Below are 144,179 nucleotides of genomic sequence, written 5' to 3'. Positions count from 1 at the left end.
AATCCAAAAGCCAAAAATTGTACAATCCAAAAACCATTTTTTAAGTTAAAAAAATGACTTTCAAATTGTGTAATGCATAGGTGAAATAATTTTTAGATTACACAATCTAGAAGACACTTTTAACTTTCAAATTATACAATGTAAAAATGAAAAAATAAAATTTTTCATATTTATGAAGGTGGAGAAGAAATGTCTGTGGGTGTGTAAGAGCAAATGCCTTTTGATATCTCACAGTAGGCCCCAAAGTCCAAAACAGGTAGGCCCCAAAGTCCAAAACAGGTTATAGTTAAATGGAATATTCTCCTTGCGTCTCCATCCCTTCTCCCTACACCTCCATATTTTTTAAATTCCAACCTACCATATGTTAGGGTTTTTTATTGGTGAAGAGTGTGGTGACTTAATCTTTATTTTCAAGTGGTTTTGGGTGCTTGTGGTGGTTGTTTGTGGTGGTCGGTGGTTGTGAACGTTGGCAGTTAAGGTAAGTTTTGTGGTATTTTTAGAGTTCATTTTTTATTCACTTTTTTTTTTCATTTTTTTTCGTGTATATTGAATTGTACAATCTCTAACACCCTTTAGTGTAATATTTATTTCAGATTGTACAATTCGAAAGGTAAACCTGAATCCAGAAATGTCTTCCAAATGTCCAATATATAACACATTTTGAATTTACAATCTAGAAGGCAATCCCAGATCCGGGTTTACCTTTCAAATTGTACAGTCCAAAATATATTTCTAGATTGAGGAATACCTTTTAGATTATATATTTTTAAAGAAGAAAAAGTATCCTGAATTGTAAAATACGAAAATACTTTCCAATTCTACAATTAAGGAGGTGTAAGTAAAAAATATATATATTTATGGATTGTAGAATTAAAAATATACTTTTTAAGGACAAAAGGGTATTTTTGTCTGACCTATGGAGGTGCAGAAAAACAACAACCTAATTACAAGTTGAGCTGGTGTCGAAGGCCCAAGTAGAAAAGAGCAAAAACCGAAAAGATCATGTGGTCCAAAAAACACAAAAACATAAAGTTATAAAGTGATGTGAAAGTTATTTATACTCTCAATAGACATTATTCATTCATTTTTTTTTATATGTTCACATATAGTCTATAACAGTTAGGAATTTTGCAGAAGAATATTTATTTAGTAAAATATAAAGTTGAATTGTTATGAATGAAAATAGAATACAATTTCAGTTTTAATAAAAAAGTTAGTTCGTAAAAAAAAAAATCTCTCTCTATATATATAGCACTAGTTATTTTGAGATTTTTAATTCGTGACGTCGAGATTAAATAATTAGTTTCAATAACAAGTATTTCAAATAGAGTTTTCAAGATGGTTTTTTTAATGATATATCATTATCAAAATTCCCTCAAACAAATTAGGTCATGTAAAAAAAATTGTGATATAAACTGAATATGTTTTATTTGTTTGACTCATTTAATTTGTGGTCTAAATTGACTTAAATTTTATTTTATAAAATAATAATTATATTTTAGAAAATAAGAGTAATATTATTTTCTTAAAACATATATATTATAAGAAAATGATTTTTAATGGGGTTTATTTTTGGCGCAATTGGCGGTTTTAACCTTCACTAATGTCTTATATGTGATTTGTTTTTTTTTCTATAAGATTTAGCGTCGCTAACTGATTACCGACAATTTTTACTAATTCCTGGAATGACAAATACTTTCCAACGGTTTTCAAATTCCTATTATTTCCAACTATTTCCAAACTCTCGTTATTTCTAACGATTCCCAAACCCACATTATTTTCAGCTGTTCCAAACTTCCATTGTTTTTGGTGATTTTCAAACCTCGTTATTTATGACGATTTTCAACCGTTATTCTCGAGTAAACCCATTTATTTCGTGTGATTTCTGAAATTCGTGACTTTCAATAATCTCATAAAATATCTTCCTTAAAATATATCTCTAAAAGAAATATCAAATTAAATATTTTTTCAAAAATAAACTAAGCCTATAGTGCACAATTTTTAAAATAATTTATTCAATTTTATTCTAAAAAGTAACATTTATTATTTAAATCTTAATCTCATACTTTTTAGTGTTTAAGATATGACACATTATTTTATAATTTTTTAGTGTTTGATATGACACATTATTTTATAACTATTCTAATAAGGAATGACTACTTAAGTATAACTGTTCTTATAAGAAATGAATACTAATATACTTATAAGTTGCCTACAAATTTGGCTAATGCAAATATCTTTCTTTTACAGTATTCCAGTAATCTAAAAACTAAAGCAACTTAAAAAAAAAGTTCACTTATGCATGTGATTTACATGAAATCCTAAAATAAGTTGAATTCAAAGAACTTGGTAATATGAATTTATAACTAATTATTTTAAAATTATATTGTCTTCACGTTTGAGTTGTCTTAGGCTTCCATGCATCTTAATTTTAGTGTGTACATGACATAATTGACTACTATTTAATTGGAAAGGAAAGAAAAACTAAATATACACTTTGCTAGTCTTTCTTCCTAGCCAAAATTACTTACTCATATTTGCTGTTGAAAACATTCACCAGGTGCTTAACAAGAGTAAAAACATTAGGTCAAATTCTAAGCTATGTTAACCCCCAAAGGGTGTATGTGCCAGCAGTCTAGTCGGAGAGAAAATGTGTTTCCAATGTAATGTTATAAACTCAATCACATATTCACAACTCTAAAACTAGGCTGGAAAAACTACAAAGGTTGCCTTGAAATATTCAGCAACTTAAGACAATTTTGGTTGGTGCAAAATTTTACCTAATGGCTCAGTTATGTATACAATTCTACTCATTCCCATGTTTCAGCTTTTTCTTCTGCTTTCTATGCTGATCACGCAAACTTGGAAAAATATGTTAGAGCTTTTAGTTTTTCACTATCGTGAAGCATAAACGTTAACAAGTTAAATTAATTACTAAAATTGTAAGGAAAAGACATTGAAGATTAAAGCTCATGTTTTTCCTCTTTGCTTTCTTTTTAAATTCTCCATATTTCTCTGTTTTCCTACCAAATCCTTGATATCCATTCAAACAAAGATTAGTGACCTTTGCTTATCAGTCATCTTCCTCAAATTTAGTACTTCCTCAATCGGTTTTTTGACCATGATGAGGTTATTTTTTTTTTTGTTTTTATCAAAATGGGGGCCGTTTAAAAAAAATTACAAATTTAGGCAAGTCGTGCCTAATTGGGACGACTTCATATGTAGAAGTCGTCCCAATTAGGCACGACTTATGCCATGTCATACTAAAGTCGTGCCAACTTGGTACGACTTCTGTCCTGTCATACTAAAATCGTGCCAACTTGGCACGATTTCTGCCACATCATAATTTTTTATTTTATTTTTAATTTTATTGTTTATATATTGGGTAGTAAGTTATGTAATGTTAAAAATTAATTTCTTCTCATCATTACGTGTTCTGTAAAATCATTACTTCTCAAGCAATTTATTTTGCAAATTCACAACAATAATTCTCTATTTATTTTCCAAATATAATAATTTTTCATTTATCTATTTATTTCCAAATTCAATAACAATTTTCTTCATTTTTTAATTAATCAAATAATCAAGTTATTGTATTATATTACCGTCAAACATGATCCATACACGATTATCCAATTTTTTGTTCCTTAAAACTAACACTCTTAGAAAATTATGTATCAAATTAATTTTTAACATTACATAACTTACTACCCAATATATAAACAATAAAATTTTAAAAAAAACAAAATTTGACGTGTATGACAAGGCAGAAGTCGTGCCAACTTGGCACGACTTCAATATGACGAAGCAAAGTCGTGCCAAGTTGGCACGACTTCAGTATGACATGGCAGAAGTCGTACCAAGTTGGCACGACTTCAATATGACATGGCAGAAGTCGTGCCTAATTGGAATGATTTCTGCATATGAAGTCGTGCCGAATTGACACGACTTGCCTAAATTTGTAATTTTTTTTTAAACGGATCCCATTTTAGTAAAAAAAAAAAAAAAAAAAAAAAAACCTCATCATGGTCAAAAACCTCCTCAATCTCTCCCCCGAATGCCAAAAAGTTGACAAGAGAATTATAAGATTTACTACCAGAAACAAAACATTTGGTCTTTATTTCATAACATAACTTTATGGTATTATTTGTTTTGTCCTGGGAAAACAAGTCGTAAACCAAGCAATCATCTGCGAACGCGTTGGGTTGGCAATCATAAACCACACCTATCCTCAATGAATCATTAACCTGAAGAGATAATACATAACTTTTGATTATAGAATTCAATGGAAAAATATCTAGCTTAATCCCATCATTCACCATTTGCCTAAATAGACGCCTAATTATTTTCATATAGAAATGGTTTATATAGGATTTGTTTCATCTTGTTGAACAAGATATTTTGATGTCTCCAAATTTGTGTGGTTGTTGTCAAAAGGGGAATTGTTGTTGAGGTTAAAATCCAGCATTGCAATGAGAGTTTTTAAGAATCTATTACGGAGATATTTGGAGGAAAGTAAAGTTAGTTAAAAGCGAAGATAGAGGAATGAGCTACGTAGCACAGATACGGATACGGATACGGACACTGACACAACACGGATACGGACACAGAGATACGTATAATCTCTAAAATGTAGGATACGGGGACACGAATCTATATATTATATAATTTTGAATTATATAAATTAAAAATAAATATTTATGTGCAAAAGTATGTTTCAGGTTCTTTTGGGAGCAGGAAAATATTTTTCATGACTGGTTCAAAAGAATTTATTCTTATTTTTATAATCATAATAAAAATTTATACAATAAATTTGAGTTTTTAGAAAGTTATTATATTTATACTTTTTAAAATTGTATTAGAACCGTGCTAGAATTTTCAAAAATCCAACAAATATTTTTTTGAATTGAACATTTCACCGATAAGTATCATACGAGTGTCGACACAGATACGTGTATCCGACACGGATACGCCATTTAAGAAAAAGTTACCGAGCCTCATATTATCCTACGGTAACGCCTTCACATCACTGTGAAATAGGGGACTAACCCAACCGTACAACAATAGGAAGGAGTTTCATAAAGAAAAAAAGAGTGAAAAGTGATAAGTTAAGAGAAAAAAATAAAAAGCCTTTAAGAAAATACAATGAGTGTGTAAAAGTATTTTAGAAAAAAAAACCTCCACTTAAAAAAATTAAAATAATAAAATCTTTACTGAGGTTTTTTAGAAATCACTGAAATTTAAACCTCCACTACTATATAGATGTACTTAGATTTCCCTCTTCGACTATTTTCAATTCTTTTTCTATTTTATTCTTATATTAATATTTTATTTTATTTTATCATCATGGGTATTACGTTATTTTTTATTTTTTCTAAAACATTTTGTATATGGTTTTGAATTGAAAAGAGGTGTTTTTTTTTTATATTTCAGTTATTTTTTATTTTATAAATATTTACTAAATAACTAATTATTCTTCTAATTAATTGAAAATTGTTTTTTTTAAACTAATATACTATCAATTCGTAAAAAGCAATTATCAATTTTAAATTTTAGATGTGAAGTGTAAAACACAAAACACAAATTTTTTTAAATGTGGAATTGACGTGGAAACATAATGTTCTTACGCTAGGAAGAATTTTTTTTATATATATTCATCTCTCTTAAAAATATCTCTTCTTATTATTTAGTTTAGTTAACATTTTTTATTTAATTTTTAATATTAAATATAATTATATATAAATGATAAAAATAAAAAAGTGGATGCACACATAAAATTGTGTTAAATATTTGTGTTAAATATTTTAAAGCGGGTTAAAATTGTGTCAGTCAAACTAAAAGATTGATGTTTGTTTATTAAACGTGTTGAGAAGTACCTTAATCCCAAGTAAAAATAATTGATAAAAAAAAATATAATAGTATCTTAATATTTAATGTGAAATATAAAACACTTAATACTGAAATTATTATATTTTAAAAGAGAATCATTATTCTAAACTCGAATTAAATTGATATCACACTACACACACGCAAACGTTTATTTAAAGTATTATTAAAAATCAATTTAATTAATTAACAAGTTGAAATGAACATATGTAAACTTTGAACTAAATTAAAATTGAATATTTTCTATGATGGAATTAATGAGTCATTTGATTATGTATCTTGGCCCAGTTTTGAATGCATTTCCTGATTTGTCCATTGGTTCAATTTATGCTTCCCCTCCAAAATAATATTTTCTTACAAAAGACTCTCATAATTATATTAAGTCTTAATCATAAGGATAGTGATGGATTCCTGCAAATATAAACGTTAGAATCTACAAATCCATGTGCAGTTATATCCCATTGTTGACATTTCCCTGCATATCAATCCATTTCTTTTTCTCAAAAGCTATACTACTTTAAAAGCTTATACTGTTTGGAAATTTTGAATTAAATCTTAAGATTTTCCTGCTCCATTAACTGGTTTAATTTCTAATGCTGTTCTACCATGTATCGATAGAGATGCAAATCAATTTGAAATAAAAAAATATTAAACATTTAACACAATTTTATTTGAAAGAGATATAAACTTATCACAGGAATTTCAAATATCAACACTGTTAGAAATCTCACATCGACTAGAGATAAAAACATTTCATAATATATAAGTGTGTGCAAATATCACCTTATTAATCATTTTATAAGGTTAAGTTAAACTTAAAATTCACTTTTTAGTATCTATTATAGTCATTTAAATCCTATCATAACAAAAGTTTGTTCAACTTATTAAGTCATTCACTATTTGGTTGCTATCAAAACATCCATAATCTCTATCTCCATATATTTCCCCTACACCTCCATATTAATTGTTAAAAGTCAGTTTTAACCTTTTAAAAAAATTTAAATAACCCTACATGAAGTATACCTTCCCTTTTTAAATAACCTCAGATGCATCATTGCACCCTATACCTCCCTTGTAACCAGGACACTTTCATTCTTCTTCAGCGAAAGCATTTGAGAGAGCAATTTCATCATTTGAGCGTGTGTTAAATGGTTGGTGAGAAAACTCATTGTATTCGACATGCGAAGATTTTTTTTTTAGTTTTATACTCAATTTTTGCACATCGCTAGTTTTTCTATATTTTAGTTGTGTGGCTTTCAAAAAATGAAAATAAATAAGCGAACAAAAACACAGTCACCACCAATTAAAACACCACAAAACTTATCTCAACCACCAATATTCACCATCAGCCACCACAAGCAAGCACCACCATTTGAAAATTAAGAAGACACCATACTCTCCACCATATTCAAAAGAATATTCTTGAAATTAAAAAAAAATATGGAGATGCCGACAAAAGGTATGGAGGTGGAAGGAGAATTTACCAATATATAGTCACACACACAAGTTGACAGCCTCAATGTGAGGGGAGTGTGTTGGAGATCCCATATCAACTAAAGAAAAGAATATTTCATAGTATATAAGTGGATGCAAATCACACCTTATAAGTCAATTTTATAAGATTGAGTCAGACTTAAAGTTCACTTTTTAATAAACAATATTTAAGTGAGTTTTAATTACAATTCCCCTTGCAATATTTGAAACTTCTCTATAAAGTAGTCTACAAATTTAAAAATGTGCACATCAATACTTTAACAACATAAAAATAAACCTTTATAAAACAATTTTTTTTTCTAGTATAATTTTCTTTGCTTATTATGATATTACCACAAGTTCTCACCGAATTTTATACATGACTTGATTGTAAGTTGTTCCACTATTTTAATATTTTTTTTATTTAATATAATTCACCAATAGAAAGATATAATAATATATCATAAATATTCATATATTATTGTATCTCTTTTTCATTATATAATGTTTATATGGTTGAAAGGCATACGTCCATATAATATATCTCACAATCCAGTTGATCACGCCTTGACGTACATATACAATTTCATTTCTAATAACTAAATGAAAGTATCATTTAACGTCTTATGTCAGGCTAACACAAGATTAATAATGATAGTCGTACTAATCAGAAACAACACCTCAAAAGTTCAACCACACTCTATAAATAGATTGACCACACTCAAGTCAAGGTATGCATTTAATATCATTAACTATCATCAATCTCTGAATATCGAAATCTAACTTGAACGTCAAATGACCTTTTGTTGGTACCCCTCCTCATGTGCCAACTGTTGAGATCGAAGATTGCCAAAGACTAAAGACTGTAGACCAATGCTTAAAACAGTGAATTAAGGACATATCAAGACCTTCTCGACTTATACAATAACATATAAAAAAACATATCTTCAACATCAAACCCAAGAAGAAAATTAATTTCTTAACTTTATGAAATATAAGATGTTGAAATGTCAATCACATATGAATGTGTAATACATATTTAGAATTTTTTAAAATATTTATATTAAATATGTCTAACTAAAAAGTTAAGATTAACACATGAACCATTAGAAATATTATTCGTAAAAATCAATCTCGATTTCTTATATGAAGGTAGTTATATACAAGAATCTTATTCAACTTCTTACCATCTAAAGTAATACTTATGTGATTAAATCAATAATAAAACACATACAATATCTCATTTTCTTAATGAGTTTCATACTTAATACTAAAACCTTAGGATCCAATATTATGTTAAATATTCTCACCATAATTTATAAAGGGGGTCATATCTATGAAGGATAACATGGAATACAAACATCATAATATATGTTTTTATATATAGTCGGCATCTCTTCATTAATACACTATCAAACATGTATCTTCTACATTAATCATATGTTTGTAAATACATAAAATTAAGTCATCAACATCATCATCGCCATCAGCTAAACAATGCTTAAGCAAACGCATTTCGTTTGAGTGACATTACTTCCTGCAACTAAGGAAGACTTGTTCACTTAAGTAGTGTCATATTGCTCAACAAACGACAAACTCCAAAGAGAAAAATCATTCTTGTCACCCTTACTCACTCCAGACTTGAGTATCCATCGCCTTGAGCATTTTTTAATTCTTGAACAATACACTCATTGTGTCACACACAACAAATTTCAAAAGCATTAAACTCATCGCTTCCTCTTTGAGCAATTACACTGTCATTTGATGTTCACATATAGTTGCATGGTCTCACATGTTTTAGAAACTCATGGACCACTACCATAACAATCAAGTTGTCGCTTCTATGTTATCTATTTCGGAGAGAAATTTGTCTCAACCTCTCTCACTCAAACTACAAATTATCACTTAAACATTCATATTATCGTTCAAGTGATAGTGAATGGTATATGTAATCATGACTCACCTCATGGACATCACTTGAACAATATATTATTATTTGAATTATGCCAACCTATATAGGAACATTCAACCAAAGATAATAAAGCATACCAAAATTTTATTCAAAAGTACTAAGTTTAAAAATTTCACTACTACATGAGTTCTTACTTTGAATTCCTCACAATTATACATATAATCACATGTCATCATGTATAATTTCCAAATTATCATATATTCCTTAATTATATATCCTTCACGTAGCCAATATTCTATTAAGTAGACTCATGTAGCCAATATAGTATATTCTTTACTCATGTATCCAATATCCTATTAAGTAGACTCATGTAGCCAATATCCTAGATGTAATAATTATAAGCATAATCTTTTTCCTCAATACTTCCATAAATCTCATCTAAAGATTGATAATATCTAAATGTCAAATCTTACCCCAACATTATCTATCTTTTAAAAATATCCAAAAAAATACATAACCTTTAGTAAACAAATGAACTAATATGATCATTTATCTTTTTACTATTTTTTTTAATTATGACAGCACAACAATATTTTGGTTATTTTCTAAACTTAAAAGAGAATTTAGGCAATGTGATATTTAAAAGGATAAAATTCTAATAAAAAAATATTATAATTTATATAAAGATTTTTTATTTTTATGTTTATTTTTCTTACAAAAATTCACGTCTTATGACTACGTCAATTCATCGAGTTATAGAAAACAATAATTTCAATACTAAAATGATTAAATGTTAAGAGACAAACAGTATTTTTACATACTTAAAGGTGATTCTTTCTTCCACCCATTCTTTTAACTTTGCATCTTCTAAGTAAATGTTGAACGGGTTTATATAAATAAACCTTTTCACAAAGATTTATGAGAGAAAAAAGTTATTTAAAGAAATTAAAATTAACTTATATACAAATTAAGAAATAAAAAATTTAAAATCATAGGGAGAAATTGCTGTAGTATTAAATTCGTTATAGTTAGTTTTAATATAGTATTAAATTCCTTATTGTCAGTTCATATTGTTTAAATTATGATTTTTAAGAATATTTTAATTCTTTGAAAGAAAATGATGTTTTAAAACAAAATACTACATCAATTCCTTATCAGGTACTCAAATTCCAACCTTTTTTTGGTCCATACCATAAGTAATGTTGAGAATTCGACTCTTCCAAAGCTGAATTCTATAACCTAAAAAAAAAAACAGGTCCATTTTAGTAAATATTTTGGAGTAGGTTGGTTTGTGGAATTTTTATTATGAAATTATTTGGAGTGTTAATTTTTAAAAATAAATAAAAGAACAATTTATTCAAATTGATAAAAAAGTCAACAACAATCCCTTGACGTGTCCCTTTTATTCGTCGTCCTCTTTGTCTCCTGAAAGGCTTAAATAAAGGCATGGACAAGATTTATGACAACAATAAACATAACACCTTCTAGTAGCAAATTAGGGTTCATGGCCATTTAAGTAAACATATAATTTCACATTTTAAAATGTTAATAACCTTTTAAAAATGAACTTATATACAAAATTAAGCCTGTTTTTTTCTAATTAGTTTTTCAATAATCTTGTTTATATAGTAAGAATTAGGAGATATTAATTTATTTTGGTGCTTCCACATAAAACTCACACTTTAATTAATGTCTTATTTAATTATTAATTTTTTGAAAGAGAGAAAAAAAGGTTTATTTTATGTCCTTGGTGATTTAGAAGTTTAGTTAGGATAGATGCAGTTGGTGTGTGAGAAGAGAGAAAGCAAGGTGTGGTGCATTTATTGAGTAATGTATACATTAATTGTGTCACCTCTTTTATTGTTGGGTAGCATTTAATTAATACATATAACTTAAGTTGTTCATTCGACGGTTGCAACCACAACATGCTACTGTCTAATTAATACTCTCCTCTCTTCTATCTTCTATTCCACCTCTTTCGGTGGCACTTAGTTGGTGCCGGAATCGCTGAAACATATATAACTTTTATATCATTCATAAAATCAATTTATACTTAAGATTTTTCCTAGTTTATATAACTAACATATAGATCTAACAATTTTCTAAATCATTTGTAAAGTAAGAATTGTCGTTAGCGTGTGTGTGATAACATATTAACAGTCTGATACCATATTAAGAAATGAACTTTAAGTTTAATTCAACCTTGTAAAAGTGACTTATGAGGTGAGGTTTGCACCCACTTATAAAGTATGAAAGACTCTAATCTCTAGTCGATGTGTGATTTCCAACAAATATCAAAATCTATCTTAATGATATTTGTTTATCAACAATGCATGTTAAAAAATTTATATTAACTAAAAGTAAGATTAATTTATAATATATAAATGGAGGTAAAATCTCAGCTTAAAAATTGAATTAGACTTTATCTCACTCTTTAATATATATATATATATATATATATATATATATATATATAAACTGCCGTCAGATTTAAAGCAAACAGATCAAACGGATGGAGAGCGTATCTGAGAATGTTACATTGATTACTTTATAAGATGGCAAATACACCTATAATTGTGGTATTATTTCATTTTATAAAAAAAATATTTAAAGTGTCATTATACGAGTATGAATACGAGGAACTTATAATTTTTTAAATCAAGTATGACATAAAAATAAATATGTATATATATCTAGATATTAAAACACACTTAATTTATTTTAAAATTTATGTAATTATATTATTTTTATTATTATTTTATATTTAAAACAATATTTTCTTTTGACATTAAATTGTTAATAATATAATATATTTCTTTACTTTTATTTTTATTTTTTGTAAGAAAAGGAGTTTCTTTTTATAAAAGAAAGTGGTTTATTTTTTTTAAAAAGGTACAACTAATATAATTTCTAGTTTTTTAAATAAGGATATATTATTTGAAATTATTATATACGTGATTTAAGCGACTATATTATTTTAAATTTTTCATGTCAGAATATACGTTGTGAAGACAATTTATTTATTAAGAAATTTCATATTTAATCTTGGTCGTAAGTGAAAAAATGAAGTTCATGATAATTATATTGTCATAAATAGAATTAGTTTTTGATTTTGATGAAACTCACGAGGATCGTATAAGATGTTATTCTCTTGTTAATGCAGAAGAAAAAGTATGAAAAGTGGATGGTGTATGGTCATTTGATTTCAGTGATTTGCAAAGAAATGAAGAAACAACTGTGAGAGCCATGACTCAACTCTTTTCATCTAAAATAGTGTGAAAATCCTGGAAAACATATTGGCTCTGGAAAATGTCATCCTTCTCCTTGCATTGTTCAACCCATGCAGGTGAAGTCATTTCCTTATTTGTAGTGAATGGGTGAAGCTACCAATCTATAAAGCATTTCTTACACAACAATTAACACAACATGATGTCGGTTTTGTACATGGAGAAGGTTTTTTTTTATAAGGTGGTTGTCTTAGGTTGCTGGACTGAATGAGGTGTTTTAGTTGTTGACAAAGAGAGGTAAGGCTTACATACTTAGATGGTTGTAGCTTCTTTTTTTTATTTTTTATGAAGTGGTACATAGTTGAATATGAATGTGTGCTTGATTGTCACCATGCATAATCGGAACGTTGAAAAAAATTTATTACGCTTGTTGTCTATGCGGGATGGAGGAAGAGACTAATACTCATCTGTTTTTCGAGTTGGTTATTGCGGAATCATTGTTATGTATGGTTGGGCGTGTTTCATAATATTTCATTGTTAAACTTTTTCCAGCAATGCGTCGACTTCGGTGGATGAGGTTTGGAGAGAGATTTGGATCACAGTAGTTAATGAGGTCTAGAGGCACAAAAATAGGGTTATCTTTAAAGGGGGAGTAGTAGATGTACTAGAGGTTTTTGCATTGGTCCAATTAAAGACTTGGTCTTGGGTTTCATCTAAGTCACGATCTGCGTTTTTTTCCTTTTCTTATTGGTGCATAGACCCGATAATTTGTATTAGAATGATCTTATGAAATATTTACTTAGTATGTCAGTTGACTTTCTCTGAATTAAGTTAGGAGTGTCTTGTATAACCATACATGAGAGTATGTCTACTAGGAGTGATTAAGGTTGTCATTATATATAAGCGTTGAACCACCTCTAAAGTGATTCATATTTATTAATTTTTTTATTGTCGATAAAAAAGAAGTTTAAGGAAACTTAGTGATAATTTATATCATTTTGTTTGATAGAGAAATTATTAATGGTTAAGTATAAGAAAAATGTTGATGCATTAGTTACAAGAAATATGTTGGTTGAGAAGTTATTACATGTGACTAAATGTCAATATGGTATTATTGAAAAATAGATTATGATAATTGAAAAAAAAAAAACTTATGAAGAACAAATGAACACTAGGAGAAGTAACTCAAAGGTTCATTATTCAAAAAATTTGATATGTGAGAATGTTAGTTCTTTACAATATCAACAAATAACACTTCGATATTATATGTTACTTTACAATCATCGATCCCACGTGTAATGTTTTTTTTTCTTCTAACGTCCCTATCTTGATAATTTATTAAAACCTATATAAGTAGAAGTAGTTGTATTTTAGTTTTGAATTTAAGATTTGCAACATGATGTAAAATTTTGATGAAAATTATTCTTAACCCCTCATATTTAAGATTGATTGGTGCTGGTATATAGTTTTTTTAATGTTCATAAAAAAATAAACTATCATTTCACTTGTTTCTTATTTTCTAAAAATTTACTAATTTAATATAAATAAAATTTTATCTTCAGAATTTCTTTCTCGAAATAGAAAAAGATAAAATAAATGATACATTTATAATTATTCGAATACATTAAGCACTATTTATTTTTTATGTAAACCACCATTGACTGAATAAAAAAAAATGATGAATGCTGTTATCTAAGCAATTACGGTTTCCAACCGCGTAGGAGATTCAGTGTTGACTCCTCCCTTTTTTTGCTTTATTATATGTGAATAATATATAATATATGTTATTGTGATATTAAGATATTTATTTTTTATTTGAGACAATGTATTCAATGTATAACAATATTAACTGTCATTTTATTTTTAATTTATATAAATAACTACTCTTACAAAAGAAAATCATTCTAAAAGCAATGGTATTCCTCCTATTTTAGACAAATACTTGTGTATTTTGTTTCTAACTTCTCAAAATGTCACAAATTTTATCATTTTATATTTCTTTTAATAAATTCCAAATATCATATTTTTTAATATTCATGTCAACATCGTTATTTCGAAAATGTTTGGAGTTCAAAGAAACACATAAAAATGTGGTATGTTAACAACATACCATACATACCATTATGTTAACAACTATACTTTTATTAATGATGATTATAAAAAAATAAATGACTTTTTTCATCTGTTTCCTACTTTCCTTTTTCTTCTTTGATAGGAATTCACTAATAATGAAAGAATGAAAATAACAAGATTAAAGTGATTATTTTTATAATTATTGGCAGAAACACATTAACTTTGTATTTTTTTTCCTAAAAAAGAAAGCTAATGTATAATTTACCCCTCTAAAAGTTCTTGAATGCTGGTCACATCACATCCTTAGAACTGTGTTCTTGTCTAAGCAATTATGGTTCCCAACAACTTCTTCACCCAAACACCAAAAGATCAAAGTTCCATTAATAGTCCTAACCAATATTTATTTTATCACAAGTTCACTTCCCTACCACACTCCAAAGTCACCCTATACAACACACACATAATGGAAGGGCATGGAAGAAGAATAACAACATTACTATGCATCCACATTGTGCTCCTTCATTTAGTAGGAGACACTGTTGCCAAGGTGCCGGCCACCATAGTCTTCGGCGACTCTTCCGTTGATGCCGGCAACAACAACTTCATTCCCACCATTGCAAGGAGCAATTTCCAACCATATGGGCGTGACTTTGAAGGTGGAAAAGCCACTGGGAGGTTTTGCAACGGAAGGATACCAACGGATTTTATTTCTGAGGCTTTTGGCCTCAAACCTTATGTACCAGCGTACTTGGATCCTAGGTATAATATTTCAGATTTTGCGAGTGGGGTCACTTTTGCTTCTGCAGCAACTGGTTATGATAATGCAACTTCAGATGTTCTGGTAATTCATGTCTCTTTCAACCTATACATAGTGCAAAGTGCTTTCTTTTCTTTTCAACAAGCTCTCTTTTCTTTTTTCTTTCTAGGCCGTTGTTGGTTTTCTCAAATTTTCTATAATGATTTTTAGACACCCCATTTTCCTGAATCTTATTCTTGGTATTTTCTCATATCATGTCTATCCTTTGATTCCGTTTTATTAGCTAGCTAATATGTTTGAATAATCAATGTATACATATATGCATGTTTAGTTTGATATTGAAGAAATGAATATTGGTTGCAGTCTGTGATACCACTATGGAAGCAATTAGAGTACTACAAGGGATACCAAAAGAATTTGAGTGCCTATCTTGGTGAAAACAAGGCAAAAGAGACCATAACTGATGCATTACACCTTATCAGTCTTGGCACAAATGACTTCCTTGAGAACTACTATACCATGCCTGGTCGAGCATCCCAATTCACACCCGAACAGTACCAAACCTTTCTTGCTGGAATAGCTGAGAACTTCATACGGAGACTCTATGATCTTGGTGCTAGGAAGATATCCCTAGGAGGGTTACCTCCCATGGGATGCTTGCCACTAGAAAGAACCACAAATATTGCTGGTGGGAATGAATGTGTTGCCAGATTCAATAACATAGCTTTGGAGTTCAATGATAAGCTCAAGAATTTGACCACTAAGCTCAACCAAGAGCTTTCTGGAATCAAATTGGTGTTTTCAAATCCGTATTACATTATGTTGAGCATCATAAAAAAGCCTGAACTTTATGGTATGTTGTCACCCCCAAAACCATGTATCTTAAAAGTGACACCTATAACAATATTTTATATAAAATAATTATGATGCACAATAATTAATTCAACTTTTTTCTCTACAGGATTTGAGTCAACCTCAGTGGCATGTTGTGCTACTGGAATGTTTGAGATGGGTTACGCATGCAGCAGGGGCCAAATGTTCAGCTGCACAGATGCTACCAAATATGTGTTTTGGGACTCTTTCCATCCAACTGAGAAGACAAATAGTATCGTTGCAAAGTACATGGTGCTGCGTGTTTTATATCAATTTTTACAATAAATAACTTCTAGAGGAATTTTATTTATGTACTGCCGCCTCTTCATGTTTGCACATTCGCCATAAACTGCCATTTGGCCTTTCTATGAATGACTACATGTCGATGTGTACATATACAAGTATGTCTACTCAGCACATTCACCATATAATGTGCTGATAATTAGAAATAAGTCCTTTTGTTTTCAACAATATATAGTATTTATACTTCTCAGGCACTTTGCTATATTTGGTGTCCTCCATGTATGTTTTCCTTCACATATATATATCATGGCCCTATTGTGTTAATGGGTCTATAGTTTGTAATATCAATATATGGTTTGGAAAATTTTAAACCCCCGAAGTAGAGAACTTCCTGTTCTTTCTTTGGCTGGAATGATTTGTGGTCAAAATCAAATGCTTACCTCATTGCCAAATTCACTTTTGAGAAAGCATCTACTAAAGAAATCAATCCAAACTTGGATTCACAAATGCTTATCATATTAACTCTTGGTGGATAACTTGATATCAGCTCTTTATTAATTATCAGATCTTAATTTGACATCATTTCTAGGACATCTATTGCTTTTGAAAGGTAGATGTTCTTTAAAAACCAGACCGGTGCATGAACATTTCCTGAAAGTCAGTCACTTGTGATTGTCAAATTTATCATGAAATCACACAACTCTTGACTTTTAAGAAGGTACATTAGTACAACCAATACCAAATCATACAACTAATAAAGCCCATTTTTGGCGCTTTCAGAACAAAACTAAATAGAAAACTGCAAGCAAGCAAGTACAAAGGTGTCCTAAGAATAATATGCTGCATCAAGTTAAGTTGCTTCAATTGTGATGGATCATATACATGATTAAAAACTCACCTAGTTGCCTATCCCCCATGACTAACAAATTTGGCTCATAATTTGAATCAAGGAATATTTCTGGTGTGTGTAAACCCTAGGACTGAACTAACCATCCCCCCTCTCTCTCTGGTGCAAAAAAAAGGAATGAAAATGTTGTAACTAGATATCCAAGTATATTTCATATATTTATTAATATGTACACCAACCAAACCAATTTATGTTTCATAAGATAATTGTTTCTCTTTGCCTTAGTTAACAGGATCAATGTCTTGTAAATTCCTATATAATTCAGATATCTATGACTGATACAAAGGGAATAATCTCAATACCTTCGACTATCAATGGCCGGAAGTAAAAGTATATGCATATGATTTATAGTTTCACCTGTTAAACTACACCAAAATATTCTAAGTATTACAAGGAACAAACATAATATTAGGCCTAGAGGAGGACAAAACACGAAATGACATATACCGAGAGGCAGAATGCAAAGCACGTTATACAAAACAAGCAAATCAATTAAAATGACAATGAAGAGAATAATGACAAACGAATAAGTCAGTTCAATTTTTGGCAGCATATACTTCAAGTAGTAAAAGCATTAAAGGTAAGAAAGAAAGATTAAGGAAAATGGCTTGGTTCTGCCCCTGGCGAGCAAGAGTTGCGAGCTAACTTGCTGCATCACACTTTAGACCAAAGCAAATGCTTTTGTAAGAAGAAATCATGTCATGTTATATTGTTTACAGTGCAAGAAACAGACTTTTATGATAAAAGATTCAGTCAATTACTCAACTGTGAATATCATAGATCCATATATAAATAAGAAAGTTGCATTATCTTAAGAAGAAATTTTCTATAAACATTTCAGTATCAAAATATTTTCCCACTAGAGATATTAAAGCTTGTCCTCTTTCACTATTCATGTATTTTGTTTCTTCTTTTGGTTATTCATTTCATCATATATGAAGCTTGTTTTCCATTGATTAGTACAAATAGATTATCCTGGAATTTGGTACTTTTGATTGATACGCAAAAAGTAATATTTGGTACAAGAACTTTTTCATTACAAATAAACCATTTTCTTGGAAATTTCTTTCCCAGAAATCTTATTCCTAGAAGAAAAAAAAAATATAAAATTAGTTTGGTTATTATTTAACTTTCCAAGGAAAAATATATTTACTATCAATGACCAAGGAAAGTTTTAGTAACTTTTACAGTCAATAACCATAGTAAAGTTTTATTCTCACCTGTGAAGGTGGGAAGATTGTATTCTCGCTTATTCGTATATTAGCATCCCTATGAATCTTATATACCCAGGAAATATGTTGATTCTATTCTATTCTACTGAACATGGGAAACTTTTATTCCTAGGCCACATTTCCAGCCGTGATAAAACACTCTTTGCAGAAACATCACATAAAGAAATGGCAAAGAAGCCTTCTTAGAAGGAGATCATCTCAATTACCATGAAAACATTATATAGTTAATATAACAGTTTCTGCTGTCCTGACCAGATTTATCAGACATCTACTGTAAATGGATGCCTTTTTCACTGACACGTTCATTTAATGTTTAGTGATTGTCCAAAATAAATAAAACCAAGTCAAGTGTGGGGAAATTAAGCTATCACGTTCAGGCCTGGTTAGTACTAATATGAATGACCCCAGTCTAACATCAAAGAATAAAAAGAATAAAAATTCTTTATTAAAATATAATTTTATTGTGCATAAAAGAAAAACAGCCTATTCATTTGCAAAGACATTTCCTATATCAAAAGAAAAAAATTATATCGGCTAAAATGATTTAGTAATGAATATATTAACATAAATAGACACTTCACAAAACTTAAGGGAAGAGTTGGCTCTTATCTTTTAGCAATAACTTCTTTAGATCATCCCAGATGATTGGACCTTCAGGATGTGCATTCACAATGTATTTTACAAACTTTTCATCAGAGGATGCGAGGATAGTGCTCAAGGCCATCATAGGTTTTACTGCTTTCCTTTCTGCCACCCAAGCATACATTGAAAATCTGAGCATGATTCTCTCTAAATCATAGCACAAGTATGCTGGAAATGCAACGACGCAATCTAATGGGTAACCTAAAATGTTTCTTAAGAAATCAATCTTCTTTTGAATCACAACTTTGTTCTGGTTTAGAATCATAGGAGCACATTTTATCATTTTGATTGCAATGTTATAGTCCAAACCAGCTTCAACTAGGCAATCAAACCTCTCTTGTAATTGATCACCTCTCCCTCGGAATCTTTTTATTGCTTTTGTCATCTCCTCAGAGTTCTCAGAATATCCCAACTTCAGCAAGAATGTTGTCTTCCCCAAATGCTTACTTTGGTCATCACGCAATAACTGTAAATCAGTATTCTGTTTCAGTTTTGAAGCCAAACTAATTAGCTTCAGTGGATCATCCTTTATGATTTGGTATAGATCAGCTTTTCTAAGTTTTAACTGCAAACAAACAACTTTAGGGCCTTTCAAAGGATGTGAGCTCAGAAGATGCATGTGGTTAGACAAAATACGCGAAATTTCATCTACATCCATTCCAACATAACGCAAAAAGCCAATCACTCCCAAAAGATTTTTTGCACACTTGTTAGTCAAGATATGGGGATATTCTACAAAACAAGAATACATCACGTTCTTATTGAGACCTAACTTAAATGCTAGACCCAAAAATACAAAAAGCTTCTTCTCAAGACCTTCCAGTAATAATGCAGGGTTTTCCTTGAACAAATCGTGCATCTGTTCTTCAGAATAACCCACTTTATGAAGAAATTGCATAGCATCAAGCATTCTTCTTGGGTAATATGTTTTCAAAGAAGACATGTAATTTCCAATCCAATCATGCCCAATGCCAATTTTCTTCAACCAATCCAGAACCATGGCCAATTCAACACTTGTTTCACCAACCAAAAGTGAAGGGCAACAAACAACAAGCTTGATGACCATGGATCTACTCAAACCTAAATGTTCATAACCTCGAAATTTCGACAACAACAATCCATTAGGATACCCAAAAACCTCCTTTGCCTCTCGATAAATTTTCCCTATTCTATTCCTTGGAACTCCATAGTTACTCAAAGCGTGGAAATTGGCAAGCAAAACACGATCATCAGACAAATACATCATTCCACGTGGAAGAAACAAATGCAACTCACGAGAGCTAATCCCCAAACTCTCAAAGAATGGTTCAAACTCATTAATGGGATTGTACCACAACGACTTCCTTAAACACGTGGCAACATCATCATCTTGTCCATGAAACTCTGACACCAAACCTTGAACAAAACATGGTGAGTTTTTGCTAATGAACTCTGCATCCGCGAAGCTGTATCCCCTGCTCGAATGCAAGTAATCTAACAGCACATCCTGCACTTTCCCCTTTACCTGCCGAGATAACCGTTTCACGGAAAAGTGTGAGTGAATGGAATGCACCCTTGAAACTTGAAGAACAGGGATAGCTGTAGAACTAGGAAAGGTTGGAACTTTGGGAGAAAGGGGAAACGGGTTTTGTGTGGATAGGGGTTTTTTATATGAACCATGGAAGAAAAGAAAGGGATGGTTTTGATTGAGGTGGGAAATCATTGGGAAGAAATAACCCTTCGCAATGCAAGATGCTACATTTTATGAAACAACTTATAGTGGCAGCTATGGCTAAGGTCAATGCAATGGAAAGGGGGTGAAGAAGAGGGTAACCCTTGATTAATGGTGACAAATGACCTAATTTTTGTTCTATGTTAAAATTGATTTTACTTTACCTCTAGCAATTATTTTGAAAGGTTCATTCATACGTAAATGTGTATAATCTTTAATAATTATCATAAATGACAATAATTTTATGTTTATATATGATTGAACAATAAGATAAAAATTCTTTATCTTACTGATTAAATTCACTTAGTGGCAACCAATGTCCTTTTATATATATATTTCTTATTTTTTAAATTATATTTTTTATGAAAATAATAATGTTAGGTTTTGCATTTTGAAAACAACACATCTTTTCACAAATAAAATGAATAAATAATTTTAGTGTGCTTTCTTAAGTGAGGATTTGAGAGGAAAGTGTGAAAAAAATTAGTATGTTTGGATAGAAATATATTAAAATGGATTTATGTGGAAAGTTTATTGAAGTTTATAAGAGATGTGATGATTTGTGAAACTATTTTTATTTTTTTTTAATGTGTAAAATGATTGTCTTTAAAAAATAGAATAATCAAATATTAAATGTTTTTATACAATTTTAAATTAATTAAAATTATTAATAGTATAATTCGATATAATTCAATAATTAATTTTTGAAAAAATATGAGTTATTTGAAAAAAATAATTTACATATAAAATTTTGAATTTTGTATTAAAATTTCATTTTATTATTAATTATTATTATTTCATTTTATTAAAATATTTGTGTTAGTTAAATTTATTTAATAAGGATAAATTCGAAAATAACTTCATATTAACGTGAGTTTCCTTTTATTTCTCTTCATTTCAAGAAGAGGGGATATTTACTCTTCACACTTATATCCCTCTTTCTCTCTTCCATAAAATCCTGGATCCAAATGACTAATATCATCTCATATCTTTGTCTATGAACAGTACATTCATAGAAGCAAACATACCCTAAGTGATGTATATCTCATGCATCTCATGCACTCCCTTTTTCTATGTATAAGTGTATCTATAACTTCAATAATGCAATACATCTTTAAGCCTTTCTCCCTTTCTCTTCTTTCCTACTGCATGCATTCAACATTTCAATCACACTCAAATTGGATTAAGATAGTAGAAACATGTTTTTAGCGACTATTTGTAGGCTCAAACGGTTACATTTCTTGGATGACACCTCTACACCTTTGAAATTTCTTCTTGTTGATCAACTTTCCAACATTATCAATCCAATGTTTCTTGATCATGAACAACAAGATCAACTTGTTATTACACGACTTCTTGCATCCATGACAACACTCATCCTAAGTAAGATGGTAGGTCTTAAATCTACTTGTCAAATTTGATTGCCTACGTGTTATGCTTCTCACACACGTGCCAAAATCAAAAGGCTGAAGCTTTAACTCAAAACTCCCAAAAAAGATCGATTGTAATTTATCTCTTAGATATCGAGAAGGTGATTGATACTAGGATTGTTGTAGGGGCTCCAATGTCTTATGAAGATCACATAAAGATAATTCTTGATGACTTATATAAAGAGTATCATACATTCGTAACATTTATTATATCTCACATTGATCCAAATGAGGACATTGAAGCATTGCTTTTGACACAAGAGGAAAGGTTAGATCGACACATGAATCTTAAACAAAATCTTATGCCAGCAAATATTCCTACTACATCATGAAATTTTAACAATCAACAAATTAGTAAGACTCATTATAACAATTCTTAAACTTGTTATAACATCTATTATATCTTTAAGATCTATCTTTTCTTAAACAAATTTGATCGAAATAAATTTTGCAAATATCTTTTATCATATTGTGAATATATCTAATTCTTTTCTAAACATAAACATTTTAAAAAAATTAAAATCTTTAACGCTTTGTTTTTAGTATCACAAAATATTTGGAATGAAAAGATTTTCAAATTGTATTTTGATTTTGTTTTTACTAATTCATATTGTGATTATTTTTTAAATAGTTTTGTAACAAATTTGAAGCAAAAATAAATTGAAAACTTGCAAAATTCAATCTTTTTGTTTTTTAGTGTCTAGTATTAATGAACATAATTTTATTCACACTTAATAACTTTAATCATAGATTGGTGGACTGCAATCATGACTAAATCCATTATTTTAATTAACATTATTCTAATTGGTTTATTTGAACCTTAAATTTTATTTCTATTAATTTTGCGTTTTTAACCTAAGTTGTTTTTTTTTAATCAAAATAGAAAACGAAACTTAAGATAAAGAATTAGATAATTAAATCTGTATATATCTCAGAAAAAAGAATTGAAAGCAAATTTTCTGCAGGGATATTCTCTTAAATCTTGAAATTAAAACTCCTCTACAAAACCTTTAAAAAACAGAACAAATATACTTTAAAGATATTATTCAAGAAAATTTTCTGCAATATCTCTCACAACAGTGCTAAAATCAATTACAATCAATGTGCTAATCTAAAGCAAAATTGGAAACAATATATATGAAAGAGGAACAATAATAAAAATCTAAGACTGTTTGGGAATGAAGATATCTGCTTAATAATTTAAAATAAGAAAGAAAAAATATGATAATTGTAAAACAATAACATAAGGCAAATTTTTAATCCCATTTTGTGTAAGGAAAAGAAGATTATAAAAGAGACTTTAGAGGAAGAAATGATGGAGCTTTTTGGGGATTGTGTTTTATAGTTGCACAACACACTTAAAACCTAGTTTTTATTTTTCTTTTTGTATTATTCTTGCTTTGTCTCCACATGGAAAGCTAAACCCTTTTTGTTTGATTTCTTTGTAATTCCCCATTGAGTTATGAGATTTTGATCGATACAAGTTTTATTTTTCAATTCTCTGTAGCAATTGTTTTACTATTTCAATCTCCTAAAAAATTAGTTTTTGTGAGATTTTGTACTTGAACGTATGATTGAGAGTCTTCCTTATCTTAAACCTTGGTTTCTTAGTCAATTTGTATTGTTCTGATTAATTTCTTGGACACATGATTCAAAAGAGAGGAGAGAAACATCTCATGAGTACACACATGAATACAAGTGGAGTATTGAATACACCAGCGGACATATGTTTCATTGATAAAATTCGATTGAATTAGATTGTCGTCTGATGTGCTCCTCCTTTTCTCGAGCTCGCCAATTTGGACAACAAATGGGCTCGAGAATTTTGCTCCTTGGAACATGTACAAGTTCAAAAATGGAAAACCTTTGCTACACATACGTAAGATACAAGACTAGTTGCGGGTCATTCGCCTAATATTTGCCAATTATTTGCCCTGTTATGAGTTGGGAGTTGCTATTCGCTAATAACTGACACACATCTAATTTTTTGGCTAACAACATTCCAACGATAAGGGCCTCATACTCAGCTTGATTATTACTGGCTTTGAAGGAGAATTATAGAGATTTTTCTAGAAGGACGCCATTAGGCCCCTTCAATATGACACCCGTACCGCTTCCCTTCAAGTTAGATAACCCATCAACCGAAAAAATCAATCTAAAGTCTTCATCGGTCACACTCGGCTTGTTCGAGGCGAGGTCAACAACAAAATCGGCATACACATGTCCTTTAATTGGTCTACATGGCTCATAGGAATATCAAACTCTGACAACTCGATGACCCACTTGACCATGCACCCTACCATATCAGGTTTTTGAAAAACCTGTTTGATGGGAAGATCGGTCCTGACGACTACGACGAAACTTTGAAAATAGTTTCGTAGACGTCGAGCTGTGAAGATAATGGCCATGGCAGCTTTTTCTATGTCGTGGTATCTCAACTCAACACCTTATAATACTTTGCTGATAAACTATACCAATCATTGGCCTTTTCCTTCATCCTGAATGATGACCGAACTTATGGCTCGATCTATGATGGAGAAATACAGACGAATGGGAATCCCTAACGATGGTTTACTGAGCACTAGTGGTTTAGCTAGGTATTCCTTAAGATCTAGAAAGGTATCATCATACTCGGTTGACCAAATAAATTGGTCATTCTTTCGAAAACATTGGAAATACGGGTACCCTCGTTCCCTGCTGGTCGAGAGGAATCGTGATATGGAAGCCATCCTCCTCGTTAATCGTTGCACTTCCTTCACGTTGGTAGGACTTCTCATGTTCATTATTGCGACGCACTTGTCGGGGTTTGTTTCTAAACCTCTTTCGGTGAGCAAGAACCTTAAGAATTTTCCAGTCTGAACACCGAAAACACATTTTTCTGGGTTGTGTTTTAGATGATGCTTCCCAATTGTTTTGAATAGTTTTTCTAAGTTGACGATGTGGGTTTCTGGCCCTTTAAACGTCACCACCATGTCATCAACGCATGCTTGTATGTTTCGCCCTAACATGGGTTGTAAGATCTTATCCATCAACCATTGGTATGTCGCTCTCGCATTCTTCAGTCCAAAAGGCATTACCTTGTGACAATAATTGGTGATTTTTTGCGATGAATGTTGTTTTCTCCTCGTCTTGAGGTTGCATCCTGATCTGATTATAACCTAAGAAGGCATCCATGAAACTAAGCAATCCACATCCCGACGCGCTGTCAACCAAAGAGTCTATGCTTGGTAATGGATATGAGTCTTTCGGGCATACATTGTTGAGGTCCATGAAGTCTATGCACATCCTTCATTTTCCACTCGGCTTTTTCACCATCACCACGTTTGCCAACCATTCGAGATATTGGATTTCCCTTATATGATTGGCTCCTAACAGCTTACGAGGTTCTTCTTTCATCGCTTGTTTTTTCTCCTTATTATACTTTTGTCATCTTTGTGCTATCGGTTTCACATCGACTTCCATGTTTAGGCGATGACATAGGAACTTGGGTCAATTTCGGGTGCATCAACAACCGACTAAGCAAACACGTTCATGTTCCTTAGTAGGATTTCCTTCAACATTTCCTCCAATGCTTCATGTATTGTTGCCCCCGGCTTGAAAATCTTCCCATTGATTTCGACTTCCCACACTTCTATTGGTTCAGAACATCCTTCATGGTTGGTTTTTTTACTCTTTCTTCACTCGAGTTGTAATGGTATATGTTATGCGTCAACTTCTCAGGCTATTTTTGTAACATTTTCAAGCTATTTGTTGGTCCACCTTCATTGTGATGACCCTTCCGTTAGGTGAAGGTAAATTTAATTTCAAATGTGATGTTGGCACCACTGCTCCCAACTTGTTCAACGACGAGCGTCCTAGAAGTAAATTGTAGGATGAAGGAGCATTAACCACTATGTACTTGATGGTTATGGTATTTGCTGCTTCTCCATCAAAGAAGGTGGGGCACACCTCCACGTATCCACGAACTTCTACCTGGTCTTCTGTAAAACCGACAAGGCATCCATCGAATGGCTTGAGTTGGTCGGAGGGAACCTGAAGTCCTAGGTAACTATCCTAAAACATCACGCCAGTCGAACTTCTTTGGTCAATAAATACTCGGTGCACATTGTGTCCCATCGTGATGACTGACAACACCATGGGGTCATCCTCATGTGGACATACGTCTTCCAAATATGCAGGGGTAAAACAGAGAGAAGGGACAGTAGGAGATGCCCGAGTTTCCAAAGACAGAACTGACCTGGAATATCGCTTCCAACCGGACATCAAAGACCCCCCTCGTGAAAAACCACTGGTGATAGTGTTAAAATCGCCCAACAAAGGAGTTTTGTGGTTGTGTTCTCGCGCTTGGCTCTCATCCTTGTAGTCGGTTTTAGGATCGCGAAGATATTTCGCTAAAAACCCTTCTTTAACTAGCTTGGCGAGCTGATATTTCATGGTCAAGCACCTTTTGGTGTCATGGTCGTGAACCTGATAAAACTCACACCAGGCATCCTTTCTCGCCCCCAATGTGCGATTAGTCTTCTTCGAGAATTGTAGTTTGTTCACAACATCTTCCTCGGTCATCAGTGACCTAAATGTTGTGTTGAACCGTGTTCGGGGCAACTCATACTCGAGTTGTTCCTCTCTCACTTTGCTTCCTTTTGATACATATGGAACATATCTCTATTTTGATTGCCTCTTGAAAGATGTGTCAGTATTTTTAGAACGATGACCTCGCTTGTTCTCCTTATACTTTCTCTGCCTTTGTAGCTCGTGGACTCTTTTTCTTCTGATTGCCTCCTCCGCTTTGATGTGGGTTGTCACCTATTATTGTACCTCTGCCATTGATTCAGTTCGATTTTAGAGTGAGGAGTCACTAAAGGGGTTTGCCCGAAGTCTTTTCACAAATGCATTTACCACCATCCCCTCACTCGGATTCTGTAAGCATACCGAGACCGCATAAAACCAATTCATATCTTCTTTACAAGATTCTCCATCTCACTACCTCACGTTAAATAAACTGGCCAGCCGGGGGAGTTCAACTTTGTTGGCCAAGAACTGCTCCTTAAATACCCTAGAAAACTCTTGAAATGATGTGATGTAACTATCTAGAATTCCACTAAACTATTGAAGGGTCATTTCCATGAGGTTCCCACAAACATTTTGTAGTTCCCACAAACATTTTGCACTGGACCACATTCAACTCGCCTAAGATTATCATCTGGGTTTAGAAAGCCCCCTCAGGGTCCTCTACTCGGAGAAATGTGTGATATTTAGTGTGATAAAATGAGGCATTATTTTTTTGTATTTGTTTGTGAGTTTCCACAATCCATCCCCTCTTCTGAGAGTTCATTTTCTTTTTATAGTGTCATGCCCACTCTCCTCCTCTTTTTGTGTGGAGTTGCAACAGATTCGTCCGCCACTCCTCTTATGTTTAGTCACTTAGTCGTTTCTTTTTTGGTATATTTTAAATAGAATAATATCCGTATATCAAAAACCCTAAAATCTAGACGTTTTTGTAGACAATGATTATACACTACATGTTGGTAGTATTTTTTCCAAAAATACAACATACCTTGCAAAAAGCAATAATTTGGCCATAAACCGAATTAACCGAACAGTACAACTTCAATAATACAATTTTACATTTTTTTTTCATATCTTTCTTTCTACCTTTCTCCATTTCTCCTTTTCAATATCTCTTACACATGTAACTATACATGAGCCACACTCATGCTTGAGCAAACTTCCAGAACTATTGAAAAAAAATAACTTTCACATTTCCTAAAAATAATTTTATTTATTAACTTTCTTATTGTTCATTGAACTTCAATGTCAATATTGACTGTTTTTGTAAGTATATTCTTGTTGGTTCAAACCTGAGAGCATAACAGTTCTATCTCTTGTTGGCCAGTTCTCATTCATAATATTCAAAACTGCTTCTTGTGGCATTGACAAATTTGAGGGAAACAAGCTACATGTGGACTTGTTAATTCCTAGAACCATTTCATTCAGTTTCTGTGACTATTACCTGAACATATCACGCTTTTATTTATTTGAAAGAGAAACATGTTCTCATACTTGAAAATTCCAACTCCAGAAATAAAAGCATGTGTAACACTTGCATCATCTCCGACTGTACATTCAGATTTAGATTCTTTAGGCATCAACTTCAGCTGCACTTTTCCCATCAAGGACAGGAGGTGTATATGCAAAATTCTCAGGCAAACATGAAATCTCAGACAAAATTCTGCCAATGTTTCATCAAACTCAACAACTGATTCCATGTAAGATTGTGATAGAAACTAGTTTAGAGGGTCATACAAATTGTTTTCACCGTTAGATTTTGTAGGCAAAGACGATGTTCAAGTTTCGAAAAGATCATTTGGGATTTCAATTGCTTCTCCTATTGATAGGCTCTCCTTTTCTTCCTCGCAGCAAAAAGAAACCATGTCTTCCAGCATAAATATTAGCATTTTGGACTCTAAAAGCCATCAAAATTATCAACAAGCCTTAAAACAATTGGATGAAAATTGAGTTCAAGGGAACCATCGTGCTGGAAATCCAATTACAATATATGAAAGTGTATGGAGTTATGTGTGTACATACATGTAGTATGTAATATTTTACAATCAGGTTTAGAAGCAAATGATGTGAAAAGGAAATTCCATAAAACAAAAAAATAACATTTTGAAAAGCCTTAGGCTTAAAGCATAACATGTTATATAAAACAATCAAATCAATTAATATAATAATAAAAAATTATAAGTGTTCAAGATCTCAACTAGAAATATAATTAAATTCTAATATATAAACCTGGTTTTATAAGACTCAGTTAAACTTAAAATTCACTTTCTCATGTGATTGAGAAATGTTTGAAGGGTCTATAGCATAAGTTGATATCAACTCATTCGAGATGTGTCATGTGATTGAGAAATATTTGAAGGGGGTCTATAGCATCGGTTGATATCAACTCATTCGAGATGTTCAGTTTTTGGTGTGAGGAGGTATTTTGAACATCCTATATTAACTAAATATATAACCAAATTATAGTATATAAGTTCGAGTAAACCTCAACTCAGACTGATTTTGAAAGGTTAAATGAAGTTTATAGTCAAATTTATAAGAATAAGTAAACTATTCATACTAAAAAAATAAAAAATTATAACATAGAACATGGCAACAAAAGTAAAAGTAGTATCTATCTCACCCAACTGAACATAACATAATAGCACATAAGCCAAGCCTTTTCAACATAATGGATGTTTTGAACGAAATCGTAGTCAAAACAGTGAATACTATTACGCAAATTTCAGCAGAAGATAACTAATACAACTTAGAGCTGTAAAAGTGTTGATTGCTTGCATGATACCATTTGATTAAAGTTACGAAACAATAAAAAGAGAGGGATGAGAACAAAATAGGACAATACAATGTGGGAAAACATGGGATGATTTAGTAGAAAATGGTGCAAGAAGTAAATTGAACAAAAAAGTGAAAAGAAGATTAAGAAAAATGGCAAGTGTATGTACATTAATGTGACGAGGTACTTCTCAAAGTGACGAAAGGGCAGAAAAAATTAATGTTTATGTACATAAGCAATTGCTTCCAAATAGCATTAAAACAAGACATCTCAGCAAAACAAAACTTGGATACATTACAAGGAGCTATTAGTTCTTATCTTTATTAGATAACCTTTTCAAACCCTTCCAGACGGCTGGACCTTGAGGATGCACATTCACAAAGTACTTTACAAAGCGTTTATCATTGGATGCAACAATGGTACTCAAGGTTAATGTAGGATTTATGGCATTCCTCTCCTTCAGCCATGCATACATTGAAAGTCTTTCAACAATTTTGTCCAAATCATGGCAAAAGTATGTCGGGAATCCCACGAGACATTCTAGTGGGTAATCTAAAACATTTCTTAAGAAATTAATCTTCCTTTTAATTACAGCTTTGTTCTGGCTTAGAATCATAGGAGCTCGTTTTATCATTTCAATCACACTATTATAGTCCAAACCAGCTTCTACCAGGCAATCAAACCTTTCTTGTAATTGATCACCTCTCCCTCGGAACATTCTTAATGCTCTTGCCATCTCTTCAGAGTTTTCGGTATATCCCAATTTCAGTAAGAAAGTTGTTTTTTCTAAATAATTCCGTGGGTCATGACTATCTACCTTTCCATCGCTCTTCTGTTGCTGCTTCGATGAAAAACTAATTAGTTTCAATGGATCATCCCTTATGATTTGGCACAAATCAGCTTTTCCAACTTTTAACTCCTGACAAACAGTTTTATGACCTTTCAAGGAACATGTACTCAAGAGATGCACGTACTTAGAGAAAATGTGAGCAATGTCATCTTTTCCCATTCCAATAGCACACAAAAAGCCAATCACTCTCAACATATTATTCGCACACTTATATGACAAGACGTTGGGATACTCCACAAAATAAGAATGAATCACATTCATCTCAACACCCACTTTGACCAATCGACCAAAAAATAAGTACACCTTCTTCCCAATACCTTCCAACAACAGTTTAGGATTTCCCCTAAACAAATTGTGGATTTGTTCCTCGGAATAACCCACTTTATTAAGAAACTGCAAGGTATCAAGCATTCTTTTCCAACTATATGTCCTTGAACAAGACAAGTAATTCACCATCCAATCACTTTCAATCCCAATTCTTTTCAGCCAATCAAGCACAACAACTAATTCACAATTGACATCACCAACCAAAAGCAAAGGACAGCAAACAACAAGCTTCACAACAGTTGATCTACTCAAACCTAAATTCCCATAACCTTCCAACTTTGACTCCAACAACCCACCAGCATACCCAAAAATTTCTTTTGCTTCTCTATAAAACCTGCCCATTCTATTCCTTGGCACCCCATAGTTACACAAAACATGGAAATTATAAAGTAACAGGTGATCATCAGCCAAGAAAATCATGCCATGGGGGAGAAACAAATGCAACTCAGAAGGGTCAATTCCCAAACTCTCGAAAAACGGTTCAAACTCGTTAATGGGGTTGTACCTGAAGAACTTCCGCAACGATCGGGGAACGTCGTCTTTGTCGTCAATCATTGACACCAATGATTCAACAAAACGAGGCGAGTTCATGCTGACGTACTCGGCGTCGGAGAAGGTGTAGCCGCGCGTGAAATGCAGGTAATCCATTAGAGCGCGTTGAAGTTCGGTCTTCAAGAGGCGAGGGACCCGTTTGAGGGAACGTGGCGAGAGAACGGAACTCGGAGGAGGAAAATCGTGAACTGGGTTTGGCTCAGAAGCACGAAAGCATCGAACTTTGAGGGAAATGAAAGATGGGGTTGGTTGTGGAGGGGGTTTTGGAGGCATGGCGCGGTGGGAAAGAAAGAAGCCATTTGAAAACAACAGGGAAATCATTTGGAAGAACTAAGTTATGAGTTAAAACAGTGAAGAAGCAAGAACAAGAACATTAAAGAATGGTATGTCACTATAATTTTAATTATTATTAATTATTATAACTAAAGATTTTGAAATGTCTACAACTGCAGTAGTCGTCCATCTATTTACATTTGTCTACAATCTTTCTTATTTTATAATCTGAGACTAAATACAAAATGTCAATTAAAACATTTCAATAATTGTTTATTAAATTAATTTTAAATAAAATAAATCCAAATTCGATTAAAATTAATTTTGAAGTGAGGTGATATATGTTTAAGTGTTTTTTTTTATCTAAAATCAAGTCGATAGTAAAAATTGTTACAAATTTTCGCAAAAATGATTTAATTTCTTCAATTAAAGTCAAATGTAGACTCATAATTAATTATTTAACATAACAGTAACCTTTTGGACAATATATTATAAGAGAGTATTTTACAAAGATTTTGAATTATTTTGTGTTAAACTATACTATTTTGATAGAAATTTAGGGAAAAGAGTGTAATTCTATAAATTTATAAAAATAAATATAATTGTTTAAAATGATAGAATTTTAAAATTCTCAAAACAATAAATTTTAAATTTTTCATACTTTTTTTCCTTTAATCTCTCTCTTCTTTATATTAAATAATATTAATATAAAAGATAAAATTTAAAATTATTAAATTTTTAAATTTTTACTAATACTTATTTTATTAAAAAATAGCTTTTAAATATATTTAAAATATAAATCTAGCACATGCAAAAAGTAATTACTCTATTTGAATTAAAATTAAATTTTATTTATCTTAAATGAATATTAAATTTTTTTAAATCAAATAAAAAATTCTCTGCCCCCAACACATGTAAAGTGTCAACATTTTCTTAAATATTTCAATCTAATTTTGAATGATACACAACCGTAGTATAAAAACAATACGAGGGATTTAAATTAATGTTCTACCAAATGCGATATTTGGGCTTATCTTGAAGTTTTGCTCCATTAACTGGGCCGGTCGCGGTTGGGTCACAACGAGTGGGCAATTGCTTCCTGCACCATATCACTACACCGAATCATAGGAAAAAAAACGAAAATATCCTTAAAAAAATGAATACATATAAAATTATTTTCATAACACAATAATTTTTTCCGGATAATTTTTTATAGAATGTATTATTTTCAATTCTGAATTTTTTTATCCAGAATGAGATTTTGATTTTTTTTCTCCGGATTTTTTATCCAAAACTCAAAAATCTCTTCGGATCTATTTTTTTTAATACATTATTTTCAATTTCGAATTTTTATTTCCGAAATAAAGGGTATTTTTGAAATTTTGAAATTATATTGGGGCAGGTTTAAAAGTGTTGGTGCAGGGAGCATTTGCCCAACGAGTGACGAAGAGCCCAAACCAAAAGTCCATCAAGTCCAAACGATCCCATCACGCCAACACCCCCACACAAACAGACACTCCAAAGCGTACGTTAGCAGTCACCGCCGTGTTCGCTGCCGTGCGATCGCCGTCGATGGAGTCTCTGTTCGACACGATCAACGTCCGCGACCTTCTCTCGGCGCAGGACCTCTCGGACCCAACCTCCCCTCTATCGGCGCCCGATCTGCACCTCCTGATCCAGCGCCTCGAGTCGCAGTCCTTCCAGATCCGCTCACAGGTTCAGTCCTACCTCGTCTCACACCGCGAAGACTTTGCACACCTCTTCTCTCTCTGCAGTGATGCCGTTTCGCAGACGCGCGAGGTATCCGACGACGTCGCCGCCATCATCCGACTCCTTTCCGATCGGCCTATCGATGCCGAGGTGCGCGAGGTTGTGTCGGAGATGAAGGCAAAGAAAGAGGAGCTAAAGGTGAAGAAGGAGCTGTTAGGTTTGGTTGGAACCGTTGTTGCGTTGAACCAGAGGTTAGAGAGTGTGAGGGAGGCGTTGAGGAGTGGAAGGTTCGAATTCGCTGCAGAAGGGTTAAAGGAGTTGAAAGTGGCGCTGAGGATTGGTGATGAGGATGATAGGGAGCCTTTGGTGTATGGCTTGTTGAGGAAGGAGTGGTCTCAGTGCTTTGAAGAGGTACTACTCTGCTTTCTCCTTGCAATTTTTTGTGGCTTGGTTTGGTACATTATGTTTATTGTTATGTGTTAATACGTCAATTTGGTGGTTTCAATGTATTTGTGTGTGCCAATTGAGTTGAAGCCTTTCAGTACTTGGAAAATGAAATTGGTTTTTGTAAGTGGTGATTTGAATTGCATTGACAATCTAGTGTGAAAACAATGGAAATCAGGGTTGGTCTAGGGGAATGTCCAATAAACAAATACCTGATTCTTGGCTTTATACATTATTTGCTCTCTATACTGCCTTCCAAATAAAGGCTAAGTACCCAGTTATATGGAAACAAGATATAGTATGACTACCATTGGTCTGGGAATTCAGTTATGAAGTTCTGAGTTATGCCACGTATATTTTACTAGGAATTTTTCAACTAAACACAATGATGGTGATATTTAATGCATTTTCCCCTGATAACAAGCTCATTTTCTTTCAAGATGATGGCTGAGTTATATTTTCATTGATATATTTCACAATACAGTCAAATTGTGTGATTTGTGCCATAGTAATGATGTTTGGTTTGTGATTTTTATTGAGTTTGTGATTGTTTTTAGAGGAATTCGATTTGGGTTTGTAGATTCAAGAGGTCCTTGTGAAATATATGGAAAAAGCTGTACGATTTGATGGGGATTTGAATCAAGTTGAGGTCAAGTATCAGTTAGAAGTTGAGAATGTGAACGGGATTCAGTTACAAACAGTTCTGGAGGCAATGGATGTAAGTTAATTCATTATAATTTTCACTCTATATTTGGGATGTTCTATTGTGTTCCGATTGTGCGATTTGTTCTTTTTCTAATTTATTTCGTTTTCAGGTTGTTGGTATTCTAGAGTATGGGCTTGCTAAAGTTGCTGATTTGATGATCAAGTATGTTATTATTCCATTTGTTAATCATGGAAGACCTCTTTCATTTCTAGAGGAATTGCATCAAGAATCAGCTGTCCTGAAGATAGTTGCATCACCAGATATTAAGGTTAGTGTGATGTGTTAGGGTCATAGAATCTCACTCTTTGCCATTCCATGCTAGAGATACCCGCCTGCACCTTTGGCAGGGGATGTTGTTGCTTTGTTTCCTGTGTTATTGGTTTATTCATGGACAACATTCACCATTTTTTAGTTGAACCTATATTGATCAAATCAGGAAGCATTGTCATTTAACTGCTAATTCTAATATCTTATTTTCATTTTGCAGTTTGAATTTTTAGATGGAGAGTTTCTCTATTCAGGGATTCTGCTATTTATCAAATTTATTTACAGAAGTGTTTGCCTTCAGAAAAGTTCTTGGATGCGATGTTTTGGAAGGTTGACATGGCCAAGGATATCAGAGCTAATAATATCTAGTTTTCTCTCAAAGGTTTGCCCTTCAGCCCTAAGCTGTTAGAAACTTGATTGACTGAAGAACATATTTTCTGATCTAGAATGATTATTTGGTGGTTAGTTGTAGTGTCTAAAAGCCAGGGAGGAAGTGCGTCTTTAATAATTTGCAGATAGTAACTCAGGATGTCTGATTTCAGGTTGTCCCAACAGATGCATCAAAACTTCCTGACTTTCAGAAGATCATCATACGTACATCTGAATTTGAGGCGGCTTTGAAAGAGCTTATGTACATTTCATCATCAGATGACAATGATAACAGGCTGAGCAATTTTGCTGAAAATGTTGAGGTTCACTTTGCATTTAAGAAAAAGACTGAGATCTTGGCTAAAGCTAGAAATCTACTTCTAGAATGTGACTTTTCAATTCCTCAAGTGAGTTTCCAGACTGGGTAAATTCTTCTTTTGCTATTTTGATCTGTAATTATTTATGAGGAATGTTGCTGCAGGAGTATACAAGGGATGGTTCTATTTGGAAGAATGATGAAACATCTGTCCAGTCATCCAGCCATGTGGTAAATTTACTTTTCTTATCAGAGAGGTGTCTAGTATCCAAAGCAGCCAAACAATTAATGGGGCTAATTCATCAGACACTGCAGGTATACCATCCATAAAAATAAAAGTATCTAATAAGGAGTCTGTGCAGCATATTTTATTTGAAATATAAACTCTGGACTTTTGTTATGTATATACTATTTCAATCACTAGACGTACACTGGTTTTCACCATCTCTATCATGACTGAGTTATTTCCTGTAGAGGTCATTCAATATCTCCCAACTTTAACATTGTTATACAGCTGATAAATTGAAGGCATAGTAAACAAAACGATAAACTCCTCCTTTCTCCCATAGTTCTAACGTGTTTTAGAATACTTAGAGAACAGGGATCTACAATTGATCCCATCCCTCTGACAAAAACCTGTGGAATAGTTAAGGGTGATGGTGGACCTTTTTCTTCACAATTGGTTCAGCAAAAATGTTCTAACCAGTTAATTTAGTGAAGGTTCATTCTGTTTTTCCAGTAGCTTGAAACTAGCGCCTCTGCTGATCATATTATTCACCTCAATAACTAATCTATTAGCCTGCAATGATGTCATATTTGAATGTAGTCGCTCTGGGGAATTCTTTAAAGCGTTAATTTTTGTGGAGGTACAGATTTGATTTTATTGGTTAAATGATACATAATCACACTGGTTGGCCTAGGATTTATACTTAATGTGTAATGCGTATATTGTATATAGTTTTTCAAAAACAGTAACTTATGATGGTTGAGTGAAGTATAAATATAAAATAAACCAATTGAATGGAGGCACTGAACAGAAAAAAAATGGAGACTGGAGATACTTATGTATGGAGTGTTGTAGAAAGGAAAGGGGAAAAATGATAACACGTCTTTCTCTGGTTAGATTAGCACATTGCTGTCTTAAGTGAGGATATTTAAATATCACAAGTTTGCTCACTATAGATGTACAAAATTTCTAAGTACAAGTTTTTTTGTTGATAATATAGTTGATGAAGGAATTAAAGGAAAAGATTAACTCAATTTGAGCTTTGAAGTCAAATATTGGAATCAAAGTGTTTTTTTGCTTGAGTAAGATTAAGATGAAATATATGTATTGCAGTTTTAGTAAGAAACAAGGAAAATAATTTGGCGGTAAAAGTTGGAGAGATGATGTCATATCACTGGTTTCTATTATAACATAATTATAGAAATAAGGAGCAGGTGCTATATATTCAGGAACATCTAGATTACACATGTATTATTAGCAACTTTCTTATTTATTCCCATATCATATCTTTATTACTAGAGGATATCAAATCTCCTCTATCTATTGTGTTGATTCAGTTTTCTCATTATAAATAAACCATCCATGTTGTTTCAGAAACACACGGTTATAGATCAATGTCTCTCTCTTTACTATAATTTAGCAGATTCTAAATTGAAGTATATGGGAGCAATATTACAAAATGGTGGGGATATCACTGAAGATGTCACACTATACTGACTACGTTCTTAAAATGGGGGGTGGGGGTTATTTGTGACTATAGAGAGGAAATGAATTGGATGTATTAATCGAAGATGTTATACCATTGGTTTGTAAGATTAAGTATGTGTGATGAAATGATGGGGAAATTACTAAAAGATGTTACATACAAGATTCAAGTTGAGTGGTTAAAATGAAGAAAGATGTGGGGTGGTTTTATTGGTGAAAATACCTATCAAGCTCAAAGGAAAGTTTGCGTCATACTGCTGACCAAATATATTGTATGAGTGTTTGACTTTAAAGGGATAACTATAAAAAGTGGGAGAAAAAATTAAAATGTTAAGAAAATACCGATCAAGCTCAAAGGGAAGTTTTGTTATACTGCTGACCAACTATAATCGGAGTGTTTGGCTTTAAAGAGATAACTACAAAAAGTGGGAGTAACAAAAATAAGAATGTTAAGATGAATGTATGATCACATAGAAAAGGACAAGAATGATTATATAAGGAGATATTGGTGTGACTTATGTCTAAAAGATGGCAGAAAAATGGTTAAAGTACACATGGAAAGAATAGATAGCGTGCATTTAGTCCTGTGAAATAGGTAGAGGGAGACCAAAAAAGACTTTGGGAAAAGTTATTAAATGCAATGGATGAATAACATTCTTGAGAATTTAGTTTTTAACCAAGCCAATTGGCATAGCGTAATCTATAAGCCAAACTCACCTAGTGAGATAAAGCTTTTGTTGATGTTGTCTGTAGCATTGAAGTTACTCTGTCTAGGCTAAAAATGATTTTATTTTTGAACATGTTGATCAAAGTGCATTGTTTTTTCCTTCTTTCATGTTACTAATACTGCAGTGATAATTGTTTGATTATTGAACTGTACTGATTCCCTTAATTTAGTTAACATTCTCTTAATTTTTTTGTTTATTTGCTTGCCAGAATTTTTATATTAGTAGTGAAGCTGATATTTGCAATTGAAAATTGTCCAGGATGTTTGCCTATCATCTACAAGAGTTGCTTTGGAATTTTATCAGACAGCTAGAGATGCTATACTTCTTTATGAAGTAGTTGTCCCTGTCAAGGTTAGTCCATTTATAGCAGTGACACTACATTTTAGTATTTCTTTCATGGAGTAAATTTATGAGTGAATCTGATTAATGAATGCCAGTTTATTGCCAACAATAACACTATTAATTCTAGAGTAATGCCCTTTGTACTAATATGTATACCTTTCTTTAGCTGAGAAAACCTATAATTGGCTTCCTGTACTTATGTGGAGAATTTATCTTCTTTATGCAGTTGCTGTCCCTGTCAAGGTTACCCACTGTATTTGGGTGTTAGTTGTTGTCTGTGTATACTTTCATCTTACAGTAATAGCTTCTGTTTTTTATTTGTGAAGCTAGAGAGGCAGCTCAGTGGCATTAATCAAGTAGCTGTTCTGTTGCATAATGACTGTCTTTATATCTCCCAGGAGATACTTGGTTTTGCATTTGAGGTAAACACCTTTAATAGCTAAAGATGAAGTAAATTCCCATTATTTAAGTAATTTATCTTTTAACAAAAAAATCAGTTTTTATTTTAACTTAAGTTTGTAGTATTTGCTTAAAACATAAGTGTAATGCCTCAGATGAAAATTTTAAGGCAAACATACCATGTAAACCTTCTCAATTTTATATGTTTTTTGTTTTTTCTTGGCTCCTCATGCATTTGGATGCTTTTCTCAGTATCGAACAGACTTTCCAAGTTCCATTAAGGAGCATGCTGTGTTTGTTGATTTGGCTCCAAGGTTTCAGCTGTTGGCAGAAGAAATACTGCAGAGACAAGTTCAGCTAGTTATTTATAATTTGAAGGAGGTACTATTGCTATTAAAATGCTTGAAGCATGTAGTGATATAATTGGCACTTGCCTTACTGACCTGGTGCTTCCCCATATTTGCCTATAGGCTATAGATGGCGCTGATGGATTTCAGAATACTCATCAGATGAAACAATTTGAGTCAGCTAAATTTAGCATAGACCAGGTAATTTCCTTGTATTCCTAATGTGTCTGTATACAATACTTTACCATTTGTTATACCTTATTTCCTTTGTTCCCCTTTTCCCTCCACTGTATCCAACACATGGGGTGGATTTGTTACCATGGTTTTCTAGTATTAGTGTATGTCTTTTTTAGTTTCACGAATGACATGAAACTGAGTGTACTTGATTAGGTTGTTTTCATTCTTGAAAAAGTACATATCATATGGGAGCCACTATTGCTGCCTTCAACCTACAGGAAAAGCATGTGTTCTGTCTTAGAATCAGTTTTCTCAAGAATTGCTAGAGATATACTTCTGTTAGACGACATAGCTGCAGAGGAGACTTTACAGGTAGAATTTATACCATAAGTCAACTAATTAATGCTTGTAGTTGCACCACTGTAATTCATTAGTGGGTCTTAAGCATTATTTAACTCATTTTCAGCTACAAAGACTTGTTCATTTAATGCTGGAAAACTTATCATCATTATTCGAGTCTTTGGCCCCTGGAGAGCAGACTTTGCAAGAGTTCCCTGCACAGTCTCCTGAAGATTTAATCCCATCCTTGCGTAAAATCTGGAAACTATCAGGTATGATGTAGAATGTTCTCAGTTATTTCCTTAAAAGACAGATTGAATTGTCATCGACTCACTATATGCTGATAGCTAATCTCCTCAACTTTCATTTGCCTCAGAATTGTTAGATATGCCTTTAAAATCCATTACAGCATCTTGGGAGAATAAAGAATTGCTCTCTTGTGGCTTTACAATAAATGAGGTATTATTTGATTTTTGATGTCTTAATTGTTGGCCTTCTTGGGGCAATATATTTTATTTCCTTCATTTCTTTTAATTATTTTTAAAAACTGATCTTGGATTATGATTTTACGTCAGTGTTTCTTCAATCAAAATGTAGAATGCTGAAAGAAGTTTTTGGTTCCAAATTAAACTTCAAACCTCGTTTTGTTTGGACGAGGCGCCTCTGAAGTTCTAATATTCATTTAATTTAAAGTGAGTCGCGATGTTGACTTACTAAAATTAAAGGACGAATACAACCTTGCTTGCTTTAAATACATTCTCATTTTTTATAAGCTTTATCCCATTTGTCACTCAGAGATCATTGTGTATATGCATTTGATGAGACTCGTTATTTTACCAATTCTTTCTTTAATTTCCTCTAGTTGAATTTTTTTTCCTCCTCTTTCCATATCAATTCCTTCTGTTTTCAAAGAGAAAAAATTGTGGATCAAATTGCTACTATAGGAAATTAGAACATGTTTGAGTGGGTTGTTTCATATGACTCACGATTATGTTTTTGTTCCAAAAAAATTTATGTTAAATGGCCTGATCTGATATCTTTTCTTTGTCTTGTTCATGTTATATGCAATTTTAGAAGTATTGTATAAGAACCGTATTTGATTGAGCTTGTAAGGTCTCTTACACGTTGATTGTTGACCTTTTTGGTAGGTGGGAGATTTCATAAAAGCTATATTTACAGATTCACCTTTAAGAAAAGCTTGTTTATGGAGGATACAAAATGCGAGTTTTTAGGATTCATCTAACTTCGTACTGAATTTATAAATCACGAAGAAAACACACCGGAGTTTGAGATTTAGAGATGATCAAACACCTCGGCAAAAGGCATGCGAGAGTTTGAGCTGCCACTCCAAATACTACGGGTAGCAGAAAGTGCATTTGAAGCAGATTTGTGCTGATAAATTCTGATGAGGAAGCTTCCCGATGAAGATTTTGTTTACATAAGTTATTTTTTACATTTTTCTTCCTTTTCCGTTTAAAGCAATGTGGGGAGGGGCTGTGCAGACTTGGGCCTGTTTCTATTGTAGAGAATCCTAATTGGTTATCAATAGGAATGACTGATATGCTTCTACTGCAAGATAGATTTAGTGAGATCGTTTTTAGATGCATATAGGTAAACGATTATCGGTCAAATGTTGGAAATAGAATTTTTTTTTCAGGTTTTGTGATTCGCATTTTTACGTCATAAATATTGTGCAATTACCTACATGGCGGTCATGCCACTACTGGATTGTATCGACCTTGGATGTAATAGAAATGATTTTATTTCATTTAAATTTAATCCGAAGCTCTATAAATTACTCGCAAGTTGAATTTGGCTTCTTTTTTTTTTGTATCAATGCTCTAATGTTGAGATTTAGGAAATCAAACGGAACCTAGGGATGGAGGTTTTAACTATGAGTATTTTCGTCAGCTTAAAAGCTACACATTTGATCAATGAGAAGACAATTATTCATTATAATTAGCCTTGGTTAAAAAGGTTAAATCCTAATCATAGAACTATGTGAAACATTAATTGTATCCGCGACTGTAGCAAGAAAGCAGGGAGAAACTGAGGAAAATTGTACTGAAATCTGAAAATGTCTGGGAGATACCTATTATATAGGCTACTGGAGAATGTAACTGTTACTGCTAAAGTGATGGATAGTTCTAATTAGTACTAACTGTATACTAACAGCTGATTTCCACATACAACTATAGACAAAGTTCCATTTAAACTCTTCATTTTTATTTTATTCATACAAACTCAACAGATTAAGAAATTTACAGCAACACGTATACATTGCTCAGTCACAACATATACACACTTGATTAATAAAACTGAACTAGATCCTCAGACACAAACTCAAGCCTTTTCAACATATGTATTTAATAGTAATTTATCTGCGTATCTTAAAAATTGTTAACCAGATTCAATACCGTGTAAGTGTCTTACATTTTTGTTTCTCTTATTATTTATGTTATATTATATTTAATTGATATTTTTTATATCACAATGACCCACCACAAACCCAAGAATTATACCTCAATGACATCACTCCATTAATAGCTAATGATTTTGATGAGAATATAAATATTGAGTCTTTAAAACAATTGTTCAAACCCCTCTTTATAATAAATATTTTCTCCTTCTAGAATATATTTCCTAAACATAGCCAATAGATTAACATAATGCATATCATCAAAGATCCTTTCTTATGAACCTTGTACCAGTTAGGTGAATGCTCGTTGATAGGGAAAATAAAAACACATCGAAAAGATCAAAGATTTTCCTAGATAAATATCAGTACCACTGAATGAGATTTCAAAATCCTCATAAGATCATCACTAGACTCACTAGTTTTTAACTCGTAACATCGAAAAACAGAACAGTGATCACAATCATCATGAGAAACATATTGCCTGTAACGTAAAAATCGGTGGTTGAAACTTTAATTTGCTATAATTTCCTTCTCACTTGATCATAGCTCATCCTTGCTTGAAGCATCTTCCCCCATTAGTTCTTCAAGAGAAAATTCATCCTCCTCAATTATTTCTCCATCTTTTCCATCCCATGGTTCTGTCTTCACAATGGTCGGAGTGCTTTGCAGGGGCAAATTCCCTTTGCCTCCACGTCCAGCATCTTTCACAAATTGTCTGTGGAAAATAGATAGCTATGTTGAAGAGCTTGTTCATCTCAGTAGTTTGTTTAGTATTTAGAATAAAGTTAGAAGGAATAAACTTACATAATTTGGTCAAGTTCAAATGCACTCTTGAGAGGAGCATAAACAGCTTTCTTAAGGTTAAGGGCTACTAAAGCTGGATAACCATATCCACCAACACCCACATGCTTCTCAAGATCCAGCTGCTTCCCTGCAGCTACCCAGACATAACTGTGCTCAAAGACACAAAAATTCAATTCAAACGATGTTAAAGAATTCGCAACAAAGATTTATTAAAAATACACATAAATAAAGTATTTGCAACACTGAGAGAATCAAATAATTTTAGATATGTAGAGATTGACGTGTAAAGTGATATTAGAGTATGGAATCTAAGCAAAATAACTTGCCTGTATGGACTTCTTTTAAACTTTTCTGCAACTGATAATAGCTGCTGAAGATATCTGTTTCTCCCCTCAGCCTTGGAATCCAAAATGTCAGGAAGGAAGGCAACAAAACAGATTGCGGCAGTACCACATTTCTCTTCCAAAACATCCTATACGGAAGGTTCTTGTTAATTATCATTTAATACATGGTTTTGTGAATAATTGAAATCATTTAATACACACACACGTTATATCAAATGTTTCACAATCTGTGCCCTTAGGGCACTCTTCCTTAGCAAGATCCATTATCATATTATCCTCTCTTCCAAACCAAAGCACAACTAAGTAGGTGGGAGAGAAAATTCTTACTGGACTGTGTAGCTCTGTCACTTCTGGAGGAACAACATTTGTTTCCAGCTGCTCTAATGCAAATGACTCAATAGCTGCGGCTGTTCTTGCACCTTCATAAGGAATAGGACTATCTTTATCAGCACCAAATACCAAGATTGTTGGGAATCCTTGGACTTTGAACCTACTCATTAGAGACTGGTAACATTTTTTTACTGTCAGAACAATATAAACTAAAGGGCATAATAAAACATTATAAAGCAAGACAGTAATAAGCGTCTTACCCTTAACAAGAATAAATAAATAAATAACGATGCAGTGACCATCTTGATCACAGGCATTGTAGTTTTGTCAAGTTCTTATAAACTATTTAGAAGTATAAGATTACCTTTTCGGCATCACAGTCAACATGGCCCAGTTTAACCTTCCCTTTCAAATTATTGGATGCTTTCTTCCACTCAGGAGCTAACTTTTTACAATGGCCACACCTTTGGGAAATAAAAGAGGATAAATGTTATTAGAGCAACACATCTGGAATGGTAATACTTTAGGTTCAGTCAGTTAATAACAGATCATATTATCCAAAATTAGATTTCAGGACATAGGCGACACTTACCAAGGTGCGAAAAACTCCACAATCCAGAGTTCTTTGCTTTTGAGGACCAACTCATCAAAGTTTCCAGAGTTTAATTCTACTGAAGAACTGGTTTCTGTCTTTTCATTTGAACCCCCTGTTGCTTTTCCATTTAACCGCTCCTTCAAAAGAGCCTTTACCTGTACATGAGATATAAAATAAGGAGGCAGTACTTTCAGTAAAGCCATACTATTTGCTGATTTTTCTTTTTAAAAAAATACTGCATATTTGAAACACGACAAAATGACTTAGCATTGTGTAACAAGTCACAAATTAATTGGTGAATTTGCTTGTGATAGTCTGCCAATTATGACTTAATTAATTATTTATCAAACACCAGTCAATAAATCATGCAAATCATGAATTAAAACAAAACTGAATGAGTTTTTTTTTATAGACCTGTACTTACAAGTTGTCAGATAACGCTCACCCAATATACATTCCAATCCTTTCTCTGCTTAGGTTTTCTACACTACAAAAGTGGTGTGTAAAATGATTTTTGCTGTTAATTTTTTAATCAGAATCTCATTTACTTTGCAGTCATTTAATTTTTAACAGAAATTCAAGAAATTATTTTGTTTGTTACAGATCTTCACTCTATACATGACACAAGCAATAACACTTCTCATACAACACCAGAAATATTACATTTAAAAACTGATGGGGGGAAAAAGGCTAAAAATAACCGACACAAGATTCCAAAATAACCTGTTGAAGTGCAAATTCAGCAATTGGTTTGACATCTCTGGCTCCTTGGTAATCAGCCGGTGGTTTTCCGGGAGCAAACACTTTTATAGTTGGAAATCCTTTGATTCCATATTCCTGTGGGGAATCCAGAAAAAAACCAAGCACACACACATGTGCGCAAATGTAAAGGTTTTTTAAGTTCCAATATAAGTTATAATAACAAATTAAGAAACAGGTAAACATGTAAATCATAACTCAAAATCTACGAGTAAACGAAATCTCATGCATAGAAGACTGATGCTATGAAGCAACAAGAAAAGGAAGAATCTCCAAGGAGATATTCTATCTTGTACAGGTACTATATTATTTGGTTGCTTTACACAAAAAGAGAGTGGTGATAGATCCAATAGCAAGGAAAAACTTTACACATACAATGGTACTGGCATGTTGATATTCTATAAAACAAACAAGCCATCTAAAATGGTTCAAATGATTAGGTCCAATTCAATTAATAACATTCGATTTTCTAAACAGACAGTTCCAAGAGCTCAAATAAGTATGCATAACAAGCCGTCCTTCGCATCATGCCTGATCCACATAAAGGCAATTCCAGTGTATATTACACGTAAAAGTCAAACATATAATAAAGCATCTTCATATTTCAGAAAGGCTGATGGCAAGAACCAAAGAACATATGTAGCATAGTCTTCATTTAACAGATTTCAATATTTCATTACGTATAAAAATGCCATCATTAATAAAGAAATGAACAATACACAACCTGAGCCAAAGACGAGTGAGCATCAGCATCAAGTGCTGCCACAGTAACCACACCCTTCAACACAGTAGCTGCCTTCTCCCATATAGGAGTCAGAGCCTTACAGTGTCCACACCATGGGGCAAAGAATTCAACAAGAACAACTCCATTTGCATTCAGAACCTGCCATGAACCTTGATTTCAGCCATCAAAACTACAGCCACATCACAACGCCACAAATATCTATCTACATGCCCAGAAGGATTTCAAGAGCAAAGATACAAAATTTAACGTTTCTACAAAATACCAATTTGGAAAAAGTGGCAAATACAGTGAGATCACGAAATGGGACACTGGGGAAAGGGTTCCAGATTTAAACATGAGTCACCTTGGACTTGAAGTTGGAGGCAGTGAGTTGAAGCACGGGCGAGGATGCTCCATAGAGTGCGTAGGAAGGGGCGAGGTTGAAGATGATTACCAAAAGAGTAAATGAAACGAAAAAGGATGTTCGAAATTCAGACATTGGTATTGTCTTTCTGTCACTCTATGCACTCTGAATCTGCGCAGGGAAGAAAGAACCCTTCTTCGTTTGTTTTGTCTGTTCCAGTACTTTCTATTGCTACGTGTGTCATCCAATTATATACTTACACGTCAGACACTCGTGTTGGCAAATCATTTTTCTTTCTTCATTTGAAACTCAAAATAAAGAATTTTATTTATGTTAACAAAAACGTTTCTTTCTTATGATAAAACTAAATTTCTTTTAGACCGAAATTCTTGCATAATTATACTATAGAATTAAATAATCTTTGAAATCAGGAAGTGTATTCAATTTGAATTTTAAGATATTTTAAATTATTTTTTATAAAACAATGTGATGGTATTGCATCAAGATTTTTAAAAATTGAAAAAAATCTTAAAGTATTTCATCAATACTATAATTTTATAAAATAACAAAAAAATTAAATATTATTAAATTAAAAATATTTAATATTCAAAGGACTATTTTGTTAATTAAATTTATATAACATGAATAAGTAATAAATTCAGTTTCATCCATGAGCTTAGCTTCGTCATTTGAGAATTTCCTTTCTTTTTTGCAATTTTGTTGAAAATAGTTTATTAACATAATATTATTGATGTAATAGGTATGAATCAAAGGATATTTAAGTAAGAAAATATATAATTTAATTAAAATAAAATTAATAACATAAATTTTTTGAGACTTAAAAAATAAAAAATAAAAATTTAATTTAATTCAAATTGAAAAAATAATAATTCAAAATATTATATATATATATATCATAACTATTTATAAATTCAATAAATTGTAATTTTTTTGGCATTGTGATAAAATCTTAATAAAATAATTTATTTATAAATTTTCCAATTAATTTATTGATGTAATATATAAGTCCCAACCTATACACTAAAATATATGTAATTTAATTAAATAAATAACTTAAGTTAACATTAAATTAACTACTCTAGCAAGAACAATGTTTAAGACAATGACTACTATAGAAAGAAGAGAAAAGAATGATCCAACCATCATCAACGTAGAACTAGCAGAGGTTAATTTTGTTATTAGTAGTTTCAATTTGAAGCACTAATCACATTTTCTATATCATGACATATTTTCAAATGACATGAGAGAATGAATGTGGAGACTAACTTTTTTTTTCATATATTACAAATATCAATTCATAATGGGCAATGCTAATAGCATAGAGATGATTACAAATACCATTGTAATTATAATGTATTTATTGAGTTACAAAACATTTGTCATACAATTTGAAGGAATAAATAACGACATTTTTTTGAATAAAATGTGATATGACAAAAAAAATATGATATTGATTATAAATATGTTGTTTTGCTACATAAAATACACATATTGTATAATATATATTCAACTCCAAACACATCATATATTCAAACACCAATATGTGTCAAGTATTCAACCAAGCGAGTCTATTTTCATAAAAAGATTGGAAGCTAATCATTGAGCACCTCACTAAAACAACTAGTAACTCTCTATCTACGGAAAAAACTAAGTCACTAATCAAATTTACCACAATAATAATCATCAAGTCATCCTATTAGGTATGAGACACAAAAGACTTCGAGCACAAATCCACATATAAAAAAATCATCTCAAACTAATATACATGTTACACAACCCCACAGATAAGAATACACATTTATTGCACAATTAGTACTCATTTATTACTGAAACTATCATAATCTATCTTGAGTATTTGAGTGTCTTTGTAAACTATCTACCAGCCAAAATGAACTAAGATCTCCGAGAAAGAATAAGCGAAAGACTAGAGTAGTCTTAGATTTTAAAAGATTCTATCAATCCTTGTAAGAACATGCAATATTCATATCACTTTTGAACTCATTCTCTGTATAAATTGTAAACTAAGGAAATGTAGAATGTTTGGTGTAATATCGATCACCTAAGAGATAATCTTGGCTTATAGTTGATATACCGATCCAAGGTCTATATTAATCATCAGTTATGACATGTATATACAAAAGAATAATACATTATATACATTAATGTGATCTAGAGTAAGATTTTTAATCTCCCCTCCCCTATCCGCGCATTATGAACAATAATGAGATGTATCTTGAACTAGGACCAAGTGCACTTTAGAATTTGTGTTTTCTTTGATATCTTTCTTAGTAGTAGTTTTGGGTAGATTCAATTCAAGTAAGTCATTATAACACATTTTATATTCTATCTCAGGGCTGAGACAAGTACCACATCAAAGAGGTTCTTACACAAATCATTCTTTATAATCCTCTGACAATGGGATATGCTTGATTGGGATAACGAATGCACAATATGCGGCCCGTCCATCTCTAAAACAGAGCCTTCAAAAGGCTGAATAATGCATAATATGCCTAGCCTATCCATCTGTTACACAGAGAACAGCGTACATGCCTGCATCATTCTCCTCCCAAAAATAATAAGTTCAAGCTCAAACCATTATATATTTTTTTATATCAACTGTGGACAAGTCTAATGGAATCCATAAACAAAGTGAAACACCACATGGCTGGCCATGTATTTCACGAGGGAAATGAGCCATGAATCAAAACATCAGAAAACAGACTCATCAAATAAAGCTGTTTTGCTGGTATGAATGAGTATGTATGCCTTGAGCATAATTACATGACTCGTTCTTCTTGAACCTTTTTATGGTCATACGAGAAAAAGTAACAAGTTTTTAATACCAGAAAATGTGTAGTCTTAACTAAATTATGCTAGTAATAGCATATGAGAAATTCATTCTCAAAGAGTCTCCCTCTGATGACATAAAAAAAGTTTAATGATGATGAGTCAACCTCAAAGAATGTTGTAGAATCTTGATGATACGAAGCCATGGATTTGTGGTTGTAACAAGCCTATAGTCTGGTTGTATCTTGTTATTTTAACAATACCAAGAGAGAGAATCTGCACCACAAGAAATACTGTAAAATCATATTTATATGTATATATTATAAAAAACCATCCCTTTTTTATAACATACTGAATATTATAGGAATTTCCTTTAATAATATCATCTTCTGTAAAATTACATTGACATTTCTGTGCTATTCAATTCTATGATATAGAGACAAGGAATGATAAAATTCTATACGATGTATTATTCACTAAATATCACTGAAGCCTAAAGAAAGATATAAGAGGTTCATAGACATCTCGATAAGCATTTTCACCCATAACATAATCTGCATGCGCATAATCATTTCTGTACTGCACTACAAGCTTATCTGCTTGATGATCTTTAAGAATTTCTAACAGACGTTGCACATCCTTAACATCAGAAAGAGCATCAGCGCCTCCATAACTCAGGAAGAGAGGAAGGTCATTTGGAATTCTTGTCATGTCGTATTCTGGAGGACTGGGTTGTCCATAGTGTTTTATGTTCTCATCTTCATTCTGGTAATCAAACATTGAAGTGGTTCCTTCTCTGATCACTGATATTCATATATAATTAAGATTCATAACCCCTCACATGAAAGAAAAAATTATTCTAATTAACAGCTGAATCCAGTTAAATTTTCAAAATCTATGCTAATAATATATGCTTCCTTTTTATCATGAAGTATAGGGTATATTGGTGTCTGAATGATATTTAAATTAGGAAAATAGAACCACTTACTCTGAGATAGATGGATCATGTTCTTTGTTGCTGTTGACTGAGGCTCGTGATCCAAAAAAACATTTACAATGGAAGGGTTAAGGCAGCAATTTGGACCTGAAAGCATAACAGTGTTGCCAATGAAGGAAACTAAGTGTTAGTTTTGGTGGTTGAATAACAGCTGAATATGAACATGAATGCTACCTGTGAAAGAGGTCAACAAGTTGGTGCAGTCAATGCCTGTGTTATTGCACAAGTCCTTTAGCAACTTTATAACAGAGACCCTATTCAAACATGAGAAAAATAGTGATAAAAATCTTCATACGATTGGAGTCGCAAGATTAGTCATAAACTAGCTTACTTATCAATTTCATTCTCCAAAGTTACATGTATTATCAATCATGTCTTACAAAAAAATTTGGTTACCAAATTTGTTCCTCAAAAATTACAAACATTGCTGAATTAGTCCTGCAAAGATTTTGTTACTAAACTAAATCTCTAAAGATTTGATGTCACCAAATTAATCTATCAGTGATTTAAAACATCAGCATATTGATCCTTTTGAAGAATTAAAGTGGTGGAAGAAACCTCTTTAGGGTCAAATTTGGTGATCGATTAAACATTTGAAGGAATATTTAAGAGATAAAATCTTTGAAGGGCTAAAGTGGTGACACAAAGACTAATGTGAGGATGCATATAACTTTGGAGGATCAAATTCGTGCTTTCTTAGATTATAGTTAAACTTTACATTCAATGGAAAACGCAGTTTCACATCAGCATGACTTCTGGATCCAATCTTATTCTACCTACTAAGAATTTGAGAAATGTCTGCATACTTTCTTACAACATTAAAGTTTGAACAACATTGCAGCCTTTCCACAATGCAAAGAAATGAATGATATAGATAATGATTTACTTACCCTCTCATATTAAATTCAAAGACTCCAAAATTGTATAGCGACTGTAAAGAAGAAAATACAGATTTTCAGTGTTAATCTTTTGAATTTTTAGAAAGAATTTTTTCTTTTGGCAAACAATCAAAGCATTTTTATAACTAATACCTCCGCAATGAAGTTTTCAGCTGCATTTTTAGCTAGGGGTGAAGTCATCTGACCAACATAAGCAATGGGGCTAAGCAAGGCAGCTGATCTCAATATGTTCAGTAACTGGTCTTGGGAAAAAGCAGCCAATGCAACCAAAGTTCCCTACAAAGGTATTCAGCACTCTGCAGTGAGCATCACATTGAAGAAGTCAAAAACAAGAATGGGAAGTGTAGAATGTGAAATTCACCTGTGAGTGACCAACATAGTGCAGTTTTTGTCCAGTTAGATCATGCACATACTTGACTGTGACTGGAAGATCATATGCAACTAGTTCATCCCATGACCAATTCCAGTAATCCTAAAGAATAAAACTGATATAATCAATAGAACCAAACAAATTGATGACCATAGAAATACATTAACATTTTAGTAGACAAAACTAACCGAGCTATTAGGTGGTAAAGTTGTATGTTGCCGGCTATATTTGGTTCCACGTGTGTTAGCAACCCAAACATCAAACCCATTATCCGCCAAAAGAAATGCAAGAGACTGCTTTGAAGGTAGTAATAACCATGTTATGCCATCCTACAACCACAACATCACATTAATTACCAACATCAACAACAAAATCCATAACATATAGTTGCTTATGAAACTTTTAGTAACCATGAAAAGCCCATGCTGTAGAAGAACAGGTGGCCCCCTTAACTCTCCCACTCTAATTCTTGGCAAGTTAAGAATATAACCATCTTGTGTTGTCACCTAAAAGAATACATAATGAGCCAGTTAGTAGCTACTAGCTGCTCTAAATCTTGTTGATTTCTGACCAGAAACAGAAACAGATGCAAGCACAGTACATACCAAGTGTTCTTCGCAAGTATAGCCTTGTGTCTTCACCATAGATGAGCAAATACCATCCGTGGGGGATGATGACAATGTTGTAGTGGTAGTGCTAAGTGGTGAGAGTTTCCTCCCAGTTGCAAGAGTTAAACCCCAGAAGAGAATCACAAGGATTGTTGAGAGTGATGTGTTGGCCATGTTCTGTGTTCCTGGTACATTAATCTTTCCAATCCAGACATTATTTATACACGCAGAAAACAGGAAAAAATAATAGTTGTAAGGTATTCACATGAGGGGTTTTAAACCACCTTTTTGTCAACAGTGGTTTAAACAAAGCATATGTGGGGTCTACCAAGGAGCCACTGTTAAATTACAGGGATTTTTGGACTTTGTTGCCACGCTTCTTTAAGCAAGAAATGTGTGGATGGTTTTTCACTGCAGAGGTCACTCCTGACCAGACCGATGTGGTGCACACAAAATGCCAAAACATGTGCTTAGAACGAAATATTATGTAATACTTACTCATGTTTTGTACCACAAAGCAAACCACTCCGAAACATGTATTCACACTTAGGCCAAATCAAAATATTAACTTAATTAATAAGTATCCAATATTTTCCAAATTAGAAGAAAAATATTTAAAATTTAGTTGAAATATAAATGAATAAGTATATAATACTGTTATACAAACTTTCAGATGTGCAATTAGTAATAAGATAATGTGGGATGGTGAGAACTGAATAATTGTTACTCATTCCTTTCAAGTAAACATCTGAAGTTATGATGATAGATATACTACCTAATTCTCATGTTCTTTTAGATGTTTTAACTCTCTCTTTTTTATCTTAAAGCAATTGATATTTTAGAATTTCTAACAACTTAATTAATGTTTTTCTCAATACATCTTTATTATTGTTCACTACAAATAATATAGACATAAAAAATCAATTCATTAAGTAAGGAGGTTATGCTAAGCAACCAAAGTATATTAATGTCTTATTTTTATTAGCATTAAACTAACCATAGTTATCGTATGGTTTAAAAAAATTATAAAAAATTAAGAATTTAAAACTATCAAATATTTTTCAGATACTAAAAGTATTAAAAATTGTTTAATCCTAAAATAGATAAAATTAAAGGTATCTATACTGGTGGTGACGGTTAACTAAGTTAAAATATGATAAAAAAAAACATTGAATATAAGAGGAAGATCATAAACAAATTGGTTATGCGGCGAAAATACTAAAGATTCAAGCTATCGAAATTATATTTTCACTGTTTGCACTTCAAGTTGTTTGAGTTCTTTTTCTCAACTAAAACTAAATACAAAGAATAATCTAACAGAAGAGTAAGAGAAATTAAGATATATTTGAGTGTACTTAGAGTATTCCAAATGAAAGAGAAAAACTAATTTTTAAAATACTGATTTATTTAAAAAAAATTAAGTCTCTCTGAGCAATTATTTTATCATACAGATTTGTAGCTAACATAACAATTAACAATAAAACTAAAACAAAATATATAAAACAGCATCCGTGTACTTTTTTCTTCGGTTTAAGCATCTTGGGGGGTGCTTTCTTACTCTTAGTCTAAGAAATTAACAGCAAATGCATAATCTGTAATCATCTGAATCTTAAAAAGGTTGTTTATATGGGTGTACTATTTAAGCATTGAAAGAAAGGTTTTGAAGTGAAAACGTTGATCCTTGAAAATTTCCATCTGTCAAAAAATGTCCTCTTCAATAGTGCATCACTTTTTATAGTGTCCAACAATTACTTTACCACGCATAAAACACCTCAAATTAATTACATAAGTTTACAAAAACAACTCGGTATCACACGCTAACCATTAGATTATTTTAATAACTTAGAGTTACCCTTTCTCCCTTCTCACTAAATATTTAGATATCTTATCTCATCTGGTGAGTCCATTCCCAAACTAGTGGAATCTTCATGTATTCAACTAAATAGGAAAGGAAAAAATGGAAACCAAGTGTTAGAGAATATGTTATATCACTCTTGAATTATATTATATTGGTAAAAAATTGTCAGTAAAATTACACTATTAAGAACTTGTTCATTCCCTACACAACACAAATTTAATCTGTATTTCCTCCAATATAGAGAGTTCTATTTGCCAGCCACAAAAACTAAAGTATGTGTATTTCCTCCTTTATAAATTCAACAATCAAAATAGAACACAAGTTTCTAAAGCACTTCTCACATGAAGGATGAAGAATTTATGAAGCTAAAGGATGAGCAGCTGCTGCCCAAAATAAAACATCAGTGCAAAATTTGATGATAATTGGTTATAAACCACGTTGCTACTCCTTTTATCTAATTGAATGCGTAATCCGGTATCTGCAGCCATCTCAACAATATTGTTTCTTAAAGAATCATTTTATAGTAGTATACTAATTGGATTTTCCAGTAACATGTGTGATAGCTGCATCCTTTATACTTGATTCAGATGTTTGTAGTACAGTATCAGACACTTTGAATCTTGTAAGGTTTCTTCTAAGGAATTGGAATTGCAACCCTTTAGGTTTTATCTTCCCAAGCAATTGCCATCTTCTAGGTGTAATCTGTCCTAGCATTTTCATTTGCTCCTTTCTGAACTTCTTAGTTGCATACCAGATTCCACCTCTCCATCCTAAGGCATACCTGTATATCAGCTAAAGTGAGAACTCATAGCTAAAAGGAAATTAGAATGTTTAAATCCACTGATTGCAAAATATCAAAAGAAAATAAAAGTCAATACGCATGGGTTAAGAAACAAGCAACAACACATCAAGAGAGGAAACATGTTCACGTCAAACATGTATACCAACACCTACAATCAATCAACGGGTCAAATTCAATACTCTTACATCTAAGATCTTGTCAGCATGATTAAACAGATGCCATATAATATGGTACTATTTCCTTTTACTGATTAAAACATTTTTAAGTGATTTTAACTGAGGCATCTTGTTCATATCAAACGTGCACACCAACCCAAGATGTAAACAAATAAACTTGACATCATACAAGAACTATATTCCAAATTCAGAAGCAAACCGATTGGAGTAATGATTTGAGTTTGAGAAAAAAAAAACCCAGACATAATAAATAGGATGCTAAAGAGTTGAGAGTGACACCTCCCTGTTTTCCTCCCACTCCCCCCTTCCCTGTTTTCCTCCCACTCCCAATGTCCTTCCCGATATGCAAAACTGCACCTAATTATTTTTGTCATCAGCAAATTTTAGAAGCCTTGAGACCTTGAAGCTAAGAAGCATCAAATTTATATGTAGGGAGATGTTGGTATATGGAATTAAAAATTGTAATTCGTGAAATCATTCATGTAGCCTTTTAGTTTTGTCATCCAAATTCCTCCTCACAGTGCCTCTATCTCTAAAGCAAAAATCAATGTCCTGTCCCATTTTCCCCAGTACATAAAAGAGAAATCCAAGCAAAATCAAAAATAGATAAATTGGTACGGGAGCATGGTGTGTAAAGTGAACTTGCAGAATGCGTAGGCATAGATTTAATTGTAGGTGTGAAGAACCCACACAATAATAGATTTTGAGCCAGCAGAATAATATGTGCAATGCCAGAATCAGAATGGTAGATTCATCCTCTTAAAAAAATCTAAAGTTTAGTTTTTTTTACTAACATCTTAAGTTTTACATCATAATTTTTCCAACTTTCCTTTAAATTATTTTATCTCTCTCTTTTCTTTCTGCAATTTTTTTTCTCAGGTGCTAGTTGGAAAATTTACTGTGCATACTAGTCTTCTAGAATAGCCAGTCCCAAGCCCAGCTAAAACAGGAGAGTTGTATTCACTATTAAGCCTTTCTCAGTCAATGTAAAACTTGTTAAAACCCCACTCATGTTGCTAGTTGGAAAATTGAACCACATCACTGTATTATTAGGAAAATTAAGTACTGTTCAACAGTAAGTATTAAGTCACCTAAATTAATCCATGCAAACTGCGAGGGACAAAAAGATTCACAGTGATCTGAACAACAGATCAAGAGCCGAGACTGAAAGGGTGGGAATTTGTAGTATAACAAGAACATACAGGTACACAAAATTAAACTTCTGTAATTATTAATTTTTCTTAATCTCTGCAGTTTGTAATTAATTAAAACATTACAATTATACAGCAACCACAGACCTTTTCCAACAGAATGAGATTGGTTGCATTACATGCAACAAACAATTTTTGGCGATCCTCGTAATATATAATAACCATCATGACACTGCAATCATTCATGTTTGGTGAACTAACCATAAAAATTTCTCAACCCCCAATATTCACAACTTCGTTTGTGTTCCACAATGATTGCACTAATGAAATAATGTCAAGTTGCTAATAAGGACGAAACAATGTTGCAGTGGAAATGTTAAGGAGCATGTTAATGTTTGCGAGTGAGGGAGATAGTGAACAAACCCGATAACCAGGGAGGTTCCAGCAGTGGCAACACAAGCAGGAATGCTACAACCTCCGGAACCTGCGACAATGTCTTTGATTTCGGCATGTTGGAGATTGGAATTGCTTTTGACCTGACAGAAACACAACGAACCCCATGATACAAAGATGAAGCAAAAGAAAGGAAAAAAAAAGAATAGAAGCAAAGAGATTTATGTACATACAGCATTTTCAATGGATTGAAGCCTTTGATCTACTTTGGTGTCATGTAAATGGCGCAAGGAGTAACCTATGAAATTTTTAATAAAAGGTGAGTGTGATTAATGGGCAAAGAATAGAAGAGAAGAGAAGAGAAGAGAAGAGAAGAGGGGAAAGACAGACCGAACCAAGCAGTGGCAACGGAAGCAATGGAAGTTCCAACAGTGAACACCACACGATGTCTCTCAAATGTATCCTAAAACACATAAACATGTGAGAAGAGATGAGAAAAGAGAATGGAGAGAGAGAGAGAGAGAGAGAGAGAGAGAGAGAGAGAGAGAAAAACCTTGGTAGAAAAAAAAGTGTCTTGAATGGCAGCCCGTGAATTGAGATACTTTTTCTTAAGGTTGGTGGCCGAAAACACAGAACTCCTTAATCGCTGCATATGCAATTGTATCAGAAGAAGCGTTCTTCCCACGCCGAAACACAAAAACCTGTGCCGCTTCCTCAAACGGACAAGGAAAACCGTTTTCTTCTACTTCTTCCTCAAACAACTATTCACCTTTCTCATTCACTTCATCTGCACCCAATTATCAATAATATTCTTTTATTTAATCAAACCTCACACCCTCATTCTTCTTCCTCCGACGTAGCTTCTCCTGTAGGTCAAAAAATCACCTCCTTAAACAAATACATTCCGGTCTACAATAATATTAAGAATTATATAATTTAAAAGGTATATTTTTTAATTTGCATATTTTGAGTTGTAGAATTCTTGGAAATACTTTTAGATTTTATAATTGAAATGTATTTTTTGAAAGAGATATATTCTTATTTATAGATTTCAGCTTCAGAATTTTATAATTCATAATTTTTTTAGATTATTCATTCTAAAATAAATAAATAAAATATCAATACAAGGTATTTTTAGCATTTTAAGAAGTATGGAGGTGTCTGGAGTGCAGGAAAAAACAGCCACCTCCACATAACTTAAATGACAAATTCTACTTTATCACTTTTCAAAATTATTCTTTATTTTGGATTTGAAAATTCGAAATTCAAAAAATATAATTTAAAAATCAAAATCTTAAATAAATTTAAAACGAAAAAAACACATTTCAGAAAAAAAAATCCTAAATATAAAATCTGAAAATATATTTTTTTTAAAAATAAATTTTCAAATTTGTAATTAACTTAAGGATTACATAGAAGTCATTTTTTATATGCATGATTAGTTTATGGATTACATAATTCAAAAATCTTTTTTAGTTTATGAATTAATTCGGAATTCTTTTTTCAAATGCGGTTCGAATTAGATAATCCAAAAATACTCAACGGGGTGACACAAGAAGAATTGAAATGTGTTTTCATGTTTTATATGGAGGTGAGAGAAGATATGAAGGTCCAGAAAGAAACAGTCTTCAAATTAATATGGGGCAAATGTTTCCTACACCCAATCATTTTTAACCTGCATCTAACATATTTTTTAATTTCCAAAAATGCCCTTAATTATGGAAATAAAAATCCAGAATTGAAAATAATATATGCTGAAAAAATAAATCTGGAAGTGGTTATTGAGTTTCGGAAATAAAAATTAAAATTCTATTTCGGACAAAAAAAAATCTGGAATTAAAAATAATACATTCCGAAAAAAAAATCTGAAAAAGAGATTATTGTGTTTCGGAAATGAAAATCTGAAAACAAAAATGAAAAACTCATTCCAGATAAAAAATCCGTAATATAAAATTTCGTTCCAGAAAAAAAAATCTGGAACACATATTTTGGAAATTTTTTTTAAGAACAGTTTCGTCTTTTTTGTTTTCGCTGGAATCGGTGCAGTGATATGGTGCAGGAAGCAATTGCCTTAATATGGTGGAGGAGAATTTGCCTACTTAAGTACATACTACAGCTTCGGGCTTTGGCCCAAAAACTTATTAATATGTTTTTTTTACCTTGATAAATATGATTAAGTAGTAGTGATATTCTATTATAGTAAAACAAATAAGTTGTGATTCGAGATAGAGAATAGTTATAAGCTAAAGACTTTGACTTTTAATATAATATCTAATTTGTTGATATATCCAAGATATGTGTATGTAAATAGATACAAATCTAAAATATTAAAAGGCTCGCTGATTGCACGTTTTAAAAGTATTTTATAAAAGTTTATTATACTAATATATAATGAAATTTTCCATTTTGGTATAACATTTCATATTTTATTTTATCTTTAATTATATTTTAAAATTAAAAAATATATATACTATTTAAATACTAAAAGTGACTACGATATAATCACTCGATAATAGATATTACTTCAAGGGCAATGAAGTAATGATACACATATATTCATTGCTCATGAGGTAGGAATGCTTGTTTGAAGCTGTATAATCAAGGTAATAAGGAGAAACAGTAGTGAAGAAGGAACCAAAAAATTAAAATGAACCCCTACTAGGTATCTTAACATCTGTCTCATATCTTTACAAAACGAACATCACTCTGTCCAAATGCTGTTCCACATGCAGGACATTTGCGGTGCCGAAGCTCTAGATTTCTCTGAATGCATTGATTGCAGAACAAGTGATAGCATTTCACAATCACAACCTGCCAAATACACACACCAAACTTTTATTTGTTGCTGTTACAATAAATTCTAATTTAGATATTACATATATGCAGTTGCAAGTACAAGAAAAAATGTCAAATCAGCTTGGGGTGTTATCCCTATTTCAAAACAATCATGATACTGCATATAATTTGGTATGTTGTTACCTCCTTGGGACGATCAGTGCAGACAGTACACTTGATCATGTTCTTGCATATCCTTATTTCTTTTTCAAGTTTTTGTATTGTGGTTTCTCCAGTTTCAGAAGTCAGCTCAGCAATTTGGCTGTTCAATTCCTTTAATTCCTCCTCGAGCTTCTTCCTTGAACTCCTGCACGACATATACCAAGATTCTTAAGATCCAAGACTACTTCTGCGAGCATGTTTATTCAGCCCCTAACCAACCTTATTAATCCATCAATTTCATAAAACTTGGAATTTTGAGTCTCTAGGTTCATTATTAGAATTAAAATTGTATCTGCAAGTAGTGGCAATGTAAAAACTTTCTTTGAAAATCTATCCCTGATCCAGTCTTGATGCATAATCAACCTCCTTAAAAAGAAAAAATACCTTTCACTCTCCAATTCCATTTCAATAGCTTCCGTGTCTTTCTGAATTTGATCGTACTCTTTCTCTGAAGAGGAGACAGAAGACTTGAGCAGCTTCAATTCCTTCTCCGCATCTGCCAATTCCCACCTTGCAAATTCCAGGGTCACCGCAAGGTGTTTTTCTTCTTGATTACACTTAATGGCTTCAGATAAAATGGCTTTCATCTGCAGGATTCAAAATATTGTTTACAACAGTAAGCAGCCGCTGCTACAGCAAATTTGTTCGGCATAATATCCAAATATATCAGAAAATTAAGGGGCCAGTAGAGGGAGAGGGGACAGGCAGCGGGAAAAGTTGGACCTGTTCTTCACTGTGTGCAATCCTCGCCTTTGAATTTTCTATTGAAGTATTCAGTTGTTGAAGTTGTTTAGCTAAGGCCTGCTTCTGGGACAATAGAGTGTTGTAGACCTGTTTTGCCTTTACGCTATCTGATACAAGCTGCATTAGAATCGAATATTATAAAAACATGATCTCGCTAACCAAAAGTTGAATTATTTGAGCAAATATCACTAGGATTTAGTAAATTGAACGAATTTGTGTTTAAAAAGTTATTGTTTGAGTGACATTTATCCCTGCCAAAATCAACTCTCATACAGCAAAATTTCATGATGTTTGAGAAAATTGATTGTCAAGATTTTTTCCAAAATCGATTATCCCAAATTTCTAGGTTGATCCAGAGTTGATTCTAGGATATGCTGCCCACAAGTTCTCCAAAAAACCTTCCTAATGATTCCATCTTATAAGATTCACCATAATCTATAAAATCCTCTTTAGTAGTATGACACTTCTAAAATTATTTTTTTCTATAAATTAACCAGATGCTAATTTTTTCATGTGGATTCATGCATAATCAGTTCTTGAAAATATTGACATATGTTTCTACACATAATAGCAAAACTTAATACATAAGCTACAAAGATGAAACATATATCTTTCATCAACCAGAATAGCAAAAGCCAGGAAAATAACCTAAGCATTGCTGTTGTTCATGGAAAAATAGTGAAGATCATAGTGAGATAATGTTTACTGAAGATAAAAAATAAGATATACCTTAATATTATAGTCATCCCTCTCAATCACTTGGTCCAACAGATTTTGGTTCTGTGTCTGCATATCTTCATATGCTTGACCAATAGTCTTCATGACAGCAATCAAATAATTATATTACAAGAAATGAGAGTTAGAGTAAACCAATCCACATTTATTTCTGTTCATCTAGTATGAAGGGGGAGAAGAAAGTCAGATAGCAAACCTCAATTTCAGATATATATGCCTCTGCCTCAGCATCTTTAACTTTAATAGCCTCAGTCAGCTCCAAAATGCCCCTGAACATGAAAATGGCATGGATCAACATATTAATAGACAAGCTAGTTTGTAAACATTGACTCCATTCATATGACAACAGTCAACGTAAAAAATTGAAAATGCTAAAACCACACATTTGACTTCTATCTGATAAAGAAAATTTTATCAAACAACTGATAACAACAAATAAATAAAACTATCAAGACATTTTTTTTGAGTTAAACATGTTGCAAAATAGATTTCTGATTTCTCTCCCAGAGTAAACAAGCACAAATAGGGTTTGTAAGGGAAGAAAAAGCGATAGACAAGTTTGTCGATTAAACAAAACCATACTCAATGTAGAAGTACACCTAAAGACCAACCTCTCAGATGCATCCAGCTTCGCCCTCAAGTCCTCTATTTCAGCTTCAGCAGCCGAAAGCCTTTGTTCACAAGCAGCTTCAGCTTCATTAGCAGCTTTTACTCTCAACTCTAGGCTATGCTCATCTAAAGCATTTTTTAGTATTTCAGCTTGAGAGTGAGCTTTACTTTCGGATTCTCTAACTTCTGAATAACTGATATCCAAGTTTTACAGCAAATCAAGATCAAATATCCAAGTATACATAATTTTGATTTGAATGCAAAATAAATTCTGTAATAAGCTACCAAAACAACTAAATGCTTACCTTAAGTTAAATTTAACACTAAAAATTACGGACTTATTGGGATAAAGCATATATTCTGATTGATTAAACTGTACATAGGATACATGAATAATGAATATAGTGATAGATAGATAGATACACAGAAGATTCAGGGCTTATTTGAGATCCCCGATGTTAAGATCCAATTGCAAGGTATGGGGTCCCACGTTGGAAGTATGGGAATCTAGTTTGGGATTCTAGAGGGCGGCTAAACCAAAAGAATAATATCATAGAGTCATTGGATATCATTAGAATAATACAGACACTTATGAACCGTCTTCCAAATATCATAGCATGTAGTGGAGGACAGATATTAAGGAGATTCAATGAACTGCCATAAAAGAGTCCATTGGTAGTTTCTCTGTACCCAATCATCACATAACTTGGTATATGAAATAATTGGAGACTTAGTTCATGGGATGATAATGAGTGCAATTTGCAAATCATCAGACTAATACCTGTGAACACTAATTGTATTTTATTAAGCAATACATGAACATACTGGTTCCTAAGTGCATTAACAAATATTATTTCCAACAATATGTGCAAAAAAAAATCACATGTGTTATGTATCAGCAATTCAGCATGTTTTTTATAAGAAATTCTACCTCAAATTAACTGCAAGAAACTCGTGCCACCATTTTAATAATTCAAATCAACATACCTTTTATCATAATTCTCCTGGCCATACATATCCAAAACAAATTCTAACTCCTGATTCTCTTTCTGTAACTTTTCAGTCTGCACCAAAATATCACAATCAATTATTTGAAAATTAGTTTAGAAAATACAGAATCCCCCAAAATCACAGCCAAATAATGCTGGAGAATCTTTGAAAGCAAAGATGCCTATGCACATGCATGATACAAGTCAAAGGAAAGGAAAAGATCTGCAATCATATCTGATTCAGACACAGGAATACTCAATATTCAGAAAGTAATATATAAGTGGCATCAATCAACTTAAACCCAAACAAGAAAACTGAGAAGTGTCACTGCTGTACAACAAAGCCATTAAAGAAGAAAATACCTATAGATCGAGAGAGACAATGTTAAAGGCCAAGGCAGACTTACCAGCATTTTTAAAGACTTGATTTCCAAAACCTGTTCAGCACATTTGTTTGCAAGGCTCTTTAGTTCGCTTGTCTGCATCACAAGTAATTTTAGCCAACCTTAATGCTAAAAATGTATATTTTGTGTGTATTTGAAGAAGGTACAAAAACTAAGCTGAAAGAGAGTGATTTATTTAAACTGAAAGTACGGGCATCTATATAGAACCAATAACTTGATATGGAAGCTATGCTGAGTAGTCTTCAGCTCAGCATAAGTGGATACTGTCTGTTTTTGAAGAAAGTAGAACTAAGCCAAAGGAGAAAGAAATTTATGTAAACTAATAGTTCAGGTATGTGCAGGCTATCTGACTAGACTACAGCTCAACATAACTACTGCAGTTAGTAGTTAAACAGGTACTAAACTGATTACAACTGTAAACTATTCTATACACTACCAGTCTTCAGTGGCAAACACTTCCACCCATATGATCTTGCTGCATGCATTTTCCAACTAACAATTTTTGTCATTAAATTCAAGGTGGTTTGTCTAGAAATATATTTTCATTTTGATTTATAACCACAAACTATCATGATTTATTACAATGGATGTTGATTGTTGTTGTTAACTTGCATCAATTTAGAAGTTTTTCATTGACTTGCTATAATTTAACATGCATACAGAACTGTATTCATTAAATAAAGAAATGGACACTTGGAATTCAATGTCTATAGGAGCAATTAACAATTTTGAAGGATATATTTATTTATTGAATTCAATAATGTCACTTTATACTGCCCACAAAGTTGAAAGGCCTCTTTTACTTGTTCCGGTATGCTAGAAATATATTTCAAAACAACCCTTGCCTTTTTCCCAACAGGTTAGCATTTGATTGAATCATTTCTTTACATTTAACAACAAAAATTAATACAGCTATAAGACACGCTAATTCCTTATAAAAAGTGACAATGTAGAGAACATTGCAGATTCAATCTAACTAGATAAATTTCTCTGGAAGACTTATGACAGAGTGGGTGGGAAAGAAAATGAAATGGCAAATTATATCAGATCAGTTTGTGACAACAACCTTCATGTTCAACACTTCTCTTAGTGAATGTGCTTTCTCCCGTAATGATACAGCCTCGTGAGCTGCATCTTTCCATCGCTTCAATTGAGCTTCCATCATTCCCATTTCTTTAGATAAAGCTGAAGCCATAACATGAAACTCAGATTTGATATCTTTTCTCCCTGAAATGTATAATATTGTAAGAAACTGAGAGATCAAATCACATCCAGCACAAGTCTAACACAAAACAAGTTAAATGCTGACCAGTATCCTGTTTAGCTTCTTCCATTTTAATTTCAATATCATTCTTTTCAATAATACACTTCTGTAACTGGAGCTCTAGTTCATCAATCCTATGGTCAGAATTGTCAAGGACCTGCCTTGCAGAATCAGCAGACTCCAATTTCAAATTTAATTCATTCTCCCATTTTGCAATATGAACACTGCCAGCCTAAAATAACATTTAAAAGAAATTGTAAAAGAGGAAATCACAAATATGAATTTAAAACCAAACTGTAATAGAACTATAGGGAAAAAAGGAAATCACTGTTAACCTGAAGGGATTCTACCAATGTTTTATACCGGCCCAATTCAGATGTCCAATGTTGAAGTTGATCATTAGCTAAAGAGTATATTCGCGAACAGCGTATATACTTATCATCTTTCAGTTCATTCTGGAAATAAACATAGATGAAAATAAATTTTTACATGGGATGGGACTCTATAATGAGTGCATCTCAACAATTCAAGAAAATATTATCATACTAGATAATCCAAACTTACAAACCTGAAGATCTTGGAATTGCTTTGTCAAGGTCTGATTGTCTTCCTGTGCCTCTTGGAGCTCAGAAAAACGATCAGCATCTACTATCTATGACATTAAGCAATCATATATCTTCATTAGATAGAGAACAAGAACAAAGGAATTTTCAGATTCAGAGGGAAAGAAAATCATGCTACAAAAACCTTTGCTTCCTCAATTGAATCCTTCAACTCACGCAAACCCATGGTCCTGTCCGCAATGTTTTCAGGAGACAGATTTCCATTCACTGCATCTGCATTGGGGGAATTCATCCCTATTGCTGTATCCTTTTGCATTTCTAGATTGACTAGTTTTCTTCTACTCTCTTCAAGTTCAGCCACAATCTCATCAAGCTCACCTTTACATGCAACAAGAAAATACTCTAGTGATAATTATGAAAAGCAATCACAGTTCTCCTTCTATGATTTCCAAATCTACACAAAAAATCTCTGCATAAATCTAAGGATATTAATTCTGGTCATATTGATTCCTAATTAATTCTAACCAGACCAATTAAAATCACTGTTACTTAACTCAAAATTTCCTAAATTAATGAATTATGCAGCTCCAAAATTAAAATACTCTCCCTTCTAAGCACATGACAAAAGAACCATCATCCTCTACTGAAGCTGTTGTTGTTAGTTCTAAATTATATTAGAATTTCAGAAAAGCTTTCAAGCAAGCCTTGGCACAATAGTAAGGTTTCTGCCTTGTGATCAGTCATAGGTTCAAATTCAAGAACTAGCCTATCGACTAGTAGGGCCAGGGCTAACTACATAACCCCCTAAGCCTCAATTGGTGGGAGCTCATGACCTAAGCCACCTTTTTTAAGTAGCTTACCTATTCACTAACCTTAAAACGTTCACATGAATTGGCATATCCAAAAATTAAAACTGAAATCAAAACATATCCACTCAAATCAACCAAATTGTATGGAGGATTTATACAAATCTAAAATCAATAGGATTTCAAAATCAAATCAATACCCATTCTGTAATTTTCCAAAAAAAGAAATTTCAATATTTTAATTCTCCAATCAAATAATCCAACTATAAATCATATTAATTTCTTAAAATGTTTCATTCCACACTAACAAACTTTCTTCAATTTTCAATGTGATACAAATGTGTGGACCAAATGGGAGATTTATTCATACAACATATATAGTATTACCACTTTAACAGAAAAAAAAAAAAAAAAAAACACCATTAAAAATACGAGTAAAACATTCTATTGAACCATGTTGCAAACCACTTAAACCATATCAGATGATAATCAAGATCATTATATTTCGCATTTTTTTAATTCTAAACTTCATAATAACTAGTTAGAAAAAACAAAAAGGAACATTTTGCAGACCTGCAAGGTGTTTAATGTCAGATTTTTCTTGTAAGCACTCATTGATAGAAGTTTGAATACCAACAGTATACTCATTATGCTTTGCATGGAGAGTATCAATCACTTCCTGTAAATTATTTGCCTCCTCTTTAATCATATCATCAATCTTAGTCATTAGGGTTATAGCATCTGCAAACCAGAGTGAGTAAAACAGGTCATTTGTATAAATTTTCTCTAACTATTCTACTACACCAATATATGATATAAAAAAATTGTAAACAAAAACTGGATAGCATATCATATTTTGTTACCTTCTGAAGATAAATCTCCGTGTAAAGTCTGAGCTATACCACCTGATCTTTCCATCTGATCATCAATAATAACTTTCAGAAGTTTCAACAACTCCATTGTAGATGATTGACGCAAAGCAAGGGCCTCCTCAACATAACTAGTGAGCTCGTCATCACTGATTCCTTTAATGGAATCTTTCTGGATTAATCTACATAGAAATATATCCTCAGCGGGACATAAAGGAAGTGAACCTAGAGAGTAAGTCAAGTCAGTCTCTTGATTACCTTTACACAGAGAAAAAACTACTTGTGGGTGTGTATACCTTTAGGTTTTTCAATGTCAGTCAAATATTGCAATGTGTCTTTGCCTTTGCCTCTCCCAGCTTGTATTCCAAGAAGAATCATGTCGTCAACCAACTAGAAAGACATATAAGAAAATTAAGCCAGATAGCATATTATCCTACAGGAATACGACAAAAAGTGCATCGCCTGCCACCCAATGACATCCCAAGGGGTCACCAGAGCATACTCTGTATATGGTAGTACTACTTTCAAGAGAGGAAAATACAAAACTCAACAAAGGGTGACAGGAACCAGAGCATGATGACAAAGAATAACCTGAGTCCAAAGTTGGTTCAAAGCAATTAACATGTCATCATAAGAACTTTGCTTTCCTTTTAGTTCTCTAATTTTTCCTTCAAGGCCGTGCAAAGCATGTTTCTGGACGTCTATCTGTTGAACAAGTTGCTGATTCTGGAACTGTAAGACTCCTGCATCAGCCTGGAGGGAGCATACCATTCCCGTTACACAAGTAAAACTAATAAACAAGTAACATTGAAAAAAAAAACCTTGATGCCACACAGAAAGAGTCATTGAATGATAAACAAGAAACCATACAGTTTTTTACCTCAATCTAGTCAAGCATCTCAATGCTCATTAAAAAACCTTGCCTTACTCTTTTAAATGAAAGACTCTCAATGACATGAAAACATCTTGTTCAGAAACAATATTGTGTCAAAAATCACAAGACATCAAAACCAACCTTGCTACTTGCTACTCTTAGCAGCACACACACACTGCTCAATGAAGTGAGCTAAACCCCCTTAGTAACCAAACCAATTTTGTTTGTTTGCAATTTTTTTAGAATGATACATTTATAAATTAGAATTATCAACTGTCTCGAGATTAGATTAAAACTTAATATAGGTATTTTGATTCTCTTTCTCACTACTTTTCTCTTCTTTGTTTGAAGGCCTGTACCATGTACTTTTCCTATAACTAGTAAAAAAAATATCACCAATAATTATCTTAAGAAGCTAAGTTAGTTAATGGAGTTTAGTAAGTTCGAAATAAGCACAATCTAACTGTCACCCCCTTGTCACAAAAATCAAAACTTTATCCAAAATTTCATTCACCCAGATTAAAAGAGACAATTCATTTTGTGCCCACAATACCAAGCAATTCAAAGAATGCAATTATACACCCAATTCAAAGCAAACGGAAAAAAAATCAGAACCGGATCATCAACAGACCACAAGAGTACAATGAAAGTGGTGAAAACAGCACATATATGAACATAAGAATACACAACAAAACCATATAGTGAGAGAAAAAGGGGTTACGGTTTTGTTGGTGGTAGGAGAGTTGATGGAGTTTCGAGACGTGCGAGAAGAAACAGAGGTGAGATGAGGCCTCTTCTTCTCGGGTTCGTCGTGGTCTGAGTTTTCCATTAAAATTCTGAAATTTTGAACAAAACGCACGACAGCATTTGTAATCGAGATCAAAACTTGCTCAATTCTTCAGAGTTCTGAAGGAATAATAAACAACAACAAAAAATGAAGTAGTCACATAGCACAACAGAGAAAACACGTTTACTCAAGTTTAGGGTGATGTACAGTGTAACCACTGTCTGCATTTTTATATTTATAGAAAAAAAAATAGTATTTGGCCATTTTCATTCATAAATATTTATTTTTATGTAGTTATAATTTAATTAAAAAAATATTATAAATTAAGCACAAATATATTTTTAATACTGAAGTTTTTTTATTTTAGTGACAGTAAAAAATTATTTTTAATTACTCTAAAATTAAAATTCATTGTTTTTTTTCTTAATACTACATGACCCTAGTTATTGAGGTACAAAAATATTTTTTACTTCAAATAAATATTAAATATTAAAAATAGTAATTTAGAATTATTATTATTATTATATATATATATATATTTTGTACCTAAAAGAAAAATTAAAGCTTCTATCAACAATTTTAAAGTAACTTCATATTTTAATTTTGTTTGGATAATGATAACAAAAATTATCAATAAGACCAATGTTTGAAAATAATAATAATAATATAGATGTAAGTTTGAGATGATAAGTTGAGACTCGAATGACCATTTGTTGGGGACTCATGCATTTTGTGGAGGATATTTTTTCTAAAATTATTGGACACTGGGAGGAACAGTTGGTGTCGAAAAACAACATCCCATTGCAGACTGATAACAAATTGGGGTGTTGTTGATCGTGAGTGCAAGATTGGATTAACTGGGCACCTTTCGAGGTTTTGAAGAACTATTGTAACTCTTAAAACAATAATGCAAGCGGTAATGAAGGGGTTGGTGTTCCTTGGTGGGACAAAGCATCGACAACTACATTTATTTTTCATATCGGTATAATATTTGAAGCTCATACCCTTGTAACTTTGATGTCCATTTTTGTTGTTCTAGCGTTACAATTGTCTGTAAAAGTAATGTATGCAAACTTTTTATATCTGTGAATATTTTGAAGTGTTGGCCTAATAAGTATTGACGTCATTTCTTTACTGCTTATGTTATTACATACATCTCCCTCACATACACGAATGACACTTGGAGTCGTGAACACATCTTCTTACTGAAGAGTGGGTGGTTTTTCTGGTTAAGCAGTGCCCCTACGACCACTAACGATGCATTTGTCTCCACTACAAAGGGTTAACTGAAATCTGGAAGGTGTAGTGTAGGAACCTTTGTAATTTTAATTCGGTGAAAGCTTGATGAATTGCCACAGGCCACATAAATTTCTAGTTATGTAATAAGTCGGTGAGAGGAGTGGCGAGAGTGGCGAACAAATTTCTTGTAAAAGCTGGTGAGACCGAGAAAGCCCCTTAGTTCCGTGAGTGATCGTGGCTGAGGCCCGTTACATATGGCAAGGAATCTTTCTGGGTCAGGGGCAACACCATTGGGACAAATGATATGACCTACGTAACCAACTTGAGTAGTTGCAAAACTGCACTTAGTTAACTTCACAAAGAATTGCTTAGTTTCTAAGAGATCCAGAATAATCTATAAGTGAGTAATACGATTTTGCAATGTAGTACTATAAATTAAAATATAATAAGGACAAATCGCCTTAAATAGGATCGAAGAAGATCATTCATAACTGCTTGAAATGTATAGGGCACATTAGTCAAGCCGAATGGCATGATTAAAAATTTGTAATGCCCATCAGTGGTCTGAAAAGTTGTCTTGTGGGTGTCTTTTGGGTGACTCGAATTTGGTGATACCCTGAGTATAAATCGATCTTAGTGAAAATTGTAGTTGAACCTAGTTCATCAAGCAATTCATCGATGGTTGGTATTGAAAAGCGGTTATGAATAATGGTTGCATTTAAGGCTCTATAGTCAACACAAAAATGCCAAGTACCGTCTTTCTTTTTTATAAGGAGGACAGGGGAGGAAACAGGGTTGTTGTTGGGTTTAATGAAATCATCTTGCAACATGTCATGAATGAGGTTGGTGATAGTTTCCTTGTGGGAGTGTGGATAGCGATATGGTTTAACAATGACCGGAGGGGTGTGTGGGAAGAGGGGTATGTGATGATCATGTGGTCTTGGTGGGGGTAACCTGTGGGGTATTTGAAAAATTGTGTGATGTTGTATGAGAATGGCTTGGACTGGGGAAAGGTAAGAAATACAATGGAGAAGATGGGGTTTGTAGGTTGCTTTCTAACGGGCTTAGGGATGATGTTGGGCTATCAATTGATAGTAGGTGGAGGGATGCATTGGAGTTGGTAAAGAGATATTGACAAAACTGGTGGTAGGATGTTTGGGTGGGTATGGATGTGGTTGCGGCCTGTAGAGTGACGGGTTGATTTTGGTGGTTGAAGGCGATGCTAGGGATGGAGAAATTTGCCTTAATAGGTCCTAGGGTACGCAACCATTCAATACCCAACATTACGTCCCTTCCCTCAATGGGTAAGAGGTAAAAAGGAATGGTAAAAGTCAAAGTTTGTAGTGAAATGTCAACTGAGGGGCAAATGCCTTAATATTGGATAAACGCGCCATTGCTGACCATCACAGATAGGGGTGGGATAGGTTTAATGGGTAAGTGGAGGTGGTGAGCAATACAGGGTTATAATATATTATGGGAGCTTCCAGAGTCAATAAGAACAATTACCGGAAGGTTGTGAATTTCAGGGTTTGGGGAGATGTATTACCAGAAAGGGCAAGTGGTGATAAATGAAAATGTATGGTCTCTGGATACTCGATAGTGGTGGATGGTTCCTCCAAAGGTTCTGGGGTGGTTATGGATCATCCAAAAGCAACAAGAATCGAGAAGGTGTGCATTTGTGTCTGGGGATAAACTTCTCATCACAATTATAACATAAACCTTGTGAGTGACGTTCTTGTAGTTGAGTTGGTGTGAGACATTTAATGGGTAGGGGATTCTGTGAGTGGTGGTTTGGATTGGTTTTGGTGGTTAATGATTGGAAAAAATTTATGGTGAGGTTGGAGTTGTGAGCTTGAAAAGGGCGTGGGATTCTGGGTTTGGAATCACGGTATTTATCTTCAATGAGTTTAGTGAGGCCAATGGCTTGAGATATTGAGTATGGGTTAAGAATGGACAATTCTCTACGAATATCTGGGTGAAGACCCGAGATAAAGCAATTGAGAATAATATTTGGGGTGAGACCCAACGTGCAATTACAAAGTTTTTGAGTTGTTGTAGTTTGAAGAGTGATGCTTGATGGTTGCTGTATGTTGAACGCCTAAAGCGAAGTTCAAGGGCATGGATGAAGGATACCCAGTCCGTGAGAAGGTTGTTCTGGTGCAACCATTTAAACCAACTGAGTGTTTCACCCTTCATGTGAAAAGCGACCATAAATATCCTTTGTTTCAGAGGAATCTGATAAAATGAAAAATATTGTTTGGCTTGAAATAACCAGTCCAAGGGATTCGAGCCCTCAAAGAATGCAATTTGCAACTTAGGTGGTCTAATATTGGGGGTGGTGGTTGGTATTGCTAATGAATGTTAGGGTTAGGAATGGCTTCTTCAATAGGGATGTGTGAATTGGTAGTGAGAGGTGTTGTGGTTGCGGTTGTTGGGATAAAAGAGATTTCTCTGGTTGGGGAAATTTGGTGGTTTGGGTGAGGTATAGTATGTTCTAAGAGGAGGGTGAGGGTGGATTGGATGGAGTCGTGTTTGGCAGTTTTGGTGTTCATCCAACTTGAATTGAATGGCAGAGAGACGTTCCTGTATGGAGTTTAATGTGTCTTCTAGGTCTTTTGTTTTAGGGTATAATTACCTTATTCATCCCTACATTTAGGGTCAATATTCAATTTAGTATAGTGGTTTTAAAAAAAATCATTTTGGTCTCTGTGTTTTTTAAAATCATTTAGGGTATAATGTTTTTTGGTCTCATTGTGGTTAAAAAAAAATAATAAAAAAAATAAATATAAATATATATATATATATATATATAAAAGCATTCCAATCACGTATATGATGATCATGTAACTCATTCATGTAATAAAATTACTATTATACAAATTAGTATAAGAATGATAAGTAATTCAACAGAATTCAACTAAAAAATCAGTATAAAAACCAATAAATTAATTTAGTAAAAGCCAATCAAAATCATTAATTTCATACAACAAGGTCAATATAATTTGAGACGAAAACTAGGAAAAATCTGGAAACAACAGGAGAAAAAAGTCATCAATTTTTATAATAAAAATAGTATATACTATTTTTCTTTTTTTATTCTCTTTCTCCTTTCTTTTTTTTTTCTCTGTTCTCGTTGTGTTGAGATTGTGACTCATGTCCCTTTTTATAATCATTACTTATAGTTTCTACTTCAACTATATAATTGAAATATAAATATATTTTGTTTGTTGATTTTTATTATCTAATTCATAAGAGGTAAGGTGACATAAGTAAGGAATAGAGTGATGTGATAAAGAACATATATGTATATAATGTGTTGACCAACTTAATTTGATTTAATATGTTAAAAACAAGTGGCATGGTAAAATTAAGGTGGTACAGTGAGATGATAAGCAAGTTTGTCTTATCTTTAACATTAAATACTTGAAGATATTTACTTTCTTAAGTTTATCTCCCATATTTTAAAAGGTAAGTCATTTTTATCCTTATCACTCACGTTGTTTCTGAATTAGAATAGGATAATTTTTATTTAGCTTTACTGAAAAATCTTCACATTAACTTATTTAGATCGTCTAATACCTTTTTATTAGACCGTTTAGTGTTTCCTTGATCATCTAATATTTTATTGAGATCATCTAACACTCTTTTAACTTTCTACGATGTTTGATCATATATTCTAATATTGATAATTCATGTTTGGCCTTCTAATCAAGATTTGACTATCTAATTCATGATTCACTTTTCTAAAGTTATGTTAACATCCTACTTCATGGCCGATCATCTAATCTATAGTTGATTTTTGTTCTTTTATCATTATTAGTAGATATTTTTTAATGATCACATGACTAAGGTTTGTTATATGGTCCCTTAATTTTTAAAATATTTAATTCAAATAAAATGTATTTATATTTGTACCTATAAATATTACACATTTCAGGATGTTACAATTTTATGTATAGTCTTTTAGGAATAATCACATAGTTATTACAAAGTTTTTTTTTCATTTGCGTATTGTATTTGAATAACAGTAGTTGTATCATAATTTTATATCATTTTCTGTTAAATCTTATAAAAACTAATAGCAATAATAAAATATAAATTTTTCATACTTTAATATATTCTAAAAATGATATTAAATTCATATAAACTTTCAATCTAATTTTGAAAATAAAATAGGATTCAATTAAAAGTAATTGAGTGATGTAACACTTTTTTAAAAATTGAATAACAATAATAATAAATTTATCATTTTTTTTTAATATTTTAGTATGTTTTAGAAACTATACATTAGTCTATCTCTTTCTCTCTCTCTATATATATATAGAGGAGAAGACATTAATTTATTTTATTATTAATCTAAATTTTTGTATATCGCTATGACGTAAATTTTCAACTTAATAGTGAGTTTTGAGTAACAGAGATGTAATTTGAATTCTCCTCGTAAGTATTATATGCGAAGGGGGAGATAATTTGAACTGTTAATAACTTTTAATTGAATCATACTTTACTTTTTAAAACTTATTATTAGATTGGAAGTTTTGTATCTCATACATTTTGTATATAAATTATTTGTTGTGTTATTTCTATAGATTAAATAAAGTATATTAAAATAGAAATCATTGATAATTTTACTATTTTTTCAATTTTTTAAAAAATTAATATGAATAATTAAATGGTTAGATCTATGATTTCACTTTCTATACAAAATTATTGATAAAACAATATTTATTAAAATTTAATTCAATCTCTCCCATATACTAACCTTTTTATTTTTGATTTCTCCTTGGAAGAGAATGCTATGAAAATCATTTTCCAGTAAAAAGACATCAAACCATGTTGTCCATAAATAATTAGGGTACAAAGATGCTTTCTTTATCTTTGTTGAATGAGATATGTGCCCTTAGGTTTACTGTTTCTAGGGTTTGGTATACCTCCATTTACATTCACTTAATGCCCTTTATCACAACTACACCAGCGTTTAATTTGTAATCTTCTCAATGATTTGTCTAATCCATCCTTAATTACAATAATTGTCAAACGTTGTTTTATACCCATTTTTGTTAAATTCTAAACACAGATAAGGTTTCTTCAAATCTGTTTTACCAAAAGCGATTACTTTCTGAAATTAATTTTAACTAAATTCGAAACAACTTTTCAGTTTCACAACATATGGAAATAGAATAATGTTTGGTGCACTTCAACACCTAATTCTTTACCTCACATCTATTGATCTCTATTTTTAGGAAGCTGAATCTAAGTACATAAAATTAAAGTATTATTTTAATTCATGCAAATATGCTTCCTTTCCTTAATACTTTAGCATTAAGCTTCTTTTTTCTCTCTTTACTTTCCAGATTTTCTTAGTGCTATTTTATTCATAAAGGGTAAATTTTGTTCCATCATCTTGTTTTTTTATTGTAAATAATATGCTTATTTGTTAAAGAACTATTATTCACGAGGACGTTAAAGGATATTCGTTTATACAATCATTACAAATTGGATTCTTCTGCTTATAATAACAGAAAAAGATAACGATATCCATATCAACAGAGAAAAATCACATTCGTTCGTATCTTTTATATGTTCAAAAAATGTTAATAAAACACATGTTTTTTCATATTTGGAAGAAAGCAGATATTCCCAATGTTCCTTCTACTCTATTAAAAAAATTAACATCATGGCTTTAAAATATGTTAACCACTCATTTTCGGTAACATCGGCCCTAATAACCGGAGAAGAATAGTGATAAAAGTATGACTTTATGCTATTATTGATAAATATTATACGCAGCAAATAGCACAGTATCTACTTTCTGTTCTGAAATCAATCATCTCCGGAGAAACTTATTTCAAAACAAAAGCCAGAAAATTCTTCTTGTGCACAACACACTTTCATTTGTCTTATCAATAGGACTGTGGAGTTTATGGGAATCCCATGCAGAAAAAGTTTGGCATTCAAACCATGTCATGGGGTTTTATGGTGTCCACTGAAGCCAGATACTAGATGAAATGAAATATGACTCATCTTCCCTAATTAATCATGGAGGATGGTAGCGTCCCCAACCACCACATGTGTGTTCATTCTATTCTATTACACAAACTAAGATAACCAAGTTCAATACATTTTTTAAAACTGAAAAATGATCATCCAAAATCGTGAGGAGAAAAATGATCTTTCAGACATGTGAAAACCTAAATTTGTGGCCTTCGGGCATTAAACATGCAAGGCCCCTGCTAATCATTATAACATATCAAATACAAGACCTAATTTTCCGACATCTTAAAGTAAATGTCTCTACCCTTAGATGTACTAGTCCTATTCACTTCTACTTTTACACAATTTCTCCAAACTATTGTTTGATTATCGTAACAAAAAAGAGGTATTTATAAGAGTAAGATGTTTTTTGGGTTTCACAAACTATCCTAAAAACAATACTTGATAAAAATGTGATATGTTGTTTCTAATCCCAACATCTTAAAAGAAACACACGGTTTTAGTATTTGATAAATGATCAAAAACTAAATTCACGTCGCCTGTATATCACTCACTTTTGAGAAATGTTTACACAAAAACATGTTAAAATTTTACACGAACTTAAATCAAATCTTGAGATAGTGCGAAGGATAAAAAACATAATTTTCTCTATTTTAAGAAAGCCCTTGGTCAAACAAAAAGTTACAAAAGTAATACGAAACTAGCAATGAACACACCCTACATATCAGATCCATATCATCGTCATCAACTACGTTACGGTCTCCAAAGCAATGATATTGGTAATTATATTTCAAACCCTTGCAAGTAACATCAAAGATTTCTTGAAAAAATCCAGATTCTTGAACGATTTTTTTCTCATCACAAAGAACAATAATTAGGATAAAACAAAACTGCATATGAATTCAACACCCTACTCACTGTTGCACACTCAAAACCCAATCCCAATGCAATGATAGAATGCAGATTAAGCAAGATGATGACGAAGAAGCAAGCAAGGACAGTGTGTAATTGATTAGAATGTAATTTATTCTATGATCTGATTGCCATAATTTTTGTACAAAAAAAAAAAGAAAAAGAGTAAGTTCTAATTGGGGTAAGGTAAGGTAAGAAGCAGATCCATGAAGAAAGCATAAGCACCAACCAGTATTCAGATCAGGTCCAATGCTATGACACAGGATCCAAATAACTTACAACAACACAGCCACAACCACCACCACACAAACCTCCATCCCACCATGCCTATAATATTACTCTACAACACCACAACAATCTAACAACTCGTAAACATTAATTAATTAAAGGACATCGATCGAACAACAAGAAGAAGATGAGGAGGAGGAGGAAGATTATACCGATCCGTCATCAGAGGCAGAGTACGGTGGCCGGGATGTCATCGTCGGCGCCGGGCGGCGGGAGGTTGAGATCAAAGGGGAGCGGTTGCCGGAACGAGGAGGTGAGGACGCAGTCCTCGTCCTCAACGACGGAGGAAGAGTCGCAATCGCTGTGGCAATCGTCGAGAGGAGGGATAACAACAGGGCTAACGACGGGCTTGCGAGGGTGGAGAGTGGAGGAGGAAGGAACCCTAGGCCCGCTGAAGGACTCGACCGTGCTGCTCATGCCGCTGGTGGTGGGCCGGTTCACCTGGACCGGGTCGAACTTGGAGAGCCCGTGGGCCTGGTATAGCGGAATCTGCGAGTGCGAGTGGTCTGTCTCGGGGTTGGGGAAAGGAAAATTGGTCTTCGCTTTGGGCCCGCGGAAGGATCGGGCCGCGGCGTCGTAGGCCCGCGCGGCATCCTCTGCGGAATCGAAGGTGCCGAGCCAGACGCGCTGTTTTTTCCACGGATCTCTTATCTCCGCCGCGAATCGCCCCCAGGGGCGCTTCCTGACTCCACGGAAGCGCGTCTCCTTGGGCGGAGGGTGGTGGTCCGCCGAGGGATGGACGGCGGCGACAGCGGCGGTGGGTCTCCCTCGGCGCATGTTTTACCGGAATAGTTTGGTTGAAGAAGATGGTTGGATCGAGAAGCAAGAGAGCAGCAATTTGTTAATCTGTTTTGTTCTCCATTTCTTTTCCTTTCTCGTTTAGGTTTGTTTGGGGTGGCATGATCCTCCTTTGCTCCAATAGATTCATTATACTCCTCTCACCTTAAATCTCCTTTTTACCCTTTTGTCCTTCTCTGTGCTCTTTGGGGCTCTCTGCCCCTTATGTGATTATTGTGTTAGGTCTTTGCTTCTCCTAATTATTCTTGTTATTCGCACCAAAGCGCAATGCCCAACCACCACTCTCTCTCTCTCTCTCTGCAACCAACCGTTTCCACTTCCTTATTACTTTCTTTTTCTTTTCTCATATCTAATCCATTCAAATTTACTTCATTCATTCTAAATACTATCCTTATTGCATACTTAAAGCTTCCCAAAATCTATGAATGCTTTTAATTATACTCTGTCTCTTCTTCACTAATGGAACTCTAAATCACCATTTACAAAACTATACTACATATAAATACATGCTATAACAAGTAAAACTCTATCAACTACTGCACCTTCATTTCAAAATCAAAATATCAAGATTATTAGTTTCAAATGCATGTATAATCTTATGAAAATTGTAGATACAATCATTTCCCTTCATAAAATCTGGGGAGAAACACTCACCTAAAATGTTTAAATTATTTAAAGCTTCAAATTTTTTAGTTGAAGTTGGAAGAATTTGAGCTACATTTTCATACATTTACACCGTGATTTAAAAATAGTACTGCGGAACCACATTCATGCGTAGGCGCAAAAACTTACATTTAAAATTAAATTAAATACTTCATACAACAAGAATTGTATATATTTATGACAAATGTTATACTTCCTTGTGATTTTTGTATAAGCCATTTTCATAAAAGAATACTGTAGTTAATAAAAAATTAATCATAAAAGATAATTATTTTGGTAATTTTTTATTTTCACTTGATTTTTGTCTATTTTGTTTTAGAAGTAAGATCGCCAAAATTTTATAGTAAGAAAAAATTGATTTTAATTGAATGCATTAAATTTTGCTAATTTCTCAATATTTTTTATAAAATGTTTAATTGATAAAATAAAAAGTGCTTGTCATAATAATCTAACTAAAATTCATTCGTTAATTAAATTAAAGCATTTTAATATTATTAAATGAAGTAATGTAAATAAAATTTACTTATATTTAAATATAAAAAAGGTTTGATTTTCTTTATAAATGAGAACAGATGAAGTAGATTTTAATTAATTTCAAACAATTCAGAAAATGCATCTCAGACATTTTCCTTTGGTATATTTCTAAAAATATGAGGGAGTTAATTGAATATATATACATTCCGTCTTGTGACATATGTGTTAACCAAATAATAATGCTTTGCACATTTTCTATCATACAAGGAAAAGATATCAATAGAGAAAACAAAAGGTGTACTTAACAATATAAATAATATAATGGATATAAATAATATATATATATATAATTTTTTTTCACTCTAAAAATAAAAATAACAAACCAAGAAAACCCAACAAATATATGAAAAAGAATATTGATTTTACTAACCTAAATTTAGAACAGATATTTTATTTTCATAATTCTAATTCCCTTACCACTCATTAATATTAAAGATATGAATGAAAAAAAAAAAATAGTCTACTAAAAAACTAAAATAGTAGATGTTGAAATTTATTTTGTTCCCCATATATGATAATTAATATTGTATGTAATAAAAAATATTTTGTTCGTCTTAAAAGCATCTCTGCCTATCCAACAATACAAAAAATAACTACTTTTATAAAACCCTTATATTAGAGTAAGGATTACAAGTAGGTATTATAAATAATATGAAATGGTGAGATCCACAAAAAAAAATATATATATAATAATATTTTTATTATTTTTTATTTTATAGGTTAAAATTTATTATTAACTTGAAAGATGAGCACTACTTTTTTTTCTTAGCATTTATCTTTACCTTTATTCAATTGACCACTACATACATCTTATAAATACCTTGAATTAATCTTTAACCTTTCCTCTTCAACTTCTTCCATAACTCTCATACCAACAAGTGTTAATGAAACCTAATACAAACTCTGAAATTGAATTGAAAAGTAGGGATAAAACTCTATGTTCTTTCATATGCATAATTTGATTAATATACTTATTATTCTTTTAATAAGTTACAAAATCTTTAATCTAATAAGTTTCTCATTAAAATAATTAAAATGAGTTAAAAATTAAAAAGACAAAAACAAGTAAGATTTTTCACAAGTATCTCTTATATCTTAGTACGGAATAAGAGATATATAATTGTTTCACTCACTCTAATGGAACAAATAGAGAGAATAGATAAATGAAAGCATATTGAAAACAAATATTTCGTTTTCTTTAAATCCACAATCTTTTTAATTAGAGATGTTTATCTTGTTTTCTTTATATTTTTTTCTTAAAAAGTTATTTTATTTTCATTTTTTCCTTTTATTTCCTTCAATAATGGTCCTAGCTATAATAGAAGACCAATTATGTGGTTGAGTTTTATTGGAATGAAGTTGTCATGTTTAGGACGTTACTATAATACTTAATGTATTATCAAGACAAGATGGTTAAGTGCAGTCAAATTTGACTCGTGACACTACAAATTGTTATGGTTCAAACTTAAAAAATATTGGATAAAATAGTATAAAGTTCTAATATTTTGGATGCAGTTCTTTATTTAATAGCTTTTATACGACATATTGTTTGATATAATACATCTGTAAACAATATTTATTCTTAAATTATTTCACGATATCTATAAAATTTAATGGCTTTATATGCACCTTTTGTTAATTAAATTATAAAAATAAATTTTTTAAATTCTTATGTTCTTTGAATAATATAATTTGAAATGTATAAAAAATTATAGATAATACCGTCCCATCATTCTTAACTTAGGTATTATGGGAATTATGCCTACTGAGTATTGTGCGTAAAAAATGTGATGTTAAGTTTAAAGTAGGGTGAATTATATTATCACGAATAACTTTGATTCAATTAACTAATAAAAACAAGTTTTATACCATTATAATATGTAATATTAATGATTCTATAAAAAATGTTTTGAATACTTATAAAGTGAGAGTTAAAAAAATCAACAAGAAATACTCAGTTGTATTTGTTGGAAATCTCACATCGATTAGAAATTAAAGTCTTTCATGGTATATAAGTAGATGCAAGCCGGGTTTATGAGATTGAGTTAGGCTTAAAGTTCACATCGTAATAACTTGACAATTATAATCAAACATTATTACAAAACAATAATTAAACAAAACATGAATAATATCATTTGAAAAATAACTAAGCAAAACTAAGAAGTGAAGGTAATCAACTTTCTGAACTCTAAAGATTAATAGTTTATTTCAAAGATTACAAACTTAATTAAACATTTTTTTTAATCTCAAGTAAGTGTCTTTTTTAGTTGAAAAAATATTTGGATTATCTCTTAAAATAATTATTGAATTTTGTAAAGAATTGTGAGAGTTATGTAAATTTATAATTGATAGTTTTTAATTCATAAAAACTAGTTTAATTGATCAAAAGAGGACTAAGAATAAAGATTTTAGGGTTAATCAAAATACAGAAATATTTTTGTGATTACTGCAATATAACTGTTACCTATACTCAATGTGATCTAATAGACGTCAATTATAAAAGAAATCGTCGCCTAACTTGTTAAGCATTAATTACACTCCTCCAAGTAAAAGTTAAGTTTGGAGCATATTTTAAATCTAAGTTAATACTTTAACAAAAAAATCAAATGATAAAATATATAGATGATTTTTCATCTAAACAAATTCTTCATCGAATTTTTTTATTTTATTTTTTTGTTTCATTATGATTTCAGTTTCATCAAGAACTCTTTTTTCAAAGATTGAATCAATTTGTTTTATACATATGTATATATTAACAAGATATTATAAAATATTATTTTATGTCAATTTGAGAATGGTTGACAACAAAGATTTGTGTAGTGAAGTGAGCAAACTTAATATTTGATTAAAACTTTGTGATTAGTTGGTGTAACTAATTTGAAGTACGCAGTTTAATCTTTTATACATTCCATAGTAACTTAAATGTTTAATATTATTTGCAATTATTACATTGAAACTTCAAGGTTGTATATCTAAGAAGGCAAGTAGGTTGATGATGGAGGATGTAATATGACATTATGTATATGTTCATACATAGGAAAAAGTTTCTTTAACACCATGAACAATGAAAAACATATATTTTACAAACACTTATATTAATAATATTTTTAATTAAAAAATAAAATAAAAATGAATAAATATAATTTATTGAGATGTGAAAGGTATGTTTTTACTGTGTTAACAATGTCAACATATCAGCACCCTTATACATAACTAATGCATGGTGATATTTTCATGTTTTGGTACACGAATCTAAACATTCAAATTGGTATATAATTAATGTAACATATGAAAAAGTGTAAGATTGGTGAGATGTACTTATATTATAGTATTCTAATTAGTCATATTCATGAATATAATGAGTTTACAAATATAAAGACTACCTCAAGTTGGTCAAATGAAACATATATAAAATAAAGTAGTTATTATTAATGGTGTATTAAAACATACTAGGGACAACTACGACCATCAACATGACACTGATGAAGAAAATCGTGCAAGTGTTAATAAAGGTGTCAAGGTTAGAAGACTATAACCACAACTTAATCTAAATGTTAATGTGCTTAAAATGAGGTTGTATTTATGACGTTCAAGAAGGTTTATACAATTTGGCCAGTGCTCGTTGTCAAGGTTTTAAAAGGATTAATAAAAGATTTGATAATTTAAAAAAAAAACAATTATAAAAGTATAAGATGTTGTGCACTTAACATTTTCTATATACAATTCTCTACACTTTTTTGCTAGTTTGTTTTAACTTGGATTACTATAATTTTAATATTTTCTTACACTTTTATATTCTTTGATGACCACAAGGTTGATTTTATTTAAGTTTTACAATTATAATTAAGACATTGTTAATATATATGAATTAATGTCAATATTACATTTAACTAAGTGTTACTATTGTATAAATTATTCTTAGTTATTACATCTCATGAACAAAGTTTTTTAACTTTCAAGAGTGTTTTTTATTTGTATCAATGCATACAATTAATTACTTAATGTGATTCATGATTCAAAGGACAGTCAACATCATTATTTTCACTTATCATGACTACTTATCAACTTTCTATGTCATAATCATATTATTGAAACATTCATAAATTATAATATAAGCTTACTCAAAATTTACTAAAATGTTTATGTTTATGTTTTGAAAGATATAATATGTGGTGCTTACCATAAATTATGTTCTTATTTGTGCAAAAGTAACATCTAAATTATATTAACATTCTATTATATTTAGTCATTTTTATTGCCATGACAATGACACTACTTATCTAATTTAATTATTTCAAATTAATTGTAATCACTCAAATTTTTCACTCATTCTCATTTTTCTCAATTATTTTAAAATATACTATAAATTTCTCTATAAACATTATTTCCTAATGATAAATTTTATCATGAGTTATATTTTTCAGAAAATGTGAAGATTTTTAAAAGGGATTTTTACCGTCATACTTTTATTAAAGATGGGGAAAAAATTATGAATGTGAGGAAACAATAGTCTTTACCTAAACACCTAAGCTTGTTTTAGTTTTGGAGACTTTGCACAGTGTAAAAAAAAAGTGTATTTGGTATGCATATAGAATTTGAACACAAAATTTATAAACTCACTGAACACATAATTTCAGATCATGCAAGCATAATTTTGATGTTGATCTTAAAATCCTTCAAAAAAAAGTTAAAGACAATGTATCTAGCTTTAATATTTGTAGGTCACAATTCATTGTGACTCATGAGAATTATTATTCATTAAGTTTTGAAATCATAATCTCAATGTTCCAAATCAATTCTACTGAATATTGAAACGAGTAGGCAACTTGGTCCACGAGGTGCAGCCATCATGTTTTTATTCCCAAAGCAATCATTCCATTTTATTCGATAGTGGTGTGACATGAAAACGTAGAATCCTTTCTATTATTCTCTTCTGGAATATTCGCAAACATAATGTTGATGTATCCAACTTCAACCTGCTAAATTATAACTAGTAATCTGTGATTAATCGATGGTTAATTGTTACAATAAGTGATTAGTAGTTAAGTATGATTAATGATGAGTTAACAATTCATTGGCCTAACTCTTCCAACTTGAATGTACCATTGCTAATTGGGACATTGGTTGTCTTTTCCCACACTTTGTTTTGATTCATGGGAACATTCCTGTCTTTTTCTATTTCTTTTTCCAACCATGTTAATTATATTAATTGGATCAAATTTCACCCAATGGAACTTCATTTGGCTTATTATCATTTGTCTCATGTAGTAAAGGGGTGAGCTATCTCAGTGTAATTTGGAAAATCAACTTTAAAACTATATACACTGGTTTTAAAACATAATATATTATTTTGTAAGTGTCAGTTTCTTCTATTAAAAACAACTTTAAAGTATTGTTTTACATCCTTAAACTTGTTTTTGTATCATATAAAATTGAAAACTTCATCAACCTAAATTGTAAATTTGTTGTTTACTGTTACAGGAATCTTAAACAAAGTTTTAGAACATGATTTTTTAAACTAGTTCACTTCACTTGTCCTGGTGTAGACTTCAGATTTTGAAGACAAGATTTAAATAAATTTGTTCAGTCCAAAGGATTTGAACTCTGTGTTCAGTTTTCATTGCAGGCAAGGCCCATTATCAAATTCCAACTATAAATGTAGAAGACTAAAATTTATCATAATTCAACATTGAAAAATGAAATTGAAAGCTTTGATTTTTTTCAATTACAGACCTGTGTTGAAAAAAGTTTTGCCACACAAAAACTTGGCACAGGTGGTTCGAAAATCTCATGATCATGTAAGAAAATATCTTGTGTACTCAAACAAGATCATATCTTACTATTTAAGAAAAAGAGAATCTAAATCCATTAGAAAACCACCACCAATACCACCACCCCAGTGGGTAATGCATATGGATTCCGTATTCCCTTATTTGTCTTCTTCCTTTTTATTTTATTTTCTTTCCTTCTTTATTTTCTCCTTCAAATTGGTATTTAGAATTCTAACCATGTCACAGAAGAATTAAATCCTCCATGTGTACTTTTCCTAAATTACAAGATAAAAAGACAAAAATAAGTTTGACAGACCCTACTCACGTGATAAATAAGTCTTCTATAATTATTGTCTTTCTTGTTTATACTCACATCAGAGACATGAAAGACCCAAATGACCAAATCTGCTACAAAGCAGGCGACAATTATCTTCAACTTCCAAACTCCACATTTCCGTCTCTCTAAATTATTAATTGTTAGTTATGCAGGCCCTTAAAAAACGGGGTAAAAATTTGGTGACAAGTTTTTCATGCATTCCTGAGTTTTTCATTTTGCATTTTTAAGTGTTATACCAAACCAACCTCAACAAGGAGAGGCAAAAAATGAAGGGTCATAAACTTTCTACCTGCATTTTATTCACCACAAAAAATGCATTCCATTCCCCACAGGCTAGCGGTTGTCACAACAACCTCTGAACAACAAACTATCCAACTCGACAGAATTGCAGGTGAAAAGGGGGGAATAGATGGTATGTATGATATACTTCTCCTGAAAATGTGGGGAAAAATAAATTGTCCCAAAGAAAAATAAAACTTGAAGTAGTTTAGTCATGTAAAGGCTCCGAGGAGGCTGGGAAGGAATTTGGTGTAGTATCAGCTTGTTTGGATGAATCTTCTGTGCCAGCTTTTGCATCAGAGTGCTGAAGCTTGTTGTCACTTGATAATTTAGAAGGAGATGTCTCAGGTGATTGTACACTTGACAACCCTCTTTGGTTACTAATGAGAGGAGCATCAAGTGCAGATAGAGCAGGTGAGGTCAAGCCATAGTTCTGAGGGATAGTCAATACTGGATGATCAAATTTGCATGTTGGACCAAATTTGCACATTCCATAGATTCTGTAATAAGAGCATACAGCTTGCCCCTGCAGATAAACCAAGATTGGAATCAGGAATCTAAATACCAGAAAGCCGATTAAAACATGGATTGTGAAAATAATTTGTTAGGACATTAGGGAGGACAATATCAAGAAAATTGTTAAGCAATAAATAGTACATGCTCTGATTTTTTCTACTATCATGTCATGCAGTCACAAACTATTATGCTAGTTTGTTAACTTTTATAATAGTTACTTTACAAGTGATATCAAAAATTATTTTTGATGGTTGACAGTATTAAACATGTCGTTTAATGTAACTAGGCATCTGGAGAAGCTGAACTTACAGGTCTCACAGGAAGGCCAAGTGGATTTATTAATGATTGAGATACTCTTTCTTTTGGATGGTGGAACTTGCAATCAGATCCATATTTGCAGGTCCCAGTGCTCATAAAGTATCTACATTCTGGTTGATCAGGTCGATTTGGGAGAGCTGAATTTATGGCCTGCCCACCGAAAAGTGACTCCCCCAGATTCATGAAGTCATAAACAAGATTAGATCCAAGATAACCAGTAGGCATCGTTGGGTTCATACTTCCCTATTTTGAGAAACAAAGTCGCAGTCAAAAACAAAAGATTTTAATTCAATTTGCATAAAGTGCCGTTAATATGCTCCTTCTATGTATGGAGTAACCAAAACCCAACATCATTAATTATCATTAAAAGGCGAGATACTCCAAAGATTTCCTAAAGAACAAGCCACTTTTTGTTTCAGATATTAATAGGAATATAGATTCCAAATGTGCTTCACAATCACCAAAATAAAATAGATGGAAAGTGTAATGAATAACTATGTATTTATGTATCTAGACATATCGGTCAGACATTTGGAATTAAAACATGGTAATGCTAATTTACAATCCACTTGCATTTATATATCAATCATACAACAAAATTCAGGTGCCTTCAAGTAAATAGCTATTGCCTAATGCTTCATGCGGCAATCCAAAACTATTATTATGTGCGAGTAAATTTCAGTACGAGAGAGGAGATGTAATAGTATCGACTTCCATATTTTTTTCCATAACAATTAGCAAACGTAAATAACCCTTGCAATCATTCATGCAGAGAAACACTACCACACAGGTCGAATTCAACTACAGAATAACACAGTGAAAACAAAGGCCAGAGCAAATATATAGATAAACAGGACACTCAATATCCTTAACTAACCATGTAGTTGTTCCAGCTCTGCATGGGTATAATGCTTTGTGAAGAAGACAGAAAAGGAGGCACATAAGATTGAACACCTTGCCCAGATAAATATGACATTCTAGGTACTGCTGACCATGCAGGAAACCCTCCAGCATATGGCAAACCTGATGTAGGGATAATTGTTGTTGAGGTAGGAGAACCAGCCAAGGGATATGCTCCAAGGGAAGCATGCTGTGGATGGTGAAACTTGCATGCAACACCAAACTTACAAGACCCGGTTCTCATGTAATAGGGACATGATTTTTCTTCCTAAATGCAACAACAATAAAAAAATGTTGAAAGATTGCAATGGTTTCTTTTATCAACAAATGACCAGTAATCAATTATAAAAATGCTGAACGTGCAAAGGGATGAGCAAACCTGACGCATTGGAAGACCTAAAGTATTGAATGACACAGGAGCAGCACCACGCCTGTCCTTTGGATGGTGGTATTTACATGTTGATCCATACTTGCATGTCCCTGTCTTAAGAAAATACTGCAATGCACATCTCAAACAAGTTAGTCAAATTGAAAATCTCTGGAATGGTATAATAAATCTCCCATTGAAATTCTTCAGATTACACTAAGGTTCCTTAACCCGATATTTATAGTATAATAGATGTGTAACTTAAGTTCATATATTTTATTCCTTTCCTAGTTTAAGTATGCTACAGCTGGCATTAAATAAAATTTTGCCATCATAATGATATCTGATAAATAAGATCTATAGACAAAAACCAAATAATATGACCACTAAAAATCAAACAAATCATCAATAGAAAAAAAAATGGTAGACGTTACACTGACAGCATAACTACTCTATTTTTGTCCAGTTCATTAGGTATGCTACTGCAGTTTGACATTTTCTTTTCCATCATTTAATGATTTGTTATCAGTGAGCCAGTAATCAGTAGCTAAACATTTTAAACAGACCAGATCTATTATTAAAAGGGACCACAAAAAGGACAAATATAAATGCAAAAAAGTAAGTAAAGTTTCTGCCAGAGGAACATTGTAAAATATGAAACGCATAACTTTAGAATTTCTTATGGAGTTTTCTACAGACGCAAGATATTTTATTTTCATAACAAACAAACCTCAAACTTCGTTAGATTTCACTGTAGTGTTCTAATATAAAACGCATCCACAATCAGTTTCATATTGTGACTAATGAATCAACAACTATTCCAAAGCTTAAGTTGCTAGGTAAAGACGCAAGAATGGTTCTAAAACTACATCCCTAACAAATTCAACACAAGAAAAAGTTGCAAACAAATACATTTGAAGTCACCAAAATAAACATACCTCACAATCAGGTTGCCCGGTCCTCTGAGGGAGTTCTTCACCATAATGAGTACCCTGAACATCTAATTAAGTATGAGAAACTTCCCTTTGTTTGCATATGATAAAACTGAGAAGTAGATTGAAGATTTGCAATAGGAAATAAAAGATTACAATTATAGAAACTACATCCTTTGTCAAATGTTTGGCCAAAGGGGTCTCTTAATATATATTCATAAGACAAGGAATGAAAACGGAATAAAAGAAAGAACTCTTACAATTGAAATATGAGCAGGGTGATGGTAGCGACAGTTACTCCCGTAACCACACATTCCAGTTCTCAAATAATACAAGCAATCAGGTTCACCGGGTCGATCTGGATATTGGGTAGATTGAGCTGCAGCATCTCTATCCCAATTATCATTGATTTTCAAACGACGAATCGCTTCTAAGAAACAGATCAGTCAGGAATCAGGCAAAGTCTGCCCAAGCTCTCATTTAAACAAATTTAAGCAATAGCTAACATTTTCACCTCAAAAAGCATATAAATTATGTAAACCCACGCGTGATCAAGCATAATACCTTAGCTTAGGAAAGAAAACATGAAAAGAAAAACTAAACCATGTTTTGAAAAATCCCCAAAGGTCTCTCGCAATACATTGTGTGAATCATCAGAATTCTCCAAATCAGAAAAATCGTACCATAAAGAAAGCCACGATATGATAAATGAAACAAAATCGTTTTGTGAAGACAATCTAACACCTAACATTCCCTAGAGAAACAATACAAAGGCATGATGATTAAGCGATGATCAGGACCATTTAAAGCCGGAATCATGACAGAAAAACAAAGGAAAATGAATCACCAGAAAAATCTGCACCACCTTCAATGTTGTCACCAGAAGGTGTAGAATCAGCATTCCTGTGAACCTGTCTGTTTTCTGGCATCTGGTAGCGTTGAAATGATAACAAGAGACTCTTTTGGTTGTTCGATCAAACCCAGAAGACCCTTTTGAGCCTTTAAGAAGAAATCAGCGCACAACACTCTCAAATTAACTCACCCCACATGGTAAAATGATCATCAGGAGACAGTGAAAATTGACCAAAGACTGGAAACAAACAAAACTTTCCCCGGAAAAATAAAAAAATATATATATCAAAAGCAACACAAAACAAGGGTGCAAAGAGAGAATCAGAGGGAAAATTGAGAAGAATCAAATGTGAAATCGTAAAAAGAGATTTAGTAATATTCCAATTGGATGAAAGTTGGCGTCAAATTAGATTAGAGTTCCTGGTTGTGGTTCTGCAATCTACGGAACATTTTGGATCTTTGAATGTGAAACCCGACAAGTTAATAATAATAATGTTAATACAGTAATACTAAAGTAAGGTTCTTGCGCGCGTGTACGAACATTAAATTCTCTGTACCATATTACCCTCCACGTGGCACCTCCATAACACGTTTACGTGAACCAATATTTATTTCTTTCACTATGGCGCGTGCACTGCAACCACTACTACAAATTTGGATTCTTAACAAAATTTAATTAGCCTGAAAAAGTAGATGCCAATTATGGAATTCTCAAGTTTTTACCAACTCTTAATGTTATCTCAAATCTCCACATTTAACCACTTTAATTCTTTTCATAAATAGACCTCTCCATTTTTAGCTTCTCCTTCAACCACTGATAATCTTTTTTAACAGATAAACCTATATATACCATTTTTATATCATAATTTTCATATCTTAATTTGCCTATTTTTAATTTAATGGCCACAAAACTTTCTTCTGCAATGCTAATATTGTAAACGAAATAAATACTTTTTAAGTTAAAAATAAAATTTTAATACTATTATCTGATTGTTTTAAATTTAATTATCTAAAACCTATATTCATTTTCATTACAATTTCTGCTTAGTTTTCATATACAACTTTTACCCTTACTTTCCATTAAACTCTTTTTTAATACGACGGAGCCACAAAGTACGACCTTTTGAGACACGGAGAACCAAACATACAATATTATAAAATTGTGCATTTCATATTAACCCAAAAAATAAATATAGATTAAATTTTTTATTATTAAATATAATATAAATAAAACTGATTTATGTTTGTATCAGTCTAGTCCTGTTTTTAAATTTAAATTTGATGTAAATTTATTTTTTCATTGCTATTGTATTAGAAATGTAAAATGTAATAAAGTTTATGAATAGTTAATAGCAACTCGGCCGTTGGTGGTGAAAATAATAGTGCAACACTATTTAAAATTATTTTATTTATAGAAAAAAAAAACCATCGTTTTCTGTCAACCATCGTTAATTGCTTTTTAGTAATGTTATGTAACGTTGGATTTCTAATTCCATTTTTAAATGTTATATGTCCTGCACTCATACATTAATTATTTTATTTATTATCATTTTTTCAACTCATATATATTTAATTACTTATATTATACACAGTTAAAAGTTATTAAATGTTTCATTAATAATTGGACTGTAACTTTAAAACATGACGTGCGTGTCACCAAATAACATCACACGATCAAGTATTTAAACCTAAAAATTGTTTAAATAAATAGTATCATTAAAAAATAGTAAAAAATGTATATTTCAGAGAATAAACTGTGAAATTGTGTCCGTTGAATCTATCTTGACTTTCAGATATTACCGACGGTTGATGTTTTTGCCGTCAATGCTAACAAATATTTTAAAGAGAAAAAAAAGGAAGACTTTTCAAATTTCCTTCCATCAATGAGATGAGAATTTGGAGGATCTTGGCCGTCCAATTACGAGAAAGAGGATTTCACCGTCTGATTCACGTTACGGTGGACTCGAGTAAAACGGTGAGAGACGTCATTTCAAACGGTGCCAGGTAAAAATACGAAAATGCAGCATTGACGTATCGGTGTTGCTGAAAAACGTCGCCGTTAAAGGGAACCAAGAGAAGCTAACTTAGATACGCGCCACCTGGAAAAGAACTAGCCATTGATTGGAAAAGTCAGTGGTGGGCCCATCGTTTCTTCTTGTCGGCAGCTTTATTTTAATTAAATCAATGAAGCATGCGTTTTTGCATCATCAATACACCCATGATGTAATATTAACACTGTTAATATTATAATTATCATTCAAATTGTTTTTCTAACATTTAATACACCAAAAAACTATAATTCCCCCCACAAAATATTATATTTACTAAATTCTATACTATTTTACTTAGCATATATACAGTTAAAATATAATAAAGACAAAACATCATTCTAATAACATTGGAAAACCTACACCCCCACATTAGTCTTTAAATATATATTGTAATTATTATCATTTTAAGTTACACGATTTGTTTGGATTATAAATTAAAATGTAAAGAAAATGCATTTTTAGAAGAAGAAAAGAACATTTTCAGAGAAATGCATTATCCATTCTCTGATAAGGTAATGAAATGATCTTAAATCAGTGTAATTGTTTGGGTTAGGAAGGAAAGATTAAGTTAGTATATTGAAGATGTGGTTGGTTCTAATGATTAGTGTCCTTTAAGAATGGGTAAGGGTGGTCCAAAGCTTAAGCCATTTTGATTTTTTACTGAAGTTGTGGGGTAGGCATCAACCAACAAGCACAACTCATTAACTACATTCTTTACCATTTTTGTTCATCCTCTGGTCAGAGAGTTAGGTTGCCTTAATATGAAGTTCTGTTCTCCAGTATAATGTGATCCAGCAGGAAGCAATTAGAACAATGTGTTTTTCTTTATTATTTCACAGTTAAAAGACAAGTTTACTTTTGGAATACCCTTTCTTGCCAACATAACACAACTGCTTAATCTTTATCCCCCATCATGCAAACTATTTAGATTCCTTTATCTAAATATTAGACATTCATGTGTAGACTTGCACACAAATTAAGTCATGAGAGAATTGTAAGAACTAATTTGAAGGAAACAAGAGGAGACAAAAGATTATAGAAACTGATCGAAAGTAATTTTATAAGATTGTAAAACTGTTGAGATGATCTTATTCATTTTGATTTACTTCAATAATATATAATAAAATTACAATTATTGAAAGCTATTAAATATAAATATTAATAGCTAATAGCTCTATAAACTGATCATTAATACAATAATAATAGTATAATAATTTAATAATAATAATAATAAAATTAAAATTAATAATAATAAAATCATAATTAATAACCAATAATAATATTTACAAAATGTCTTGAATTTCTGCATGATGTGCAAAGGAGGGTAGGAGGTGATAACCACCGCTTGGGATCAGAAAGATGAAGGAAGAAGAAATTGTTTCTGGAAAAGGGAAAAAATAACTGTCTACTCTTATTACTTTTGCTATGTACAATATATACGAAATACAAAATACAATAGTTTGGGCTTCAGTCCAAGGAACAGAATTAGAAAGCCCAAAACGCAATATCCCCCCTCAAGCTGGTGCGTGGATATTCAGCACGCCTAGCTTGTGAAGGAGTCTATGGAAAACATCATTGTCAACTGGTTTAGTGAGAAGATCAGCAGGTTGATTTTCAGTACTTGTGGGTAACAGATTAAAGAGACCTTGCTGAAGCCTTTCTCTTACCACATGACAATCTATATCAAGGTGTTTTGTCCTTTCATGGAAGCTGTGATTTTGAGCGATATGTCTAGCAGACTGACTATCACAATACAGATTTGTTGTGCTATGAGTTGTAATGTCCAGATCCTCCAGCAAGAAAGTAATCCACTGAACTTCACAACAAGTTGCAGCTAACGCACGGTATTCTGCCTCAGAAGAAGACCTGGATACGGTGTTCTGTTTCTTGGTTTTCCATGATATTAGAGATTCTCCAAGGAAAATACAGAAACCAGTGGTTGATCGTCGTGTCAAGATGCAAGATGCCCAATCAGAGTCACTGAACGCTTTGATTTGGATATCTGTGTTTTTCGGGTAAAAAATTCCTTGAGCAGGGGAGGATTTGATATACCGGAGAATTCTCTGTGCAGCTTGATGGTGTTGTTTTGTGGGTGCTTGAACAAATTGACTAAGGCATTGAACAGCAAAACTGATGTCAGGTCTTGTGTTCACCAAGTAAAGCAAGCGGCCAATGATACTTCGATATGCGGAAACATCATGCACAGCAGCTTGTTCAAACAGCTTTTCATTTTTCTTGACCATAGGTGTAGAAACTGGTTTCGCACCAGCCATCCCTGCATCAGCTAGTATTTCAAGAGCATATTTCCTCTGGCAAATGTGGATCCCTTTCTTTGTTCTAGCAATCTCCAAACCTAAAAAAAATTTTAATTGCCCAAGGTCTTTGATGGCAAAAGCTGCATTCAAAGAACTCTTAACAGCTTGTATCTCTTTCATGTTATTCCCAGCTATTAGTATATCATCGACATATATGAGAAGTGCTGTAAAAGTGTTCTCAGTTTTTCTAATGAACAGAGAGCTGTCAGCTTTTGAATGAGTGAAATTAATTGAGTAAAGAAAGGTAGTAAGTTTATCATACCATTGCTTGCTTGCTTGCTTCAAACCATATAAGGATTTAGTCAAGCGACAAACCTGGTTTGCTTTTTCAGTGGTGATCCCGGGAGGAATGTCCATGTAGACTTCCTCTTGTAAATCCCCATGCAGAAAAGCGTTATCCACATCTAGCTGCTCAAGGTGCCAGTCCATAATAGAAGCAACTGCAAGGATGCATCGCAGAGTGGTGAGTCTCGCAACTGGTGAATAGGTCTCCATGTAGTCTATTCCTTCCCGTTGTGTATATCCCTTCGCAACAAGTCGTGCCTTATACCTCTCAATCTTCCCATCAGCTCTTCTCTTGATTTTGTATACCCATTTACATCCAATGGGAGTTTCGTTTGGAGGAAGATCTGTGATTTCCCAGGTTCTGTTGAATTCGAGCGCTTTTATTTCAGATTCCATAGCCTTCAACCACTCAGGGTGTCCCTTTGCTTCTTCAAAGTTTCGGGGCTCGATTTGTGATGAAAGGGACAAAGTGTATTTTAGCTGTTTATCAGATAATTTATGGTATGAAATGACAAAATCAAGAGGATAACGTACCTTTGAGTTCAGATTCTTATTGCACGGTGCAACCATCATCTGGTGATGATAATCTTCCAGATAAGTGGGTGGTCTCCTAATCCGTGTGGAACGCCTCAGATCATCATGAACAACATTGTTCTCGTTTTGTCTCTGTTCTTCTTGTTCGAAAAGGCTCTCTTCGGGTTGTTCAAGACCATCATTCAGATACATCATAAAATCGTTTCCTTCTTGAGTAATGGGTTGATTGGGTTGACTATTCCTATTTTTCAGATCACAAAAACTAGTTTCATGGAAAACAACATTTCTAGATACATAAATTTCTCTAGAGTGTATGTCCATGACAATATAACCTTTCACTCCTTGTTTATAACCAAGAAAAATGCACTTACGTGCTCTAGGATCAAGTTTGTGCCTATTTTGTTCCAAAGTGGAGGCAAAACACAAGCAACCAAAGACTTTAATATTAGCTAAAACAGGCATGCATTTGTACAAGAGTTCATAGGGACTTCTATTCTGAATTACAGGTGATGGTAAGCGGTTTATCAAAAAAACAGAGTGTAAAACAGCAAAAGACCAGTATGCATTAGGTAGATTTGATTGAAACATTATGCACCGAGTGACGTTAAGAATGTGTTGGTGTTTTCTTTCCACAATAGAGTTTTGTTGTGGAGTTTCATTGCAAGAACTTTGATGTATGATACCATTTTTATCATAAAAATCATTCCAGCAGAATTCTTTGCCATTATCCGTTCTAATGGTTTTAATGCTCTTATCAAATTGGTTCTTAATGTGAATAACAAAATGCTGTAAAAGATTTCTAGTTTCACTCTTATTTTTCATAAGATGAACCCAAGTATGTCTACTAAAATCATCCACAATGGTTAAGAAGTACCTGTGACCTTGAATAGAAGGAACACCGAGAGGACCCCATATGTCAATGTGAATAAGATCGAAAACAGATTTACTAAAACTTTTACTAAGCTGAAAAGGTAATTTGTGTTGCTTTGCAAGATGACAGGGAGAACATATATTATCATGATTGAAATGTATATCATTGTGTGTTTTGGCTAAGTGTTCTAAGACCTTATTCGAAGCATGGCCCATCCTACAATGCCAAATATCAAGTTTTTCAGCAGTTTTAAAAACAACTTCATTATGTACAGAGTTAACAAGACTATCCTTCCTATCTGCATACATGTGATAAAGCCCATCCTTGATTTCAGCTTGACCAATCGTCTTCAAGGTAAGCTTTTCCTGTATCTGACAAACATCATGTGTGAAAACAAATTGACACTTCAAGGATTTTGTTAGTCTTTGCACAGATATAATATTTAGCATGAATTCAGGTATGTACAAAACGTTATGCAGTATAATATCTTTGGTTAGGAAAACAGTTCCAGCAAAAAAAGCAGTGACCCTTTGATTGTTGGGAAGCTTAACCATTACTGGTTTTATCTTGTAGTAATTTGTGTAAATAGAAATAGAGCAGGTCACATGGTCTGTGGCTCCAGTATCAAGAATCCAGCAATTCATACCTTTTTTACCTGTGTTGTTGTCAGCTGTTGGGAAGTCTCCTATGGTGTTATTAACAACCTTTTCTGTTCCTTTCGAATTCTGCATCATGTCCAAAAGGTGTTGGAGTTGCTCCGGATTGATAGCTTTAAAATTTTTCTCATTGACAGCGTCATTGAATATGTGTTTTCCTCTCTCGTTCTCATGATCTCTATCTTCTTCAGTAGTGCCTGCATTGTAGTTGACTTTATGCTTCATCCAAGGTGGGTATCCGTGCTTCGAGTAGCACTCGTCTGCGGTGTGATTCATTTTGTGACAGAAGGAACACTGTTTTCCATATCCTTTTCCCCTTCCTCTGCCGTAGTTGCGCCAGCCTTGTCCATGGTTACTGGTTTTACTGATTTTTTGATGTTGTTGATCGGTACTATTTGCTAGAATCTTTGTATCCATTCCTATACTTTCACTCAAGTGCCTTTCTTGTTGCAGAACCAAAGAGAAAACTTTGTTAATACCTGGCAGAGGTTCTGTTAGCAAGATCTGCGTTTTGACAGCATTGTAAGCTTCTCCCAAACCCTTCAAGAAACTCATAATGCGCTCTGAATCCCTGTATCCTGCCATGATTTTCATCATATTGCAGCTACATTTCATTTTACAAGAACAACTCGGTAATGGCCTCAAAGAATCTGATTCTTCCCACAAGATTTTGGAGTCGGTATAATACTCTGTTATGCTTCTTTCTCCCTGCTTAATAGAATTTATTTCTTGCAAAAGGTCAGATAAACGGAAATGGTTGCTTTTTGAGAACCTTTCTTTGAGATCTTCCCACAGTTCCTTCGCATTATCAATGTAAACGATGCTTTGTGCGATTTGTGTTGAGATGCTGCGTGTGATCCATGAGATAACCATAACGTTGCATCTCTCCCATGCTTCGTATTGACTCTCACCGTGCGATGGCTCAGGAATATCCCCGTTGACGAACTTGAATTTATTTTTCGAAAGCAGAGCACGTTTCATCGCCCTACTCCATGAGTGGTAATTTGAACCATCTAACAGCGGAGTTACAAGGACCATACCTGGATTTTCCCCAGGGTGTAGATAATACGCACTGGTTGGGTTTTGTTGATCATTTTGCTGTGAGGGTTTTTCTTCAGCCATGAGTTGCAGAAACGACGAGTATCAAGAAAACAGGGGAAAGGAAGAACAATAATGGCAGCGGAGCAGAGCGGGTTTAAACCCGCTCTGATACCATCTTGAATTTCTGCATGATGTGCAAAGGAGGGTAGGAGGTGATAACCACCGCTTGGGATCAGAAAGATGAAGGAAGAAGAAATTGTTTCTGGAAAAGGGAAAAAATAATTGTCTACTCTTATTACTTTTGCTATGTACAATATATACGAAATACAAAATACAATAGTTTGGGCTTCAGCCCAAGGAACAGAATTAGAAAGCCCAAAACTCAATAAAATGTGCAATATCAATTCAATAAAATCTTTCAACTTACTACTTACATAATATATCACTTCAACTCAATAATTGTTACTAAAATACCACTAGTTTGTGTGATTCCACATAAACATTTTCAAACTATTTAGGCTACACATAAAAAAATAGTAGCAATGAAATACATAAACATGAAATTTAAACCAATCAACAATAAAAAAAAATTGAGTTAAACACCAAAGCAAATGAATGACACTTGAGCAAAGCTCTTCCTTTAACATCATTCTTCCAAAAAAATAACAAAGTTTTTGTTTCTTCCTTACTTGATTTGTGGGTAAATTTCTCAAATAACAATCCACATTGTTTAACTGACAAGACTAATGCTTTAACTATATAATTTCAATGGAATTATTACTTCAACAATCATTTGTTGCTTTAGGGATATTCAATTGAATGTTTGACAACAATATTTTATACTTATAAAAATTTAATCACTTGACTGCACTATACTTGAGTGAACAATCAAATCCTTAAACAACAAATGATAAAATAAAAGAATTTTTAAAAAAATATACAGATTAAATTCATCAATTCTATAATATATTTGATTTAAGTTATATTCAATCGTATCAATTCACCAACAATATCATAATTAAATAAATCATTATATTAACTAACAATCAAAATTCTTAAAAAATAATTTAAAATAAACTTAAAAATATATGGATCACTTTTATAGTTTTATTTTTCTCCTTAACAATAGCAACTCTAATATTAAAAAAGATAGAAATTTATATGGAAACTTCTACAAACATAGAAAAACTCATCTAACAAACCAAAATATTGATAAAAAAACTAAATCAGTTTATATAATAATTTTCTCAACTAGTTAAACATGTCAAACTTTAGAATACTCATGTATACAGAATCAGTAATAAAAAGGATAAAAAATTAAAAAATAAGAGAAACTTACTCCAAAATAAAATATAATTAATGAAAACGATTTATACCTAATCTTCTACTAGTTAGAATGTAAGAAAATGACTAAAATTTGTTTCAAAGAGTTAAAAATATTTCAAATTAATATTTTTTTGAATAAGAATAAATAAATCTCTAAATATTTAAAGTTGTTTATTTATATTATTAATTAACATATAATTAGAACTGTAATGCTTATTATTAAAAAATCTCTCTTTTGAAGGGTAAAAGAAGTTCTTACCCATATATTCTAGAAATTGAAGTGTTGGTAATAGTTGTATGAACGAAAATATTAAGAAAGATTAATTTTAGGACTTAAATAAACAAACAAAAAATGTATTTTAGTACTATAGTTTTCAAGACTAATATAAAAGTGAGGTATGATTTTAGAAACTAAATTTAGTGTTTACTCGTTTGTAAAGGGAATGAATGTGGCTTGAAAAAATTACAGACTAGGCAGCCGGTTGTGACATTACACATTATGTTCGTGTGAACCAATGAAAAATAGAAGAGATAAAAGAAAAAAAGAATAAAGAAGTAAAAGGTAAGTAATTTTATTAATATTTTTATTTATTAGTACTAATTTTGAATTAATTATTTTTTATTATAATAAAAAACGATTCTAATCAGTTATTATTAAAAAAAATATTAAATAAAAATTAATTTTAAAAACAAAAATAATTAGTTAATATATTGATTAAATCAGGTAGTATTTTAAAGACTAAACAAATTATTAAAATCTAAATTAACTTTTATTATTAATAAATAATTTATATCTATTTGGTTGAGATATCATAATTTTAGAGTTTAGGAATGAGATAAAAAAATAAAATAAAAAAAGAAGTAAAAGATAAAGTAATTATATTAATATTTTTATTCATTAGTACTAATTTTGAATTAATTATTTTTTATTATAATAAAAAGTAAATCTAATCAATTATCATTAAAAACATTATTAAATAGAAATTAATTTTAAAAAAATAGTGTATATATTAACTAAATTATATACTATTTTAGAGACTAAAAAGATATTGATATCTAAATTAATTTTTTTTATTGATAATTTTTTTTTAAATTGGTATCTAATTAACTACCAAGATTTTAGTTACCAACTTTAAAATATAAATAATTAGTAGCTAAAATATTGGTAGCTAATTTAATACCAATTTATAAATTATTTATTAATAATAGAAACTAATTTAGATACTAATAAATATTTTAGTTTCTAAAAATATTTAATTTAATTAATATTAAAACTAATTATTTTTTGTCCTTAAAATTGGTTTTTATTTAATGATTTTCTAGTAATATATATTATATTAAAAACTCTTAATATTTTTAAGTAATATAATTTATTATGGTTGAAAAGAATAAATAATGCATTGAAATAACATTTTTTTTATATTTGTATCTTTATTTGTTAATAAAATTCTATTTTCAGATCTGATATTTTTTTTTATATTTATGTTTTGTTTGGATTAGTGAGAAAGTAGAAGAGAAGAAAAAAAATATTTTGGATTGAATGAAAAAAACATATTCAAAAGATTTTAGTTAATTGAATTCATGAAATAAAATAAAAATATAAACATATATATATTAAAAAAATAATTTGTAAAATATATTTTTTCAAATAATTTGGTATAAAATAATTTTTAAAATATAAAATATAGTTAAAATAAATTTTAAATTAAAATAAAAAATATTATCAAATAATAAATTTCAAAATAATATAAGTAAATTACTTTACAAAATATCAAAATGTCAATTAACTTATTTTATTTTATTTATTGTTTAAATAATTTTAATTAATTTTAAATAATTTTATTATAATATAAACAAGTATTAATAAAATATTAAATTAAATTATTTTATTAGTTATTTTAATGATTTTTATTTTAGTTGTCAGTTTTTATAATATAGAAACATATACTAATAAAATATTAAATTATTTGATTTTGTTTTATTTATTTATTTTAATGATTTATTTTATTATAGTATTGAAATATATATTATAATTATTGAAAAATGATATTAATGAATGTAAGGATAGATATTACACATACAAAACCTAATTAATTATGTGTTGTATTTGCTTCCAAATGAGTTGTTACAAAATGTGGAAAGTTTAATATTAAACACTTATTTACGTTTTTCATATTTTGAATTTTATTTTTGTACTTTTGTTTTATTTTTATTCAAATAAAGTGAATAAATATATTATATTAAGTTTACTATTATTTATTTGTTTTAGTAATTGCATCTATTTTAGTGACCGTCTTCCTCATCCTTGTGGAAAGAAAATTGTAAGTGAAATTATAATAAAAAATAAAATAAAATTTAATGAAGATGAGTTGGAGGCCATGAAGATAAAGGATTCAAAAGATGTATACAGTTACATCACCTGTGTGCAAACAGTAGCTAATGAACTAAAATGCAATGAAAAGACTCTCACGGATGTTAGGGTTGTGGAGAAAATTCTTCGGTCATTGACCAATGACTTTGAAAATATTGTATGTGCAGTCAAATAATCAAGAAATTTGGGAGAGATGACCATTGATGATTTCGCGGGTTCTTTTGAAGCAGATGAACAACGAAAGAAGAAAAAGAAACAAGTCTTGGAGGAAGCCTTATAAACAAAGATGATAATCAAAGAAGACAAGGTGATGTATGTGCAACACAACCGAGGAAGAGGACATGAACGCGGAGGTCATCGTTTTGATCACAACAAAGGTCGTGGTCATGGAAACAACAATGAAGATAGGGGACAAATGAACCAGCAAAACTGGTGTGGACAAGGTCGTGATCGTGGTGGTCGTTCAAATCGTTCAAATGTTGAATGTTACAACTTCAAAAAATATAGACATTCTGCAAAGGAGTGCTATGTCAAGAAGAAAGTGGAAGAAAATGCAAATTTAGTGGAGGAGGATGAGACCAAAGATGAAGGAATTCTCATGATGGCCAATGAAGACTTCAATCTGGATAGTGACATGGTACAATATCTAGATACTGGTGCTAGTAATCATATGTGTGAGCACAAACATCTCTTTCTTGATATACAAGAGATAGAAGGTGAACATGTGTCTTTTGGAGACTCAACAAAGGTTCCCATTAAAGGTTGAGAAAAATATGTTTTTTCTAAAAAGGATGGAAAACAAGGCACTATGAAGGATGTTTATTACATACCTGATTTGAAGAATAACATTCTCAGTATGGGACAATTAATGGAAATAGGTTATTCGATTTTCATGAAATAACGAATTTTGCACTTGAAGGACAAAAATGGACAAGTGTTTGCAAATGTAGAGATGACGAAGAAAATTTGGTAACATGGAAAGAAGTTTTACAAAATTGGAAGAAAAATATGTTGACATGGAAAAAGATAAAGAAAGTAAAGTCAATCAAGTAGAATAACTCCATTAGTTGCTTTTGGCAAAAAAAGAAAAGGTGAATGAATTACTGTCCAAATTAGAATCCCTTTATAAGTTTTCAAAAGCCCTTAAAGTTATGAAGAAGTTGGGGGCAGAACCAAATGTCAATGACAAGTATCCGCCATGTTTTGTTATAATTGATGAGAGTGTAGGAAATACTTTAGGTAGTTTGAGTGCGGGGTTCAATAAAGTTTCTTGTGACAATAAGAAACTTAGTTCATATGTTGTACTTGAAGATAGTGGTTATGATTTGGGAGAAGATGGTAAATGGAGTGCTGTCGCGGCATCATCTAGAAAGAGATATATTGTCTAATGATTATGTTTCAAGCTCATTGAAGTCAAAGTTTTTCTTAAATCTTTTTAATTCAAAGAATGAAAGTGGAAAAGATTTTGTTTGGGAAATTAAAAGTAATTCAATTCAAAATTCTAGATGGATTGATGCAGTAAAAAAAATTTGAATTTGCTTTTAATCTAGAACAGTATGATGACTACTGAAAAATATGGGAGAAAGTTGGAGTAAGAAAAAATAAAAAATTAGAAAAAATCAATCTTAATAAACAATATATGAAAGGTTTAAGTTTTAGAAAAAAAATTGTTAACACGAGAAAAGGTAAAATTTAAGAAGTATATTGTAAGAATATTTAAAAATATTATATTCTCAATTAAAATATAACATTGAAATATAAGTTCTATTATCTGTTCATAAATTATACTGTTGGATGCGGACTATGGTTTTTTTTTTTAAAGATTAATATTAATATAGATTACTAAGTTTGGAAAAGTGACATTATAATAACAAACGTACTTGAAGATATTTGAAAAAAAAAGTACACGTACTGAGAGATAAGAAATACTTGTTTTTCTTTTTATTTTGTTTTTGATAAATATGGGTTTGATTTATGTGTCTCACAACTTTTGTTTTTTTTTTTTCTAAATGTAGTACAATTTTAAAACAAGTTCTTGAAATACAATTTTTTTTTTCAAATTGAGTAAATCATATGTTTAATATATAACTTATTCAAAATAAAATCACTTCCATTTATGATTTTAATGTAAAATCGTATGTAAAATATATGTTTTTAATTTTAAAATATAATAATCTATCAAATTAAGAAAAATTTAAAAAAAAATGAAACTAGTATATTTCATATACAATTTCTATCTAAAATAGTATTTAAAATATATGTTTTTCAATTTTTAAAAATAATAATATGTAAAATAAAATAAATAAAAAAACTAAAAAGAATACGAAATACGAGAAATAGGTTTAAGTTGCTGCTTTTAATTTTTTTTATATATATAATTAAGAAAAATAGGCTTTTATAAAAAAAAATTAACTAAATATTTTTTATTATATATAATTTTCTCATACATATTAAATGGATAACAAATAACTTTCAAGAAGTCAAACAAATATTTTATTATAAAAATGAAAAACAAATTACCATATCAATGTAAAATGTAAATTTTTTGTACTATTTTGTTTCTATGTGAATTACAATTTTATTCTCTATTTTAAATTTTCAATTAAAATTTCAGATTTATTTTAACTTTTCGAATTTTAGATTTTATTAATTTAATTTTTCATCATATAGATTATATTTATTTTAATCATTCTTCTAAAATAATTGTATATGAAATATACTAGTTTCAAAAAATTTAATTTGACAGATTATTATATTTTATTTTGAAATCGTAAATAGAATGAACAATTTTAATTTGAATGAATCGTATTCAATAAAAAAAATTTATGCCCATATTAAATTGGAAAAAATAAAACCTACAACTTTCTTATAAATGATGATGGCTGCAAGGTAGGCATAGAAGGATGTCTTATATATGTTTTCTCCATATCCCATAGTGCCCTTAAACCTACTATGCATCTTTTGCCCATAAAACAGTTCTTCACTTAGGTTTAGATGTTTCTTCAACTCTATGATCTCATTTTTGTTTACTTTAATAAAGGATTGTCTGAAAACTACAAACTGAGATCAGTAACCTAGTTTAATGGTAATGGCTAATTTATTAATGCAAATGAATAATTTTCTTCAGAAACCGTGTTTTGATAGGAAAAACAAAAATACAAGGGAACAGAAGACGGTTTAAAATGAAATGATTTAATGTTAATTTGGGAGGCGGAATGAAATAATGTGATGGTGGCGAATCAAAGTGGATCCCAGTGAAAAAGTGATCGTTGGATACGAATTACGATGCGAGTGAGGCACGAGCAACGAGGCCAAGTACCTTTCGCTCTCACAGCAGACAACGTAAGATTTGGTGGTCCTAAGATACGTGGGAACAAATGAAGTGACCAATGGTAGCGGAACACGTGTCCCATGACCCACTCCTCCGAAATGAAAAGTTGAATCAGGTGGTCTGGAAGAACAGTGAAAGATGAATGGAACTGTAACTGCATCTTTTGGCAAAGTCAAGAAACTTGATGACCCTGTGAGCCTCTAGGGTGTAGACTCTAGACCATGCTTCATCAACTACTCACTACCTTCTTCCACGTGTTCTCACTTCAACGCTTAGTCATTGGGATTCATTCACCTTTTACTTGTTGCCAAAGAAAACTATATATTATATATTATTATTTTCTTTATTCTCTTCAATTTTTTCTAAACTCAAATATTCATACTTACATAAGATCATAATGGGGTAATTTATGAAAAATAAAATATTGTCACCTCTCGAAATCACTTTAGGTCTCTTTATATATATAGGTATTTTTCAGACATTTATTTAATTATTTTTAATGATATTGGACATAAGTGCCATGTTACATTTGTCAAAGACCCACCTATTATTATTTACTATTTATGAGAGACACATCACAATTAACACACTCACGTGATCTTTGGATTTTTTTTTTCATTTAAAGTATAAAATACTAAAATTTTCTCCCTTCTTCAAAACACTCCTCTTAACTTTCACACTTTCAATTTGGTTCAGTATTACGTTAATATATTTACCAAAAAATTAAAATATACTTTGATGAAATTTGCCACCTATAACAACTTTCTCGTAAAAAAAAATTACTTTGACTTTTTTAATTTATTAACTTCTTGAGTAAGAAATTCATTATTCTTGCAACGTAAGTTAAATAAAAACACATTACAAATATGTCTTCTCAGCTTAACATGTTTTTCTTATTTATGGAAACTTTAAGAAGATGATAGTGTTCTATATAAAAAATAATCACTTATGTGTTGTCAATTTAATAGTCAGAGATAAAGAGGACAGGTCAACAATAATAATGAACTGTGCAACATCACACAGAGGGTGTTGTTGACTATATACCATGCTAAAGATTAAATTATTGTATAATAATGAAAAATAACATACAAAAATAATCAGTTTATATTTTTAATCAATATAAAAAGAAAATATTGAAACTAAAAATCCCAACTTAGTTGTGAAATAACATAATATAATATAATTATGTATGTTTGGATTCTGCCAAAAAATCAAGTTAGAATTCGATAATTAACCAAACATTTGAATGTAATTGATTTGTTATCTTTTTCTCTCTCTTTATATATAATACAGAGATCAATAAAATACAACACATTCTCTTTATAAAAGATTATAAAAGATATCTAATGTATGTATGAGGTTAACTAACTCAACTCTTAACCCATTGTACATTATAGAATAATTTGATTCTTATAAAATATAAAATATAGTCTTTATTTTGTGAACTGAAAAATAGTTATGAAGATAAGTTTTTATTATATATATATATATATATATATTAAAATTAGTATCTAAAATTTTGATAATTAATTAGATACTAATTTTTTGAAAATTATTTATTAATAATAAAAATTATTTAAAATATGAATAATTTATGAGTTTATAAAAAATATATAATTTAATTAATATAATGATTAATTATTTTTCATTTTTAAAATTAATTTTATTTAATAATTTTTTTAGTGAATTATTTTATAAATATGAACACAAATAAATCCTACAACATTCATTCATGATAAAATTTGATGCTCTCTAAAATTTCTTCAAATTAAATCGATATTTCAGTCTTTTAAATTTATATATAAACATTCCTTTTATTTTAAAAGCATTGTATTTTCATTTTTTTACATTACAAATGTACTCACTTAAGTTTTAAACATAATATATAATAAACATCACTATTATAATTTGTGTTGAAAGAATCGAATTGAATTCACTGCTTCAAATAGTAAATCCAAGTGTGATTCAATTTAACTGTCTCTTTGAGAATCGGTAAACTGGTGGTAATTTTTTTACAACTATTTAATAATTTAAAATATATATTATTTATATGTTATTTTTTGTTTTTTTAAAAAATAATTTTAATTTTTAGAAACTTAATATTTTATAATTATTATGAATTTTTAAAATAAACTTAAATATTACGAAATATTTAATTTTTATGTATATTCCAAATGTTATTTTGTATTTTTTTTTAATATTATTAGACTTTGATATTATATTCATTTAATTTTTTTACCCATAATTTTATATCAGTATTATTTTATTAGTATTACTTCAACCAATAATCTATGAACATTATTTTAATCAATTTAATAATCAAAATTTTAAATCAAATATTATGATAGTGAATAAAATTGAGAATATAAATGTAGTTTGAGAAAATCTTATATGGTGTAAGTGTAATTTACTCTATATCATCTTAACATGAACAATTAGTTTCTTAAAGAAAAATAATTGTTGAGCTAATTTACATGTTTGGTTATTACTTCCTGCACTCTATGAATTGGGACTTACACCCAATCACTTATGAAATAAAACTTCCAAAGACATTTTTGGAATTTTATAAATTATTGGGAGGAAACAATAGCGTATATGTTTATACTACCTGGACCCAAACCAAAAGGAAAGCCCATCATTACAAAAGTGTTAAATAGCAGTTTAAATATTTAACATGATTATATATTTAAAATTTGTACTCTATATTAATGATCAAAATTTTAAAAAATATAACTATAAATACTGTGAACAATAGGATAAAAAAGAGATAAAATATATACCGTATTTTTTGTAAAATTTGAGGGTATAACAATATAATTTCTTTGTAAGTATTTATAAGAAAATTAAGAAAGAAAAATAAGATAAATATTTTTATAAACTGAAATTAATTTATGCAGAAAATAATTTATAAAAGACTTTACAAAATTTTTTTAAAAATAATTTACATTTTATTTATGTTAATTTTAATTTATAAACAATATTTTGCTTTTCCCTTTCGAAATTTTTTTGGAATCCAAAACATGCCTTTAAAACTACTTTATTCCTGCTTGTGTATATTTTTCTCACACATTTTTCAGTTCGTAGCTCATATGAGAATATTATATATTCATATACTTTATTCTTTTCCTGTAGTTCATATTGGAAAAATCAATTATTTAAAACGAACTACAAATAAATTAACATTAATTTCTAACTTGTAATAAAATAATACACTATTCCTAAACAAGAAAACCCATGTTCTCATCCTCACAATTTCCAACATATGAATCTAGAGAACAATCATGTAAAGAAAAAAGGTCAAACAAGGAATAAATTAGGGGAAAACCACTAAGATTTTTCAATGTATGAAGCAAATGTAAGATATGGTCAAATAATCAATGTAAAGCACATATTCCACACTAGAGGAAATTCCTTACTCCTTGCACTTGCATATGTTCCCTATGAAGGAAAACAAATATTATCATTTCTAACTCAAAAAATTTAGTAATAAATTTATAAATTTTTTTTATCTAATGTAAAATTTTCAATTTACATTTAAATTTTTAACATCTTTCACAATTTAAAAATAAATACATCGAATTGAATTATCAAACTATATTGATTGATTAATCACTTGAAAGGAATTTGTTCACCTTTGACTAAAAGGGATGAAATAATATGAATACCATGAAAATTACACTTAACCTTCTATTATTCATATTCATACAAGACAAAAGCTTTTCTCCTGGAATTTGGCCACATATATTCCCATTCTCTGTATAAACATCACATTAGCACCAAGAAGTGGTAACTTGTATGCAATAAACTTTGAATGACATACATGTAGCCACATCAAGGTGCATGAGAAGTGATAATCATTGACTTTTGAAGGTCACAACAGTTACTATAGTGGGGTCATGGAATTTTAAAAGCACCCAATTAATGGCCACAATGGTCAAACTTTGGCATGAAGCACCATCATATAGACTCAAAGTTCACATCCAAATGCAAAGTAAAATCAACCATATGTTAAAGAGAATCAATTTCCATGGAAAAATAAACATTCTTTGGTAATTTGAGTTGTAACATTTTATGAGGTTTTATTTCAAGTAGTATTTTCACATCTCACTTCAACATTCTTATGTTTTGTTACTTTTTGTTTTTGAAATATTTATTGTTTTTGTAAAGTAAGATGTATATCAGTAATAAATAAATGTAAATAACACAAAAAGAAGGAGAATAACTAGTTCACTAACAACAGGTTATTGAAATTAGGTCCAATTATAACATCAACATTTTAAATTAGGTCCAATTATAACATCAACATTTTGCTGACCTTAAATTTTTAGACATTTATGAAACCCTAAACCAATTTATGAAACAGTTTAAAATGTCCATAGTTTTTAGACATTAGAATTTAAAGACAATATGAAATATATTTTTAAATTTAGAATTATATCATGGATTATCTAATTTTAAATATATTTTAGATTATATAATTTAAAATACATTTCCGATTTCAAAAATATATTCCAACCTTTCATCTTAGCAATTCTGGAAATGTATTCTGAATTTTACAAAGTAAAATGTATTTCCGAGTTAAACAATCTAAAATCATAATTTGCACGGGATATGTTTTCATGTAATTTGACATATATTTTAGAATTGATTTTTGAATTATGTAATGGAAAATGATTCTAACCATAGACAATTTAAACTTTTTCCACACTTATATAGTTGCAAACAGAAATTATGGGGTGGTAAAAGAAATTGCCCTTTTGGTTAACTAAGTGAGTCCAATCCAAAGCCCATAGATTATACATAAAGAACAATCTTAACAATAAAGCTACCACCTAGATGCTCATAGTTACGGATCCGACAAAAAAAAAAAAGGTATATAATGACTATCATATTTATATTGAATCACAAATATACTATATCATATTTATATTAAATCAGAATGAGAATAAAAATGAGAAGTGAAGTGCACTAGAACCTGTGAAAGATAATTTGAATAACGCAATGGGTTCTTTGATCTTTCAATTCCAAGCTTTGTTTAATATAAAGTCGTGAATTATGTTGATGCGTGATTATAAAAAAATTGATTTGTGTTTTTAATAGAAGTTGTTTACTTGTTCACTTTATTTATAAAAATGGTTATTCACTTTTAATTGAAAAAATAGTTTTGTCCTTTTTTAATTAATTTTTCAATTAATGTTGATTGAATATGTTTGAAGTCATCGATTTTAAAAAAATCATTAGGAGTTTACAAAGGAGAAGATCTTCAAAGTGAAAGAAATCACTCAATTAAGAAATTTGGAACTCATACAACATATTATTATTGCAAGGCTTGGAGATCTTGAACTTAACCTCACATTTTGAATGAGCAATGATTTTAGACATTCTCATCTAACTTACAACATTCAAATAATTTTTTATGCATGAAAGTATGGAGTCGAAAAAAGGATTTGCTATTACTTTTGTAGTCGAAAACAACTTAAGAGTTTCGATTGAAGTTAAAATACAAAATTATAGATAAACATTCAAATAAGATTTAATGCCAAATTTTATTGACAATGAAGGACAAACAATGCACTTCCATGACTTGCCACTTCTGCTGATAATGTATCATTAGTTTTTATACTTGTTCTACTCCATGTTTCGGTTCCGATACAAAGTCCATACTTTCTTCTAGCTGGATACACAATAGTTAAGTCTACTATGTTTGCACATATTGTTGCTTTCTCACTATTCAGATTGAAAAAAGCAACATAGATCTCCCCTAAAGACAAGAAAAACCAAAAACAACTAATGTTAATTAAACAAAACTTAGAGTAGTTAAAGTTAACTAACTTATGCTAACATTTAATGTAGACTTTTCCTTAACTTTTTCAATTTTAATTGGAGAGTAATATCAAAATAAGATAAGGAAGTACATGTAGGTTTTGCTCATGTTATTTTACTACATATCAATTTGGTATTGCAGAAACACTGAACTAGAAAAATCTAATGGATGAAATGAGGATAGACAAACCTGTTCTTCCAGTTGCAATCCAAGATCTAATCCCATTAGGAAAACCTTCAGCTGCATGATTGGTCAGGTTGCATTATTGAATAAAGTAAACAAATAAATGAGTGAGAGCACGAATAGTTCTACAAAAAGATAAGTTTTTCCTATTAATATTTACCTAGGAGATATTCTACTGTTGCACAAAGGCCAGAATCACTATTAACCAGAGTCCCATTAGATTTTAACTCCCACATGTGTGCAGATTGGATATATCTCCTATTCCTGCATTAGCAACATTGTAATATGATTTACTGCAAGCAAGTAGAAAAAAATCTAGATAAATAAGTTGGAGAATGGTAAACTATGATTACAATGATGCCATTTGAAGTTCTCTCTTGTTCACACAAAAAGGTTCCTCGTGATCCTGTTTTGGATTCTTGTAACAGATTCTCTCAAGACTTTGGTTGTGTTTTTCATTAAACCAACCACTTGCTTTTGGATCAATGCACTCAGTGAGAGCCATGGAGTAAGTAAATTGTAATTTTGTGACATTGTATTCTCCCATATTGACATCATGTAATCTGATATGAGGAAACTACATAAAAAAAAATAGAAACAATGGCAATGTAAGATTTAAGAAACATTGATTACAAAAGAAAAAACAAGAAAATTTTCACGTACCTCTTGATTGTTTGAGCTAAAAGAGTTTATCTCCAAAAGGGTAGGATTGGTGATAAGATCATAGGTCTGTTGATCAATTTTCCGTAGATCCCCTCCATACATAATGGGAGATTTTGCCATACAACACAAAGTCATCTGTGATATATGAGAATAATAACACTTAGTATTTATTAATTTTCGTGAATATATATGTCAGCTCCAATATACAGTAATTCAATTATGTTGTGTGCTTTGCATATGTACCTGTGTTCTTTGCTCATCTTGAGTAAGGTTAGTAGACCTATGTGGACCTTCATGAGCATCTATAGAAAAACAAAATAGAAAAAAGAAGTTTTATATTCTTAATTATCTAACATGTAAACAACTCAACGCAATTTTGAATAATTAATATATATATATATAAATAAATATATTGGATGAAATTGAAAACATACTTTTTCAAAGGCATATTCTGTTTTTGTTTGAAAAAGTTATGGAAAATGGTAGCTATTGTTGGGGCTTTCAGGTGAGATTCACTAGAAAGATTCCATAACAATGAAATTTCAACCAAACCCAAAACCTTAATACAATGAGTTTATGGGTCTTATTTTTTATATGGTACTCAATTCTCTCATTTCTACTCATCTTTCTTATTTATGCTCACACTTGGGTTCCTAACAATCTCTCCCTCAAGTAAGAGTCTCATATATATATTGATACATTCCCCTCAAGTGGAATCATTTCTAACCATGAGTACCTCGCTAGTGACTCTGTACCGTCATTAACATTAATAGGACATGCTTATCTAAACCTTCCATCGGGAAGACTTTCAATATAAGGATCTACTGGATCGTTTGAGTTGGTCACCAAGACAAATTATTAATTTGATAACACTGGATTCAACGGGGAGATTCCATAACAGTGTGACCTCAATCAAACTCACTAAGAGATTGACACCAACTCCAATCCAAAACCTTAAAACAATGCATTCATGCATCTTCTTCCTTATATGGTACTCAACTTTCTCATTTCTGCTCATATTTATCATTTTAATTCAATGTGAGATTTAGACTCACACTTGGTTCCTAACCGCTACTTAACACAAATCAAACATAAATGTAAACATGAGAAGGAGAGTGTCACGAACCTTACCTATTGAACCAACTCAATTGAAACTCAGTGTGAAATAGTATAGTTTTGAAAATTATTATGCAGTGGATGTAAACTAAGAACTATTTAGAATAACTTAACTGGCTTCATCCTAATAAATTAAGGAAAAAGTAGTAATGCAGGGGCATTTAGGCTAACCTGGATCAGTTATCCATCCAAATGGTAGCATGTCCAAATCAGGCCAAGAGCTTCCATTTAAACCTTCTGCTCCTATTAAATTAGATGCTGAGAAGTCTCTGAAAGATAAATCAAATGTATTAAAAATGTAGACAATTTTGATGGTAGAGTAGTAGAAGAAAGATGGAAGAGAAATTCACATATTTTGAAGTCAAACATTGAAAGAATTTGATCAAATACCTTGATACATTAAAATGAGATAAGACTGCTGGCCACTTATCCCAATCATCTTGTGTTATACGATATGTATTAACTAGACTATTAACCCTCTCAGCCATTTCTGGTGTTGCATTGACTCCAGGAGATAGAGAAAACACAATAGGATTGTGAAAGCCATTAATAATCTGCATACATGGTAACTCAAATGACAACACTGTTCTTCATGTCTTAGCTTTTGAATGAAAAGGAGAAAAATGATTGAGAGTTTTGCATTATACCTCTGATACAGTTGTTATCTCACCCAAATCCAGGTCCTCACCAAATACACAATCTAGTTTCACTGTAACAAATCAAAGCAGAAAATTCATATAAATGTGGCAAAGCTGAGAGGATAATACACACAATTTCTTATTGCTTATTTGAAAATATTATGATTAAGATCAAATGTAATAAATGAATGTGTTGCATAATTTGTGATACTACATGCATGATAAGAAAAATATATATAGTTTATAAATACCAAAATCAACTCCCCATGAAGCATATAACTCATAAATTGATCTTAAAAAGGCTTTTCCAGCTCCTGTTGTTGTATTTATAGCCATGAAACCTTTATCCATCCATTTACAAGCCCTTGATGGGATTCCTATATCTTTTGCATGCCACACTCGACCAGATTCCATGTAAGGTTGTCCCTGATAATGGTTCAAGAAGAGAAAAGTAAATTCAAAAGAAAAAATGATGGGTATATAGTACACCAATATTTTCTTTTTACATAATTTTTAATTATATTGTCATTTTTATGAACTTATATCTTTTAATGTTTATATATATACTGTTAAAGTGAAAATCGTATAACTAAAAGAATTTTTTATTAAAAATGTAAGGTTAATATCTTGCATGTATTATTGTTAATATTTTATATTTTGATTGAAATCATTTTAATTTATTTTTCAAAATGATATTCATTATGTTTTGAACATAATTATTTTATCTACATGGAAAAAAAGTTTCAACTCTTCAATTTTTTTTTTTTTTTGTATTGTTTTAATGAAATGGATTGAACTGATTGAAGATCAAAATTAGTGGTAGTTAGAGATTATTTACTGAGAACTAATTGAATATTTAGTAAGCAAGGTTAAGAGTTGCATATGCAAATTTAGGATAAGAACACAACAACAATTAGAAAATATGAATTTTGAATGAAAATTAAGTTTTTTTTCCAAGAGCTCGATAGAGCTTTAAATTATATAAGAATTCAAATTTAGATCTTATTACGCTAACATGTGATGATTAATCTCAATTATTCACTTTTTCATTTTCTTTACTATGATATGAATATTCTTTCTTAATTATTTCACTTATGAATCTCAATTATTTTACTTAGACTCAATATCAGAATAATTTCTTTCCATCTTATCAACCTCACTTATGAACATCCTTAATTTTAACTTTTTTTCACCTTTAATTTATTTCCAAAAGTATTTAAATTATTATTTAATTTTAAATTCTATTGGTGTTTTTTAAAATTGTTTTTTCACATTAGACTCGAAGTTTTCAAAATCCCCTTTAATTACTTCAAAAAAATATTTATATTAAAATCTTAATAGATTTATAATCCGACATTTTTTTCTTTTCTAAAAATCCAAATTATTTACATTTTTCCATTTCAGCTAAAAAAAATTGTATAGCAGATGAGATAGTTGTTAATAACGTTTAAAGCTAAGTTGTGACTAAATACTAATTGTAGCAAGCTATATTGCAGAATGAATAAACTTGTATCCAAGTGGAATTAAGTCTATCCTTTAAATAAGATATCATGGAGTTGGAATTTAGTTCAGAAGAATGAAAAGGTGATTGAAAAGCAATCACATGCATGGTTACTAGAGAAAGAAAAAATAAAAATTTGCAGGAATGAGAAGCAATATACCGTAATTGTATCTAGTATTGGCGTGTTGTTATTGAATGCTTGTGTACTGATTCCAGCCATAAGATGAATCCCAAACTTCAGACTCATATCATGTACTTTTTTAGCTACATCACTGAACCCTCTCCCTCCTCTTGAAGAAGGCCATCTTTCAGGATCAGGGAGCATTCTTCCCCATTCATCAATCATATCAAAACCAATAGAATTTTTCTCACCCTTTAAACTCCTATACCAGAGGAAATCCACAACTGCATACTGCATTTCAGAGCAAATATTATATGCACACATATTTTTCCTTACTGTATATTGGACTGTATATCGGATCTCATCACATATCAAGCCATCTCATTGCTATCGGACTACCTATAAATTTATACTACACAAGTTGATAGTCTCAACTTGAAGAAATGCGTCAGAGATGATTTATATTTAAAACTTATTTTATAATACTATAACATATTTACTGTAATACAAATTGTAGAGTACCTCATATCCATGAACAGATAAGTTCTGAGAAATTATATTAGCATTCTGTAAGTATTCTTCTTCAGAAATGATCCAGCTAAAGCTATCGTAGGAGTTCCAACCTCTTGGAGGGGTGATAGCATTTTGAGATGACACACTGAAATCAACAATAAATAATGTTCATTGTTTGCCTGCATATATGCTCATTAATTTTGTGAAAGAATCTTAGAAAATACATGCAAAGACCAGAAAGAACAACATGGTACATTGCTACTGTGTTATGTACTTGTGTGATTTTTCTCATGACTAATGAGTGATGGTAATGAATGATTAACCAACAGAGCAAGATTGCACCATATAAAGTGCTGTCCATAAGATAGTATAAAAGCCTCACTTTTTATCTTTTGCAATGGATTAATATTGAAACCAAGGCTAGAGAATGTAATGCTGAAATACCTTTGAATTGCACAAAGACATAGCAGGAAGCAAAGAGAGATAGGTGAGATGCATTTCATGGTTGCAGCCAAGTATGTTCTAACCATGTGGGAGATTCTAGTATTTATGAACTTTGCCTTAGGCCTTCATGCAAACACCAAAAAGCATGAAGTCTATGAATGAAGAGTGGACTAAATGGATAATTTAATTTCTGAAATTTTGGATTAATATCTGAAACTGAATTTTTGAATGGGATTTGGTTTAATAAATAAATTAATCTTTTCTATTTGTGTTAAACATATGTTATTATTATCACTTAATTTTCCAGATTAAGGACTAAAATGAAAAACAAAGATTAATTTTAAAATCAATGATGAAACCTTAAATGATTTCAGGAATTTATTTGTTTTTTTCTTGCAGGGGCTAATTAATATGGTAATGAAAAACAATTTGAGAGACTAATTACACCAATTTATTTTAACGTTTTTTTAGAATGGATTGTTGCGCTCTAATCTATATGGAAAAGTTTTTGTTAACACTCAAATAATAAATAACATACTTTTAACACCCAATTATAATAATATAATAATATGTTAAATTAAAAATAAAATAAATATAATTAAAATAATAATTTATTGCTATGTATAATGGATATGTTTTACTATTTTGAATGTCAAAGTATACCACCCATTTGGACAGAAAAAGTTGGCAATGTCTTTCTTTGATATGGAAAACTTATAATGCCAGGATCATTTAAGGCAATGTGAAAAGTTTTGACAAATTTAGATGAATGTTCACTTTCCATTGGATTGGATGTATTTAAATTTAACTTTTACTAATTTAATGAAGAAACAAATTATCAAATTAATAATATTTTATATAATTGTAATAATTAATTTTAAATTAGTATTAATGATAACATTAAAAGAAAATAATGATAACATTAAAAGAAAATAATGATAACATTAAATTATTGCATATATATATACGATCTAAAAAGAAAATAATAATGCAATACTATATATACTATCTAAAACACATTAAAAATACAATAGAAAAAAAAGATAGAATGAGTTGTTTGACTTTATTTGTAGTAATAAAATAATTATATATACATAGTGTACTTTTGTTATATTGATATCATTAACATTTAAAATGTTATAAATTAGTATTTAGGATAAAAAAAAGCTATATTATATTATAATTAAAGACTTTAGTTATCAATTTGTCTTTGGATTTTTTTTATTTAAATATGTTTAGTAATTTAAATTTAAAAGAATTAATTACCTCAACTTTAACTTCATGATTAACATAATGAAAAAAAAATAGTTTTTGTTAAATTTATCATTTTTATTTTTTTCCCCTTTATGAAGTCTATATGGAAGTAAATATAATGAAATTTTACTTTTTAAAATAAAAATTAATGAAAATTATATGTTTAAAAATCTAAGTTACTGATAAATTTTAAATAATTATTGTGGTGTTTTTCTTAAAAAGGAATATGAAAAAAAGGGTTGTGGCAGAAATAAATGGAGTGTGAAGTGTTTAAAAAAGAAAAAAATATATATTAGGAAAGAATGAATCGTGGATATCACCAAATTAAAACAAGCTTTTAATTATAGTGTAAACATCACTTAACCATTTTTAAAATTTTGGTTTATTAAAAAAATGTAAAAACTCTAATCCTATGCATATTGGACATATATGTATATAGGTTAGTAAATGGAGTGTGAAGAGTTATATGTGTGTGTATATATATATATATATAACTTTTTAGTTTAAGTATAAATATAATAATACTATTAATACTTATTCTTAGTTTTTTTTATATTTTTAAAATTATTTATTTTGTATTATATTTCAAGAAAAATAAGAATTAAAAATAATGATTTTATAAATGTATGGTTAATATTAAAATTATATGTAATAATTTTATTTACATATAAAAATACAAACAATTTTTTTAAATAATATATATCTATATATAGATATTTGTTTATTTAAAAGATACTTTAATATGATGATTTATACATAAAATTTATTTAAGTGATTGGATAATTTACACTAAAAAAATAACAAAGTGGTTCACTTATGTTTTAAGAGATTTAGTCATGTTTTTTTGATGAGATTGAAATTATCACGAATAGTTCACCTATTCTTTGATTATCTCTTCTAAACTAAATAATTTATTAGTATTTTTTACACTAGTGTAGAAACATGAAACGATGTTCCTTAAGCTACTATATTGGTTGTCATGAAACCTTCGTCATAAATAACATAATGACATTTTTGTAAATAAAACTATTGCATTTTACATCGATAGTCTATGTAGTATTTTGTGAGCATTAAGGCGTGAAACAATATTCATTCTCAATTTCAGTATTCTCTTCCACAACATACAATACTTCAAACACCTCTCTTTCTCTAACAACATTCTCGTCGCAAAATAATAACTTTTTCTTATATCATGTTACTATTGTTGCATTTTCGTATGAAACTCTCACAAACAACAATATTTTATCCCAAACTCACCCTCTTTTTTTTTTTATGTCATTGTTATTGCTTCCTCCATCATGGTCTTCTCTAATGCAATGGCACACCAACAACACGTTATAAACCTTCACCACCACCTTTAGTGTTAAAGGTGTCTAATTAGGGATGACAAAATAATTCATAGTCACGAATATCCCTTTTTTGATCATGAATGTTTTTTTTTATCAGTAAAGATGAATATGATAAGACTAAGAAACTAACACAATGTCTTTTTTTTACTAAAAAATTAATTATTTTTTGAAATGTTTCTTTAAAAAAAGAACACTTAGATGAATAATTACTTTGAAGTACAACTTCAAAATGAAAAAGTCATACTCTAAAGTGGATAAATTTTTTAGCATACACATGCAATATTCTCAATATCAACACTTGTAAAATAAATAAAAGACAGACAACCATATCTTTGTTATAATGATTTAATATTTAGAAATAATTTGATAAACTTTTAGAAGTACATTTGATATAACAAAAGACAAGTTACTATCTTCTACCTTATAGCTTCAACATTTGTGTTTATTTCAATGTTTGTAAAGTTATGCCTTAAAAAAGGTGGGAATCTGTCTAACAAAGACCTTTGGATCAATAATGAACATGAAAAAGAGTATAGAGAAAACAAATACATATGATTAACAATAGTATGTTATATTATTGATTAAGAGTTTGATTATATATAATGGATACAAAAAAGATAATACCAAAATATATTTATAATAGAAATCAACAAATTATTGTTGAGAGCCTTCCTTAAGTAGGGAATGCATGTTTACCATTTTCAACTTGGAACACAAACTTTGAAATTTTCTAGGATAAATTTTTTTCTTAAAATATCATTTAATTTCTTAAAACATGAGATTGACAAAAACGCGAATAAACGAACATTGATCTTGTTACAAACTATATGAAAATCGATCTCGTTATGTTTAGTTTTTAAAAAAAAAACTTGATTGGAGACTATTTGAATGGTAATTGGTTGTTCATATATAGAATGTTGGATTGGATTAAAAGAATTCAAAGATCTTGTAAAAGATAAATGAACCAATGAAATTCACATGTAGTGGATGCTAAAGCTTGATATTCAACCTTAAATGGGCTTTAGAAAATTGTAAATTGTTTCTTTGAACACTATGAGACGAGAGAACAACTAAGTTAGAAAGAGAAGTGATGTGAACCATAAAATTACGTCTACCTTAGATTGGAATTCAAGTCTCATATTTGTAAATAAGACTTGGATGCACATAGTCAAGTCTTTATAAAAAAAAAGTAACTCATAAGCACGGTAAATAACCTTTGAATTGAATGTACACTTTGAAAACTTACATAACCTTTTATACGCTCTTTGTATAAGAGTGTTGCTTTGCTTAGTTGAGTTTTCCCAAGTAACATTTCTTTATCTTATCTTCTTGGAACAATAAAAAAATGTGTCAAAACATCTTCAAAGGTCTTAGTAAACTATTTTTTGTTGTGTAAATTTGGTAAGGTAATCATCACCTTATCTCTTACCTTTTTCGTCACCCAAATTAGTCAAGAACCATAAAAAATAAATTACTTATATTCATCCAAACCCATACACACCAACATTAAAATCCACCATGAAAATAAGAGAGTAATCATCCACCCATTTTTCCCATACTTTGCGGCCAAACCCTTTTGGCCTAACTAGAGACACCCATAATTCACCAAACCTAGCTTATTAGATCTCTTTCACAATCCTCTAATTAAAAATTCAAAAAGATCAATAAATATTATCAAAAACCACCACCTACCATATACCCTGTTAACCATATAAAGAAATCTTATGTTTTTTTTTTCCTAACTAAGTTTTAAATTTCCATACGATTGAGTACCCATTCAAAACAAAATTTGTCCAAGGTTCCTATTATTTGATCTTTTTGGTAATGGGTGACATGATCATTAAATTATATAGTTATCATTGACATGTTGTCAACATGTTACTAATGTGTTGATGTAAATTTTGTTATCATCAAGAACATGTTAGTTAGGGATTTTTCAAAAATGACATTTTGTGGTAGGTTAAAACTACCACATGTTTTTATCTTTATAGTTCAAAACAAACACGTTGTTTATGGCTAGTGCAAACGAAAAATATTTTATGTGAGGGAAACAAAAACAAAAGTAAGTGGTGGGAGAAAATGGAACATGCTACTAAAGGAGATGATAATGTTATGATGTGTATTAAAAGTGGTGGAGGACATGCAATTGGAGAATACAAGTTGAAGGTGGTGAAGCCAATGTGTTAAATAATTCTTAGGTTTGAACTCACACAAATAATCTCGTACTATGGAGACAATGGTCCCATGAGGTAAAATTTTCAAAGTTTTTCACTTTTTGTTGTAGTTCTTGTTGATATTATCTTGATTGTTTTGTTGTTATGGTGGGAAACACATGTTGTCATTATAAAAAATAAAGAATAATAATCTTTTATCAATTTTATGTTTTAAGTGTTTTTAAGATTTCAAAGAAATGAGTTTGCGCATACAAGTTTACCACCACGATAAATTAGTTCATGAGTTTGTGGTCAAATCGAGGAAGAACTTACCACATTGACATTATAGACATAGAAAAATGATTCTACTTGGAGTTAGTGAATATAGTGAAAGAATACTTACAATGTAAAAGTGAATTTAGGATGTGGTGGTTGGTGAAGAAAGACAGGTTGAAGGAGTGAGTTAACTATTTTTTTGAGTCATAATTGTGATGTAAAAGTCTTTATTGACGATGGTAATGTGAACCACGAAAATAGTTTGAATTTTTATTCTGTGAGGAGATGCAAGGGCTTTTATTTGAAGACAATGAGCATGAAAGAGTTAGCAAAAATGTTAGTGGTTTTACTCTTATTAAGTTGGAAAGAAAATACAAAATGTATGTATTAGTTGAGACCGATGAGTATATATGTGACATTAGTGACAATTATGTTAGTGATAAATCAACATGTTTTTATTTTTTACCAGCAAAAGATAAATCAACATGTGACATTGATGAAAACCTCAACATTCATGTAGTTAATTATTTTGAAACAAAAGTGCATGATCTAACTAAGTGGTGAAGATTGCATATGATCAAATAAAAAATAATAATAAAATCATGTAACCCAAATGATGGATAAAGTATTTATATGAGATCAAAATAAATATGTTAAATGCGTGAAGAAGTGAAAAAATTTCATTCTTCATCATTGATGAAAATCCCACATCGATTAGAGATGAGGACAATTCATTGTATATAAGTGGGTGCAAACCCCAACCCCATGAGCCGGTTTTATGGGGTTGAGTTAGGCTTAAAGTCCACTTCGTAATATGGTATCAGAGCCATTTCGATCCTATCCTAGCGAGTATTTGTTGGGTTTATCAGGCCACCACCCATAATATGTTATCCCACGCACGAGCTTCTATCTATCAATCTCGGCGTGAGGGGGGTGTGTTGGAGATCCCACATCGACTAGAGATAAGGACAATTCATTGTATATAAGTGAGTGCAAACCTCAATCTCATGAGCCGGTTTTATGGGGTTCACTTCGTAATATGGTATCAGAGCCATTTCGATCCTATCCTAGCAAGTATTTGTTGGGTTTATCAGGCCACCACCCATAATATGTTATCCCACGCACGAGCTTCTTTCTATCACTCTCGGCGTGAGGGGGGTGTGATGGAGATCCCACATCGACTAGAGATGAGGACAATTCATTGTATATAAGTGGGTGCAAACCCCAACCCCATGAGCCGGTTTTATGGGGTTGAGTTAGGCTTAAAGTCGACTTCGTAATATGGTATCAAAGCCATTTTGATCCCATCCTAGCGAGTATTTGTTGGGTTTATCAGGCCACCACCCATAATATGTTATCCCACGCACGAGCTCCTATCTATCACTCTCGGCGTGAGGGGGGTGTGTTGGAGATCTCACATCGACTAGAGATAAAGACATTTCATTGTATATAAGTGGGTGCAAACCTCACCCCATGAGCCGGTTTTATGGGGTTGAGTTAGGCTTAAAGTCCATTTCTTAACATGGTATCAGAGCCATTTTCGAGCCTATCCTAACGAGTGTTTGTTGGGTTTATCAGGCCACCACCCATAATATGTTATCCCACGCAAGAGCTTCTATCTATCACTCTCGGCGTGAGGGGGTGTGATGGAGATCCCACATCGATTAGAGATAAGGACATTTCATTGTATATAAGTGGGTGCAAACCTCAACCCTATGAGCCGGTTTTATGGGGTTGAGTTAGGCTTAAAGTCCATTTCTTAACATGGTATTAGAGCCATTTCGATTCCATCTTAGCGAGTATTTGTTGGGTTTATCAGACCACCACCCATAATATGTTATCCCACGCACGAGCTTCTTTCTATCACTCTCAGCGTGAGGGGGGTGTGATGGAGATCCCACATTGACTAGAGATGAGGACAATTCATTGTATATAAGTGGGTGCAAACCCCAACCCCATGAACCGGTTTTATGGGATTGAGTTAAACTTAAAGTCCACTTCGTAATAATCATAGTCATAAAAGACAACAACAATAATAAAAAAATGTGGTGTTTGATGTACTTGAACAAATTGAGATCATCACTCAAGCACAAAAATCAAAACTTCAATGTGATTACAAAAAATGTCACCATTTTCCTTTTCTTAAATTAAGTATTAAAAAACCAACACAAAAATACATTAAAAAAATAATTATATAACATAATGACCATATATTACTTTATTAAAAAAAATCAATGATTTTTTTTTAACTTACCAATAGAACGAAAAATTTAATATGTAGTTAATTAAATATTCAAATATATTAGAGATTTATAACTTATTTAAACTTCTACTTTTTTAATATACTATGATAATATTTTTCTCCAAAAATATATATCCACCCGTGTTTGAAACAAAATATCTATAGCATCAATCAAGTTGCAAAGGTCCACCTAGAAAGGCTAAATAATAATAATAATAATAAAATATTAACAAATGTAAGTTTTTCTTCTTTAATTTTAATTAGAATAAATCAATATTACGTGAAAGATTTACACTATCAATGAACTATATAATTAGAACTTATTAGCCTTTTAAAATAACCACTTAAAAATAATATAGGATGAGTTTTATTTGTTATAAAATTGAACTCATATTCTTTTATCACGTAAAATACACATCAGTGTGTCTTTTTCATACGAAATGAAAGATTGGTATATATGATTTTTGGGTCAGCCTTATTTTTTGCCTTAAACCAACCCACAAAATGTACCTACGACAATTAATGGAGGGATGTTTTGCACAACTGAGTCTGACATTTCATTGTTTTGTTCTACAAACCTTTATGCATTAATAATATTATATCTCACTTCTTTTAAAAACTTAAGATATTACAAATAAATTGCACAATAAAACAATCAATATATGAAGGGATACTTTTAAAATAGCATTTATTAAAAAGAAATTATTTTCGTTGTCAAACTATAAACTTATTTATTTTACTACTTTATATAAGTTGTTTTTTTACTAAAATGTTTTTGTTGTGTTACATTTAATTTTGTATTGTTTAAAAATTAAATCAATCATTTTTAATATTAATATTTTTTATTATTATTTATTGTCTTATTTAACTACAATGCTATTTATTACCATCGAAAATTTAGAATAATAAACTAAATATAATCTCTCTTTTTATAAAAAATTGTTTGAAATAATAGGTATTTATTATTGTGAATTTTTAATTGTTAAATATGAAAAGTATAAAAAATGGACTAGAAAATTGATTCGAAAAACTCATAAATAAAGTTAAATTAGACAACAACAAAATATTGAAAATAGAGATATTTTTTTTTTAAAGTTTAACATGTATTTGATCACTTGCTCATTTTCTTAAGGTGAGAATAATTAAATTTCACGCCCATCATCTATACAAAAAAATTTCTTTTTTTATCTTGTAGTAGAAATAAGTAAACCTACACACCATTTATTGACATTTTAAGCATAAATATTTGCAATATATATGAGAGGAAAAATAAATTACTATAAATAATAAATTTTTTCATTATATATTCAACTTAGATATATAAAATTCTATTGAATGGATATAGGATGGTAAAATCGGTCGATTTGACCGGTTGGTCCCTCATCATTTAGACTAGACAATTTAATATTTTGAATCCGTTCATCTATATTAACCGGTTCTCTTAGCTTGCTGCGGACTAATTCAACAACTATTATTTTTTAATTTTTGAAATTTTTAAAGAAAAATTTCATATTTTTAAAATAAAAATTGATAGTATTCAATGTTTTATATCGAATTTTGTTTATATTAATTTCTTTATACATTATTTGATTTATTAAAGTATTATTATATTTACTTGTTAGATATTAAACTTTATTTTATTAAAATATTAAAATATAATTTAATTTTATTATTTTTTTTATATTTTTATATTTTTAAAAATATCAATAATTATAAAATAAATAGATATAAAATATTTTTTTTTAAAAAAAATGACTAATCAGCATACCAAGCAGTTGTACAACAAAACAAATTACTATTTTCAACCTCTACAATTTTTAGCGGACCAACCCATTGCCACTTATAATAAGTCAATGACGATGAAACCAAAAGGCACCGAGTTACCATCCTATTTGCGCATGTTACTATAATATACGCACAACCTTTCTACCTTCTACACTCTTAAAATGTTTAATTAAATAATAATATTTTTTACTATATGTTTTGAAATAAAAATATCATATACATGTTTAATACAAAATGGATGTTCTTGTATCATCCACTAATAAATAAATATTAATATTCATAATGTTGTTTTTCTCTTTATATTCGCACTGGAGGTTGGCGTTGAGTGACGTGGTTTGCAGCATCATGGTGGTAGCGTATCGGTCACGTGGAGTTCTCTCACCCTCACATCACTACAGCTGTGGGCCCAACTCCCTTCCTCTCCCTCAAATCTCTGGAGGAAGCCATCACACCCACACGCTCTATCTTTCTCTCTCCAAAATCCCAAAGCCGAGCCAAAACAACCTTCACTAGTTCGCAACCACAACTCCGCGATAAAAAAAAGTAACTAACCTCATGGAAGAGCTCTCCGCGGGGCCTGTCGTCCCCGCCGTCGTCAAACCCGACGCTTCCAGAGCCGCCGCCGCCGACACAGGCGCCTCCGCCGCCGCATCCGGTGAAACGTTCCCGGCCTCCACGTCGGAGCCGGACAAGGACTTTCTCTGTCCGATTTGCATGCAGATCATCAAGGACGCGTTCCTCACCGCCTGCGGCCACAGCTTCTGTTACATGTGCATCATCACTCATCTCCGCAACAAGAACGATTGCCCTTGCTGCGGCCACTACCTCACCAACACCAACTTGTTCCCTAACTTTTTACTCGACAAGGTTCGCTTCCTTCTCATCCTCTTCTCTACACAATATACTTCCGTTTCGTTATGCAATGTTCGTTTTCGCTTGCGAGTTGCTCCTTTAAAATGAAGAATCGTTTAGTTCTTTTTCTGTGAAGTGTGTGGCGAAGAATGCTGGTTCGAGTCTCTAGATCTTTCTGTTTGCACTTGTATTTACTAATTGCTTCTTGCAATGTTGCTTACTCAAACTTAGTAGCTTTTAGCGTGTGATTCGCTCATCATCTCCTTATGGTTCCGTTGCTTTTGCACCGAAACTTGAATTGATTTTCGCTTGTGAATTTTCTCAAACCCTGTGTTTAAGAGAAGAATCGTTAAGTTTTTAGCAGAATGTGTGTTGCGAGTGAAGCTGTTTTGAGTCTCTAGATCTTTCTTTTGGCGCTTGTAATTACTGATTGACACTTGCAATGTTGCTGACTGAAACGTCTTAGTTTTTAGCGTGTGATACGAGCGTGAATTTTATCTTCCAAATGTATTGGAAATGCAGCTTATTGTTGTTTATGTATCATATTTGTAGCTACTGAAGAAGACTTCTGCGCGTCAAATATCAAAATCTGCTTCACCTGTGGAACATTTCCGGCAGGCATTGCAAAAGGTTAGTTGTGCTTTCACTCTTTTTCTTGATTAGAATTTTTCCATTGGTGAACATGTTAATTGTGCAATAGTAAGAGGATTTTGTTGTATTGTAGGCTGTTCATCTTACCTTTTGTGTTCTGTTAAATTATGAATATAAGCCTAGAAGAATGTTTGTAGATGTTTCTATAATTGGACCATCTAATAATAATAGAGCAGATAGAAGGGGATTATATTATAACTGGAGCTAATTTTTTCTTTTTTGGTATAACCGGGAGGTATAATCGCCCTCTTACCGGGTCAGTTTATTTTTGAGGTAAAGTAGTGCCATAGTACCTTCACTCCATGTCCAAGCTGGGGATTGAACTCTAAACCTTGGTTAAGGAACCCAAGTGCCAATCTTTTGTCAGCGAGGCAACCAACCCATATATTTTTTGGATCTGAAAATGTTTCACCTTGGTCCATCATCAACTTTTGATTTGGATCCGTGGGACTATCAATAAGCTTGCAATTCACCAATCTTTTGAATTTCGAGAGCACATTTTCTTCGTGAAATGACAACACTTTCCTCTGATTCAGCCTCTTTGATACCCAAAAATATTTAAAAAAACCAAGATCATAAGTCAGAAAATGGTTGAATAAATGCTCCCTTAGTTGAGAAATCCTAATGGTATCATTTCCTGTAATAACTATATCATCAACATAGACCATTAAATAAACTCACTTCCTTAAAGTATGACAATAGAAAACTGAATGATTTGCCTCACTTCATTTCAATCCAAAAACTTGTATAGTATGACTAAATTTACCAAATCAAGCTCGGGGTTACTGCTTTAGATCATATAATGAATGGGGTACTTTACACACTAGATCAGATTTTCCCCGAGCAACAAATCCAAGAGATTGTTCCATGAAAATTTCTTCTCAAGATCATCATGAAGGAAAACATTTTTAATGTCAAGCTGGTGAAGTGGCCAGTGGCATATAGTAGCCATTGCAAGATAAAGCCTAACAATACTGATTTTGGCCCTGAAAAAGAATTATCACTGTAGTCAGGTCCATAAATTTGTGTTGGTGTGTATGGAAAGGTGGCGGGGCAATGTGAGACTGGTTTGCATTAGAGTTGGAGTCAAAAAAAGCTTGAATCAATCAATAGAGGACCAAAGGTTGGAAGAGGGAGAACCTGATGAGTGGACACAGGAGCTTCCATGGAGGATGAGAAAAAATGCATGTCCCAAACAAGGGTGACATTAGCCGACATATAGTATCTTTTGGTAGTTGAAGAGTAACACTCTTATCATTTTTGAAGACGAGAATATCCCAAAAAAATACATTTAATAGCCTTTGCAGAGAGTTTGTGTAAACCTAGAGAGACATTAACAAAATAAGTACAACCAAATACCTTCGGAGAGACACAAAATAGGGGTTCACTTGGAAAAATAATGCAGTGAGGAATTTGATTTGCAAGAGAGGAAGAAGACATTCTATTTATTAAAAGCCAAACAATGAGAATGACCTTTCCCCAATGATGTATAGGAGCATTTGTATTCAATATTAAAGAGCGTGCAATTTCAATGAGATGTCTGTTTAGGTAATAAAGTCCTCGTGATTCATATCCTTTGCTAGTTAGACGATTCATACTATGTTCCTATATGAAAGGAATCAACACCAAAGGTTATAGAACAATTTGAAGTGTGAGTTAATTGGCTTATAGAGACTAAATTATAAGGATAATGTAGAATGTACAAGATAGACTTTAAATTTAAAGGAGACAGAGGAACCTGACCAATTCATTGAGATGCAACTTTTGGATCCATTAGCTACAATAACAGTGTGGGATTTTTTTGGAGAAGAGATAAATGAGAATGAAAAGCTATTATTAGAAATATGAGCAAAGACACCTGAGTTAGGTACCACCCATGGAACTTGACCTTCCACAGATTGAGAAGTACAGGCTGTAGAAACACTTGGTGCCGAAGAAGATTGACCTTGATGGTTAAACTTTTCAAATTTAACTCTCAAATAATCTTGGTACTCTTCATCAAAAAAGTTGGATTCCCCTTTTCCAATTTAAACATGCTAGCTGCCTTATCTGGAAAACCATGCAAGGAGTAGCAACTCTCTTGGTTATGACCCATTCTTTTGCAGTATTTACTTCGAGGTCGTCCCCTTCGACTACCATGTCCTCCTTCATTGCTACAATCTCCTCCTTTTCCCTGTGGTGCTATCACTGTTGATGTTTAAATAACTTCAACTGAATTTTCATTTGTTAACAAGGTAGGCACCCAAAGAAGTTTAGTGACTGCCGTCCATCGAAGTAATCTGATCAATAGCTAGAATTTGGTCATATGCATGATCAAAATATGAGCTTAGACTGCTAAGAATCAGGACCATGTATAACTTATCAAGATTTTTGTTGATATCCTTCAATGAATTAGCCATGAGAAATCTCGATAATTCTTCTATTGCAGCTCGAGCCTTTGCTACATGTGAGATCATATCATGATGTGAGAGAGGCTACTATTGAGTTGCATCAGAGAGACGTTGAATATCATTAACAAAAATGTCGTGCATCTTTTTCCAAGAAGAACATGTCTTACAGAATATGAGAATTTCTAAGATATCCTGTTTAACTGACTGCCATAAAGCAACACATAACTGGAAGTTCATTATTTACCATTGAGATTTTTCTTCATTCGAAACAACACATACTTCCTTTTCCAAATGGTCATGATATCCTTGACCAAGGAACCATAACTCTATGAACGTGGACTAAGATATATAGTTTTCCCAGTTGAGCTTTTTGTGGTCATAGTAGGCGTAGTAGAAAAAGTGGAGGCCATTCTAGATGCAATGACCCACAAACATATTTGAGGAAAGAGAGAGAGAAGTTGGAGGGGAAGAAACCCTAGATATGAGGGGAGAGAGCTGCATGCAAAGAACTGAGAGAACAGGGGAGAGAGCTGCATGCAAAGAACTGAGAGAACAAGGTAGAAATCTGCCTAGAAGATGGTGACGAGATGGATGACATTGGTTTGGTGTGTTCTGGCTTCGGAAAGATGACTCATAGGACACATATGCTTGGTTAGGATCTGGCCACCATTGAGGTTGGGTCATGCTCTTCGAGGCATACCTAACCTTGACTTTGCCGGACAAAACGACAATATTTGACTACCAGAGACAGTGAACAAAGTTGGTCCAGCGACAGGACTCTTGATACTGACTGAGTATGTATTCTCAGCTGATGTACATGTATATATATAAAAACACGAGTACAAGTACATCTCAAAGATGAAGGTTACAACCTATGTTCCTTAACCTATAGCTAGGTACTCCCAGAAACAGCTTTATGTTGCCTGTACAATACTATACCAGTCATAGTTTTAACAATGCTAACAACGTTTGGTCTGAAGTTGGTTTCTAACATTCTTTATGCTATGCAATTGTTGTATTTTTATTGTGTATGTCACTAGGCTAGATCAAGAAATGAAATATTGGTTTTAACTCATGCCAGTTTATTGCCTAATATATTTTAGGAACAGGTTTTAATTAAGTTGTGGAACTAGTTTATATTGAAGATCTTTCTATGGAGTTATATTTTGCTGTTTCACACAAAACTGTGGATATTGTTGATGCTTTATTTGGTTTGTGATTTTTTTTTTATGTTTTGAATACAGGGTTGTGATGTGACAATTAAAGAGCTAGACACCCTTTTGTCTCTTCTTGCTGATAAGAAAAGAAAAATGGAGCAAGAAGAAGCTGAGAGAAATATGCAAATACTGTTAGACTTCCTGCATTGCTTACGGAAGCAAAAAGTTGATGAGTTGAAGGAGGTGTGCTGGTTGCAATCTCTCTCTACCCTAAATTATTGCTTAGTTGCTAATATTTTCCAGTTTTATTTCTTCGGTTGCAGTAGTTGGCCTTTATTTTACCACAGATTTCTGTTACATTTATCTCTATTTATTGAAACAATTGGTGTTTAAAATTTTCATTTTTAGGTTCAAACTGATCTCCAATTTATAAAGGAGGACATTAATTCTGTAGAGAAACATAGAATGGACTTGTATCGAGCACGGGACAGGTACTCCTTAAAATTGCGAATGCTTGATGATTTGGGTGGAAGAAAATCATGGCATTCATCACTGGACAAGAGCAGCAGTGGCATTATATCCAGTCCTCTAAATCTTCGAGGAGGGTTGTCCTCAGGGAGCCATACTAAGAAAAATGATGGAAAGTCCCAAATTAACTCTCACGGGCTTGGAGTTCAGAGAAGGGATGCCGTAACTGGATCAGATTCACAGCTTATAAATCAATCGGGTCTTGCCCTAGTTAGAAAAAAGAGGGTCCATACACAGGTTTTCTTGGTTTAATATTCCATGCCTAAAATTTTACATTTCTATGTGAATTGATTTCTGATATTTTATTAAAAGCCTTTTTCCTTAGAATAAGTTTGGTTTCATGATGGGTAAAAGCAATTGTAATTTGGGAAAAATATTTAAAAATCTTAACTTGGAATTTAATTTTTTTTTTGTAAATTTGGGGAATCCTTTATTCCAGAAGTAGTTCTGCACTTTTTTATAAACCTATCCCTTTCAAATGTACAAACAATAATGTCGGAATTTTACTTCTTAATCAACAAATGTTGTGCTATGACTCCCTTCATCTTTTTTTTTTTTTATATTTAAGTTATGGTCATTTATGTTGCCACAAGCTTCAGAATTAATATGGCTATAGCACATATTAGGGGAGACTTAGGCTTAGCTGCCAAGCTGTTTGGTTCTACAGAACATAAAAGCACAGCTACAAATTTAGGATGCACGAAGGTTAAAATTAGTCGGTAGAAAATCTTGTTTTTTTTTTCTAATTTTTAAAAGCTGTATGTTAGGTAGATATTGACTAGGGATTGCTTGTGGGCAAAAAGATGGTTTGCAAATATGAATATGGAGCTCCTGTGAACTATGTGTGTGGACAACAAAGGCAAGGAAAAATAAGAAATGATATAAGTTCTGTAAGTAGTGTTTATTGAGGAGTTCAGCAAGGAAACAGATTTATATGATACTTATAATGTTTAAAGAAAAATAAAACTGATGATAATAAGATATAGACCTAGGAATCATGCTTTAAGATTCAACTGTATCATGATTGTGCCACATTGACGCAAGCTAAATGTGTGATGAAATTCTCATTGATCTAAAGACGCTACATTTAAGTAAGTAGCGTGTTTAGTGCATTAAACACATTATCTCTAATTCAATACCCTTGTAGGTTTAGTTTCTGAGACCATAATTAGAATTAACTGGTTAAGACAGGCCCAAATATAAAAATATGATGATAAAATTTCTCCAGATACAAATTTATAGTCAATCCCAATTAGAATGAATGTCTCATCACTTATAGAAACTACTGTATCCCTTTAGAAACTTAGCCAGCTTAGCAGAGTAGTTTCTTTATTATTGTCTTGTAACTTAAGTCATGAATTTTGTTAAGAATTTTAGCATATTCCTTTTTTGTTTTTTTATAACTGAATTTGCAACTATAAACTTGTTTATTTTTTCCTGAATCCTTTTTGATTCCCTTCCTTTGCTCTAGTTTAATGACCTACAAGAGTGTTACCTACAAAAGCGAAGACATGCAACTGATAAGCCCCATAGCCAACAAGAAAGGGATATGAATCTCATAAGTCGAGAAGGTTATACTGCTGGTCTTGAAGATTTTCAGTCAGTCTTGACAACTTTCACACGTTACAGGTATAGTTATCAGTCGTTTCAAATATTCAATTTTTAGGACTTGAGGGTCAAAGGGTATTTTGCATTGAGAGTGAATGGGAGTCAAATTAGTTAGGAATGGTTAAGACTGCTGTTAGATCATTAGAGGAGGTTCAATTATATGGCCTTGATTTTGTAGCCAGGCACTTCTTTGTGATGAAGAAAGGAGTCATGTAGAAAATTATATTTTGTATTAAGGAAGGTCTCCTTGCTCTTTTCAGTTCCGGTTAATAAATAAATTGTTCTTTCATTTTTACTTTTTCGATGGGGTTCTTAACAAAGATGCTGGAGTTAATGTCAATTACTATTATATTTAGTTAGCCATATACAGTTATCTCTAACCTTTTTGCATCATTTGAAACAGTCGATTGAGAGTCATTGCAGAACTAAGGCATGGGGATATATTTCATTCAGCAAATATAGTGTCAAGGTGAATTTTGAAATTGCTTATCAAACACTTGGTATTCATCGCTTGCCTTTTGGTGTTTTTATTTGTGCTGCCTTAAAAAGGCTAATCAATGTTTTTGTTCAGTTCCAACCTGTCAATTATTGCGTTGAGATTGCCGTAACTCATAAAGCCATGCTATGGGTAAACTATAATTGTATTTTTAATTTAATCAGTAATATTTGGCGTTGTAATATTGTAATAATGTGTGTCATCAGATATACGAGAGCGTTTTGTCAGGATGGGATTCTATTTCTCTTTCTTTTTAATATTTGATTGGATGCAAATGAATTTATCCTATATTTGTAATGGACTGATTATCATCAATAGTTAATCTTATTTATCATCAGTGCCCCATTCACTGATTTAACTTCAATGTTCCATTTAGTAGGGAGGAAAAAAATAGTGAGAGTGGAAAATAAAAGAAAAGAAGAGAAATAGATAAGAGTTGAGTGGAAAGAGAAACTGTTTGACTGGAAAGAAATGAGGAAAAGAGATTATTTTATATATTACCATTAACATTATTTTTACTTCAATAGTTCAGTGGGTGGTAAAAGTTCGGGTGATAAAATGGTGTCAGTGATGAGATTATTGACATATTGGACGAGATAGGAGAAGAAAAAGGTGTGGAAGCAGGTTGAGCAGGTTTAAAGTGTTCAAAATAGGAAACCTGTTTTCATTTAAAATAACACCTCTAGAAATGTAAAGTCGGTTAAAGGGAGATAAGATTTTGTAACACTTGTGAGATGCTGAGTATCCAAGGAAGAGACATTCTTGAGATTGAAAGTCAAATTTGTGTGCATTATATGGTCTAGGAAAAAGGGAAGCAAGTGCATCCAAAAGTCCTGAGAAATGCATAGTCAGGTGCTGTCTTGAAAAGAAGAGTATATGGTGCAACGAGTTAACAATAGTAGAGGGTAAGTGATTTATAAGGTAAACTACTGTAAGAAAGGCATGGTCTCAGTATGTCGAGGGGAGAGAGGCTAGGCTGGAAAGAGTAAGACCATTTCCGCAATATGGCGACACTTTCTTTTAACCATAGCATTATGATGAAGAGTACGAGGATATATTATTCTATGATTAATTCCAATAGAAGTGAGATAATCATGAAAATGGTGTAATTCACCATCCCTACCCATTTGCACAACTTTAACTTTAGTATTAAACTAAAGTTTAACCATGGATTGAAACTATTGAAAACAGACAAGGCATCTGACTTGCGTTTTAAAAGAAAAATCCAAGTAAATCTTTAGTAAGTATTACGAAGTGGACTTTAAGCCTAACTCAACCCCATAAAACCGGCTCATGGGGTGAGGTTTGCACCCACTTATACACAAATGAAATTATAATAAGAAAAATCATCAGTGGATGAGATGTAAAAGGGAATTATAAGAGATGAGAGAATGATGCGAAGACCTATATATAAAAACTAGAGAATAGCCTTTGAGAAGAGTTAGTTGTAACTGACTACACCATTTAATAAACAGAACAACAAATTAATAGGTACACTTAACAGAAAAATACAAAGAGAAATATCTCGAACAACTAATAGAAAAATGAATTATCTCTAACAAATAGCAATGGTAACTCAAGGTGTATGTAAAAAAGATCCACCTTGGCTTGAATTCTTTAAACTATTGTAATGCCAACTAAGTCTAAACAATATTTAAACTTTACTCATGGAAGAACTTTTGTCATTATGTCTGTTGGATTATCAAAAGTAGCAATCTTTTCTACCAATACATCACGAATAAAATATGTTTTGTCATTTATATGTTTCATCCTCTCATGATAGATTTAGTTCTTGGTCAAGTGAATTGTGCTCTAACTATCGCAAACATTGCAATATAAATCACCAATAAGATGTTTGAGCCATAAAGCTTCTTTCATCTTTTTTGTAGCTGCCATATAGTTTGCCTCAGTACTAGGCAATAGTGGATTGTAAATGTGTTTGCTAACTGATAACACTACCTCCAAGCAAGGTTGTCAAACTCCCGAGTCTACGTAGACTCGTGGGAGCTTCGTAGACTCGACTCGTAGGTTCGACTCGTAGACTCGTAAGAGTCTACTTTCAACTTGTAACCCGCGACCACCGCAACTTGCGACCACCTGCAACCTGCGACTTGCGACCACCTGCAACTTGCAACCACCGCACGAACCACCTGCAACCCGCACGCTCCGCTCGATCGACCGTCGCACTCCACAGAAGAAGACGCAAATGCTAACGAAAATGAAATGCGAAACCCTAAGGTCAGTTGGTTTCATTTAATTTCCCCATTTAGAACGACATCGTTTTGGGGTGAAAAAAAACCTAGTTGGACTCGCCAACTCGGACTAGAGTTGCGAGTCCACTCCGATTTCACCGAGTCTGTGCCGAGTCTACCGAGTTTACCCAAAAAAACGAGTCTACTACCGAGGTAACTCGGTAAGGCCAAGTGGACACGTAAACTCGGACGAGGCAACGAGTTGACTCGCGAGTTTGATAACCATGCCTCCAAGTGTGAAACTACGACTAGTCATGGACCTTCTACGATCAAGATCGTTTGTGTCACTACTAGGTTTGTTGACAATGTGCATAGTTTTAGTTACAAAATCTAATGATATGAGTAATTGCTTTGTTTGTTCCTCTTCTAAACACTAGACCTATTTCAACTGAACCCTTCAAGTATGTGAGAATCCACTTCACAACTTGCTAATGAGCCTTCTTTGAACTAGCTATATAACGACTAACAATACTCATTGCATGTGCAATATTTGGTCTATTACAAACCATGACATGCATCAAACTTCCAATTTCACAAGTATAGGGCATCCAAGACATAAAATCTTCCTCCACTTTGTTTGTGGTGACATGTTTTTCATAACTTCAAATGTGCAGCAAAAGAGTGTACTAATCACTTTTAAGATAAATACAATCTTTAAGCTTTATGATCTCCTACAATCTCCATACCATGGATTCTTTTTGGCAGACCCAAATCCTTCATCTCAAATTCACCACTTAATTTTTGGCTTCATTTATTGATCTCAACTGGGTACTTACATGTGATCAGCATATCATCAACATAAAGAAGCAAGCAAGTATGTTAGGAAATTTCTTATAATAAATGCAACTTTCATACTCACTTCTTGTATGCCAGCCCAATATCAATCATAAATGAACCAAATCACTTATGCATTGCCTATGCATTTGATTCAACTAATATAAAACTTCTTCAACAAACACACATGGTCTTATTTTGTTTGTTGCATGTAAATCCTTTTCACCGCATCACCATAGAGAAAGACAATCTTCATATCTAGTTTAAGTTAAAGTTATGCTATCAGAAAGTAAGCACTCTAAACCAATACCTTTCTTTGTGTAAAGCCAAAATATAAGTCTTGCTTTGAACCTTATTCCATCTTTTTTCTCAAGTATACACTTGCAATCCATAATCTTTTGAGCAACGGGTTTCTCAACAAGTTACCAATTTTGATTCTTGTGAGAAGTTCAAGCTCTTTCATGGCACCAATCCATTGTGATGCTTCATAACAGTTAATTGTCTCATGGAATAAATTAGGCTCCTTTTCATGAAAGCTTTCAGCCATTTTGAGTGCAAAAGTAACAAGTTTACTCAGTTGGCATTACAATAGTTTAAACAAGCCAAGGTGGAGATTTGTTATGTAAGGCTCGAATTACCATTATTAGCTAATGAATAAAAGGCACTTCTCATGAATGTTTACAAACAAGGGTAGTCTGATACCAATAATTCCTTAGCATGTATAGTAATATAAATATGTGCATTTGATTGTACGAATTCAATAGAAAAAGAGAGAAGGCCTAAGGATTCTAATCCTTTAAAGTATACTTGTTAGAGATTATTTCATATAGAATTCTTCTGTGGTTGTATTATTTTCTTGCAATAGAGATTCTTTTCTTTGTCAGCTATGTTTTGTATAGTTAAATTTCTACTTCAATGATAATCTGTCACAAAAGTAGGTTTATTGAACATGTTAGAAATACTGTAGGAGGCTATTCGGAGTTTGAGCTTCCAGTATTTTTTTCTTCCGATATCTCTCTTCTATCTTAATTTGACGACAGCCTTGTTTCTGTGTAGGTGCACCTCTTTGTAATTAGGATAGTTTCTTGCTCTTAATTTCCTTATCTAACCAACAAGAAGCCATGCCACCTAAGTTTTCGACCTTTACCCTGCAACATCCTTTGATAATCAGTACACCAATATCCCTCCTACAACTTGCTAATTTACTGGAAATTATTCCTTTAATGAACCATGGTGTCTGCCTGTCTGGATACGAGTGTTACTGGAACAGTTAAAGCAATGGCTTTTAATAAATTTTTATTCTCATTATTGTTATGTTCTTAGATTGGACTTTTCAGATGTAGTTATCATAGGCATTTGTTCAAGACTTTTGACGATAAGTAAGGCCCTTGTTATCATATTGATTATCAAATTTTAGGTCTTGAACTGCTGGGTACCATGCATGACAGTGTTACAAGTGGGTCATGCTGGTACTAAACTTGCTCTTCATACCTGTTCTCATTTTATGCTGGAGATAGTTCATGTCGAGATAATAATACCAGGCAATGTAACAGACAAGTAGGGCTTTATATTGTTATTTTAGATGTATGAAGTTAGACAGAATAAACTGTATCAATGAATAAAGTGGTCATATTACATTTTCTCATATATTTGAGTACTCCAATTGTCTTATTAATACTATATTTTCTGAATGCATGGATTTAACATGTATGTTGCAGCATAGAGTTTGACCGTGATGATGATTTGTTTGCTACTGCTGGAGTTTCTAGGCGCATTAAAGTTTTTGATTTTTCTGCTGTAAGATGGATGCCCTTTTTACTTGAATTTTAATATAGTTTTTTATTTATTCTCTTTTGATTTTTAATGTTAACACTTTTGTAAAATGTGTTTTTATAGATTTTGTTAATTAATGTTTCATCTATTCTTAGATGGTAGTGGGGGTCCCTTCACTGTTTACTTGGAGTAAAACATATTCCTCTTATGAATTATGATTATGAAAGTTTCACTGATATTATTACATTAATACCAATTTGACCAATTTGTCTTTTATTCATCTACAAAACCTGGAAAAGCTTTATTCTCCTCTTGATATTTCACAGAACATATTAGTAACCCTTCATGGGACCTATGAAGTTTATTATAAAATTGGAAAGAATTAAAGAATTTCACATACTATATTTAAAGTAGAAGCATCTCCTTAGATATTTGGAATTGTTTGATTTACTTTTTGGTTAAATATGTGTTGTATTATAACTAAGTGCACCTATGCAACCAAAGTGAGAAACTTTCTGCATTATGTATAATATGATGCTTGAGGGGTTGTGTATTTAAACAAAGCATAAGGCACGCTTTCTGGAGGATTTTTAAACTTGGTGTAAGGGTTCACCCTTGAAATATTTCTTAAGCAAATGGTAATAGATTATGAATGCAAAATAACCATTCCCTATGATATTGCTTTCTAGGTTGTGAATGAACCCACAGATGCTCATTGTCCAGTTGTGGAGATGTCTACACGTTCAAAACTTAGTTGCTTGAGTTGGAATAAATATGCTAAGAACCAAATAGCTAGCAGTGATTATGAAGGAATTGTGACTGTTTGGGATGTAACCACTCGGAAGGTAATTGTTGAATTCAAATGTCAGTTTGTTCTTGTATCAGCTGTTTTGTTGTGTTAATTCGTTAATGTTGTTTTGATTGTCATATGCTCGTTTAAATGTTGTACAGATTATTTACTCATGGCTATTATTTTTCCTGTTGCAGAGTTTAATGGAATATGAAGAGCATGAAAAGCGAGCATGGAGTGTTGATTTTTCAAGAACAGATCCCTCTATGCTTGTATCTGGTAGCGATGACTGCAAGGTATTCTGAACATTGATTTGGTAGTTTTGATGGTTATTTCCCTGGATTGCTTCTGTAATGTCAAATATTTTTGTAATAGACATACTTAAAATATGTTCGTGACATATTAATGTATTAGATAAACTTCTCCTTTTACAGATTCTAAAAGTTTGCTCACTTTTTTACACTTTGCTTACTCAAATTCAAATTGTATTGGCATGGTATCTGTTGTATGATTGAAAGTGATTCAATAGTAAATAGAGACAGAAATCAGATACCATGGTATCTGTTTTAATGTGTCTTTTCTTCAAGCAGGTCAAAGTTTGGTGCACAAATCAAGAAGCTAGTGTTCTAAATATAGACATGAAAGCAAACATATGTTGTGTCAAGTACAATCCTGGATCTGGCAATTATATTGCAGTATGTACCTTTCATTCAGTTAAAAACATAAAAGAAAGTATCTGGATTTAGTTCATTTTAGATTTGATCCTATCCATACTATCTTGTATCTATTATTCTGCTGTGAACTTGTGATGTTTGGCATTTCAAAGCAATACTCCTTGTACTTTATTATAATTAATGATATTTCTGTCATAATTGCTTAACTTAGTTAAATAGGTTAACTTATGTATTGTATTACATATTTGACCTATATGTAGGTTGATCATTACTTTTTTGTATATCTTTAATGGAAGGGTTCCTATAAATGAATGAATTAGCTAAGAGATGAAACAGTCTCTCTTAACCATTTTTCCATATTTCTCTCTCAAATTGGTATTAGAGCTGGATTATCCCTGTTTTTTCTATCATTGTACCATGACTCCATCATTGTCTGCCACCAGGTAGTGCCATCATTTCTTTTTGACAAATATCTTTTTTGTGCTCATCTTGTTGAGTGTCACAAAACCCTATATCCACTACCTTCTGCCGCTAGCCACCAAAGTTTTCTCCGACAAGCACCAGATCTAGAGCTCCTCTTTGAACAATGGAGAACCCGGGCAATCTAGGAGGCAGATTCCTCCCGTCATCTAGCTTCTTTGTGTGGCTAACCTAGGCACATGCTGTCCATTTGTTGCCTTGCACTCACTGGAATGATGTCGCCCCACCAGTAGTGCTACATTGAACTCTTTAATTCCCTATACCAACCTATTTTTCTTCCTTTGGAGTTCAGGCTCTCTTGGATACCATAAGGGTTTCCCTTTTTGCCCTTACATTCCTTGTTTCTGATCTGAAATGGCCTTTGGAATTGCCCACTCCTATTTTGGGTCACCAACCATTACTTTAGAAAAGTTTAATGATAAAAATTACCTATCTTGGTTTGCATCTGTTGAACTTAGGTTTCTTAGCCGATGTTACCATCATTTGGAAGAAGATGATAGTAAAATATCATTATAAAAAGTGGAATAGTAAAAGAAAACTGATTTTCAGCTTTGTGCTTTGTTGTGGCAATCTGTAGAATCCAATATATTGGGAAATCTTAGCATTCAAAAGTTGTAACTCCTTTTGGAAGAAGGCTAAACATATTTTTGCAAATGATATTCAACTTCTTTATGACTCAAACTATCATCTCAAACAAATAGATGATGGCATGACTTCTTCTATTGTTGAACCTAGTTATCTGCTAAGGAATTGAAGATTTTTTAGAAGTTGATTCTTTGAAAGAGATCAAGAAGTTGGATAAGTTCTATATGGTTATGATCCTTCGTTCCATGCACTCAAGTTTTGATCATGTTTAGGATCAAATCCTGATTGATCAAGAAATTTCATAAGTGGAAAGCCTAAAACAATGTTATCAAATGTGTTTTTCCAAGATACTTTCGTCTCCATAGAAACTAAAAGGTTCATGTCTACCAATGTCACATTGTTTGAAGAGACTTCTTTCTTTCCTTCTTCACTCCAAGATGCTAGTTTTGTGCAATGAGACTTACTTGTCCCGTTCATTGATTCATTGAATTTCCCCCCTTATGCCAGACGAAATCAAATCACTTTTTAATGTTCCCCTCCTTCAATTCTACGTGAACCATCATCACCTCCTTGATCAGTTATCAACGCATAATACATGAGATTGGTCCAATGTTTCTTGGTGAATCCTCTTCTTCAAGTCCTTCACCACTCTCTACCCATACCACAAATCTAGATAATGAATATCTTGATTGACTCAACTCTTTGAAAAGGTACTCAATATACCTAAAATCCTTATTCTATTTATAATTTTATAAGCTATCATCAACTATCTCCTTCATCTAATTTGGAAAGAATTGGTTATATTTTTCATATGATCTCATCTCCTGTTATGAATAGACTAATTATCTTTCTATGTCTTCTATTATTATCCCCAAAATGTACACACCATTTGATCAACGTGGATGGTGACAAGCTATGATTGTAGACATGGGAGCTTGTTCTTTTTCCACTTGGAAAGAAGATAGTTAGATGGAAGAGGGTTTATTCTATTAAAGTTGGCCCAAGTGATCAAATGGACCCCTTTAAAGCCAGATTGGATGCCAAAGGATACACATATATGGTCAAACTCTTCTTTGTGGTCACTATTTTCCATTGGCCTCTTCATAACTGAATATAAAAAATGTTTTTTTTCATGGAGATCTAGAGGAGGAAATCTACGCGGAGCAATTTCTTGGGTTTGTTGCTTAGGAGGAGTGCGGGTTAGTTTGTAAATTGTGGTGATCTCTCCATGGGAGCTTGTTCTTTTTCCACTTGGAAAGAAGATAGTTAGATGGAAGAGGGTTTATTCTATTAAAGTTGGTCCAAATGGACCCCCTTAAAGCCAGATTGGACGCCAAAGGATACACACATATATATGGTCAAACTCTTCTTTGTGGTCACTATTTTCCATTGGCCTCTTCATCAATTGAATATCAAAAATGTTTTTTTTTTCATGGAGATCTATAGGAGGAAATCTACGCGGAGCAATTTCTTGGGTTTGTTGCTTAGGAGGAGTGCGGGTTAGTTTGCAATTTGTGGTGATCTCTCCATGGTCTTCATTAATTTCCACATGCTTGGTTTGGAAAATTCATTCACATTGTACAATATTTTGGTGAAACATAGTGAAACTAATCATTCAATGTTTTATATCATACTTCTTGATGAGTGTCTATATGTGTGTTTTAAGTTAGGATCTATCAAACATGACTTCACTCAACTATGAACCATTGAAACTCAAATACATTATGCTAACATGACATTTAATCAGTTAAAATTGAATTATAACTTGTTTGAATCGGTTAAAGTGTAGAAGCAAGTGAATCCATGCATTAGAAATCAAGAACAACCAATTCATTATAAAGAAATGATTAATAATCCTTGAAATGAGATTGGATTGGTTTAACCATGGACATATGATGTAAGAACAAGTAAAACAAAACAAGAGTCAACAAACTACAAAAGATGAAAGAGAATAGGAATGAAGAAACACAACAATTTCTAAGAGAAAGATAAGTTCACAAGGAAAATCACCACTTAAATTTGGAAAACTCAATATAAGATTCGTGAAATGCGGAACATACCTAAAAAAGAACTCACAATGCTTGAGATAATTTTTAGCAACTTTCTAATTCAAAGTATGGGTTATCTTACAAATGGATGGATACATGCTTATATAGGCTAACTAGAGAATAGGAAGAGTTTAGGACCTGTTTGGTTGGTGCACACACCTTTCCAAACTGGGCCCTTGCATGAAATATGAAGATTCTAGGACTCGTTTGGTTGTTGCACATACTTTGTCAACCAAGGCCATTGTTTTTGAAAGCTAACCTTGTGTCGAAACTAAGTGCCTGAAATTCTACTTGAAAGAAAGAAAACATATTTTGTACATTTTTATTTACAAGAAAACTAGAGGAAATATAAGAGAAATATTTTGATATTTTCTTCTGATATCTTTTGCATTCCTTTTGTGAATCTCCCTCGTCTTAATATGGAATTTTGAGTTTAACTTCTTCATTTCTCCTTTCTTGAGCTATTGTTGTAACTCCATCTTCTTGTAACATAGATCTTCCAATTTGGGATCATATCACTTCTCATGAGAAATGTGTGTCAAATAATGATGCCACAAATTTCTCAGCTAAAGAAATATTTATGCAATCATTTTAGATCAAAGATATTGGAGGTCTTAAATACTTTATGGGCATTGAAGTGGCTCAATCAAAAGAAAGTATCCTAATTTCTAAAAAAAAACCTTCAATACCCTAAAATAAATAGGTATGATTGACTGCAAACCTATGGATCCTAATCAGAAATTAATGACAAAACTAAGAGAGCTCTTCTTATCGCCAAAAAGATACAAAAGACTTGTTGAGAAATTTATTTATCTCACTATTATTAGACTTGACTTGTTGGAGTGGCTAGTCACTTTGCACAGGCTCCTTGTCTTGACTACTGAAGTGTTGTGATTCACATCCTCATATACATAAAAGGACTCTAAGACAAGGAATGATATATAAAGATAAGGAAAATACTATTGTGAGCTTGATTGAACAAGATCTCTAATCCACTATTGGATATTGCATTTTTATTGGAGGCAACATTGTTTCTAGGAAAAGTAAGAAACAAAATATGGTTGCTTGATCTAATGCTGAAGTTGAGTACAGGAGGATGACATCACTCACTTGTGAACTTGTGTGGATAAAACAATTCCTTCAAGAACTGTAATCTAATGAAATTTGACAAATGAGCATGTACTATTATAAGCAAATAACTATTCACATTGCATCTAGTCCTATAATTCATAAGAGAACTAAACACAGATTGATTGGTATTTTATTCGAGACAAGTTGTTGTCCAATAAAATTTGCACGAAATTTGTTAGTCCAATGATCAACTTGCAGATACTTTGACTAAGTTCGTGGGAGAACCTCAAATTTAATTTATAGGTTTGAAGCTTATGTACAATCAACTTGCTCCCAGCTTGAGGGGAATGTTAAAATTGTTTTAGTTGAATAAGTTAAATTATGTAGTGTACATATCTGATTTTTGTGTAGTTTGATCATTACTTTTCTAAATAGCTTTGATATATTTGTGTAGATTGATAATTACTTTTTCTAAATATCTTTGATGTATGGTTTCTGTAAAGATTGATCATTATTTTTCTGTATGTCTTTGATCTCTCTCTCTTGCGTTTTTCTCCCCACAATTCTCTCAAAATATTTCCTCTTTAAACAATTCCTTTGTAGTAGTTTGTGCTGATTCTACATAATAGATAATTTGAATTGTGATATCTTTTGTTTGTCTGCCCATAATGTATTCGGCTTGTAGAAACATTAGACTAAGGGCTGCTTGTATAAGTACTGGTTTTAAATATCATATTAATAATTAATAATAAATATGTATCAACATCAGAGTTATAAGTTTTTAAATATGAGTGTAATTGCCCGCAGTTATCAGATTTCAATGATTCACTTGAACTTGCGCCCTTTTTTGCAATATGTTAATGATTAATTATCTTTACTTATTTGTTTTAATTTTGATATATCTAATACAGGATATTCTTTATATATTTTTGCAGGTTGGATCAGCAGATCATCACATCCATTATTATGATCTGAGAAATATTAGTCGTCCAGTCCATGTTTTCAGTGGGCACAGGAAGGCTGTTTCATATGTGAAATTCTTGTCTAATTATGAACTTGCTTCTGCGTCGACAGATAGTACACTACGATTATGGGATGTGAAGGAAAACTTACCTGTGAGTAATTTGAACAAAATGGTTTGATTGATTCTTACCAAATTTATGCTTCATTTTAAATTAAATTTATGGATCATGTTGACTTTTGTTACTTAATTTAACTACAGTCATCAATCTGTCTCTAGAAGTTATGTCATACCAAAAATTTCAGCTGAAAAAAAGTATTGTCAATTCTCTAGTTTTTCATTGCACCAATATCATATTTATTTATGGTTCACTTTTATGTACTGTTGGAAGATTTCACATCGATTAAAAATTATAACATTTCACAGTAAATAAGTGATTGCAAACTTCATCTTATAAGTCTTTTGTATAAAGTTGAGTTAGGCTTAAAGTCACTTCTTAATATCTTCATAATATGAACCAATATCATTGCACTAATATAATACTCATTGAGTAAATTTATATATATTTTTTTCATTTTCACTCAAACATGTGCAGGTTCGTACTTTTAAAGGCCATTGCACTAATATAATACTCATTGAGTAAATTTATATATATTTTTTTTCATTTTCACTCAAACATGTGCAGGTTCGTACTTTTAAAGGCCACGCAAATGAGAAAAACTTTGTTGGTCTTACCGTTAGCAGTGAATACATTGCATGTGGGAGTGAAACGAACGAAGTTTTTGTCTACCACAAGGTTTGTGGTGTTAAATTGTGTCTTTTTTATTGTACATTTACCTTTCACACGTAACTGAGGATTCAATGGGGCTTTGCAGGAAATCTCAAAACCTTTGACATGGCATAGATTTGGGTCCCCTGATATGGATGACACTGAAGATGAGGCTGGATCATATTTCATCAGCGCGGTATGTTGGAAGAGTGATCGGCCCACTATTCTAACTGCCAACAGTCAAGGCACCATTAAAGTGCTGGTGCTTGCAGCTTGATCATGAGCAAAATGAATAGAATGTGGAATTGGTATTATTTTTTCCCATGCTATGATTGTATCATTTGTTAATTGTACATAATATTCAAATGTATATGGCACACTATAAGATCTTGATGAATGTTGTGGACTTAACCTGTATTGATAAACCAATTGAGGGACCGAACTTTAATGTTTACCAATTGAGGACCTCAAATGTATTAAAATTTTGTATTAATAAATTCCCAGAAGACAAAAATATTAAATCTAACCTGTGATAGTAAATATTATAGCAGAGCGCATTGTGTACATAATTTAAATTTTCAAATTCATAATAGTTATTATTAGAGTAATATGTCTTCAATTTTTAAATTCATAATAACTATTATTACTTATTAATATTGTGCTAAAGTTGAGGTCCTCAATTGAGTTAACTTTAACAAATAAATTTTTACCTTAAAGTCGTCCTTAATTGGTTGTCACATGAGGTCCTTGAAGAATAACACTTATTGAAGTTAAATTGTCATTTCCCAGGAAGCACATGGCGAATGTTAAATGTCTTATTTTATTGTTTCAACTTTTGGCTGTCACTTCAAACCTTTGTGTATCTGGTTGAGAATAGATATGTGATTGGATTTTATATCGTTTTAAGATTGAAAATGTTTTCTTTTAGTAAATTTTTTATCATTGGTTGTTCTGGGAAAAGAATTACACATAGTGTTACTGCAATGCTGCTAGATTGTCATCATATTATTGCTAATTTGAGAGGAGATAAGGACCAGTTGTTCATAGAATGATGCATATTTTATATTTCATAGTTTTCATCATCTGATTATAGGCATGCCAAAAGCACTTTTCCAAATATAAAATTGTATTGAGGACAAGTATGGGCATGCATTTATCTCTGCATATTTA

At 31.6% G+C, this 144,179-nt stretch overlaps 11 protein-coding genes across 17 annotated transcripts; 3 read left to right on the top strand and 8 right to left on the bottom strand.

Moving 5' to 3' along the window:
* The first annotated feature begins 14,983 nt into the window (after positions 1-14,983).
* Positions 14,984-16,792, top strand: LOC137823634 (GDSL esterase/lipase At2g04570-like). The gene is made up of 3 exons (XM_068628846.1): positions 14,984-15,412; positions 15,692-16,181; positions 16,290-16,792. The coding sequence occupies exons 1-3, from the start codon at positions 15,035-15,037 to the stop codon at positions 16,484-16,486; spliced, it is 1,065 nt and encodes a 354-aa protein (XP_068484947.1). The 5' UTR covers positions 14,984-15,034; the 3' UTR covers positions 16,487-16,792.
* A 2,211-nt stretch (positions 16,793-19,003) lies between these two features.
* Positions 19,004-21,019, bottom strand: LOC137823633 (transcription termination factor MTEF18, mitochondrial-like). The gene has a single exon (XM_068628845.1). It carries the CDS (start codon positions 20,925-20,927, stop codon positions 19,170-19,172), a length of 1,758 nt encoding a protein of 585 aa, XP_068484946.1. The 5' UTR covers positions 20,928-21,019; the 3' UTR covers positions 19,004-19,169.
* Positions 21,020-29,827: 8,808 nt separating this feature from the next.
* On the bottom strand, positions 29,828-31,758 carry LOC137826787 (transcription termination factor MTEF18, mitochondrial-like). The gene has a single exon (XM_068632925.1). It carries the CDS (start codon positions 31,756-31,758, stop codon positions 30,016-30,018), a length of 1,743 nt encoding a protein of 580 aa, XP_068489026.1. The 3' UTR covers positions 29,828-30,015.
* On the top strand, positions 31,684-41,370 carry LOC137826786 (centromere/kinetochore protein zw10 homolog). Its single transcript, XM_068632924.1, has 15 exons — positions 31,684-31,820; positions 33,113-33,831; positions 34,445-34,582; positions 34,680-34,838; positions 35,058-35,219; positions 35,380-35,613; positions 35,688-35,837; positions 38,220-38,312; positions 38,630-38,725; positions 38,955-39,083; positions 39,173-39,250; positions 39,440-39,598; positions 39,693-39,837; positions 39,942-40,024; positions 40,714-41,370. Exons 2-15 carry the CDS (start codon positions 33,283-33,285, stop codon positions 40,795-40,797), a joined length of 2,259 nt encoding a protein of 752 aa, XP_068489025.1. The 5' UTR covers positions 31,684-31,820; positions 33,113-33,282; the 3' UTR covers positions 40,798-41,370.
* A 950-nt stretch (positions 41,371-42,320) lies between these two features.
* On the bottom strand, positions 42,321-46,125 carry LOC137826788 (protein disulfide isomerase-like 2-3). Its single transcript, XM_068632926.1, has 9 exons — positions 45,905-46,125; positions 45,541-45,699; positions 44,781-44,894; positions 44,055-44,212; positions 43,827-43,926; positions 43,460-43,636; positions 43,115-43,260; positions 42,789-42,935; positions 42,321-42,699 (listed from the first exon to the last, which is right to left on the bottom strand). The coding sequence occupies exons 1-9, from the start codon at positions 46,037-46,039 to the stop codon at positions 42,525-42,527; spliced, it is 1,311 nt and encodes a 436-aa protein (XP_068489027.1). The 5' UTR covers positions 46,040-46,125; the 3' UTR covers positions 42,321-42,524.
* Positions 46,126-49,003: 2,878 nt separating this feature from the next.
* LOC137823632 (triacylglycerol lipase 2-like) lies at positions 49,004-56,877 on the bottom strand. Of its 2 annotated transcripts, XM_068628844.1 has the most exons (13): positions 56,520-56,877; positions 56,357-56,429; positions 56,200-56,264; positions 55,997-56,109; positions 54,116-54,225; positions 51,389-51,486; positions 51,167-51,307; positions 50,970-51,080; positions 50,741-50,884; positions 50,600-50,640; positions 49,884-49,963; positions 49,701-49,796; positions 49,027-49,515 (listed from the first exon to the last, which is right to left on the bottom strand). In XM_068628844.1, the coding sequence occupies exons 1-13, from the start codon at positions 56,616-56,618 to the stop codon at positions 49,196-49,198; spliced, it is 1,491 nt and encodes a 496-aa protein (XP_068484945.1). In that variant the 5' UTR covers positions 56,619-56,877; the 3' UTR covers positions 49,027-49,195. The 2 variants fall into 2 exon arrangements, with proteins under 2 accessions (XP_068484944.1, XP_068484945.1); XM_068628843.1 differs by lacking the exons at positions 54,116-54,225; positions 55,997-56,109; positions 56,200-56,264; positions 56,357-56,429; positions 56,520-56,877 and adding an exon at positions 51,584-51,826 and having other exon boundaries at positions 49,004-49,515; positions 51,389-51,484.
* A 1,623-nt stretch (positions 56,878-58,500) lies between these two features.
* Positions 58,501-67,857, bottom strand: LOC137824012 (E3 ubiquitin-protein ligase BRE1-like 2). Of its 2 annotated transcripts, XM_068629426.1 has the most exons (19): positions 67,542-67,857; positions 66,538-66,699; positions 66,243-66,336; positions 65,941-66,171; positions 65,651-65,818; positions 64,456-64,649; positions 64,277-64,360; positions 64,044-64,163; positions 63,754-63,940; positions 63,511-63,671; positions 62,448-62,519; positions 62,039-62,115; positions 61,054-61,245; positions 60,639-60,711; positions 60,437-60,523; positions 59,687-59,824; positions 59,348-59,550; positions 58,946-59,108; positions 58,501-58,777 (listed from the first exon to the last, which is right to left on the bottom strand). In XM_068629426.1, exons 1-19 carry the CDS (start codon positions 67,647-67,649, stop codon positions 58,646-58,648), a joined length of 2,646 nt encoding a protein of 881 aa, XP_068485527.1. In that variant the 5' UTR covers positions 67,650-67,857; the 3' UTR covers positions 58,501-58,645. The 2 variants fall into 2 exon arrangements, with proteins under 2 accessions (XP_068485527.1, XP_068485528.1); XM_068629427.1 differs by lacking the exons at positions 66,538-66,699; positions 67,542-67,857 and having other exon boundaries at positions 65,941-66,128; positions 66,243-66,260.
* Positions 67,858-75,848: 7,991 nt separating this feature from the next.
* On the bottom strand, positions 75,849-77,068 carry LOC137823969 (ethylene-responsive transcription factor 3-like). The gene has a single exon (XM_068629372.1). The coding sequence runs from the start codon at positions 76,815-76,817 to the stop codon at positions 76,203-76,205; it is 615 nt and encodes a 204-aa protein (XP_068485473.1). The 5' UTR covers positions 76,818-77,068; the 3' UTR covers positions 75,849-76,202.
* A 7,342-nt stretch (positions 77,069-84,410) lies between these two features.
* Positions 84,411-88,940, bottom strand: LOC137824365 (zinc finger CCCH domain-containing protein 3-like). 4 transcript variants are annotated; one of them, XM_068629994.1, is made up of 7 exons: positions 88,303-88,940; positions 87,716-87,882; positions 87,462-87,515; positions 86,536-86,652; positions 86,134-86,424; positions 85,248-85,499; positions 84,411-84,948 (listed from the first exon to the last, which is right to left on the bottom strand). In XM_068629994.1, the coding sequence occupies exons 1-7, from the start codon at positions 88,382-88,384 to the stop codon at positions 84,631-84,633; spliced, it is 1,281 nt and encodes a 426-aa protein (XP_068486095.1). In that variant the 5' UTR covers positions 88,385-88,940; the 3' UTR covers positions 84,411-84,630. The 4 variants fall into 4 exon arrangements, with proteins under 4 accessions (XP_068486095.1, XP_068486096.1, XP_068486094.1 ...); XM_068629995.1 differs by having other exon boundaries at positions 87,716-87,885; positions 88,321-88,823; XM_068629993.1 differs by having other exon boundaries at positions 87,716-87,885; positions 88,303-88,795.
* A 19,572-nt stretch (positions 88,941-108,512) lies between these two features.
* Positions 108,513-114,309, bottom strand: LOC137825905 (probable alpha-galactosidase B). Its single transcript, XM_068631708.1, has 13 exons — positions 114,092-114,309; positions 113,657-113,792; positions 113,174-113,425; positions 111,764-111,938; positions 111,522-111,583; positions 111,265-111,428; positions 111,046-111,143; positions 110,002-110,060; positions 109,759-109,893; positions 109,449-109,672; positions 109,256-109,359; positions 109,102-109,152; positions 108,513-108,849 (listed from the first exon to the last, which is right to left on the bottom strand). The coding sequence occupies exons 1-13, from the start codon at positions 114,175-114,177 to the stop codon at positions 108,635-108,637; spliced, it is 1,761 nt and encodes a 586-aa protein (XP_068487809.1). The 5' UTR covers positions 114,178-114,309; the 3' UTR covers positions 108,513-108,634.
* Positions 114,310-123,477: 9,168 nt separating this feature from the next.
* Positions 123,478-143,535, top strand: LOC137823589 (E3 ubiquitin-protein ligase COP1). Of its 2 annotated transcripts, XM_068628791.1 has the most exons (13): positions 123,478-124,017; positions 124,555-124,632; positions 128,288-128,443; positions 128,609-128,965; positions 130,200-130,357; positions 130,740-130,805; positions 135,577-135,655; positions 136,321-136,476; positions 136,619-136,717; positions 137,012-137,116; positions 142,215-142,394; positions 142,926-143,036; positions 143,116-143,535. In XM_068628791.1, the coding sequence occupies exons 1-13, from the start codon at positions 123,706-123,708 to the stop codon at positions 143,284-143,286; spliced, it is 2,028 nt and encodes a 675-aa protein (XP_068484892.1). In that variant the 5' UTR covers positions 123,478-123,705; the 3' UTR covers positions 143,287-143,535. The 2 variants fall into 2 exon arrangements, with proteins under 2 accessions (XP_068484892.1, XP_068484893.1); XM_068628792.1 differs by lacking the exon at positions 137,012-137,116.
* The last annotated feature ends 644 nt before the right edge of the window (positions 143,536-144,179 follow it).

This window comes from Phaseolus vulgaris, chromosome 8 (assembly GCF_000499845.2).
Source record: "Phaseolus vulgaris cultivar G19833 chromosome 8, P. vulgaris v2.0, whole genome shotgun sequence".
In the NCBI taxonomy this organism is placed as follows: Eukaryota; Viridiplantae; Streptophyta; class Magnoliopsida; order Fabales; family Fabaceae; genus Phaseolus; species Phaseolus vulgaris.
Note: the sequence above shows the minus strand (reverse complement) of the source record. Positions and strands in the feature narration are given on the sequence as shown.

Excerpts from the sequence above, each read along its gene's own strand:
- LOC137823634 (XM_068628846.1), top strand. The coding sequence starts at position 15,035 with ATGGAAGGGCATGGAAGAAGAATAACAACATTACTATGCATCCACATT. Across the intron at positions 15,413-15,691 it reads ATGCAACTTCAGATGTTCTG|TCTGTGATACCACTATGGAA; the intron begins GTAATTCATGTC and ends TATTGGTTGCAG. Across the intron at positions 16,182-16,289 it reads AAAAAAGCCTGAACTTTATG|GATTTGAGTCAACCTCAGTG; the intron begins GTATGTTGTCAC and ends TTTTCTCTACAG.
- LOC137823633 (XM_068628845.1), bottom strand. The coding sequence starts at position 20,927 with ATGATTTCCCACCTCAATCAAAACCATCCCTTTCTTTTCTTCCATGGT.
- LOC137826787 (XM_068632925.1), bottom strand. The coding sequence starts at position 31,758 with ATGATTTCCCTGTTGTTTTCAAATGGCTTCTTTCTTTCCCACCGCGCC.
- LOC137826786 (XM_068632924.1), top strand. The coding sequence starts at position 33,283 with ATGGAGTCTCTGTTCGACACGATCAACGTCCGCGACCTTCTCTCGGCG. Across the intron at positions 38,313-38,629 it reads AAGTAGTTGTCCCTGTCAAG|CTAGAGAGGCAGCTCAGTGG; the intron begins GTTAGTCCATTT and ends TTATTTGTGAAG. Across the intron at positions 39,599-39,692 it reads CTGCAGAGGAGACTTTACAG|CTACAAAGACTTGTTCATTT; the intron begins GTAGAATTTATA and ends ACTCATTTTCAG.
- LOC137826788 (XM_068632926.1), bottom strand. The coding sequence starts at position 46,039 with ATGTCTGAATTTCGAACATCCTTTTTCGTTTCATTTACTCTTTTGGTA. Across the intron at positions 45,700-45,904 it reads CCTCCAACTTCAAGTCCAAG|GTTCTGAATGCAAATGGAGT; the intron begins GTGACTCATGTT and ends GGTTCATGGCAG. Across the intron at positions 43,637-43,826 it reads TTGACTGTGATGCCGAAAAG|TCTCTAATGAGTAGGTTCAA; the intron begins GTAATCTTATAC and ends AAATGTTACCAG.
- LOC137823632 (XM_068628844.1), bottom strand. The coding sequence starts at position 56,618 with ATGCAGCGATTAAGGAGTTCTGTGTTTTCGGCCACCAACCTTAAGAAA. Across the intron at positions 51,308-51,388 it reads TACAGCATGGGCTTTTCATG|GATGGCATAACATGGTTATT; the intron begins GTTACTAAAAGT and ends TTGTGGTTGTAG. Across the intron at positions 49,964-50,599 it reads TTTGAATTTAATATGAGAGG|GGTCTCTGTTATAAAGTTGC; the intron begins GTAAGTAAATCA and ends ATGTTTGAATAG.
- LOC137824012 (XM_068629426.1), bottom strand. The coding sequence starts at position 67,649 with ATGGAAAACTCAGACCACGACGAACCCGAGAAGAAGAGGCCTCATCTC. Across the intron at positions 65,819-65,940 it reads CGGAGATTTATCTTCAGAAG|ATGCTATAACCCTAATGACT; the intron begins GTAACAAAATAT and ends TCTGGTTTGCAG. Across the intron at positions 64,164-64,276 it reads AGCAATTCCAAGATCTTCAG|AATGAACTGAAAGATGATAA; the intron begins GTTTGTAAGTTT and ends GTTTATTTCCAG.
- LOC137823969 (XM_068629372.1), bottom strand. The coding sequence starts at position 76,817 with ATGCGCCGAGGGAGACCCACCGCCGCTGTCGCCGCCGTCCATCCCTCG.
- LOC137824365 (XM_068629993.1), bottom strand. The coding sequence starts at position 88,384 with ATGCCAGAAAACAGACAGGTTCACAGGAATGCTGATTCTACACCTTCT. Across the intron at positions 87,516-87,715 it reads ACCCTGCTCATATTTCAATT|GGTACTCATTATGGTGAAGA; the intron begins GTAAGAGTTCTT and ends TTAGATGTTCAG. Across the intron at positions 84,949-85,247 it reads TTGGCCTTCCTGTGAGACCT|GGGCAAGCTGTATGCTCTTA; the intron begins GTAAGTTCAGCT and ends GTTTATCTGCAG.
- LOC137825905 (XM_068631708.1), bottom strand. The coding sequence starts at position 114,177 with ATGGTTAGAACATACTTGGCTGCAACCATGAAATGCATCTCACCTATC. Across the intron at positions 113,426-113,656 it reads TATCTGTTCATGGATATGAG|TATGCAGTTGTGGATTTCCT; the intron begins GTACTCTACAAT and ends TCTGAAATGCAG. Across the intron at positions 109,894-110,001 it reads AAGATGAGCAAAGAACACAG|ATGACTTTGTGTTGTATGGC; the intron begins GTACATATGCAA and ends CATATATCACAG.
- LOC137823589 (XM_068628791.1), top strand. The coding sequence starts at position 123,706 with ATGGAAGAGCTCTCCGCGGGGCCTGTCGTCCCCGCCGTCGTCAAACCC. Across the intron at positions 124,018-124,554 it reads CTAACTTTTTACTCGACAAG|CTACTGAAGAAGACTTCTGC; the intron begins GTTCGCTTCCTT and ends TCATATTTGTAG. Across the intron at positions 136,477-136,618 it reads GGGATGTAACCACTCGGAAG|AGTTTAATGGAATATGAAGA; the intron begins GTAATTGTTGAA and ends TTCCTGTTGCAG.